The sequence below is a fragment of the Vigna angularis genome, chromosome 5, assembly GCF_016808095.1.
Source record: "Vigna angularis cultivar LongXiaoDou No.4 chromosome 5, ASM1680809v1, whole genome shotgun sequence".
NCBI classification, from domain to species: domain Eukaryota; kingdom Viridiplantae; phylum Streptophyta; class Magnoliopsida; order Fabales; family Fabaceae; genus Vigna; species Vigna angularis.
In genome coordinates this window covers 40658814-40768624 of record NC_068974.1, presented here as the reverse complement: position 1 = coordinate 40768624, position 109811 = coordinate 40658814, and the positions used below count along the sequence as shown (strand labels likewise).

The 109811-nt window shown below is 31.7% G+C and overlaps 17 protein-coding genes, 1 long non-coding RNA gene and 1 pseudogene across 20 annotated transcripts; 9 read left to right on the top strand and 10 right to left on the bottom strand.

Moving 5' to 3' along the window:
- Positions 1-6338: 6338 nt before the first annotated feature.
- On the top strand, positions 6339-11575 carry LOC108340547 (uncharacterized). Its single transcript, XR_001833222.2, has 5 exons — positions 6339-6640; positions 6834-6893; positions 8643-8740; positions 8970-10940; positions 11018-11575. It is a non-coding gene; the product is annotated as an uncharacterized LOC108340547 (long non-coding RNA).
- LOC108340546 (PHD finger protein At1g33420) lies at positions 8902-12158 on the bottom strand. The gene is made up of 5 exons (XM_017578005.2): positions 11575-12158; positions 11008-11134; positions 10703-10918; positions 10006-10614; positions 8902-9920 (listed from the first exon to the last, which is right to left on the bottom strand). Exons 1-5 carry the CDS (start codon positions 11897-11899, stop codon positions 9083-9085), a joined length of 2115 nt encoding a protein of 704 aa, XP_017433494.1. The 5' UTR covers positions 11900-12158; the 3' UTR covers positions 8902-9082.
- Positions 12159-15915: 3757 nt separating this feature from the next.
- Positions 15916-19621, bottom strand: LOC108340023 (monooxygenase 1). Its single transcript, XM_017577252.2, has 6 exons — positions 19511-19621; positions 18705-18851; positions 17440-17490; positions 17183-17354; positions 16776-17010; positions 15916-16676 (listed from the first exon to the last, which is right to left on the bottom strand). The coding sequence occupies exons 1-6, from the start codon at positions 19588-19590 to the stop codon at positions 16147-16149; spliced, it is 1215 nt and encodes a 404-aa protein (XP_017432741.1). The 5' UTR covers positions 19591-19621; the 3' UTR covers positions 15916-16146.
- Positions 19622-21858: 2237 nt separating this feature from the next.
- LOC108340809 (protein ORANGE, chloroplastic) lies at positions 21859-26932 on the bottom strand. The gene is made up of 8 exons (XM_017578397.2): positions 26490-26932; positions 26275-26389; positions 25123-25239; positions 24879-24965; positions 23707-23783; positions 23346-23473; positions 22660-22796; positions 21859-22139 (listed from the first exon to the last, which is right to left on the bottom strand). The coding sequence occupies exons 1-8, from the start codon at positions 26684-26686 to the stop codon at positions 22062-22064; spliced, it is 936 nt and encodes a 311-aa protein (XP_017433886.1). The 5' UTR covers positions 26687-26932; the 3' UTR covers positions 21859-22061.
- A 2876-nt stretch (positions 26933-29808) lies between these two features.
- On the top strand, positions 29809-32429 carry LOC108339600 (chloride conductance regulatory protein ICln). 2 transcript variants are annotated; one of them, XM_052878287.1, is made up of 8 exons: positions 29809-30152; positions 30286-30470; positions 30562-30685; positions 30761-30872; positions 30953-31012; positions 31087-31149; positions 31239-31324; positions 32131-32429. In XM_052878287.1, the coding sequence occupies exons 2-8, from the start codon at positions 30319-30321 to the stop codon at positions 32200-32202; spliced, it is 669 nt and encodes a 222-aa protein (XP_052734247.1). In that variant the 5' UTR covers positions 29809-30152; positions 30286-30318; the 3' UTR covers positions 32203-32429. The 2 variants fall into 2 exon arrangements, with proteins under 2 accessions (XP_052734247.1, XP_017432244.1); XM_017576755.2 differs by having other exon boundaries at positions 29810-30179.
- Positions 32430-34774: 2345 nt separating this feature from the next.
- LOC108339530 (protein EXORDIUM-like 3) lies at positions 34775-36078 on the top strand. Its single transcript, XM_017576661.2, has one exon. The coding sequence runs from the start codon at positions 34854-34856 to the stop codon at positions 35895-35897; it is 1044 nt and encodes a 347-aa protein (XP_017432150.1). The 5' UTR covers positions 34775-34853; the 3' UTR covers positions 35898-36078.
- A 13725-nt stretch (positions 36079-49803) lies between these two features.
- Positions 49804-51303, bottom strand: LOC108339782 (protein LPA2). The gene is made up of 2 exons (XM_017576989.2): positions 50857-51303; positions 49804-50375 (listed from the first exon to the last, which is right to left on the bottom strand). Exons 1-2 carry the CDS (start codon positions 51248-51250, stop codon positions 50230-50232), a joined length of 540 nt encoding a protein of 179 aa, XP_017432478.1. The 5' UTR covers positions 51251-51303; the 3' UTR covers positions 49804-50229.
- On the top strand, positions 51304-54112 carry LOC108339653 (signal recognition particle 14 kDa protein). The gene is made up of 4 exons (XM_017576833.2): positions 51304-51572; positions 51938-52031; positions 52123-52232; positions 53699-54112. The coding sequence occupies exons 1-4, from the start codon at positions 51570-51572 to the stop codon at positions 53852-53854; spliced, it is 363 nt and encodes a 120-aa protein (XP_017432322.1). The 5' UTR covers positions 51304-51569; the 3' UTR covers positions 53855-54112.
- A 943-nt stretch (positions 54113-55055) lies between these two features.
- On the top strand, positions 55056-64277 carry LOC108340268 (probable serine/threonine protein kinase IRE). 2 transcript variants are annotated; one of them, XM_017577520.2, is made up of 17 exons: positions 55057-55730; positions 55851-55918; positions 56054-56230; positions 56333-57673; positions 57969-58141; positions 58318-58567; positions 60444-60536; positions 60614-60754; positions 60854-60946; positions 61057-61255; positions 61405-61490; positions 62114-62202; positions 62833-62884; positions 62961-63017; positions 63104-63262; positions 63547-63633; positions 63832-64277. In XM_017577520.2, the coding sequence occupies exons 1-17, from the start codon at positions 55361-55363 to the stop codon at positions 63898-63900; spliced, it is 3504 nt and encodes a 1167-aa protein (XP_017433009.1). In that variant the 5' UTR covers positions 55057-55360; the 3' UTR covers positions 63901-64277. The 2 variants fall into 2 exon arrangements, 1 of the variants encoding a protein (XP_017433009.1); XR_008249210.1 differs by lacking the exons at positions 62833-62884; positions 62961-63017; positions 63104-63262; positions 63547-63633; positions 63832-64277 and having other exon boundaries at positions 55056-55730; positions 61057-61282; positions 62114-62131.
- Positions 64278-65430: 1153 nt separating this feature from the next.
- LOC108340271 (UMP-CMP kinase) lies at positions 65431-69150 on the top strand. Its single transcript, XM_017577525.2, has 9 exons — positions 65431-65671; positions 65757-65828; positions 65994-66048; positions 66857-66974; positions 67195-67351; positions 67664-67744; positions 67821-67928; positions 68338-68403; positions 68713-69150. Exons 1-9 carry the CDS (start codon positions 65624-65626, stop codon positions 68725-68727), a joined length of 720 nt encoding a protein of 239 aa, XP_017433014.2. The 5' UTR covers positions 65431-65623; the 3' UTR covers positions 68728-69150.
- Positions 69151-69478: 328 nt separating this feature from the next.
- LOC108340270 (pentatricopeptide repeat-containing protein At4g25270, chloroplastic) lies at positions 69479-71664 on the top strand. Its single transcript, XM_052877567.1, has one exon. The coding sequence runs from the start codon at positions 69756-69758 to the stop codon at positions 71334-71336; it is 1581 nt and encodes a 526-aa protein (XP_052733527.1). The 5' UTR covers positions 69479-69755; the 3' UTR covers positions 71337-71664.
- Positions 71665-72693: 1029 nt separating this feature from the next.
- On the top strand, positions 72694-74794 carry LOC108340269 (probable pectinesterase/pectinesterase inhibitor 59). Its single transcript, XM_017577523.2, has 2 exons — positions 72694-73638; positions 74018-74794. The coding sequence occupies exons 1-2, from the start codon at positions 72744-72746 to the stop codon at positions 74710-74712; spliced, it is 1590 nt and encodes a 529-aa protein (XP_017433012.1). The 5' UTR covers positions 72694-72743; the 3' UTR covers positions 74713-74794.
- A 1000-nt stretch (positions 74795-75794) lies between these two features.
- On the bottom strand, positions 75795-76618 carry LOC108339506 (pectinesterase inhibitor 4). The gene has a single exon (XM_017576632.2). It carries the CDS (start codon positions 76602-76604, stop codon positions 76020-76022), a length of 585 nt encoding a protein of 194 aa, XP_017432121.1. The 5' UTR covers positions 76605-76618; the 3' UTR covers positions 75795-76019.
- Positions 76619-78857: 2239 nt separating this feature from the next.
- On the bottom strand, positions 78858-79901 carry LOC108339871 (pectinesterase inhibitor 10). The gene has a single exon (XM_017577092.2). The coding sequence runs from the start codon at positions 79862-79864 to the stop codon at positions 79235-79237; it is 630 nt and encodes a 209-aa protein (XP_017432581.1). The 5' UTR covers positions 79865-79901; the 3' UTR covers positions 78858-79234.
- Positions 79902-86052: 6151 nt separating this feature from the next.
- On the bottom strand, positions 86053-86874 carry LOC108340013 (21 kDa protein). The gene has a single exon (XM_017577242.2). It carries the CDS (start codon positions 86834-86836, stop codon positions 86222-86224), a length of 615 nt encoding a protein of 204 aa, XP_017432731.1. The 5' UTR covers positions 86837-86874; the 3' UTR covers positions 86053-86221.
- Positions 86875-91719: 4845 nt separating this feature from the next.
- On the bottom strand, positions 91720-93815 carry LOC108339802 (endoglucanase 4). Its single transcript, XM_017577014.1, has 6 exons — positions 93572-93815; positions 92985-93392; positions 92805-92897; positions 92569-92724; positions 92369-92477; positions 91720-92298 (listed from the first exon to the last, which is right to left on the bottom strand). The coding sequence occupies exons 1-6, from the start codon at positions 93773-93775 to the stop codon at positions 91805-91807; spliced, it is 1464 nt and encodes a 487-aa protein (XP_017432503.1). The 5' UTR covers positions 93776-93815; the 3' UTR covers positions 91720-91804.
- A 2845-nt stretch (positions 93816-96660) lies between these two features.
- Positions 96661-99034, bottom strand: LOC108339504 (endoglucanase 1-like; annotated as a pseudogene).
- A 3170-nt stretch (positions 99035-102204) lies between these two features.
- LOC128196742 (two-component response regulator ARR14-like) lies at positions 102205-103662 on the top strand. Its single transcript, XM_052878272.1, has 6 exons — positions 102205-102346; positions 102437-102592; positions 102670-103041; positions 103150-103226; positions 103373-103605; positions 103659-103662. Exons 1-6 carry the CDS (start codon positions 102205-102207, stop codon positions 103660-103662), a joined length of 984 nt encoding a protein of 327 aa, XP_052734232.1.
- A 1896-nt stretch (positions 103663-105558) lies between these two features.
- LOC108340003 (endoglucanase 4) lies at positions 105559-108251 on the bottom strand. The gene is made up of 7 exons (XM_052877837.1): positions 107726-108251; positions 106890-107297; positions 106719-106811; positions 106481-106633; positions 106292-106400; positions 106051-106217; positions 105559-105964 (listed from the first exon to the last, which is right to left on the bottom strand). The coding sequence occupies exons 1-7, from the start codon at positions 107972-107974 to the stop codon at positions 105638-105640; spliced, it is 1506 nt and encodes a 501-aa protein (XP_052733797.1). The 5' UTR covers positions 107975-108251; the 3' UTR covers positions 105559-105637.
- Positions 108252-109811: the final 1560 nt, after the last annotated feature.

Below are 109811 nucleotides of genomic sequence, written 5' to 3'. Positions count from 1 at the left end.
ATTTCATTTTCGGGATCTGTAATTAGGTGTCACATTTCACTTAAGGAAATTGTTAAGAGTAATATAATATGTAAATATTGGTTGAATTCAAACTATTACGCATGATGATGATCCTTTAGAAAATGAAGATAGTGTTTATGTGAAATGAACAGATGAGACGCGCTTCTGAAAACACTGTGGACTAACCTGCAATAAATATTAGTTTAGTAATTTTGTGGAAATATTTAAATGGGTAAATGATCCCGAGAATTAAAAACTAAGATAGTTTATAGGTTAGTATTTGATTGTTGTGAAAGCAATGTTAGGAAAAACGGTAGTAAAGTTTCTTGGGATTTCCGCATTTCATTGGACGGCCGAAGTTTTATACTAATAAAACTGTTGTTGATGGAGAATATTTTATGTAAATTATTGAGAATGATATAAAGTTTAAAGAAATGATAGGTTTAGCCTTAAATGTTGATAGAGAGAGTTAGAGACGCAGTCGCCATAGCTGGGGCAAGCACATGTGGGTATGACCTGATGTGCATTCAGATTGCTTTGGTTGATTCGATTGCACGCATTGTTTTTGTACTTTTTGTGATTCATTATCTTTCCCAATGGGGTTCTCGATCTTGCATATCGACCATATATATGAAATGTCTATAAAAGATATGTAAAAGTTGCATGGGATAGCTTCTTTTCATTTCACTTTATGACTAAGCTGTGATAGTAAATTATGAGTGAAAAAACAGAGCATGGTAGCTGCAAAAATGAGTAATTATAGAGATTGATCATAACATGAGTTGTTGATGGTCTTCTTCGGATAAATGATTGGTTAATTGAGGGAAACATGAAATCTCAAAGTCCGTGTATCTGCGTTCCTTCATGCATGCATATAATATTTATATTAGGTCATGACAGCTGTTCCCCGTAATATGTTGACTCAAATCTGGTAGAAATTTTTTGAACTATTTCCAGGTGATTGTAGAAACATAGAAAATGGACGCAAAATATCTATAGACCAGATAAGACGGATAAATTCATTCTTTTACGGGATACAATTCTGGTTTTATTAATATTATTTTTTTTTGTGATAAATTCTCTATTTATTTTTTATTTAAAGTCATTACTGATATCAGAATTCAGAATTCAAAATTAGTGTTAGTGACGGCCTGCATAAAAAGTTTTTATAAAAAAAAAGTTATAATAAGCATGTCTTATGAATCAACATTATTTTTATAAATATTCGTGTCTTATTAACTTAAAAAATATAAATCTGTATACTTTTTAAAGTTTGAGAATTAAATTTATCAACACCATACGTTTAAAAGAACATAAGAACGAAAATAAATAAAAAATCAGTTAAAGTTATAGTATCTTATTTTTAATGTATTTTCTCGTAATAATAGGAAAATTACATGCGATATATATGTTTAAAAAAGTTTGATCTGAAAATTTTATTCTTAATTTTTTGTTTCTAAAACGTATTTTATATGTTCTGGACTTATTGTAAAAATTCATTTCATATATTCTGAAAGATTTATTAAAGAAATTTTGTTTTAAGAAGTTCTATTTCATTCTAGAAGAGTTTATTCTGAATTTTTTGTTATAAAAATTCTGTTCTAAAAATCGAGTTGCTGAAATTCTAGAAAGTTTATTCTATAAAATCTCTATACCATATAACCCAAAAGTTAACTCTATAAAAAAAATTATTATTTTAAATATTATAGCAATACCTAAATGATACCGCTTAAATTAAATCTTGCCCAATGTTTTTTACTATTTGCATACCCTTTACCCTGCCCCCATTCTCTTTGCACCTTATTTCTTCCTGCCTTCCTTGCATCTCTCTGTACAGTAATAATATCATAATACACTTTTATATTTATTTGACACAAATTATAAAAATAAAATAGTTACAAAAATATAAAAAGAATAAAAAAATTAAAAATAATTAAAAATACTGTAAAAAAAATTTAGATGTATCACAGAATATATATATTTTTCGAGTGTGTCTAGATTCTTTAATTTTTGAAAATAGAATACGAAAACCAGTTTATGTATAGCATATTGATTCCAAATTTGATTTTAAGAGATTTATCATAAATTTTGGTTATATGAAAGAGTAGAGGAAACTTTTGCTAATAATCACCTACTTTTAAATAATAGAAATTAATTACTGTATAGACTCAAGAGGAAAGGGTATCAATGAAAATTTATACTTGTTAATATGTGATAAGTATTGTGTGTAATTGTGATTAATTTAAATTAATTTAAAGTAAGAATTCATTGAGCACAACGGAAAATTTGTAAACTTGGGATATGATTTCAAAGTCTCAGCCTATGCAAGAAAATCTCAAAAATAACTTTAAAACCTTTGAAGATATAGTATGCTTTAATCTTTCAACTGAAAATGGTAAACGTGTATTTATAGTATGAAAAAATAAATATTGACGTTTTATATATATATTTTTTCAGTAGCACCACCAGATACATATATTCATTAAAACTGACCAAATAATTATTCTTAAAACATTTTACAACTATTTAATAAATTTCGTAAAGAATTGCTTGTGGAAAAATAATGCATGACAATATCTTAAATTAAGGGAAAATGATCATATTTTAAAAAAAGAAAAAAAAAGAGTATTTAGGCCCCCTACATTTTTTCTTTTCTTTAAATAGACACTTATACTTTAATGTTATTACAATTGATTTCAACTTATTCTATTCATAAATTGACACATTAAATTGTAATAATTGTGTTCCAATTGCTTATTAAATTGTACCGTTTTATTTCAATAGACACCTAAAATTTCTAATTAATTCTTAAAATTTATTATTTAATTTGGTAAATAGTTTCATCTAATCTCGCTATTAAAACTTGTCAGAATCAGTCAAATTCACGTACGTGCCGTTTTAGTGGATTCCATGTGTCAAACGAGGGGTTTAACACTCAGATGGGCGAAGGCAGGTGGTGGCAGATGAGCGGACGCTCGTTTTGACGTTAGAAGAAAAACTTAATTTTCAGAAATCCACGCCACTCACTGCATGCACCCTTCTTCCCCAGATTCTGAAAATCTCATTTTCTCCTCCTTCTCACTACATCTCCTTCATCTTCTCTCTAAGAAAGCCTCACTGTTTCTTACTCCGATCATCACTCAGGCACTATTTCCACTCTCCCGGTGTCAAGAGCTTTTGATTGAACCAATCGGTTTGTGAAGCTGAGCTGGTAAGTTCTTCTCTTCACTCAACCGTGCGGTTTTCTTGACATGCAAACCAAGTTCTGGTTTCATGTGTTGTTTACTTTCTAAAATTTGTAGTTCTTATAGTGTTTTGATTTTACTTGGTTTAGTTTTGGAGAATTGTTGAGCGTTGAGGGTAGAAGGACTTGTAGTGGTGTGAACTGTATTCTGCCTCTGTGAACGTTCGGTCACGCTCAGAGGTAAGGGAAGCTTATATAATTTGATTTGTATGTTTGTTTGGATTGTATGTACGTTCGTTGAATTGACTGAATTAATATGAAATATGATTGTTGCTATGTTTTGATTGTATGAAGTATGAAAATTTACTATGATATGAATGTATGAAATTATGAAGATAAATGTTGAGAAATGGGTTGAGATAAATAATTCTAAGTATGAAATTCCCTATGATAATGTACGTTCGTTACTGAATGGTCTTTGACTGTTCAGTTTTTCTCGGGGACTCGTTTAGAATTGGATTCTTTCATTTGGAAGGAATTTATGTTGAGGACAAGCGTCTTCGTCTAGTACAGTTTGTGTACAAGCGTTCCACCAAGGATATTCTTTTCTTGGCATTTTGATATAAATTTAAGTATGTCCACAGGTAGTAGTATAGTCGTTCGTTCTTGAATATTAATTAAATAATATCTTATATTCCAAGCGTTCGTACGATTTAGTGCTAAGTCTTTCACCAAGCAATCGTATTATCTACTCATAGGTCTTTTATCAAGCGCTTGTAAGATTTATAGCTAGGTCTTTCACCAAGCGTTCGTACTATTTAGTGTTGGGTCTTACACCAAGCGCTCAGTCTCTTTTCTATAATTTATCTAGATGAAAATAACGTTCGTCCAACCTCAATGGTGTTCACCTCTACCGTGCTCGGTCTTTGACTAGTATTCAGTTTTCTTGAGGATAAATTTATAAGTAAGCTAAGTATTTATAAGCGTTCGATTTCTTCATATGAGTCTTCTAAGTACTATTATTTGAATGTCTTGTGGTGTCTGTCTCCATTGATTTCTGCCTAGAGTCTTAGTACTCGATCTAGGCTTTAAGCTGTCAGTTTAAACGCTCATGAGTCAGCTCATCAAATTGACTCACCTTGTAAATAATGTTCGATCCTTTTAAATCTTGAGAAATATTATTGAACTTTGTCTCTTTCAAATGCCGATAGCAATTCTCTCTCGGCTTTGATCTATTCTGGAACGGGAAACCTCTCGATCTCAATCCAAGTGTTCGGTCTCGTTAAAGGTTAAAGTTTCACGTTCGGTATTTTGTATCTTAAGTGATCTTAGTTAAAATTGAAGTTTGAAAATGGAAGATGACGGAATATGATGTATATGAAATGTATTTTGATTTTGAACGAGTATTTCGGGGAGGAATATCTCATTATTGGATATTGGAATTTGGTAAAGTATGAATGTGAGCATGCTAAGCTAGCGGTTCATCCTGATGTTCCGTGATTACTCGTCCTCACGTAGAGGAGGGTAAGTCATGTGTGGGAACGGCAGGAGGTCCTAGTCCTTATGGTTAATTTGGGCAGATAGGACTAACCTCGGGTGACAGCTGTTGAGGGCATCCCAGTTACTACATCACCCGGGTGCACGAACGTCGTAGCTACACAGATTTCATACAGTCCGGACAGTCAGTCTAGTATTAAGCTTTGCATGAACAAATGATGAATTATCTTGTTTGGTTGATTGTGTGAAATATATGTTTATACATGAATTAAATTACATAAGCTTACCCTATGTTTCATGTCTTGTCTGTTTTGTACGTTCGGTTGTCCTTCTGTTGCAATGATTATCCATCTGGATGTGAGTAGAAGGAGACGAGCTGCTAGAAGAGGCGCTGGAGGAAGATAGCTTAGTGGAGGTAGAAGTTAAGACCGAACAGTAGAATCGTCGGTCAGTAGTATAGTCTGATAGTAAGGTGATCTTTCTTTTGCTTTTTGTATGACTATTTGGTATGGGCTTTTGTAAACCGTTCGGTCAGAATTGCTTAGTTTTAAGATGATCGTTCGATCATCTTTTCCCCTTTTCTTTTGGTAGGACCGTTCGGTATAGTATTTTGTAAACCGTTCGGTCGGGATTTGCTTATGTTGTTCGGTTTTAATTTTCTAGTTTTTCTGTAAGGTCGTTCAGCCACAAGCATACTTCTCTTTTAATGTAAGACTCATCTGTAATATTATTTAATGTGATTATTCTATTATATAGTTTTAGACTGTATTTTTGGGATGTTACAAAACTTATTTAAATATTTTTAAAATTTTATTGCATCATCAGCCAGCTGAAGCAAAGTTCTATGTTTTTTAAATCTATAGTTTTGTATAATTTTTAAAAATATTGCTTATGTTTTAATTTATAAAAAAAGGAATTATAACAAAAAGAACAAAGTTAATGAATTTAGGACATTTGATTCAAACGATTTAACTGAAACTTGCTATAAAACATCTTTATAAAAAAAATATATGGTCTAAGAGTTAATTAGACTAAAATTAAATTCTAGATGTCCATTTATGAAAACAACAAATTCAATAGTTAATTAAAAATACGGTAAAATTCATTTATAATTTAAATTATTTATTTCTAAAAGGAATAAAGATTGAGAATTAATTTAAACAAGGTGAAAATTAAAAGTGTCATGATGGGTAAAATTTAAGGAGTTTAAATGACTTTCTTCTTTCCCTTTTAAAAGTTACATTAAAGTAACATTGATAAGTATTTGTTTAAATAATTATACATTTCTAAAATTATTTTTAATTAACAAAAAAATTAGGGATTCGTTCGTTGTGTGAACTTATAAACTAGTTGTTCAAAAAATTAAATTAAATTAATGTTTGAATAAACTTCTTGGTAAAAGCAATTAAATGGAAGGATCTAAAAATACTTTTAGAGAGGTAAAAAAAACTATAATATTTTCATAAAATATATTATGGTAAATTTTCATAAAATAAATAATTCAATGAAAAATTAATTTACTATTTGCATAAATACTCAATAATCACCCATGGTAGTTTTATTTAATGGAAAATCTATGGTCTGGATGGGTTTGTGGTACTGACGCTACCATAGGAGACCCAATGGGCCAATAACTTATAACTGATCGGTTAGAAAAACACATTCCCTAGTTTTTCTTTTTCTTGAATGCATTGAAGAACATTCTCTTTGTTTAAATCCTCTTCAACTTGTTCCGCAGCGCAACCCTAAGCATTGGGATTAGGGATTTTAACTAGTAATTATTGCAGAATTAAGGAGCTACGTCAATCCTAATGTGTCTGCAATCTGCTACACCTCATTTTGATTGATTCATCATCAACTTAATCTTTGAATTCGATCACAGATTAAGTTTCGTTTCTTCGAGTTGGAGGAATCTGCAATCTGTTTTCCCTCGCTCTCCTCCCATCCATTCAATTAGAGGTGAGCCACTACGTCGTAACTCTTTTTTTCATTGATTTGACTGATTTCATTCCGTGAATTTCAATGGAATGCCGTGGCGAGGTTCTTCATTATCAGTCACCACATGTATATTTCAATTCTTGTTAGAACTGTAATTACATTTGCCAGATCGTACACAAATTTACTTATATTAATTTTGTTTGTTTATGTTTAGATCTAAATTTCGTCACTGCGGCATCATTCCCTCCGTAAGAAAACTCGCAATTCTTGACTGGTACGACAATCTTTCAATACTCCCTCTCTACCGTGAAGATTGTGTTGTACATTCTTGATTGTCAATATCTAATATTTTTACTATTATCTTCTTTCAATCTGGTTGAAAAGGATAGTAGTTTGTTCTATTTGTCACACATCATGATGGTTAAGTTGAAAATCGCTCTGCCAAACAATTCTCAGGAGTTGCTTTGCAAGCATTGTTGTTTTGTGATTTCTTATTGCTTTTAAATGATGCTTCTTCTGAACCCTCTTTGCTTTTTGATGCATATCGTATACCTTAATGTAAGTTAGTTATTAGCTTCATTGCATCAATTATAATATACCCATCCAATCCAAAGAGTGTTGAGAAACGAAATCTGGAATTGTTCTCAAACGGAAAATGGAGCTACCCTTTGTATAATTCATATTTTTATAATGTTTATAAGTTTATAGGGAAATTTTCTTGGCTATATAAGGGAAAGAAGCTAAATTAAGTAGAACAATATGCCTTTTCTAACCCTTTTCATGTCATTTATGTCTTGTATAAAAGAACTAACGCAAGACTTTCCTATCCATAATGGCTTATTCGGTTCTTCTAATTACAAAGCATTTTTCTCTTAATCTCTATTTAAAAACATCATATTTTAAATCTTTCACGTACCATTTTTAATCCCTTCAACGAGAATTAAAAGAGATTAAAGATTATATGTGTTGGCACTAAAAGCAAATATTTATAGGTATAGGGACCAAAAGAGAGTTTTTAAAACTATAGGAACAAAATGAAATATTAAACTTAGAATTTATATGGTTGTTTCCAGCAAAGTTGTTGTGATAAGACTGTTGATGTCAATACTTCATGTTTTTTCGGTTTATTTTATCGGAAGGGAGAGCATTTACTTCCTGTTCACAGTGGCCGATTTCCTCCTCTTTTAGTCAAACATTTTCCTACTTATGTGTTATAACTACAAGGTCTACAGAAATATAAAATGACTAGAGAGTTCTTCTTGACGCTGCTGCTTCCCTGAAGACTCAGATTGATAACAATAGAGACTTGGGTATTAGAGTGCTTAAGTTTTTCATATGAAGTAGTAAGAGATATTCGATGGAGTAGTTAAATGGTTTGGTTCTCCTCTTTTAGCGGGCACGTTTTTAGGGAGAGTTTTGCTTGTCTTCAGATGCTTATAACATAACTTTGTATAGATTCATGGTTGGTATTCCTTATTAGGATGTATCGGTGCTTAATATTTTTGGACAATGTATGTTTAAACTTTGCCATTATACACTATCGAATTTAATATTATATATATATATATATATATATATATATATATATATATATATATATATATATATATATTAATGCAGCCAACAAATCATGAATGGCCTACTTTGCATGAAAAGAAGGCAGGGATTTCTCTTTACCTAGGGTTTTCCTCGTTAGTTTTTTTTTTTGTGTGGATCATGGTGAGTTTCTTCTTCTGTTAGTTTGCCATATATTGGAAGATAAATTCTTACAAGAAAGCCTTTTTAGGTTGTCATCTTCAGGCCAATTCTCCCCTTTGCATTCTAACATTAAGTACAAACTCATGGCAAAGCTAAACTTACCTCAGAAGCCTCATATTATTTCACAAACCTTGTGTTTGCATTTATGGTTTACTTAAATGTTTCATTTGCTTTTAAAACTAGATACTGTTTTAACATTTCTCTGAATTGTTAAATGTTTAGTACTTGCTGAACCTATTTATCCACTGTTATGCACTTGTTCCAGCTAGAGAGAAGCTGTTGAAGTTCGTAGAGAAAGCTATCAAATCCAAGTGATAAATTGCGCCATCAAATAAAAATCTTGTCATCTTATATACAACTCAAGTAAGTTGACAGCCTAACTACCGAGTTTGAGTAATATTTGAAGTTGTAATGCATTTTAAAAACGACATTTTTAGAAGATACATCTTATTTATGATATATTTTTCATTATATTCTTAACGCTGCTGTAAATAATTTCAAATTTCAAGATAATAAAACAAACATAGAACAAAGTTGTCATTTTCGATTCATATACGTTGAGCTCCATAAAGCCAAGCTGTACTGACTGCAGGCCTAAAGCTCTCAAAAAACAGAGGCTTCAAAACATTCAACTGGCCCCATTCACAAAATCCTAGCTGAAGACGACTAATAACTATACAGATACATATACAAAAAGCTATACACTCAACGTACACCAAAATTCACAGTTATGTTACATGAAACTGTTGGAGCTGCTGCCTCATCTCTGCAAGATGAGTTGAATATACAGGTTCCGTTCGGTTCTTCAACAGATGATGGTGATTTTTTTGTTTCCTCACGGTACACGTTGACACACCTCATGCAAACAAACTTAGAAGGCATGCCATCAGAATTATCAATTCCAGCGCATCTGGTATGCTGCCAAACGCCACAGGTATCACATGCTAACATTTTCTCTCCGTCATCATCCTTGGCCCCACAAGTGCAATCAACCTTCCACACCTCAGTTCCTCGTTCCATTCGGAATCTGCTTAGCCCATGTTTTGCTGGGCATTTACCTTGAATGCGGACTGATCCACTTGTTCCAAGCAAGAACTTCACGGTGAGGGAGTCACTGATTGACCCATATCCTAGGAGTTCTTCAGCTTGAAACCTCTTATACATTGCATACACCTCTTGGAAAGCACTAGTGGCTTCGCTCTTGAGCTCAGCAACGGTAGCATTCAAAGGCAACACTATAAGCTCTGGCGGTGGGGATGGATCGTCCTTAGGCTGATCAGAAAGTTCGACATGACACCACAACCTGATAACAGAAGGCAGTTCGATGGCCATTTCATATGGCTTGTAATCTTTCATAAACTGTTTACAGTCAAGGAGCTTCCTGGCTGAATCAGCAACCCTTTTCCTCATAATCCTAGGTCTGTATGACATCATTTTGTCAGGATGTATTATCGAGTCGAATAAAAATGTCAAGTCAGAGATCAGTTGCCTTTCAGTAGGATAGCTTGAATATGTATTTAGACCATTACTCATCGGCCCCAACCTGTTATTGAGAATATATTCAACACATGCTTTAGTTACATTAATTAAGATGTAATTGACAAAAGCAATGCCTTCTTCAATCTCACCTGAACTCGATTGCACAGGAAACGGGATTACATCGTGAACAAACTACCATCCCATTGGCTGCTAATTTCCCAGGGAAGTGCTTAAGACAGTAGTCAAGAAGCTGTGGAGATGAAACACCCCTGCATACTGCACCCTTCAGAGCACGACTTGTCACCCATTTAGACTCGTTACACGCACCTGATGCAATCAATACCTTGACAAGAGCACATTGCACCTCTTCAACATCTTTTCCCGTCCACGTACACAACAAATTACTGGTCTGCTTAAAAGTTTTCATGGCTATTGGCTTACGGCATTCACGAATCAACATCAACAAAAAAGAGAAGAGATCTTGAATGTTTAGAAGTTCTGTTTCTGCCAAAGACTGGTAAAGAGAAATAATACACTCCAGGCGGCTTCGTGGTCCCCGTCCATGAAATGAAAATGATGACAAGGGCATACTTGACAGGGTATTCACTGCGTTTTTGTAGGCATCTTGGGTGAGAGCATAGCTGCCTGTTCCAAATTCATAAGCCCAATTACCATACCAGGAATGTCCTTTCGTGATCGCATGAAGCAATCGGTATTCCAGCCCGAATTTCTTGGACAAGTCCATCACGCTAACCTTCCTGCTCAAGTATACAACACAATTATCAAATTTTAAAAATGGGGTCGTGCCCATCCTGAAGCCAAATGTGAGAAAAAAGTTATTCAAACCTCACAGAAATTGAAGTACATAGCCTGTCCCAGAAATCCATAATATCAGATCCAGATAGAAGCTTAGAGCCACCTTCTCTTCCACTTAGAGTAAGCAGGTGACCATAACCATTGGAATGGACCACACCATGAAGAAGATGGGTGTTATCTTCAATCTGATTATACACCCAGTCCTCAAGGTCATCCACGGTGATGGCAAAGTTACACGATTTACAGCTGCAGCCATGTGGAAGACTAGGTATTATGCATTCAAATATCTCACATAAAATGTTTTAATGGAATAAATGAAAAGACTTTTATTATACCTTGTTTCAGATAATTGGAGAAGGTTTCCACATCTTGAACAAGGTCTTTGATACGGTTCGATTGCATTACTTGCAGCCCTTATTATGAAATGATATCGCTTTCGACAAACCGGATGCCCACTCCACCCTTTGTTTTTTTCAACAAAAAGTCAGCATTAGAGCACAACCATACATCCTCCATAGGCCCCATATGAAAATATATATCAATAATATCTGTTTTCCCACTAACAATATTGTTATTAATTATTACATTATTAATACTACATTATTATAAATTATAAATATACATACATAAAAAAAAATTGGCAAAATATATTACTGTATTCGACATACAAAGAAACGGGGAAAAAAATACTGTAAAGTTTATTGTTTAATTTTCAGCCAAGTTCTGGGAGGGAAGAAAAAATCAGGTAGAGTTGGAGACTCTACATACTAACTTATGGAACAAGTTGTAAACACAGTTAAAAAATAGAATTAAAATTAACTGCCTGTTTAATTTGATTTTAAGCTAATGAGAAATGCATGGGTCTAGAGTCAGTGAGTCACAAACTCGGCGAGTGGGCTCACCAACGACTCGGCACTGGTCACAATAAACAGAAGTGCGAGAACGAGTAACATCCTCCTCAACAATGTCAAGAGTGACAACAGAAGGTGAGAGATCGGGCCCATCAACGAGGTCTCCGACACGGAACAAGATCTGCCACGTCATAAGAGACGGAAATAAAGAGGGAGGGAAAGTGATGCGCGCGTGGTCTGAGAGAAAGCGTTGGACACAGGTCCGAAAGGGTTGGCCGGAGGAGGCGTCGGCGGTGGCCGGAAAAGTGAGGAAATCATAGAGATCAACTGTGACTCTCCTCTTCATCCTCTTGGATGGTCTCTCGTTGACTACCATGGTCCGGTGTGGAAGGTTAAGAGAAGATTAGGAAAAAGAGATCTGATAGATAAGAGGGTGACAAAGTATGTTTGTGAGAGAAGAGAGTACGGAAAACAGAAAAGACAGCAGCAGTGTGGGTGGGAGGAGTAGAAGAAGGCGCTGGTTGCTAGGGTTAGATGGATGGTTTATTTTTGCATATATCCACTTTTTCTGATGGCATATTTGTCATTTTCCCCTTAGTTATGGCGGTTCACTTTCCCTTTCTCTCTCAACTTCCTTTTCAATTTTCACACCTTTTCATTGTTTTTTTTCTTTGCTATCTATAACATTAAACATTTTTAATTATATAGATTCAAGTTATAAAACTTCTATATCTCAATAACTTACTTAATATAATATTCATATTTTTAAGGCTTTTAAATATTTAAACATACCTGTTTAAATGATTTTGACTATAAAAATAGAGATTTGCATATAAATTCATATGTGCATAGTTTATAATTTATTAGATATACTTGTATTGGACATATTATCCTATAAATCTTTATGATTATTTTCACGTATAATAGTATTTTATTAATTAAAGCTTAAATCATTATCAATCAAATATTATCTTATTTGTCATAATTATGATTTGAAATATCTGAATAAAAACTTAACTTTAAAATCTTATATGCGATTTTATTTCTAACTAAAAACATCATAGTACTTAGTGGAATAATTTTATAGTTTAAAAGGAGCTACATGAATATGGTAATTTAGATACCAAATTTTGACATGATAACTATTCATATTATATTATTTTTTATGGTAATAAAATAATAATAAAATTAATATTATAATAATACATATAAATAACATTTATAATTATAACATAAATCCTTTTTATTTATTTTATAGATAGTTTTAATTAAAAATAATTAATATAATTTTAAAAATTGTTAAATTTACAAAAAAATTAAATAAAAAGTAAATAATCATTTAAGTAATAAAATTGATAGTATAATTATTTTAATTTAAAAACAGGTATTTATTGAAGAATAAATTCAAAAAACTACTAAAAGAATAAAATTATATAATAATATAAATAATGTTTTTAAAAAGTTATTTTAATTGACTTAAATGTTCAAACATTAAGATAATGTTATGTATTTATATTAATTATGTTTTATTTTTTTCATATATATATATATATATATATATATATATATATTGTGACGAAATTTTTTAACAATATTATTATGATAAAAGTATGTGATATATTTTTTTCATGATAACTTTCACTCTTAGTAAGAAATAAAGATTGTGATCATCCACATTTTTATTTACATAAAGAGAGCACTATTTTTTATTATTGCAATTAATAACAAGTATTATTTAAATTTATTTTTTATTGATTTAATAAATAATTTTATACGAGATGAATATATTTTTCCTTAAAAAATGTGCAAGAACTGCAATATAAATGGAATTTCATGGTATATATATATATAAATAAGTGAAAACACATATATAAAAATGCATATATGTCTCTTGATTTCTTTTTACAAACATCGGAAATAATAAAATTATAATTATAAAATAAATATCGATAGTCTTTATAATTTTAATTGAAAAATTAACTAAATTTCAGAAAATGGTCAGATAAAAAAACAGTAAAAACCTATAAGATAATTATTTTAGTTTAGGAAACGAGATAATCGGTTAAAGGATAAAATTTAATATATATATATATATATATATATATATATATATATATATATATATATATATATATATATATATATGAGCAAAACATAATTTTCTATATATAATAGTATAAATAAAATAAAATACAAACAGTATATCACGTCTTTTCAGTCAAAATATAATGAATTGTTATTAAATATTATAATTAAAAATTTACAAAAATAAAATTAATATTTAAAATATATTTCAATTTTTTTGTAAATTTGTAATGTTTGAAATATTAAAAGGACAGAGACAAATTATAATTATATATAAAACTATAAAAATATTTTTTTTATAATTATAATTAAAATAAATGTATTTCACTAATAATAACAAAAATAATAAAATAATAAATATGATAAAAAATCATATTCAATTTGCATAATTTGTTTAGAAATTATCTTCAAATATATTATTTCGTCCACTAATTCTAATTTAAATATTATTAATGATCAAATATATCCTGTATCTTATATCTAGATATATTATAGAGATAAAATATTTGCTTTTGATTAATATATATATATATATATATATATATATATATATATATATATATATATATTGTAAAAGATCAAATTGCATTATAATTATCAAGTGTGGATTTAATTTTATTTAAAATGTGATTTATTGCATTCAACTATGTTTTTATCAACATTATTTATTAAATTAATTTTGAATTTTAAATATTATCAACCAATAAAATTGATTTTTTTTTTAAATTGATCTTTTTAATAAAAAAAAATTAGTACCTATACTATTTACTAAGGCAAATATTAAATGAATAATAATGTGAAAATATTTGGATTTATTAGTAATCAAAATTTGAAAAGTTAATGGGTGGGAGTAACCTTTAAATTAAACATGTGGTGATTAACTATGTCAATGCATGTTATTATGAATAGCTTACGTGTCACTGGGACAATAAGAATGAAAAGAAACAGCGGGTAACAATAGAATTGGAATTAAAGGCGGTTCTGATTCGCATCTTTATAAATGAGCGCCTTCTCACAAATTTTTTGAATTTTCATTCTCCCCGCGAGATTTTAATGTTGGAGCATTTTGGCTGATAATATTGGAAAAGAAAGTGCTAGAAACAGCCACACATAAGAGACAAAGTATGTTAAAATGAATTTTGAAATTTGATTTTTTTTTTCATCATAGATTTTCAAAATTTAATTATTTATGATTTTTTTATCAAAATTATAATTATATAAATTTTTTTATCGAATATTATTATGGGATTTTATACATCTCGTATCACAGGCCAAATTCTGAAAATTAATTTAGAATTTCATCACAAAATCTAGTTAAAATTATAGATCTTAGTTCTAATTTCAAAATAATGATAAAGAAAAACAAATTTCAAAATTGGATGCATCTTACATTTAATCTCAATCACCCTTAACATCCTCAAACCACTACATTGGAAAAAAAAAACATACCAATAAATAAACTATTAACTACTTTAAATTAACAAAAATATTTGGATAAATTCATCACTTTGAATATCTTGCATTAACAACTGCAAATCACCTTCACACAACTTCAGTTGAGAAAATGAAAAACCATAATGGAAAAATAAGGGTTATACACAACTTCAATATTTCAATTTGAACAAAATAAAAATGAAGAATGTGAAGATAGATATAATAATTATCTATTTATTAAATATATTTTTAAAAGATAAAATTGGAAATACAATTAAAGTTGGTGGTACAGGAAGAAAACTCTTATTAAGTGTATTGGTATTTAAGTTTTGTAAAAGTTAAGTTTGATTTAACTTAACTTTTTCAACTTAAAGTAGTTGAATATAACTTGGTCTGATACTCTTATTTTAAAAGTACTTTTGTTCAAATGATAGTTGTTTGGATAATATTAATTTTATTGCAGTTTACAAAATTTAGCAATTATGTTTAAAACTTAGAATACCAAACAGTGTGTATTGATTATCAGATTTGGTCCATTGACTTGGAACTTAGTGTTTCCTTTCCCATCAATACCATTTTAGTGTACACAACTTGCCAGAAGGAATTGTTACTTCATCATCATGTGATAAATAGTTTCTCTGAATCAACAACATATATTTCATTTTTTCATGGACCTTTTCATACAATAGACTTTATCCTAACTTGGAGATTTATGGTATTTCACCAAATGTCTTAACTAAAAGAGACATTTTCAACGTTCTAATATCATTTTGTTAAAAACTCGAAGCTCCTGAAATGAGAACTACGACAGTTTAGAATGGGAGTTGAAAGGCTCTATTATTAAATAACAACCATGAATAAAATGGCTTTATAGTTTACACTAACCTTACAACATATTAATAAAATCAATAGATACCAACCATATGTTACATTACATCACCTAAATGGCAATAAATTTGAGTACTGAAGCCATAACACCTAAAAACTACTAATTTATTAACATGACTAACATGGTGTGAGGGTTTTGGAATATAAAATATTAATGATCATGATATACAATAGAATAGTATTTGAAATGATATGAATATCCAAAGCTTGATGTTCCTATAGATTTCCACAATGATAACGGGAATGCCAATCGGGGTCTCTAAATAGAGTGGACATGATTGCAAGGATAATGAATCTGATTATGGATGATGTTGTGTCAAGCTTCTTACCAACAAGGAAAGAATGAAAAGAGAGCCAAAAGTTTCTCATTTTCCTTTCTTTCACATATTGATCAAACGCTTCCTCTGCCATTGCACTGTTTATTGCCGTTTCCTCTGTCTTGTTCTTATTATCGAACACCTTCTGTGCAAGACATCTAGCAAGAACAATGGCATCTTCTATGGAGGCTGAGCCACCCTGTGCAACAAATGGGCCTGTGGGATGCATTGCATCACCAGCAATTGTTACCGTTCCTTTCCTGAAGTTGTTGAAGAGCAAGTCCCACGGTGGCCTATACTTCAACTCGGTGAGATGCAAGAAGCTCAACTTGCTATTTCTCATCATTTCCATCGCCTCTTCTGGGAAACCTTTCATTGACTCCATCAACGATTGTCTAATGAGCACTGGGTCTTTCCAGATTTTTGAATCTGCTTTTAAAGCAAAAATAATTCTCAGGTTTAATCAAAATGATGATGAAGAACCTCTAACATGTATGTATTATGTATAAGATAAAAGAAGTTGGTGACCTTTAGAAGTCCTTAGCCTTGTCACAAACCAATAAACAAGTTTGTCTGTCACTGGAAGCCTTCCAAGTTGGACTTGACCTTTGCTCATCATCACAAATTCACTGGAAAATCGATGACCATTTGGATAATTTGTGAAGCCTCGTGCAACACTCGTAGAGAAGAGCCTGAGCGTGGTTCGGTGTAACCCAAACATGCTTGCAATGGCAGAATTCACACCATCACATCCAATAACAACCTGATATATCAGTATATATAAATATAAACCTGTTACATGCATATTTGCTGGTCTGTAATCGCATTACATCAATTTACTGCATAATGATTCAATTGCTTTCAATTTTGAAACAGGCATTTTCACCTTCCTAAAAAAGAAAGAAAATATTAATGTAGAAAACACAGAAATATACCTTAGCTTGAAGAACACTTCCATTGCTAAGCATTAGGTGTGGAAACTTTGTTACAGGATCTAATTCGACAGAAAGCACTTGACAATTGGTGCGTATAGTCCCTGTTGGTAAATTATCGGCCATGACTTTCACCAGATCAGTGCGCTTTAAACAACGAAATTCCTTGTTAACACTGTTCCATTTATTGCCAAAATCAAGTTAACTATATGATATTTATTTCAAACAATATTTACTAGTGTTATTACTCTACGACTCACCCGAATGGAAATTCCATTGGCTCAACCTCGTTAAGAGATATGAATCTTCCCCTGAAAACATACATTTTTGTCATTTTTATGGGTAAATGATGAGATAAAAATGTTAGTTTTTATACCTGTACAAAAATTAAAATTTACATTTATCTATAAACCAGAGTTTAAATATACACTAAATACCGAAGAATGATAAGTTTTTTTTTGTTTGTATATAAATAGAAATAGTAAGTTAAATATAGACAGAGTTTGAATATTTAAAACAAAAGTATTATGCTATATTTCTTTCAATTAATTTATACGATCTCTAGTAATTTAGTTTGATACTCCTCTATTCATATATTTGTTTATTGTACGTAAATTAAGAAATCTCACAAAAAATATGTGTAGATTAAGGAAAGTCAATTAACATATTTCTGGATTAAAATGTTATTATCAATCCGATTTTCCAAGTTTCCAACCAAATTCAAAAATTGCATTATAAATTGTCAAGTAAATGATAAATTGAATCACAACACAAAATTATTATTATTATTTTATTTAAATTAAGGGTATAATTCAATTAAAACTAGGTCTTAGCTTCCTAATAAATCAATAATAATATGTTAAAAATTTTACCACACTTGCTAGCCCTTTTGGTGTGAACAAGGATAAAGTTCCATAATTAACAATTGATAATTTTAACATGTAAGAATAAAGATAAAAGTAAATTTTGTTGTCATATGTACAATTAAGAATTTATTTGGACCACTTGTAGAATAAATTTTATCATGCAATAAGTTACTTATAAATTATAGGTTGTTTTCAATGAAAGTGTTGAACTTATTGAAATATGTTTTAAACTCATCTTATTAATAATCAATTTTTAATATATTTTCTCTTTTATATATATATATATATATATATATATATATATATATATATATATATATATATATATATATATATAAAATTAATGTGTACGAGTCTAAATGTTAATAAGTGATTAAAAAACAAATAAAATAATATTTTTTAAGTATAATTCAGTTTTACAAAATTAACTTATAAAATAACATTTATATTAAGTTATATATTTTAAACTGATTTTATTATTAACTAACGTAGAACTTCTAACCAAATATTATATATATATATATATATATATATATATATATTATTATTATTATTATTTTCTTAGATGTTTACATTATTATTTTTTTAACGAGGGTTAGATTTTATAGGAATAATTTGTGTAATATATGAAGAGAGTGCAACATATGTGAATATGTTACCTTTGAATTTGAATAGCAGTTTCTCTAAGTGTTGAACCAATGCCAAGCTCATCAAGTGCACGCCACCCATTTGCCTGCACAATTATAGCTGCTCCTGTTGCTCGAACAATCTCTGATCTTTCTAACACCACACTTTTAATTCTCTTTCTGAAGATAATTAAGTTAATATAAATGGAATCTCGAATGCCATGGAAGAAACAAATAATGCATCAAATCATGACTTACCTCCTCAATTACTTTCAGAATTATAAATCCTAACATTCTCGGATAACAGTTTTAGATTAGGGATTTAAAAAAGTATATAGGATAAACAAATGAAAATGTGGATATTGCATTTTTCTATCCCTAAATATTTCTATGAAAAAATGAAACTAACTTTTTTTTTATGAGCTAAATTTTATTTTTTATATGCAGTAAAATCAATTTTTAAACGAGTTTATGTAATACAAGAATGGTACAAAAATGATTTTTCTTATTAAATATAAAATAAATTATGTTCGATAAGAAGGTTATCCAGCGTTATCATCTTCTTCAACAATTCATCTGCACTATGTTAAGAAAACTGGTATGCTTCGTTTTAAAAAATATTTAGGGAGAAATTTATAAATACACATTCATTCAAAGAGCATGTAGCGTTATTAGAGCTCTTTCTTTTCATATGATTATCTAAGCTAATGCAATATTGTTTACCTTCTGGAATGGAAATGGCAAAAGAAAAAAAAAAATTAAAATGTTGAAGAGGCGAATGATATTGAATTGCGAATTGAAGAAGAAAACGATAACGATGAAGAAGAAGAAGAGAAAACCTGTGAAGAGCAAGGGCTGTTGCAAGGCCGCAAATACCAGCTCCGACGATCACGATCTCCGCATCAACATCTGTATCCATCTTCTTCCCCTTTCCTTCCTATTTAACAGATTCAAATACATTTTCAACACACTTATCTCTGTTTCTACTTACTTTTTATAGCCTCATTTCTCAATACCACCACCATTCCACTTTGCATAAATTAAACAATACAACAACACTCTTTTCATTTTTTAAATATCTCAATACTTAATTACAAAATCCTTATTTTTTTACTCCTCACACCACAATACAATTTACATGAAACATTAATATTAATATATTATTAATTTTAATATATCCAATTCATTAACAAGTTTTAAATTGCCTTTAAGACTCAAAAGCATTTTACTATTTCGTTATAGTTTAACTAAATTTTCAAATTGATTCCAAGTTTGATAAAAATGTTCTTTGGTAATCTTGGACATAAGTGTAAATAAATAATTATTTAATCTATTAAATGTGCCAATGTTTTATTAGTTTAAAAAGTTTATCATTTTAAATTTCTTTTGATTTAAATTCACTTTAGATTTAAAATTTGTCAATGCGGAATTTGGATCCTATACAAATTTTAACAACGTACTTTATTCTCAAAATTTAAGAATTAAATAATTTGTTTAGTCACTAATAAAAATAATGCTAACATTATTTTTTTTCGATAATAGTATAAAAAATGTAATTAAGCATTAATATTAATATTATATGTAAAATAGTAATTTAACATTGTTAATTAAATATGTAATTAGTTTGTTACGAGGGCCAAAGTTATAAATGAACAAAAATTATAACAATAAAATGATTTTAAGTCTTAAGAGAGTACATTAGATATAAAAGTATAATATATTTTTAGTGTATTATTTGCCAAACAACTACAGTATCAATAAATAATGTTATATTGTTATTTAGGAATGTATATCAAAATTATTAGTTATTATTGTTAAAAGTAGGGGTAACAATGTGGGATGGACTGATCTATAGTAAAAAACGTAGGATAAGTTGGAATTCTAAGTCTTCAAATCTGACTCACTCACTCATTTTTTGTTTCTCATTCTTCTTTCACGTTTTTTTTCTCTCTCTTACAAAACACAACACAAAGCACGTCATTCATCGTCTCCTTTTTTTCTAACAACAACACATTCACGTAACAGTATCAGTTACTTCATACATGATTATTAAATTTGATGAGAATGTAATAGTATAGAGTTTCAACCACTTCATTTTGTCAAAATTGTTGAATCAGGTATGAAATTTGTGAAAATTATTCCACCACTATATATAGATGAAAAAAAAAATCACAAAAGTATGAAATTTGTTATTAATTAAAAAAAAAATTAAAGTCTAAGTATATGAAACGAATCAGTATTTTCAATCCATATATTTTATACAAAACAAGTTAGCCCTACTTACATATTGCAAACCAAAACCAAACCAAGTACAGATTGAACTTAAAGAGAACAAGACAACTCACCCTAACTAAAAGTTTTTATACTTTTTCATCTCCTCCTAAAAAGAGATTTTCATTTGACACAATTTCCTTACTTTCAAAGTCAAAATAATTTAGAGGTAATATTCTCACATAAAAAAGAGTAGCATATTGTAGGTAGATGTTAAAGGTGTGATTGTTTGACTATGAAAATATTTGTTACTCATACTACTTATTAAGAAGTATGTACGTATGTATTCCATTCATTGCTTACAACACTTTCAAACATGACTGTATCAAACATGTGAAGATTGATAAATTTTTTTCAACAAAATATTCTAAATTTTTTCGATTTGAAGATTAATTGACAAATATTCTTGTAAAAGTAGTGACAAACCAGGTTTCAAATATGATTAAATATATTTGTAGAAAAAAATATATTTATAAATAAAATTAAATATATTTATAGTGACGAAAAACTAAAATTTATCCATCTCAAAATTTATTCATTTTAATCCTTAAATTTCGAATATAAATTTTAAACCTAATAATTTTAAATTTTTTTGATATATTAGACAATATTTGAAGTTAATATCTGAAATAAAATATGTCAAATGTAAACTAATTATATGCAGACACCATTTGATATAAAAAAAAATTAACATTGTTAAATTAAGATAATTATATCTACTTACTTTTAAAATTTAAAGACAAAATGTATAAGAATTTAAAGCATTTGACATCCAAATTTAAAGCTATAAATATATTTGACCCTTATAAATATAAGAATCATAAACTTAAATAAAAATAAAAAGGACTGGTCAGCATATTTGAAAAGGCGTGAGGTTTGCATTCGTTTGACTAGGAAAAGGTTTTGGGGCCATCCATAAAAAGTAAATATGATATCTCTCGCTGCGGCACTTTATTTTAGTCCTCGTACAAATCGAAGCTGTCCATATATTCTTAACCACTTTTTCTTATATGGAGGAGTTTATCAATATTTACAGAAATTCCAATTCCCCGCCACGGAAACAAATTACACGCAAATTAAGCTTCAAATTGCCTGCTAGGAATATAATAACTTTTTAACCTAATCGAAAGGATCAATTCGAGGATCATGTTCGCTTGCCATGGCCATTCCAGTGCAAAGGCATGTTGGACACATAACCTGTAATCAGAGAGCATGACAGTAAGAAACAAATTCTCAACAACCACTGTTCCTGTGGACCGATAGCATGTAAACAACTTGTAACCAATTTTCCTAGGCGTGCAAAAGTTTACGTGATCATTAGTAAACTTGATTTCAAATTATTTTGATTTGTAAAATTGATTTTGGTTAAAGGCGAATTTGAAGTGAAGTAAACTATTTTTTGAAAATGTTCACTTGAGATGTCTATAGTAAAACTTAGTATGAAAATTTTCAACTCAACAAAAGGCCCTGAAGAAAGGATTAGAACTTGTAATTTATTTTATAGCCAAAATCTAGTTTAAGTCAGGAAGCATAAAACGAACCAAAAATCTTGCAAAATATGTAATGTAATGATTTGAAACTTTAATACTGTTGTGGGCAACAATTTCAATGTGTTTCAAAATGAAAGGCATTGAGTTTTAGTTAAGTATACTATGGCTGTTCTCTAATATAACTAGTGCAAAGCTAGCAGGAAATGAAATACTTCTAAATGACCAACCTTGCCAGATCCAGAGCAATTTGAACATCTCTCAGTTTTTGGTGGTAAAAGAGGCTTATTTCCACCTTTGATTGTGGATACTGGTTCAATCAGAACAAGTGCTCCCGTGCTTGAACAGCGAGCGCATGCAAGATATCCTAACAGCAAAAAGTACAATACATATGTCAACTTTCGTGGAATTAGCATGGACACATGGACTATTAAAATCTCCACTTTGCTGACAAATGAAACCCACACCATGTAAATTGAGTGATAAGTAATAAATATTTCCAGACCTCTCTGCACTCTGTTTCACAAGAGCGTAACATATGCATTCAATGCCACAGTTCTGTGCAATTATGATATTAGGGATCATTGTCAGGGTTTTCAGCTTAAAACTTAGGTCTTATAAGAAACCGTCATTGGAGTATGGTGATATGGCATGAGTTAAGACCCTGAATCCTAAGAATAAAAGACGAACCCCTAAAACCACCCAACCGCTACCTATTCTTTCCCATATATTTTCTTCTCACGTAAACATTTCATCCTCTAAAACAACCTCTTCCTTTGCAACTAGAAAGTAGAAACCATATGCAGTAAGAAGAGGAAAGGTTGCAATCGAAAGAAGAATGATGGAATCCTTCAGTTACATCATGAAGACTTCTGACCGTAAAATGCAGATATCAGAAGAGGTTTAGAAATCTTACCGGTACCAAGACAGTATTTGCATCTTTTCTGCTCCTGCTGTTTTACATTGTTTATCTCAACAACCATTAATGAGGAGATTACTCCAACCGCTCCTCCCGAGAATGATGCCACTATGGGATCAACCTGACTAAAATATTCAACAAAATTTAGTCGTTATGATATAATAAGTAGACTGCAATAGGAATCATTTTAGCAGCAATGAACTAGCCCTAATCATGTATCCGTATACAGACAAATAACTTGCCTCTTTATTCATAAAACTTCAATATTAATCAATTCGGGGAATATAACACTAATTTCCATGGCTGCTTCTGAGAATAAAGTATAAAAGGAAACAGTACATAAAAGAAAGGGCACTACCTCAGCTGCAAAGGCAGATGTAGACTTTCAATGAAATCTGCATATGATGTGCCCCCTAGTCCAAGCTTAAGCTCCAGCTGAAAAAAAAAAGAGGAGTTGCGATGACTGAAAGTTCCTAAACTAATGGATTCATTTTTACAAAAAGCATAATGAAATATAGATAAAAACAAGAAATGTATAAATCAAATCTCGGTTCTTTCTAACATGAAGTATAGCTTTAATCTGTGTACGTTAGAGTGTGTTGCAGTCTTTACTAAAGTCATTATTAATTGGTACAATAGCTATAATAACTTTGTTGTCAGTTGTTATCAGTTACAACAGCCTATTGCAGCTATGCACAATTACAAATTTAGTTCGGTGCTTCAGATGCTCTGTATAAAGTTTACTCTCTTCAACGCAAAAAATATTTTGTAATCCTCTCATTTTCAGAATAAATCGTATTGTATCTCACTCAGATTAGTGATCTACTCTCTTCTGTTTTCTCTCTTTTCTAAGGTCGTCATTTTCTAATAGTTCACATGGCAATAACTCTTTCTAAGTTATGCACGATATATTAAAAGAAAAACGTGAATGGATAAATAAACAAATAAAGCAGTAACAATCAATTTGCAGTACCTCCTATGCATAGTATCATCATAGCAAAAACATAATTAAGGACAGCGCTATGCATAAGTAATTAGTTACTCCTAACACACCCAAAATAAAACGGTATAGATCTTAGATTAAGCACTTCCAATTAGCTTAGAAAGTGGTAGGAGGACCAGCTAATTTATTAAACCATTCTGAATAATTGATCAAATATTGCACTTTTTTGCTAAGGTCTTCCCCTTCTCAACCGTGATTGACATTCATGTTGCACCAGTACAAAGAGTTGGGTTCGCATAGGGGATAATGCTTTATAAAACTAAAATTAATCATACTTCCAAGTTATTTAATCCAAACAAAATTGCAAAGGGAAGAACCAAAAAAGAAATCTACAACCTAAATTAATATTTGATAGCATATTCAATATTGAAAACACGGAGGTAGGTGCAGAAAAATCTTACACTAGGTGCAAGGAAAATCTCCTACCTAAATTCAAATTTAGGTGCAAGAAAAATCTCCTACCTAAATTCATATTTGATAGCGTATTCAATATTGAAAACACGGAGGTAGGTGCAGAAAAATCTTACACTGGGTGCAAGGAGACCACCAAAAAGAATTATCCCAGCAATAAGAGAAAAACAGGTTGCATAATATTGCTTGAGGTTTGCTGAAGTCTGCAAATAATATATGTATCAGTTACCATTTTGCCAAACCTTTGCGAAGAGAAGTAAATTATCCATGGTCATCAGAACAAAAAACAAAATCAACGTGACTTGTTATAAATTCAAAAAATTGAGATGATTCGTAGCTAAGTAACTCAAAGAAACTTACCAAAGGAGGCAAGAATGGAATGAATGATGGGAAGTTAGGAAGTTCATTCTCTTGTTCTTCACTTATAATTCCAAGTTCAGCACTTTTAATTCTTTGCTGTATCCTAAGCCTACGAACCTACAAAATAAGAGGATTTTGGTTGAGAGAAGGGCTTACCAGAGAGTATAATGTATGAATGAATTTGAATTTCTAACAGGTTCTTTGTATTAAATTGGAACGATGAAGGAAAATATTCGATCAATATAATTTGATACTGGAGAACAGAGAGGGCCAACAAGACCACCTCAATATCTGTAATACAGAGAGCACAAATTATAGGTAATGAAATATCCAACTTTTATACAAAAGTAGAGCGAAACTAAAAGTAATAAAATATCCAAATGAAGAACCCTTTACTCCGTGTGGCCTTCATTTTGGAATGAAATGCTCTCACATACACCACCATTATACAATATCCCGGCTCTATTATAGAAGCTACATCCATGAAATCACCAGACATGAGATGTCAAGATTCAGAAATGTTACATAAAATTAAAGGAAACACATCTTATACTTCCACGATCAAAATTCCAACAATCTTTCATTCAACATTAAATAGTCACAGCAATTTGATAAATCGAAGCTCATCCAGAGAACCACCATCCATTCATCAAGTCACTTAAAACAGGGCCAAGGTTGCAAATGCGTCATAAAAACAGTAATCAAGACTAAAGGCCAGTTAGCTGGGAAACTACGTAACAGAACCGCCTGAAGTTCAGTAATCAACACTATCTACTATAGACTTTTCAATTGTTTGTGTAAGTAAGACTAATACTTGAAGTTAGTGCCAAAATTTAGATCACGAAAATAAGACGTGAAAGTAATATCGATCGCTAGAAATTTCAAGAGAGCGTGTAATATCATATCATATGTGGTATCGGCAACTTCGGGCACAGGAATAAAGTAGTGAGAAGTAATATGAATATATATATATATATATATATATATATATATATATATATATATATATATATATATATATATATATATATATATATATATATATATATATATATATATATATATATATATATATATATATATATATATATATATATATATATATATATATATATATATATATTATTTGCATAGCAACATGTGGTATTAGACCTCTTCCATTTGTAAGAAAATCTTGTTCCTCCGACTTCGAATGTTATCCTGAATCTCTTGAAGCTCCATCTTGGCGAAATCCTGCACCGTTTCGGGGCCTTCTATGATGCAGAATCTTTAGACAGGAATAAAAAAGCAAATCAGTCCAAAAAAGAGAAGGAGCAACTTCGGTTTTTCCAAAAAAAAAAGAAGCTTAGAAACAAGAGAAACGGGACCCTGTAGCAGCTGTTTTATCTGAAGCATCAGAGTCAAGAGAGGGAGCAAAAGAAGAGTCGGATTCTTGAGCCATGAATCGCCATCTGAGCCTGTTTGCATTAAGCGGCAGCGTTTTGTTATTGGTGTTGTCCCTCCAAGACGAATAGTAGGATTTGATTGGGTAAGAGACCCCGGCGAATCGACCCAGACACAGCATATTCCCAATTCACGCAAACATGAAATGAAAAAACATAGATAGATTGAAAAATATATAGAGAAATTAGGGTTTGGTGGGGAGTCGGTAGGAGAGAAGCAGAGGCTTCCACCGGAATTGCGAGGAGTGGTGAGTGGAGTCCGCAAATTGCTTCCCACTTTCGTATTTACTATATAATCTAATCAGATATCTCTAAAAAAACAGTATTTTTTAGTGGAGAGAGTACCCTCCATTCTCTTCACAATTGCCGATCCATTTCGCTAAATCCAAATTCCTTCCATTTCAATAAAATTTACTTTTCATTTCTTGAAGAAAGTATATTTATGTATATTGTAATTATATCTTAGTTTTATATTTAATTATTTATTAAAATTAAAAAATATGAATTCTTTAAACTTAAGTACACATTCTTGAAATCATTAATTTTACTTGTCATTCATGAATTGTCCTTTCAAGTGATGTTAATTAGTTTTTAAAGATAATGTAAGTAATGATGTAATTAATTAATATTTAATTTTCATTTAATACATGTATGTAATAAATGTAAATGATATTAATGTAAGTTACCTCATTAAATATAATTAAATTATGTCTATTTATTTGTATGTTTTCTTAATTTATTAAAATTTTTCAAGATCTCGCGTTACTCCACCAAAATAAAATTTGTCCCAAAATTTATCACAGAAAAAATATTTTTTCCTCGTCTGTCTCTCTAAAAACACTTAAGATAAATACTAAAAATATAGTTAAATAAACACAAACTTTAACAAATTAGTTTCCGACAAAGACACATAACTAAGTTGCATGGAAATATGGTAAATTTGTTTTCCACAACCACCACCTCAAACACGTTATGAGAAACACAAACACTCTGTGTATAGCAAAAACACAACCAGCTTTTTTAAAGACATAACATGTTTATGATAAAAAAAATCTAACACCCCAACTGTATTAATACTAGAATAGTGTAAGACATCTTCGAGATGTTACTGAAAACTTAAAAATAAATCACGTATATTTTAAATAAGTTTGTTTTATATTATAAAATAAAATTATAACCTTTATTTATTTCATCAAATAAAAGTTCTAAAAAAATAAATTTCAGATAATAACAAAACACATATAAATAATCAATAATTAAAAAATTTTCAAAATATATTCGAAATAAAAGAAAATACATTCTCAAAAGCAATCAAAACACTCTTTACTATTGTGTATCTGAATCATCGACAAAATTATTTGCTTATATACAACACAAATCATATAATCAATCACATCTACTTACATCTACTTAAGTTAAAATAATAAATAATAAATAAAGTTTTATATATATATATATATATATATATATATATATATATATATATATATATATATATATATATATATAACTAATGAATATTTTGTTAATTCATATAATAACACATAATTAAATAACAATTATTATTGTATCATCCAACAATAATAAATTTATGTTAGATTCGATCCTAAAGGTTTAATCAACAATATGACTATCTTTCACGCGTAGCTTATCGTCCAAAACCAATTTACCATTAGGCTAAAACCATTTTTTCTTCATACTCTCTAAGAGTCTATGGACAAAACCTACTTCTTTTACTTTTCCTTAAGTCTTATGGACAAAGTATCCATATGTCACTTTCCATCACTTTTTCATATTGAAAAAGTACACAAGTGTCATTTTTACCACTCTTCTAGAGACTTTTTCCAACAAAGTATAAAGAATAAAAAACAAGATTGCTTCGATTTATGTGGTCGAGGTCAAATCTTCTCCTTGATATAATCTTCCAACTCCAAGCACATGTCAAAGTTTCTCCTTCGTTTCACGCTCTTTAATATTCGATTAAACTGAGAGTTATGTAAAGAAGACAATCCGACGCTAAAATGAGTAAGGGTCCAATAAAGTTAGCAATAAATGTGCATTGAGTGTAACCAATCTACCACAATATCACAAACATTTATAGATTTCAGGATGAGTTTCAAATTAATAATTGTCTATTTACAACCCAATTGGTAATAGTCTTGCTCATGCTCAACATAATCATCCTTAACATTAATTTCAATTCAGTCAGACCGCTCAACTACCCAACCGATTCTTTTGAAGTCATATACTAAAAGAACCTTCTAATTCTCAAGCTGATCGAACAATCATACTATACAATAATATATGCAAATATGAACAAATTGTCTTCATTATTATTAAATATTATAGAAGTCTTTGTCGTCAAGTCCAAGTCTAAATGGTGTGACTATTTACTTTTCACTCGTCTCTAATTTTCAATCCAACAAATAATTAATTTTTGCTAAAATTTATAGGTTAATAACATTTATTAACAAAGGTTGTCAAATTCATTTTCACACATTGAAGAGTAATCAATTTATATAAATATCATATTAATTCAATATTTCAATAACAAAATAAAATAATTTCACAGTATTAAATAAGTAAATTCATACAACTATTATAAAAAGATAAATTGCTAAGATGAGATGCACTTGAATTGTTGCTAGATTTAATTTAATTCACTATCAGATATACTTTTAATTACTCTTAGTTTTCAATTTTCAATTACAAAATTTAAGAAACATGTTATATAATTTTTAATTTTTCTATATTTGAAAAACACCATGAGAGGATTATTAAATTAAAAAGAATGTTTATTTTAGAAACAAGTTTTTTTTGGAGTCAACTCGGATAATAGTTGACAATGGCTCTAGGAACTTAAACTCGTTATTAAGCGAGTTTGATAACCATATTTAATCAAAGTTTATGTACTACTTGCATTTTTATATATGATTAAATGTTTGGATCATGTTAACAATTTTTTTAACAATATTTTGATAATAGATTATGTGTTACTATTTTATTGATTTATATGTTTAAAACAGACCAATCACAAACTATCATGTAAGCTGTTGTAAAAAAGTTGTCGTTTCCTAAATGTTTATATATAAAATAGAATAGGAGTAGTTGTGGTGTGAGTGCTTAGCACTTTCTCATTTTTTGGGTGCAATAGTAATTTTAGAGAGTAAATGGGCTTTAAATGTTTTAAATTAAATGGGCTAAAATTAAAAGAGGTCCAATTAAAACCCACAGAAAAACCCTACCTTATCTGTCTTTACTCTTGAACGCACAGCAGGTCAGGTTGTGCCGCCGGCAGCCACGTTGACGCCCTGAGAATCTACGCCGCTAGTAGTCCCCGAGAGAGACGTCGCTGTCGCGAGATCTGTCAGCTTCTTCCCCCTCATCGCTGGGAGGGATTGCATCGCGAGGCAGCGAGAGGCGCCGTCGCGAGAGTTGCTGCAGCAACAGTAGCCTCCGTGAGAGGTGCCACGGCGAGTATTATCTCTGCCCGTGAATTCTGCGATTCGGAGCGACTCATTCGATTCAGAAGTCGAATTGTACTATACGCACACGACACGGGAGCAAAAGCGATTCGTATCGTGAATCGTACGATACTCACTACTAGTGAAACTGGTGCTTCCAACGAGTCTTTGAATTTATATTCTAACATTTCCACGCATATTAATTTCTTTAAAATTCTCTATCCGAATGCATCCTGACTGGAGTTGATTTTGATCAGATATTGTATCGATAAGCAGAACAGATAAAAGAAATGGTGTTAGGATTGAGAGAGATACGCTGTAGTGGAGTGCCTCTCCTTGACCATGAGAATGGGGAGGAGCTGATGCGGGTACAACCTGGTACAGACATAGTCCTAGGCAACCTTCCTCGAGAATCCCCTGGCACGCTCTACATCACTACTAAGTATACTCTCATATCCTCTCATTCACAAACTCGTATTGTCGTATGCTTTATTCAGTATTTCAGTATTCTTTACAATTTGGTCTACACACAGGCAAGTAGTATGGGTGAATGATGTAGACAAGACTAAAGGGTATGCTGTTGATTTTTTATCCATATCTCTTCATGCTGTCTCTACAGACCCTGAAGCTTACCCTCTTCCTTGTTTATATACCCAGGTACATATTGTAATTCTATTATTTTTCACACTTTCCCCCTTTCATCTTTCTCATTGTCCCTCTTTGTTCCTCTAGATTGATACTGAAGAAGCTGATGATGACCACTCTGATTCGGAATCTAATCAAATCGAACAAGATTTGTCCAATGTCACAGAAATGAGGCTCATTCCCACTGATCCTACCCAATGTATCTTTTTCTTGTCTTCACCACTCTTCACAATTGCTTGTTTTTAGCAGTTATTTATGTGTGCCTTCTTTGTTTTCCAGTGGACACTCTCTTTGCAATATTCTGCCAGTGTGCAGAGCTTAATCCAGAACCGAATGATGGTAAGTACTATTTTTTTTTTACCTTTTTCTTCACTCTAGCGTTTTCTTCTATACGAGTTGCGCTGTTCTTTCAGATGAAGGAGAAGAAGAACATGACTGGGTTTTCAGTGCTGATCAGATGGTAGATGAAGAAGCAGGTATGTGTGCGTGCCTTAATATGTATTCCTATTACATCATACATGCTTACTGTGTTATTCTTAAATAAATTCATGTTTTTTTCTTCCAGAGGACGAAGGTTATATCTCTCACAATCCAGCCAACTCTATTGGTCAGTCAAATGGAAATCATGACCTAGCCCGTACCATACTTGAGGTTGTGTTTTTCTCTATCTACTTGTGTTTGTGAAGTCTTATTCCGACACATGGATATTGCCCTTCTAAAGGGAGGCGTTTAAAATCAGAATAAGGAATTAGGATTTTGCATTCGAATTAAAGCATATTGTAAGTTGTGAATATAATCTACAGACCAGATTTAATTATCATTGTCTGTCAAACTTCTGTACTCACACCAGTTAGTAAATTCAATACTAAGTCAGCCAATTCAAGAGTTAGATCTAAAATATTTTAGATCTAAAATATTTGTTGGAATGTTATATAATAATTAACATTAGCCTATATTTTGAATGACTCATTTGGCTTTAAAATAAATCAGGGCAATGAAATATCAATTAATTATTTATTTGCTTGAAAATTGTAAAGTCATTTTGGTAAATGAAAAATCATGGACTTAATCTATTTTGTATGAATTTCGATCCAATGGTCATTTTATTTTCAATTCAACATGTTATGATAGAACAGATTCACGTTTCTACTATAATGCATTTGTTTGTTACCTTGAATTTCAAGTTCTATGGTAACAAGAGTCACAGACTGGAATATTATCTTCTGCAAGTTGAGATGTTTAAAAAATATACAATTCCTTAAAGTAGTACAATAAGAAAATGATATGTTTACTGGTTGAAGCTTGTTTCGCATGTGTACGATATTTGCAATGCCTGTAGAACCAATGTATCAACCCTTAAATGATCCTTTAAACTGGGAAGTCACATTTTTTAGAGTTTGATTAATTATTCTTTTCTGTGGTCGTTTACTACTTATATCCTTTTTAATTTATTACAGCTTCAAATCAATGATCGAAGATTTGAGGATGCGGAAGAGATGGATGATAATGGAGATGGCACCCATCATTGAGTGTCTGTAACTGTCCGTTGAGGTTTGGTTTTATATATGTAATTCTATTATGAAAATCTGACCAGGCTTAGGTTGTCCGTTGTATCCGAGACTTTTTTAAGAAAACAGCAATAGTGAGTTTAGAGCTATATTGTAGAAGAAATTGAGTATTGTATGAATACTTTATTGATAATTAATGTTTGGTCTTTATCGGTGCGCATTCCAGTGCAGGCAAATTATTTTACTGAAAGGTGAGAATTTCTGAGAATTTTCTTGTCATTTTATTTGATTAAACTATCGTGATGTGCCACTAATGGGTTGTTAACCCACTAGCCCGTATCAACTGAAGAGTCACAAAAAATCATTATATTAAATTTTAGGTGTAATATACCCATTATTCTAGTCATTTAACAACCATAATTTAGGTATCAAATTACAGGCTAAATAATTCAGATTGGAATATTATATTATATCTTGATAATTTAGCTTTTAGCGCTACATATGAAAAATAAAGTAAATTATCTAAATTTTCTTTTTCTTTTTCTCTTTGAATAATTTAATTTGCTCCATACATATAAAGTAGAGTCCTTCGATTATTAATTTTCATATATATTAACCTTTTGATTAAATGTTATGAAGTTTGAAAGAAATCATTAGAAATTCAAATATAGAGTTAAGAAGATTCGTGAGATAACAACAATAATAAGATTTCGTGAAGCCAGATGAGACCCTAAAATCAAATTCAACCTATTTGCACCCCTAACTATGGAAGAATCATACACTACTGAACCTGACATTCGTTGTGGGCAAGGCTCATACATTTGGGCCAGGCCCATACGTTTGGGTATAGTGGATGAGACAAAGAAAAAAGACGTTACACACTCTAACAAACTATGGGCCTGAGATTTTATAAAAGTCCATTAATGGAAAAGTTAAACCAACTAATCTAATACTAATCTCATCAATTAATTTATTAAATCTACCACTATTTAATTATTTTATTTTATACTCCTTTAATTAATATAATTAACATATCTTTCATTCAATCTTGCTTATTTGTTATCATCTTACGAAAATAATTCCTAAGTTTTCTTCGTAACGGTTGAAGTGTTAAAAAGTAAATTTTAAATTTAATTCCATCCTTTAAAACTGATATGAGATTTTAATTCCACCTACATTTAACTTTATCTCTAATTTACGTGATTCTCAAAATTTAATGCTTAGCACCTTCGAATTCCATTAAACATATCCCCAAATGCTTACTTGATTTAATTTCAGCATACTTTAATAAAATAAATATTTTATAAAATGTTCACCAAAAATAGAGTGTAGGTTTTCTAATTTAATTAATTTTTTTGAATTAAACAGTAACAAAACGGTAAATAAGTTGAGAAGTTACACGTGAAAGAGGAGAGTTGAATGAAAATCCACAATGTTAGGTGAGAAGAGGCTATGGAAAGTGTTTGAAGTTTGCACGGAGGTTGATTTGCAGTGGAGTTTGGTGGTGTTGGTCCAACACAAAACATATCTGCTCAAAGCTACTTCACTCTCGATGAAACTAAATTCAAAATGCAGAACTGCGAAGACTGCACGCATTCAAAAACAGAGGAAGAGACAAAGCAGAGCTATAAGCTGCGTTTAAAGACTGCACCTATTCAGTTAATGTTGGAAGCAATGCAGTTTTTGTAACACATAATATGAACAAAGTTGCAGAAAGTGATGTGAAGGCTACTGACATTCCCTTCCTATCCAACCAATCAATCCACACATATTCATATCTCATCTTCACTTTAATCATAAATTTCATATCTCAAAATAAGGTATATGAGGGAAAGAAGAGGTTCAGTTAAATTAAAGTGAAGAAGGAAAAGAAAAGAAAAGAAAAAAGCAAGCAGAAAGGACAGAGAGAGTTACCAAAGAAGTAGGAGACATGGATGAACCAACCATCGGACCACTCTCCTTTCATGGCGGTCCCCCTTCTCTCTCTCTTTTCGATCCCTATTTTCAATTTTCAAAAACCATTATGATTTGTATCATATCTCTATTATGTTATATACTGTACACTATCTAGTATTATACCAGTATTTGGTATGGATAAATGTAATTATAAAATACTAAACTTACCAGGTGAAATTCCCAACTTACCCCTACCCTTCGTTTTCCCGCCTAAAGATGAGGAAATCTCAAATCAGATGACGACAACCACCATCATCATCATCATCAATGTAAATGATGCCTCTCTCTCTCTCTGTGTCTTCTCCCTTGGGCCCCACGCCTCCTTCACTTTAACAATCTAACTGTCCTCCATTACCCGCAAATCAATGTCACCAAAATTACCAACAATTTCCTTTTTTATTTCTTTTATTATAATAATACATTTTTGCCAAAAATCTTTATATACTCTCATTTTCTAAATTAATCCCCTTTTACAACTTTGTAATTTCGCTAATAAAATAAAATGAAATACGCCGTTCCAGTTAATCACTTTCACACTGTTCTTTTCCTTTCACAGACTTCCCCTTCCCCCAAATAATAAATAAATAAATAAAAACAAAAAGCCTTTTTGGATGTATAATATAAAGAAGCTTCACCCACTGAAACATCACGTTTCGTACTTGGGAGCTCTCTCGGCTCACTAACCCCAGCTTCTAGCTTCTCCTCATACTCTCAAAATGTGCCAGGGCCTCTCCGCCCCGTCGCCGCCGTTCGCGGCGCTTTTATCCTTCGCTCTCCTTTTTTTCCTGCTCGCCGGAGGTCCGGTCTCGGCTTGGCGGCCCTGGCCCCAGAACGGTAAAATGAACGTCACGGACTACGCCTTCGGAGACTCCAAGAAATACGAGGGGTCCTCGGAGTTCGTGAAGCTCAGGTACCACATGGGACCGGTTCTCACCACCAACATCACCGTCCACACAATCTGGTACGGCAAGTGGGACCGGAACCAGAAGAAGATAATCCGCGAGTTCGTAAACTCAATCTCCGCCACAAACTCGCCGCACCCCTCCGTGGCTGGGTGGTGGCGGACCGTACAGCTTTACACGGACCAGACCGGAGCCAACATTTCGAAAACGGTTCGACTCGGGGAAGAGAAGAACGACAGGTTCTATTCTCACGGGAAATCACTGACCCGGTTATCCATACAGTCCGTGATAAAAAGCGCCATCACAGCGAAAACCCGGCCGCTCCCGATCAATCCGAGGAGCGGGTTGTATCTGCTGCTGACGGCGGATGACGTGTACGTTCAGGATTTCTGCACTTCTGTGTGTGGGTTCCACTATTTCACGTTTCCGTCGTTGGTTGGGTATACTCTTCCGTACGCGTGGGTGGGTAACTCCGCAAAAATGTGCCCCGGGCAGTGTGCTTACCCTTTTGCGATGCCCGCCTACATCCCTAACCCGAAGCCGTTCAAGTCTCCAAACGGCGACGTTGGCGTGGATGGCATGATAAGTGTGATTGGGCACGAGATGGCCGAGCTGGCATCGAACCCCTTGGCCAATGCTTGGTATGCCGGTCAGGACCCTTCTTTCCCGGTGGAGATCGCCGATCTCTGTGAGGGAATTTACGGCACCGGTGGAGGTGGATCGTACACCGGTCAGGTTTTGGACGCTCGTGATGGTGCCACCTATAACATGAACGGGATCAGACGGAGGTTCCTGGTTCAGTGGCTGTGGAGCCACGTTCTGAATTACTGTACCGGACCTAATGCGCTTGATCACTGATCTGTGCTCCTCTTTCTTCCTTTTTTATTTTTTACTTTCTGTTTTTCCTTGCTCCTTTTGCTTTGGTCTTGTGGGTCTGTGGGAATCTGCTAATTTTGTTAAGGTAGTTAAGTTTGTTCATTAATGCAAATAATGTAATTTTATTATTATTGTTATATGATAGAATATGGATTATGATGAACCTTTTTGTCGTGAAGATTGGGAGAGGAATTGAAGAGAGTAGGAGTAGTCGCTAACAATATTAATGGAATTAAAGAGAATTAGGTAGATTTTTATTCATTCATGGAAAGAAGCAGAACGACCCAAATTATGATATCGAAATCGAAAATTCAATTGAATTGCTTTGCTAGATACTTCCTACGTCCTATGATTGAATGCGACGGAAACACTTTCTCTGATGTTGCTCTTTCACCCCTCTTTTGCCCATTCTCATGTCCTTCAAAACCTAACCAGGACCCTTGTTACACAAAAAACAAAATAACTGAAATACGAATATTGCAATTATTACTCCTTATCAGGGTAGGGTCCCATTCTACATGTAACATGAACTCAAATCACTTTGTAATTCGTAGTTTTACCATACAAAACGATAAGATGAGAAATAATTCATCTCGTGTGGTGTATTTGGTGGGAAGAGGACAAAATCCTGAGTGAGCAACTGAGTTAGCGAACCGTATTTGAAGTGCAGTGATGTTATTTGAAGTTAGAAGATTGGTAGCGGAAGGACTTAGGTTCAGTTTGTCATGCTTTACTTAGAAGTTGAGAGGAAGATCGTTTCTAAACGCTTTTCTCTTTTAATGTATCCAATAACTAAACATCACAATACCTACTAGAAGGAGGTTGTCGGGTAGTACAAACAATTCAAAACTAGGAAAGGCCCGTGAAGGAGTAGCATGGAGAGGAGTCTAAGGACTAAGACATCCACCTCCAAAAATCATTATAAAATTCTACTTTGTCTTCAATTTACACTTATTTATATATCATAAATTAATTTTATCTTTAATCTGTATAGAATTGTTAACATCCCTTCGTGTTTATAATGTATATGACCCTCCGGTCAATAATTGATTGGGTTGGCAGTCTTAGCACATCCTAAAACGGTGTGTCTAAAAATCAGATGGTCATTAATAAAAAAATCTATAATTTTTTTTAATAATGATTAAACTTATAAATAAAGTATATTTCCAAGTAAAATATGTTTATCAATTCGACTGTAATTAGTTTAATGTTAATTAAAAGTTTATTCTGAAAAATCGTACAGGAGTGTTTTTTTTTTTTTCAAATAATCTCATCTAACTGTATACTATAAGAAAATGACACAAAGACTCAGATTATAAGACAATATAAAATTTGTAAGAAATTAAACACCCTGAACAATTGACTTCCCTTTCACAAACCGAAACAATGTTGAAACATATATATCTTAAGCTTAAAATAAAAATTAAGAAATGAATTTTTAGATTAAATTATGTTTAAATTTCACTCTTATATATCTAATTCCATATATAGTGTATTTTGACTCAATAATTCTATAATCCATGACATCTTACTTTGGATTTTCTCAAATGCTAAAAAGGCACGTGATATCTCTAACTCCAAGCACCCGTATTCTTTTGAACTACATACTTTTTTCCATGTAACCGATGCATCTTCCTATGTTCCGTGTTACCTCCTCATAAAACCCTACTTTGCAGATAGATATACTTTTTATAATATCAAAAAGAAAAAGGTGATCATTTTGCTTCTATTTCTTTCTCTTTACCTCTCCACTTGAAGACAATAAAGTACTCATTTCGTCTTTATTTATTTAGTTCTATCAATTTTTGTTTCTCTCTGCCTTTCAACTTTTTTACATTTTTTTAAATTGATTCTTAAAATGTTTTCAAACTTGCTGTTAATTTTTTTGGATTTTAGTTGTTTTCTTTTTCATAATACACTCTTTCAGTTTTTTTTTATCATAAAAATTAGTGTAAACCTTTTATTCTTTCTAAACAGTTTCGTTCTCATAAGTTCTCTAACTTAATTAATAGAATAAAAATTAGAATTCAAAAGATATAGTTCAAACTGAAATTACGGCCAAAAAAATGTCCATTCATAAGGGTTTGGTGGTATAAAACATAAAAATACTTAGAAATAGAAAATTTACCAAAAAAAAAAGGTCTTGATATTAACTTTCATCCAAACTTTTTTTTATTGACTTTTGTAATTTTAAACACTTTTAAAGTTATTTCCATTTTTATATGAATCCTATATTTCAAATATCTAATGTATCTATCAAAAAAGTTAAATTACAAAATATTAAAAAGTATTATAAAAAAATCACCCTTTCTTTGTTTTGTAATCAGATACACGTTAAAAACAATTGTTAAACTTGTTAAGCCACTGCGTCGTTTCTATACAGATTTAAAATTTGTTTTCTAATTACCTCTATAAAATATTCACGATATTTATTTTATATGAATAAAAAATGAGAGGATAATTTCTAAATTATAAGCAATTGAAATTCAATGCGATACCTTCGTAATATTATTTTAAAAAATAATCAAGGTAAATATGCGTTAATATATTAGAACAGTGTAATGCAAAAATTTTAAAATTTATAACCTTTTACATGAATAATATTTTAACATCCCATGTTTTACACTCCACACAACTTTTAAAACATTGGGTAAAATGTTTGAAGTAACTCATCATGTAATCTCTTAAATGTGACAACGATGCTGTCTTGTCTTGAGGAAATTATCATTAAAATCACTTTGGAATCTTTAAAATAAAAACGAGTGTGGTGGAGGATATACATTGGAGTCATCAACAATGCTTTACTACTTTAATTAAGCATCACTGGTTAATCGATTCGGAAAAGAAGGAATCACTTATTGATATTGATGCATTACTATTTGCACTGTTTCTAATTCATTTTGGTGCAATACTTCTTTCACTTAGAAGGCCATTTTCTCATTTCCATGCATATTTACAAGTTAATTGTTGTAGAGGTATCTTATAATATAATAATATAAGCCAACTTAATCTTCATATTTTAGACTTTACATTTAACTCATAAAAATGAAGTTTTTATCGCCCATTAATCAAACTGAAAGGTTTCAGATACTCCAATGTTAAAGTCAATAAAAATTTAACAATAAATTCGTAATAAATTCAATCTCATTTCTCATTATCTAAAACTTGTATTTATAAATTTCAGAATGAGTTTTAGATTATCAATAAGTTAATCACGATCCAAATGATAATGATCATATTTTGATGTAAGCTAATCACCGTCAAGCTTAATTATAAGTTAAGAATGAACATTTGATTCATAAGATCTAACCACTCGATTTATAAATAGTTTTAATGAACGTTTCTAATCGTGTAGATCGTTCGGTCTTAAACTAACCTTATGATTATACGATACAAATATAAAAATTGTAATAATTAATATGATAACTTATTTAAACAAGTATTTCTATTCATTATTAATTTAAGAAAAGATTCTACATTTATAAAAGTTTTTGAAACGATAAGCGTCAAAGTGCATTTTAAAATTTTAAAAAAATATTCCAAATTTAAAATTTTAAAAATATATTCCAAATAATGTTCTGTGATATGTTAATTAAACATGTTATGGAAGCTTAGCTAATAATCCTATTCTTTGTGAAACGATAAATTTATTTCCATATTCTTACAAAGATCAATCAGGCATGTAAATTCTCAATAATGAAACACCAAACTTTGGCAGGGAAAATTAACGATACAAAACACTTAGAATTTGCACTTAACGTATGTGTCAGTTTCCTCTTTCCATTGCCTACACTTGTACGCAACATAGCTGAAGATATACTTTTAAATATTTTAATAAAAAATCAAATATAGTTATGAGTTTTATCGAGTAAACAATATTTTACAGTTTTGTACTTAGGATTAAGGGAATACAACAAATTTTAGTAATTAATTTATTACTGTAAAAATTCCAACATTTCGATTAAAAGGGACGTAAGTAAAACTTAATGTTTCTTGTTACTTTATAATTTTATGGTAAAAAAAAGATTTAAATAATAACAAGCTTCAACTGAAAAGTAAAGAAATCACAAGAAATATTAAGGATTTATTAAAATTGAAGAAATTAAAATTGCAATAATAAAATATTTTTGAATACTAAATTAATAGAAACTAAACATAAAATATCAAATAGGCTAAACACGAATAAGAGAAGTAAAAAAATATATATGAAATATAAAAATGATAATATCATAAAATATCATTTCATCTTTATTTATAGCACAATTATATAATATTTGTGTACTGTGTTTTTTATAACTCCAACGTAATCCTAGCGTTATATATATATATATATATATATATATATATATATATATATATATATATATATATATATATATATATATATATATATATATATATATATATATATATATATATATATATATATATATATAGTTTAAAATTGAATTTCACGAGAAATTAAAATATAATTAGTTTGTAGACTTGGTATTTGGAGTGTTTCTGTTTCAAGTTAAGTAGTGTAATGTATAACATAGAACTTAGGTGTTATTATTGTATTTTTTTGGTAATTTATTAAAAATTTGTTTGTCTTTTATTTGTTTTAGGAAGCATTTTATTAGTGACGTTACGTTTTGATGAAACATGTTTGAAATGTTTGACCTAATATATGTTATTTATGGACGATGTCTCCTTCGTAAATTTGTATTTGTAAAATGGAAGAATTGTGTATTTTGAGTTTGATGATATTTTGGAATCGATGATAAGAAAACACAGAAAGCAAGAAATGATGAGGCGTGGGGAGGGCCCACATGAGAAGACCCTCTTTCTTAAAAATTTGAACATAACTTTATGGGGATTTGTGAGGCAAGGCTTATGATGTACTCCTTTTTCTTTTTTTCAAATTCAATCTTCAAAATGCTTTTCCCGATCTCTTTTTCTTAAAAGTGGGACACGTTTTGTTCTGTACTACACACAAAAAAGCACCCTCTTGCTCCTTACAAACCCAACCATAAAACCAAAAACACCCTCCTTTTTACACCACCACATCACACATTACACTTCCAATTCAATTTTCCATCAAGTTTCATGCCCATGATAACAGATATACCCTTATACTTATACTGTTCTACCGTTCGCTCTTATTGATACAATGCACCATTAAATCTATTACTAACTTGAACTGTTCGGTTATGTTAATTCATTATACAATTTAGAGTTATAGTGTTCGGTTATACTGTTGTGTCATTTGTTCTTGTATTAATTCAATGTAATATTCGATATTATCGACCTGAATCACTTGATTGTGTTGATTCATTACATCATTCACTGATCTACACTGTTTAATATACAGTTATATTTGTAGTTTTTGTTATTTTATTCTAGTTTTTTTTTTCTATATATTTCTTTTTCTATATCTCTTTCATGCACGTTACAACTGCTAGATATTTTACCTCAAACAAATTTTCAACACCAACAAAAAAAACAACTCTAGGATGATAATCAATATTTGCATATATTCATTTTCCGAAACCTTTTCTTTATCAATATTTGCATATGTTCATTTGCCGAAGGTTTTTCTTTCGGTGAAAATAGTTATAAAAAATGTATTGAATATTACAATTTCAGGTTAACAATTTCTTGCACAGGCTACGGTTTATTCTTCGTTCTGTTTGATTGTACTAAAAGTTATATATAAAAGATATTCTAAAGTCGAAGCAAACATTTTACAGTTAAGTAATATATACATAATAAATATAACCAATTTACTGCAATATCTTAAATATATATTTATAAATTTTAAGATGAATTTTAAATTATAAAATATGTTAAGAAATAAATTTTAAATTTAATTAATTTTACAAAATCACCTTAAAAAATTAAATTTGTATTTATTTCCATATTATAAATTGACGTGATATTTAATTCACATGATATCTCCAATAAAAAGTTAGATAAAAGGAAAGTTTAGGTGATTGAGTAGCAGGTAAGAGTGCATTAAATACGAAGGTTGACCGAAAAGTCTGAAAAATTAGGAGACCATTGGTCCGGAAATAACGCAATTTCCGGAAGCCAAAGCTGGATTTCACTTCAGCATTTGACTGCAATCCGAGACAAAGAAACAACAGTTATAGTACTAAGGAGAGAAGGAGAAAAGAAAAATATATTTTTAATAACGTTTTTTTTGATAACTTTTTACAATAATATATGATAATTTATTATTGATTCTGTTTTAAATATACAAATTAATAAAATTGTGATATATTATAAAAAATTGTTAAAATAAATTGTTAAAATACTATGATCCACGAAAAAATATATAGGCACTGGTAGCTGTAAGAATATGCCTCTTAAGTCAAACCATCTTTTACACCAAAATCACTGCTTAACACGCTTCACTAATAACTGTTTGATTCATTTTCTTAAAAATCTAATGCTGTACGATTTTCTATGGTCATCTGAGCCCTTTTTGGTGTTAGGTTTGAGACCTTTCGACACTGCATTTTTGTTATACATCTTTTTAGGGTTTATGAGATATGGGACTCTGCAACATTTTTTTTTAATTTCTATTGTATTAACTTAGCTTCTACATTTTGTCGAGTTTGATGCATTTTAACATTTCTTTTAAGAAAAAAAAAATGGTTTATTTATAAGATAGCAGCTAACTATAGGCAAAAGGACAGACACAAATTTGGTAGATACAAAATACGAACATAGGAAACAACTCCCACTCGACACACTCACAAAACATCTGCCCCACAAATCAAATCAACTCGTGTATGATGTTCTCGAAAAGAAAACCCTTGCTAAGTTAGGGATTAATAACTTAATTATCGTTAAGTTGATTTAATGAAATAATTAGGAAGATAATAAAACAATATATAATATTATAAGCAGAAGGCGTTAATATAAATTCAATAATATAATGACATATTTTTACATTTATTTCACATTAGTTATAAAGATAAAATGATAAAAAAAATATAAATTTTTGTATTATTTAAAAAAAATGTAAATGAAAATAATCTTAAATGAATGTAAAATATAAAGTATTTAGGTGTATAAAAAATGTTTAATATAAACCGAAACCAACATGCATCTTGAAGAAGCCCAAAATCCTTGGGAAAAACACCCTGAACCATGAAAACTTGCACAAATAGAGTCAAATACACCTTTCGATCAACTCAGAGCCACCGCTTTGCAATAAAATAAACAGATAAATGCCACACTCTTCAATGCCCAATTTCACACCATCATCCATCTCAGAATATAAAATATATTTCTTCCATCCTTTTTCTATGGACCTTTTAGTCCACTTTCTATATTATTACTTTTAAATCAAGTTCTGTGCTTATAAATGTTTGTTTTTGTTATATTTCATCTTTCAAATTTTGTTTGGTCACATTAGAATGTTATGTATAAAAAGGTATTTCGACGATATAATCAATAAAAATATGATAATTTTAATATTTAATTATCATACAATAAAAAAAATTATCATTTTTTTATAATATCAATTGAATATTTTTCTTTAATTTCACTTCAAATAAATAAATTTATATTTTGTAAGAAAAGCAATATAAGCTAATCAATTTTAAAGACAACAGACATAAACAAAATATGATTTTTAATAAAATGTAAAATATTTACGTTGTATTTTAAAGTGACAATAAACGAGTAATGCATCGTGCCTGCTATTACGATTAGTGGGCAAAGAACATAATTGTTGGGTCTATCGAGAAGGATGTTCCATGTGAATTACACAAACACCAATAACATCTGAGCCAACTATAAAAAAGATCAACACCACTTTTTACCCAAAATCATAAGGTAACGAGTTAATGAGTCTTTCATCTTTATATACTGCTCTACTTTCTCATTTCTAGACTTGGACTCACACTTGAATATCCAACAGAAAGCAAAAAAAACTATATTTTACATGGTATTAAAGTTATTTTTTATGTGTATAAACCGTGATCAATTTTTTAGCATATGTTTAACATATAGTTTTATCTATTAGATAATGTTGATGAGTTAATTATTTTTAAACCAACTAAAATAAAACGTTTTAAAATAAATATATGAATTTATACAATATTAAAACTTATTTTATGAAAAATGATTAAACTTATCGTATTTCTCTAATTGTAGCATCACGAGATCATTTTGTACAATCCTACCAATTCGGTTAAATATCTCTTTTGCATCATCTTGGATTGCTCACTCTTGATTTTCTTTAATTAAATCTGAATGTTATTGAAAGATTGTAATTGACAATGATGTAAATTTGTTGAAATTGAAGGTAGGAAAAGGCAATGGCAATTGAAAAGTGGTATTAGCGGCGCCTGATTTTTTGTCTTTGATAATTTTTTCATACATGTTATATTATAATAATAAACAAACACCATTGGCTACATACTTTACTCCATACTGTGACTTCCTTCTTCTCATTATTACAATTATTCATTATTGCACGCCTATGCAATCACATTTATTGAACTTCTTCACTTTTCATACTAGTGAAAAAAAAAACCAAGTTCATGCTATGAATTTAATCATTCTTAATTATAACGTTTTTAATATCAGATATCATTCATCTTTTATCGTCTAACATGATGTCAAAATCTTATATTTTCCCACTTGTGAAAATATATCTTGGAAAAAAGTTAATTAGTTGTGTTTTGTTAAAATTTTAAAAAACTTATATTTTTATATTATATTTAAGAATTAAAATATATTTTTAGTTTTTAGTTTTTTTTTTTAAACTTTTAATTAATTTAGTCATTTATGTATAGAATTGTGTTGATTTAGTCTTTTTAATCAAATTTTGTTAAATTTATTTAATATTTTAAATATATTTTTCAATTAATATTGAAGCGAAAGTGTGTCCAATGATAAAAAAAAATAACATAAATATTTAGAAAGCTAAATTCACCTATTTCTAAAGTTAATAAACTAAATTGAATCAAAGTTTTGAAAATGAATTATATCCAATTTTTACAAGAGATCAAAAATTTATTTAACTTTATATTTAATAGTTTAACATAGTGTAGAAATCAAGATTTAAAACAATTTAAAATATTTGTTGAAAACAAAATTGTGTCAAAGTTTTTCACACTTCAAAATATTAGTAGGATAATTCTCAATATTAATAAATAAAAATACGAAACCTTATACTTCTTGAATACAATTTTCATCCTCAAAAGATAGAATAGAATAAATAATTTGTGAAATTAGCATCATTTTTATTTTCAATTTGGTTGTCAATGACACCTATTATAGAGATAACACGCACAAGAGTGTATTAATTAATTCATAATTTGAATGTCAAGTGTACTTGTAAGTGCCTTTACCCACATCTCTTCTAATTGTAATCGTTTTCAATGTATGTAATCTACTTATTTGTTCACGACATTACAAATTATTTTTGCTGTTGTTTTAGGTAATGCACACGTTTAACCGAAATGATCGATCATGATAATTTGTATGGTGTAATATTATTATATTACTTAAAAGTACCCTAATTTGTATACGTACATCAAGTTCTCACACGAACTAATAAGAAAAAAAATAGTTATTTTTTTTAAGTAATGAAAACTCTTTTTTATTGAAAACTATTTTTCGAAAATAGCTTTTAAAGAATAGTTTCAGACAAGAAAAGTGAAGAAAAAAAGACACAAATAACGAAAAATTAAAAGCAGGAGTTGAAATTGAGAGAAGAGTTTAGTTTTCGAAGGTGTTTGAGTTGGTAAAAGTAATTAAATCCAATGTTGTGTGATTCACCCCATCACTCTAAGCTAATACTGTTACGGGCCACATTTATTTTCATTGATGGGGACAACAGCCCACTAGCTACTACAACTTATTATACCATAAATACAATCACCATATGTTCCAAATCCAACATGGAGTACCATGTTAAAATAATATCCTTGAAATCTTGACCACTATAATTAATATTGTGCATACATACTCCACCAAAATGCTTCAAAATCTAACTAAGCTATATTTGCCACTTGCAATGTGCAATATTGGTAGGTTTGGAAGGACAATAATTTTGTATGCAAAAATGGAACAATGGTTAAAAAAATTTAGTGTAAGTCCAAATCTTTTATTTAAAATATAAAAAAATTGGTGAAGATGATGCCGAATTATAATATATAAGTGGAGTGCAGAACTCACCTTACAAACCGATTTTATGAGTTGAGTTATACTTAAAAATTATTTTCTAATAATATATTTAATTAATTGTTTTGAAAAGAAGAGATTAATAAAAGATGAAAGAAATTTGGAATGATTTATGAAAAGGAGGAGATGCATGAGAAAGTATAAGTTGATTGGATGGAAGAGCATGGAGGGTAGATTTTTATACATTGATTGATTATGAAAAAGAGGGTAGATATTAGGGTTGGGGGGTTAAAAGAAAGTGGGACCTGTGAAAGTGTGTGGTGTAGTAATTAGTAAGTATGACCCACCCAAAGTTAGAGTTACTTTACTGCGAATATTTTGGCGTGAGTTGAGGAGGAACTGCTTCACCTGAAACTTCTTTCTTTCTTTCTTTTAATTTCATGGATGGATCCATACACGCAACCCAGAATTTAATGCTTTTTGTTTTGTTTTGCCACTCCAGCTGCTATTAAGACCACCTTAAGCTAAGATTCAGTGGTCCTCATTGCACAAACTAACACAACAACACACATCCCATCCAATCCATTGCATTTCTTTCACTTATTATTTTAAGGATAAAGATGAACATTCATAGTTCTTTTTAAATATTTTAGGATAAAAATAATATTAACCTTTCCTATACGATGTTGAAGATCACAATCAAAACATTTATTTACACATTTTTTTCAAATCTTCTAATGTTATTTTCGATTTTCGTTGTAAAATTTTCTTCAATCCTTAATATTTTAATTCTAGACTGTGCAATGCATATTTGTCAAAGACATTTTGATGTTTAAATCAGTAATATGATTGATTGATTAACAAATTAACTTTTAATTAGGTCGACCTAATCACAGTTCAAAAGCTGGTAAGTATATTTTATCTGTAAGCAGGTTTAATTTATGACATGATCAGTTAACGAGTGTTTGACCGATTGCTCATTACTTAGGCCTTGTTCTTTTGAGTGGATTTGAGGGAGTGGATTTGAGGGGATTTGAAGATAAATTTTTTTGTCGTTTATTTGAGTGAATTTGGAGGTAAATGAGAGTGAATTTGGAAATAAAATTTGTGAAAATTAGTATAGAATTGTATTGAGGTGACAAATTAAAAAAATTTATTGGTTTTTGCCTCTCATTTACCTCCAAATTCACTCAAATAAACGATAAAAAAATTTATCTTCAAATCTTCTCAAATCCCCTCAAATCCACTCCCTCAAATCCACTCAAAAGAACAAGGGCTTAGTGAAGCCGTCTAATCTATAAATAAAGGATAAACAGAGAGAAAAACATTGATTTTCAGTCAACTAGTGTTTATATGAAAACGTTAACTGTCGAGTAAATCAAAGACCAGTTAGTCACATGATACAATTAATTTTTTTATAAATTAAAATTTAATTGATGTTGTATCTTTTAATTAATTAAATTAAAAGATGTATTCTAATCATCTTCCAAACAAAAGTTTACATGATTAGTAAAAAATATACCGTTCAATTTTCACCACCGATAGTGTCAAAGTAATTATTATGCCAGTTTACATAATTGTTTGATAATTTTACGCCTTTAATCTATTGAAAGAGGTAAACTTCTTATCTGAGTTCAAGTAAAGTTAGTCTTTGTCTTTAAACTATAAAATATTCTAATGTCACTACAAAATTAATTACTACACTTTACTTTTAAGCTGCTAAATCAAGGCTATAAGTAAATGAATTTAAAATTTATAAAGTTCAATTATTTTAAAGTGTTTAAAAGGATTAAATGTTGAATGATAATCATTATTTAGTTCTATTGATTATATACATAGAATAGGTATAGGTATATAACTAAATTATGAAAAGTGCAGCACGTAACTTTTAAATTATAATTTATCAATTTTTATTTAAAGCTCTAAAGAGCATATCATATACATTAAATTTTGTTGTTAATAAGTTTAATTGTTCATTTATTTTTTATAATTACGAAAAGTTTTCTCTTTATTATTTACTTGAAAATATTTTCTTAGTCATATGTGTGTGTACATTATTTTTAATTTGTACAAGAATTTCAAAGATACGATTATAGATAAGAGGTGTAGGAATTAAAATAACGCGATTGAGCATATAATAAAGTTAAAACGGAACCTTTTTTTAATTATATTAAACAAACTAATGATTAAATTTATTACTTTTCAGAAAAATATTTTTTTAACACTATTTGGCAACTCATATTAAAAAAGTTAACCTTTATATTTATAAAAAAATGAAAAGTAAAATAGTAAATATTAAATATGTGTAAAATTTGTTAAGTGCCAAGAGAATAATACCTGCATTTTATAAGATGAGAATCATAATTTCATAGGGAAACACCGTCCATTCGAAAATTGACAGAAAAATAATCATGGTATATTGAAAATTAAACATTTAGAAATGATTATTTTACTTTGTGGGTTGAAAGTCTCACTGTAAATAAGGTCAAAAATTATAATATATAAATCTTATTTTACAAGTTAATTTTATATAATTGAGTTAGACTTAAAATCCATTTTTTTTAACATAGTAACATATTCACAGAAAATTGACATTTTCTGACTAATTTTGTCGATTTTTTTTTGAAAGTACGATAACCAACTTCCTTTAATATTAAGCTGTATAAATAGTCATTAATTATAATATTTGTATTTAAAACTGGGTATGGTAATTAATTCCTGTTATAGAAAATTGATGTGATGAGAAAAGATATAGATAGAAAGAAGATGATCCATATAGATAGAATACGTGACGATGAGAGAGGAGAGGACCACAGCGATCTTCCTGGATGAAAGGGCTAGCTTGCTTGCAAAGGGGTCTAATGTACCAACATGTCGTTTGTCCTTCTCATACTTTGTTCTACATGTACGTCGGACACATCAAATTAAAGGCAATTTTTCTTCAATTTTTGAACTTTGCATTGCATTTTCCATTTCATGCTTCCAAGAATCTCGTAAACTAGTGGCTTGTCTGGTTGTCAATGAAAAAGATATGGTTGTCAATGAAAAAGATAGATGTAAAAACAAGACAAAAACACTATGACAACGAGCTAATTGAGGATTGATAATAGACTGTCATAACAGTGAGAAAATTTTGAGGCCTAAGTCCAGTGTCAATACTTGGAACTTAAATTCCTGAGAGTGTTTCAACCAAAAATAACATGTTATATTATTGAAAAATATTTTTTGACTTACCTAAATTTTTTATATTTATTTAACATTATTTTTATTTATTTTTTAATCCATTTTTTCTTGAAAAAATATAAAACTTTATATTTGTATGATCATTTTATCTTTATACTCTATGTCAAATAAATTTAAAAATATATGATGATACTGTTAATCTATATTATTATCAGTGTAAGGAAACTACGAGGGTTTGTAAGGAAAAGAATTATACTGTGTTATTGCTTCTGTATGATCCAAGAGGAAGACTCAGTTCACAAGCATAACATCAAACCTCTGTTTCTCTTTTATTTTAGCACATGCAGTCATACAAAGGCCCAATTTTATTAGGGTGATGCCTGAAAGTATCTTCCTGCACCCTATCAAATTTCTTGGTGTACCCCATCAAAAGCTTCAGGAAAATTATTTCTGTAATAAAAGTGGAATGATTGTCTATCGGAAAGTAAAAAAAATTCGGATTTGTTTTAATGTGTTCCGGAAAATGAATTCCGGAATGTCAGGGTGTTGGCACATGGTGCAGGAAGTAATATTCAAGTATGTATAACTGTATCTACCATTGTGAAACATAATCCAACATTTTCAAGACAAAACTCCAACAACCAGGGGTTAAATGGTTTAAAACACGATGTAGTAGTGTTTCGCGAGGAAACCTGCCTCAGAAAAGTTCAAAATCTAATGCAAAAGTAAGTTTCATAGCTAAAAGGACATTTAATTACAAGGAAAGAAGCCATTTCAAAACCCTGTTACATGGCCCTATGATTCAATGTTTATGCTGGTACTAGGGATGAATATAAATGTTTCTTTAAAGAGATTTTATGGAGTTCACAGAGCCTTCACGCCATCTTTCATCTCAGCAGCAATGGGGAACAGAATGAAACTGAAGCTAGAGTATGATTGCGGTTGCTGTCACTTGTAATTTTACACGGAGGAGCATTGGACATTTTACATTATACATATCACATTATTTCTGCTCTGTGATTTTTTCATTCTGCAAATACTTCAACACTCCATATGCAACTGTTCCGGCCACAAACAAGAAAACTGTAGGGGTAAACGATGGATACAGATACTTTACAAAAAACTGGTCCCACTGTTGCGGTAGGAAGCCTGCAAGTAGAGATTAAAAATTCAGTCACCATATTTTAGACTTAATCAGACACAAATTTCCAACTACAGAAAAATGACAGTTCCATGTTCCCTATATGTATGGTATCACATAAAACTTTATAGAAAGAGGTTTTCCATATTGCATTTGAATTACATATCCAACACTTGGGCATGGCACTTTGGTCATTGGAAGTTCTCAATTTTGATTTCCATGATCAGTGTTTTTGAAAGGATTTGAACAAGATTAATAAACAGGCTACATGATTTGCTTAATGAGAAGCTGCACAATATTCTAAATTCTAATACAGATAAAACCATTGTCATTATAAATATCTTAGTGCCACGATTGATTAACCAGAAGTGTTTGAAAAGTTAAGCCCTTCAAGCAATAGTCCCTGAATTCGATTTGATAGCTTGAATCTACTACAGGTTAGTGATAAAGAGTGAATAATAGATAAGTTTTATTTGAAGAGGGGTGTACCAGATGCTGCAAGACCAATGCCCTCAATGAAAATGACGATGCCAAAACCGAGCATTGCAAGAAGAAAAGCGCTTTCGTTCTTTCCCTCTTCCTTGGCCTTATCCTTTTGTTCCTCCGAAACAAAAGCGGGTTTTTCAAGCGGAGTTCGCCGAATTACGGAGGCCCTTTCTCTCTGCCCCTTCTGTTTCTGCTTCTGTTTCTTTTTACTGTTTGCAGCGGTAGCAGTGTCTGACAAGCCGAACCCCTTCGGAGCGGAATCATCGTCTGAGGATTCAGAAGAAGGTTTTTGGGATCTAACAGTGATTCTGAAGGTAGGTTTGATGAGAATGGGAGAGAAGACGAGGAAGGTGTGTTGAACAGAAGAGAGGAATCGCGTTTGCAGCAACATCTTCATGTGTGGCTGGAAATGTTTCTGATAATCTCACCCACATCCTCTATTTTTCTTCAAATTTACTACCACGTTCAAAAATTAACCCCTCACTTTAATTTTAGAAAAATATGGGGGGCTGCAGTTATTAATTGTTGGGGTGCATGAAGCAATATACTACAGTAAAGTTTGGATTTAACTATTTGGGCCTTGGGCCCTGAGATCATTTCAGTAGTTGAATCAGCTTCGCCTGCATTTCTTCTTGTGCCTTTTTCTCTTCCTTCTCGTTTTCCTTTTCTTCAACCTAAACGACCACGACGACTGCGTCTTCCTTTCTGTCTCAGCCATGGTATAGTAACCACGTTTCTCGATCCTATCCTCCTACGCCTTCTGCCTTATTCCATTTCATTACTTCGTTTTTCCCCTCCTCGCATTTTATATTTAGATTAGATCGTTGTAGGGAATAATCGACCTTTTAATCATTCGCACTATTAACTCCAAAATTCATATTCTGTTACGCAGATTCTGTTAGTGTCTGTATTGTAATTTGAAAATGTCTGGACTATGATTCAGATAGTGTTGTCGTGATCTATAATTTTTTAGTATTGTTGTTTCAGAGGTTTGGGGGAATGTGCAGTGTTGCTAATTGCTAGATAAATGAATGATTTCGAATTATTCTGACTCCATGTACTTGCTGTTTTCCGACTTGACTAGGTTCTTCTGCAGTTAGATCCGTTTCTTAATGAGCTCACAAGCATGTTTGAGCGCAGCACCGAGAAGGGCTCCGTTTGGGTTACTCTTAAACGATGTTGGTGTTAATTGTTATTTTCTTGGTTAACTTGGGTTAAACTTCTGTGTTTAATGTGTCTGCCCGCTGATTTTGTTTCTCTCTCTTTCAGCTTCTTTGAAATCTAAGCTGCAAAGGGATAAACTGGGGACTGCTGGGGAAGCAATTGAGTATAGATGCCTTATACGTGCCACTGATGGGAAAAAGACAATATCTACTTCGGTACGTATGATTTCTAGAATTCAAAGCAGATTCAGTAAGAATTTTAAACACAATTTGGTATTAAAATGGTTCAAAAAACCTATGCTATACTGATTTATAAGGTTTTATTAAACTGGTATTAACTTAAATACTGATTTAGGTCAAGATCACACTCCTATCACTTTCTTGTATCAGTTCTTTTGAAGATTATCCGTTCTCTTTTACTTTTAGATTGGACAATACAGTTAGGATATGTTGTATCTGTGAGCGGGGGGTTTCTCTATTGTGGAACTTGTTTAATCCATTATAGTACAACTTGCTAGTGTGGAAAACTGTAGTTTGCTCAGTAGTCAAACGTGTTATACTAAATCCTGCTAGATTTTTTTGCTGTCGTTTATGTCGAGGTTACCCAATTGATATTCAAAGTATGATTGTTGAGTTATTTTTGAATCGTGTACTCGAAGTTTGTATCGAATTGTAAGTTTTAGATACGAAAGAAAAATTACGTGAAATATATATTATAGATGATATATAGTGTTCAACTCACATTTTAAACTAGAAATGGATAAAACAACTTAAGCAGAAGCCATTGAAAACAAAACAAGTGTTTTTTCAAATTCCTTTTCATTTTAATTTAAGTTGACATGCTGTTTTTCCCCATGGGTTAGTGTACATGGAAAACATATGCATTGTTAAATCTAATTGGTGATAACAAATTACATAGATTCACCCACGTATATATGAAGTCATTTGAGATTCATCTTAAGGTACGAATAGGTAGATAGCTAGAACGTATTGAATCGTGAATAGTAAGATTCTGAAAACCATGGTCTTTGGTATAAAAGAAGTATGAGTCATTCAATATAGTTAGGATTTTATCTTATCTTCAACATTATTTTTATTTTATGGGGAAGGCCACAATTCAAACTTCAAAAAGGAAGCTTTATTTTCTTCTAAAATTTGGATTTACTTCTTATGTAAGTAAGGGAAAATATGAAATTATAGTAATTTGAGAAAAAAAGTCGATTGATTTGAAGGCGAGGTCCAATTCTTGTAATTTGTAACGCTCTAGCGATAGCTTAAGCTTATTCCAGGTTCGTCTCGTCTCTGGAATGAATTACCCTGTCTGCCTGTCCCAGCTGATTTTCCACATTGTTTAGGCCAAAATAGAGAAAATTATTTGGCATGTGATTAATGGAGTTTATTGGTATCAATAAAAGACATGAAAAGTGGACATCAGTAAAGTATTATATTTCATACACTATCAGGCATTTCAAGACTTGTCAACGTATTATAGATCTAGGCATGAAAAGTTAAAAGCAGTGAACCGGTGACCTTCAAATGGATATATGTGTGTGTTTGTGTGTTGTGTTACTTGTAGAAATTTGAGTTCCCCTAGACCCTCCTGGTTATATATGCCTCCCCTTATTTTCATGTTCGTATAAATTGTTTCCATATTTAATATTTTATATTATTGGGTTTTTAAGGTTGGACCGAAGGATCACCAACGCTTTCAAGCTTCTTATGCAACTATATTGAAGGCCCACATGACTGCTCTAAAGAAGAGAGAAAGGAAAGACAAGAAGAAGCCTGCAGAGGCTGATAAAAGAGAAGGGAGTTCGAAGAGATCGAAGAAGTCTTAAATAATCTGCTGACCTTCTGTGCAAACTGAGTTTTCTGCTGACTCTGTTTTTGTTTTCCCCCAGATATTTTGTTGTTTTCAATATTAGAGTGAGGTGAAGGGGAAGGGGAAAAGAAGGGAAGGGAAAAGGATAAAAGGAGGAGAGACAAAGATTAGTGAATAATTCTTGCATTTAATCTTTACATAGATATTCATTTAGTGGCAATTTGTGAAAATTTTCTCAGTTCCCCAAGAGGTTATAAAGCGAATCTTTAGGATACTTTTCTGTTCTATTGCACAGTTCAACACATTTCGAGTTAATCTTCCTGTGGCAAATTCTTACTCAGTCATGGGGTTTCTTGTTCGAAAGTATATACTTGGTCGTTGCTAAAATCGAACGGCTTTTATTATTTTTGTTGTATATAAATCACTTCTGCATTTTATTTTCAAACTTTACAGGGTAATTTTTGCAGTCGCGTCTTGCCCCTTTTTTTTCTATTTTCTAAAACCCAACTAAGTGTTGTTACATTAAGTTATTAACATGTCAATAACGCAGTGGATCCAGTCAACTTGTCCAATTTGGCTTGTGTATATATGCAAGAAGTTGAAACATTGAGTCTGACTTTAATGTTGTGCAGATACAAATTGATAATTCTTGTAACAAGGGAAAAAACAGAGCTTGCGCGGATCCACTTAACACAGTTATTGTTAAGTTTGGTTGTCCTATCTTCATGATAGATTGTGATTAGATAATTATGTTTATCGTTACCAAGTTGTGTATTGTCTATGACTTCCACCGTAAAGGAAGAAAGTATAGATACATTAAAATAATACTTATAGATACGTTAAAATAACAATTGTTATATACGTGTATGTCACACATTTACAGTGGTTTGAATATGTATTTTAGAATTTATATATTAAGATACCTATAAAAAACGGCCGCATTAGTAAGAGAAATGGTAACATTTTATCTAAAAAGTGACCAATGATTATTTTTTTATATATGGAAATTTGTTTTTGTATATGAAGTTTTATGCTTTAATTATTATAACGGTATTGAGAATTGGTTTTTGTAATTTTTTTATACAGCATGTTGTAACTGAAAATCAAATTTCATTGATGAAGTATGTAAAATTACCTTGAATTTGAAAAAATATAAAATTATTTTGTTAGTATAAAATAAAGTTTTTGGGATGGAAACGGTTAGGTAAATTGGAGAGGTCTTATTCCCTCCAACAAGAAACGCACAGATACCACGTAATATTGAACAAACATGGTTCGCGGGAAGCACGTTTGACATTGATATTCCTTGTTTATTCTTCAACGAACTGGGCTTAACTGAAAATCCCGTTTTGCTGTCATCTTCTGGTTCTGCTTTCCGTGAATTTCTCATATCATATTTTCCACACACCATTGATCCTTTCAATTCATCTTTTATTCATTCAAATCTCTCTCTTCAGTCTCTCTCACACCACACAATCATACACTCACAATGCCATGAAGAATCCCAAACACATCATCCTCCATGTCGTCCAACCCTTCCCCGCCGCCGCACTCTTCGCACAAACCCGGTCAAGACCATCCTGCCCCTGGAAAACCGTCATCGCCAGCCGGAAGAGCTAAGCTCCTGAAGATCCCGCCCATTCCTATTCGACGGAGTAATTTAGGCAATGAAGAGGAGAAAGAAGAGGAAGATGAATGCTCTGAATCTTCTTCCATCTTGCTGGCGTCCTCTTTAGGGCTCAATAACATTCGAACGCGTTCTTCCGCGTCGCCTCTTCGCTATTCCTCCTCCGTTGGCGCTCCTTCCTTTCTCACACAGAATGCTGCTGTCACCATCAATGACGCCAGATTTAGAACAAGATTGAATTCCCATCCACAAAGAGACCACCTAGGTCTGCATTTCCTATTATATTGTTAAATCTGGCCTCAATTCCACTTTCATTTCCTATTTGGGACCGAAATGGTTTGTGATTATTTCCTGCTTGCTTTCGCTAATATAGTTGTTCTTTTAGGGGAAAAAGTTCATTTGAATCAATCCAGATCGCTCAGAGCTCATTCGCAACTCATTCCTGTGCTAGAGGTGATAGACATGATGTATTATTGTGCACGATAATATTTACTGAATTAGTGTTTTTCTTATTTAATTGTTTCCTTTTTATGATTGATAGTTGGAGAAATGTAGGTTGCTCAGGTTCATTGCATGTGTTTTGCACAGGGTCATCATGGAGCTTTCGCCAAAGAAATGCAATCCCCACGTTTTCAGGAAATCCTGCGACTTACTAGTGGACGCAAAAAGAGAAATCCTGATATCAAAAGCTTTTCCCATGAACTCAACTCCAAGGGAGTCAGACCATTTCCAATCTGGAAACATCGTGCCTTTGGCCACATGGAGGTACTCTCCCTTTAACTCGTTCAAGTTTCCTGTTCCTGTTCATTAATTTAAAATGAATAAAATTGTTCAATACTTGTTTCCCCCCAAAATAAAATATTGCAGGAAGTCATGGGGGCGATTAGAGCTAAGTTTGAGAAATTAAAGGAAGAAGTTGATTCTGACTTGGGTGGTTTCGCTGGAGATTTGGTGGGCATTCTTGAAAAAAACTTAGTGTGTGATCGTGAATGGAGAGAGAGGCTCGAGGATCTGTTGATTGTTGCTCAACAATGTGCAAAGATGTCTCCTACCCAGTTTTGGATCAAATGCGAATCTATAGTTCAAAATCTAGATGACAAACGTCAAGAATTGCCAGTGGGGATACTCAAGCAAGCTCATACACGTCTACTGTTTATTCTCTCTCGTTGCACTCGATTAGTGCAATTTCAGAAGGAAAGCGGAATTGAACAAGACCACATTCTGGGTCTTCACCAACTCAGCGACCTTGGGGTCTATTCTGAGCAAATTTTGAAGGCTGCACAGCAAAATTCTAGTATTCCACCTGCTGGACACGAGACCGCTGACAAACAGTTAAAAATGTCACGTAGTAAAGAGAAAGACAAACCGATAACAACACAGGGTAAAGCTGACCAACAAGTAAGTGTGGCGATTGACAACCCGGAGGTTAGTACAACCAAGAGTGTTGAATCAACTTCTGGCAGCTATAGGATGTCTTCTTGGAGAAAGTTTCCAACTGCTGAGAAAAGGCGAAAAGATCAAGATGCTGCAGATACCCCATCCAAAGGTGAAATGGACCACTTGTTAATAAATGCTGAAAATTTGGATAATTCCTCTTGTCATCCTGAACATTCACAATCATCATCAAGAACGCGAAAGGTTTCTTGGGGATTCTGGGGAGACCACCATACTCTTACATACGGGGATTCAATGATATGCAGGATTTGTGAGGTTGAAATACCGATTGTACATGTGGAGGAGCATTCAAGAATATGCACAATTGCGGATAGATGTGATTTGAAAGGTTTAACTGTAAACGAACGGCTTGAAAGAGTTTCTGAAACCATTGAAAGGATAATGGATTTCTGGACACCAAAAAGCACACCCAAAAGCACTGATACTCCTGGAGAAAGCTTTGACCTTGCCGCTTCAAATGTGCTTGAAGAGTTCAATGATTTATCTCTAGAGAGAAATAACCTGACACTTAGATGCTCTGAAGACATGCTCGACTCTACAGATCTTGACAATACTTTTCTCATGGACGATCTGAACCTTTCACCCAGAACATCATGCGAGGCTCGCATCTGTGTAAAACCTGATCACGGAACAAAGGTATCTTCAGCTGGGAGCTTGACACCGAGATCACCATTGGTAACACCACGAACCACTCAGGTGGAACTGTTACTAAGTGGACGGAGAACATTGTCTGAACTTGAAAGTTGTGAACAGGTATACACTTACCAGTGTTGTAATTCTTCATTTATATTTTTGCACAGGAAATATTAAATTGGATGAAAACGTATTATCAATGTGTATAGTCTATGAAGTCTTCTGTCATAAGGATAAGGAACCTTAATATCTTCATTAATATTCTAATTATATGATTTTTTATTTTTTAATTTATATCAATATATATTATATTATTAAAATAAAGTTGTTAAGTGAGTTTTTTTACAATGGTGTGAAAAGTGTAATTTTTCTATTTTACTCATTTATTTTTGGAAATTTTATATTCAAATGACAGATAAGCAAGCTAGTTGAAATAGCCCGTGCTGTCGCAAATGTGAACAACTGTGACTACAGTGCTCTGGAGTATATGCTTGATCGCTTAGAAGACCTGAAATATGCCATTCAAGACAGAAAAGTGGATGCCCTTATTGTGGAGACTTTTGGACGACGAATAGAGAAACTTTTGCAGTGAGCACCTGTGACTTTTTTATTTGATCTACGACAGACACTTATTTTTTTATTCTATTTCGGAAGTTTCTGTAAGATTTTCTAGAGCCACTGTTTTGCTCTAGCATTTCTAATTTATTTTCTGGAACTGGCATGGTGCTTAAACGTAACCTTGAATTTGCTACTTCATTTTGCAGGGAGAAATATATATCCCTTTGCGGGAAGATAGAAGATGAAAAGGTGGACTCATCAACTAGCGTAGCTGATGAAGAGAGTTCAGTGGAAGATGATGCAGTTCGTAGCCTTCGTGCTAGCCCTATTAATACTTGTTCCAAGGACCGAACCTCTATTGAAGACTTTGAAATAATAAAACCCATAAGTAGGGGTGCATTTGGACGCGTTTTTCTTACCCGAAAAAGAGCAACCGGTGATTTATTTGCTATAAAGGTTTGTTTCCTTATCAAATATAAAACCATTTCTTTGCAGAAAGTTAAGAGAAAATTGAGATGAATAGATTAATGAGTTCCGTTGTTAAACGGTACATAGTAGCATCTATTCTTAGGCGGGCAACTAGATTATGATTTAAGAGATTTTTCCTTTTATAAAACAAGTCCTAGTATTGAATCAAAACTTATAAATGATACAAATTGTGATATTTAATTAGGATAATCAATACATTTTTAATATAGTTGTCCAAATTTGATCATGGTCAACATTTACCTACCTGATCTTATAAATGTGTTAGTTTGGTTCAACTTAACATGTAATTTGAAAAATATTAGTATAATCTTATCCATCACAAGTTGGTAAACTATACAGATCAATATACTTAAATTTTAAATGTAAAACTTTTATATTTAACAAAGCATAATACATGAAAATCAAGACATCGTAGAATGTTATTTCAAGGGATGTGCATATCTCTTTTCCAAAATTACCTACCGAAGTTATCTTTGTCCACTTGGATAAATGCTCACAATCTCTAGCTACTTTTCTGTTCAACTTTTATTTAAACCAATAATTTCCTGCTTTATTTTTTACCCAAACCAAAGGAAAAATATATATATTATTCCAACAATCCATGTATTTTAAAAGAAAAATAAAGAAATGTTTCTAACAAAATAATTAATTATCAACACAAAAATAAACATTAAATTATAACTTATTTAAATAAAATATTATAATTAAAAGAGCACATGTAGGTCACCATGCATGTGATTTCCTTAGTATAAATTAAAAAATATTGAAGATGTTATACCAACTTCACATAAACTTCCAGTTTTAACATAGTTTTGTTTATTAATTTTTTTTACACATTCCATAATAAATTAAAGAATTAAAGTTTTACTTTATTAATATCTTTACTCTTGTGTGATATTTTTTTCTTTTCTTTAAAGTTAGTTTAATGGGTCAACACAGCCCAACACAATTTCAATCGGAATGGATCAAATTTTAAATGGATTAAGTATAATTTTATATTCTATTGTAAAAATATTTAAGTTTTTGTTCTATCAGACTTAAACTCATGGTAGAGTAGATTTATCTTGAATCTGGACATCTTTTACTACTCTACCTTTTAAAGAATAATATTGAAATTTTGGTGTTACTCAATTAAAATTTTAAAACTTATAAAAATGTAAGTATTTAAAAATATATACATTTGAATTGTTTTTTAAGGAGGATTTTTGATGAATTTCATGTGATATTCTAATAAAATGTATACATATCACACCTTTCAAGCAATCTCATCCAAGTTCTTGAGACTTTCTTCATTCTTTATCTTGTCAAGTTGATTCTCAGATTTTTCTTTTCACATAACTTATTCTCTTGTTGAAGGCAGTAAAGACATTGATGTGGAGTACTGATGATTTTCTTCATAAGAAATGTCATTATGATGACTTCTCAATTGAACTAATAAATAAATTTTCATTTTCAATATTATTAAATAACTTGCTTTCATTACTGTTTAGAAATTTGGATTGCCTTTCCCAATATAAATGTCTAAAGTCCTTTCCAATCTTTTGATTCTTACAATATAAATCTACTAAAATTCAAACTACATATTTTCAATCATAGTAAAAAATCTTAGAAAATATAGCAATATTGCATAGTTTTGAAAATCTGTAAGACTTTTTTTTAATACCAAAGTAGTCTTTAAAAGTATTAATATATTATTCGTTTTAAGTTGTAAAATTGTTAGAGCATTCTTTTTGCGGAGCACTGCCAATTGGCTATTGATGGCGAAAGAAACTGCTAAAAAGTCTTGCTAAATATACTAACTGATTACTTATAATGAGTTGGAATCATTTTTTGAATTTTGTAGGTTCTGAAAAAGGCCGATATGATCCGTAAAAATGCAGTTCAAAGTATTTTGGCTGAGAGAGACATACTTATATCAGTTCGAAATCCTTTTGTGGTAAGAAGACCTGCAATTTACTGCTCATTTATGAAGTTGCTGTACTGGTCTAATTTTCATGTAACTCTGATGAACAGGTTCGATTTTTCTACTCTTTCACATGTCGGGAAAATCTTTATCTAGTTATGGAGTATTTGAATGGTGGAGATCTTTATTCGATGTTGAGAAATCTAGGGTGCTTAGATGAAAACATGACTCGAGTTTATATAGCAGAAGTTGTAAGGATACTAACTGCATTAGTTTTCACCAGGAGTTCTCTCTGCAATTGTGTTTCAGTTCTTTATCCTTTTCCCTCTATCTTCTTGGTCGCTCTACAGGTTCTTGCATTGGAGTATTTGCATTCCTTAAATGTAATTCACAGAGACCTGAAGCCAGATAACTTACTGATTGGTCAAGATGGCCATATTAAGGTCCGCATTATTAATTCAAATTACCTGTATACTCTTCCTTAAATCGTCATACAATGTTCCAACGAAAACGTTATTCGTCACTTCTAAATGCTTAATTTCTGTTGTTACAGTTAACAGATTTCGGGCTCTCCAAGGTTGGCCTTATCAACAGCACAGATGATTTATCAGCGCCATCGTTTTCGGCCATCCTAGAAGACGACGATATGCCAAAACCTAGACATTCTTCAAAACGGGAAGACCGTCAAAGACAATCAGTAGTTGGCACTCCGGATTACCTGGCACCTGAAATACTTCTTGGCATGGGACATGGTTTGCAGTTTATCCGCTGATTAAACAGTACATCTTATACGAAAAATGCTTTTATTTAATATTTTTTTTTGTATGATTAATTTTTTTACCGTGCTTTCAAATCCGTTTTATATGATTTACATTCTTTTACTCGATTGATCTCCTTGTAGGTGCAACTGCTGATTGGTGGTCTGTGGGTGTCATAATGTATGAGCTTCTTGTGGGTATTCCACCATTTAATGCTGAACATCCACAGGTAGCTTCTTGTGATTTGTTAAGTCCTTAACTCTGGTAACTAAAAGGAATAATTTGGACGAAATTCTTCATAAAGATTTCTAGAAGAAATCATAATGCATAAGATGGAAATGTAGAGGGTCCCGGATTTAAATTTTCTATTATGTGGTCATCTTGCTGATCAATTGTTTAGTAAAAACTTGTATTTTATCACAAACAGTAACCATATCACTAGGATAAAAACCATTTGGACTGCTTAAATGCGAAAAACTATTGGTAAGGTCTGATGAGGCCCTGTCTGTTTGTCGTTATTTGCATTTATTTCCATGGTTTTCTGTTTCATTGTGTACCAGTTGCTACAGCCTTTTGATTAGGTCATTACTCATACTTTGCTTTTTTGCTCAATGCTGTTTGCTTGGTTATGTTTTTTTGCGGATTTTAAGTTCGTCATATGTGTTCCTGTGAATTTGTTGGAACTTAAAGAGGTCGATATATATATATATATATATATATATATATATATATATATATATATATATATATATATATATATATATATATATATATATATATATATATATATATATAAATTATTTGAAATTGGATGCAAATCTGAACACTTTGTCATGGATGCTTGTTTTGCAGCAAATTTTTGATAACATAATTAACAGAGACCTACAATGGCCCAGTATTCCTGATGAGCTCAGCTTTGAAGCATATGATTTGATAAATAAGTAAGTATTAACAAAGTAGTGATGCCTTTTAACAAGGCTACACTATAAGATTACAAAAGTGATGTGGACATTCTATACGTATTTACCACATAATGTCCCCGCCCAAAAAAAAAATCCCAGTGAAGAATGATTTGTATTCAATTTTTTGGTGATAAGGAAAAAATGGCGTATCAGTGTAAACTTCGAAATATTATGAACATAGTAAACATTATGGGTATTAATTGTTTTACAGTGTTTAGCATGTTCACTGAAAATAGTTTGTATGATAAATTTTTTGGGTATGCTACGCAAAGTTCCTTTAAACCTAATCAACTTACAAATGAAAAATATCCCTGCATGAAAGTTGCACATGGACCAAATCGTGTAAAACACGTGTTACAAACCAAAACATATATGGAAGAAGTACGGCTTTCAAAATTCACATAATCTGGCAGGATAAGCAAGATCAGTTTGAGTGACCATGCTATTATCGAAACAAGATAGACATTCTTTTTTCTTGTGTTTTCACTTTTATATATGATACCTGGAAACGATTTATGCAATAGTTGGAAAAAGTTGTCCTTTTTCACTTGGAATGTTGGGATTCCTTTCATGTTGATTATGGCTGACTGTGTATTTAATCTCTTTTAGATTATTGAACGAAAACCCAGTCCAAAGATTAGGCGCGACAGGGGCTACAGAAGTGAGTTATTCACTGCTAAGTACTTTGAAGTTGCAAATTACGGTAAAAACAACCATAAATACACTTTTTCTGGCAGGTTAAGCGCCACGCCTTCTTCAAAGATATTAATTGGGATACACTAGCAAGGCAGAAGGTTCTTTCTAATTCTACAAGAACTTTGATATGTTTGTGCCGTATCTTTTGTTTTGTCACCCGGGATCTACTCTTGATTTTCTTCAGGCTATGTTTATTCCATCGGCTGAAGGTCATGATACAAGTTATTTTATGAGCCGGTACATTTGGAATCCCGAGGACGAACACTGTCTCGGAGGTAGTGATTTTGATGAGATTAGTGGTTCCGGCAGCAGTGGTTCCGGCAGCGCTGTGTTAGATGAAGATGTAAGAATACTTTCTACTTTCACTACAGATGCTTACTTTATCTTATAATACGCACTTCAAATGGTTGCTAGATTTTAAGTAGATGAGATGTTTCCATTTGTTTCATCATAAAATAAAATATGAATTTGGATTAGTTAACCAGTCCATACAATTTGTTTGCCTCTTAAACTAATTTAAATTAAATTTCTAATATGTTGTGTAACAGCAATTTTATCTATTATACTTTTCTAGCAGCCTTGTTTTACCATATTTTTTCTAACTATGCCTGGAACTTGTTAACGCAGGGTGATGAGTGTGGTAGTTTAACAGAGTTCGGTGCTCATGCTCTTGTTGAATTGCCGCAGTACTCGTTTAGTAATTTCTCGTTTAAGGTAATACTAGCCATACCTGATCTTCTTTTTTCTCCATACAGTTCCTTATTTTGCACTAGAGTTAAACATTGATGAACAGCAATATAATTAGCTAGATTGTCACATCACATTACTTTTGGCCGAATATCATATAAAGCTAATTTTGTGCTTTTCCATGTGGGTTAAAGAAAGTTCTTTCATTGCTTTGTTTTCTTACAGAATTTGTCTCAGCTGGCTTCTATGAATTATGATTTGGTGGTTAGGAACACCAGGGAATCAACTCAATGACTCCAGGGATTCAGATAATTATGATTTCATGAACAATGCCAATGAGGATTATAAATTTGTCCAAACAGTTGGATTTGCAGAGTGAAAAAGGATGGGCATGTTTAGTACTCACTCTATTGTCGTGTATCTATCACCACTGTATTCATATGATTTTAGATGCAATGCGACGTGATCCGGTAGTCGGTTTTTCTTGTTCTTTCTCACTTTCAGTTTAGACTGACAATTACTTATTTATTTTAGGATTTGATAGATCGAGAGTCCTTGTATTCTTTTATCTTTTTGCCGCAGTAAATAGTCTCTTGTTACCCAATACAGAAACGTTGACCTTAAAATTGTGTGTAATTAATTAATGAATGTATTTCATTTTCTTTGCCTAATATATTTTTATCTCTTCTTTTTTTATCATCACACCACATTTACTGTTTCTTTTTTCTACCTTTTATTTATTCCTCCTATCCTCTCTATTAACTTTTGCACTTTTTTCTTATGAATTGATCAACAGCTTTGCTCTACAATACTTTATTTACCATATTTATTTGCTTTCTAAAATAAATTTTATTACAGAATTATTCCTTTCAATTTCCAATTTCTTTCAAATAATATGATAAAGACTAAAAAATATAAAATAATATATTTATATAAAGTAAAAAATAAAGATTATGTATAAAATTTTAAATAGAGAAATTTTAGGCTTAAAATAAAAAAGTTTAATTTGTATAATTATAGGAACTAAATGAATAATTAAATGTAATAATAGTTAGTTCTATTTTACAATTTTAAATTCAACACAATCTTTTTAAAATTGATTTCTACTTATTATGGATTATATATTAATGATAGTTTTATAGTAATATATGATAATAGATAATATGATAAGTTCAATAAATAATAAATTTGTTAAAATAATTTAGATGGTTCTAATATTATATTAAAAAATAAATTTTAAGTTTAATTCAATAAAATTAATTTATAAGTTGAAATTTGCAACTAGTTATTTATTCAATTTAAAATTTCTAACACTTTCCAAAATAATGAATCATAAAAGAAAAAATATTAGTAGAAATAAGTTGAGTTGGCTATTAGAAATAAGTTAAGTCATAGAAGATCATTCTTCACGTACACACCACCAAATTGTGCCCATTTGCTAATGCTACTTAAGATCTTCCGGAATTGTTTATTTTGTTCAGAAAAATAAATTCGAGAAATGACAAGGTGTAGGAAGAAAATAACAGGGTGCAGGAAGGAATTGCCTAATATTAATGTCTACATATAGCTTCGGCCTTTTTCCTGGTACAAAAATAATCAAACAGAACAAGGTTGTGTTCTTTGGCTCCACCTCCTGTCCTAAATCTAGAGTTGTCGTACTCACATAACAGATCATTGAGCAAAGTTGTATTACAATGTGAGAGTAATTTTTGGGACACTTAAGCTAAAGTTTGAAGTAATGTTATATGAAATGTGGAAATTTTGATATTATATATTGTTGTAGATTATTATTAAAAAATAAGAAATAATAATATTAGGAGTTAATTAAAAAGAAGGAAAACGAGAGGGGAGGCGAGGGAAAGCGGTGTGGTGTCCATTCCCATGTGTGTTGTGTCTCCTCTGTCCTTCATCGAGCACGCACCTTAACACAACCGTAACCTTCAAACTCAAAGCATCGTTTAAGAAACCCTCATCTCACTCACCTCAATAATACTCGAATTCAAAATCAGAAACACAAATGTGGAAACTCGCAACCAAATCATCCCGTTTTCTTCCTCTGCTGCTGGTAATCACATATTCATATTCATATTCTCACACTCAATTATTTTGTTTGGATTTTGATTTGATTTGGATGTCACTCTCCACTCCAGCAACTTCCTAAACACGACGCTTCGCTTTCTCAAAGATTCACCACTGGATTTCCCTTCCACTCGCCCTTCCAGGTATTTAATCCACAACTCTTCCTCTCCCTCTCAAACTCTTCTACTTTTAGGGTTCATTGATTTTCTTACACACATATACATTACAGCCAACAGTTCTGCCATCAGCAATTTCCTCTAACTCCTTTTTCTTCTCTCTCTCTTTCTATATATAACATCACTGTGCAGGAAACGGGTGGGATTTCTCCCAAACAAGTAGCTACAGTTATAACTTTTGTTTTAGGTAATCATACATTTGTTAAATTGTTCACTTAATTGATTTCAGATCATTATGTAAGTCTTATGCCATCACATCTGCCATAATCAAGGTGATAACTAAATACTGATTTTGTGAATGCCTCAACGTTTTAATTCCGCGCTTCTCTGCATATCTCGTGTTTCCGTGGTTATATGGATGGCTTGTATTCATATTTAACAGTGGAAAGTACTCCGGTGAGGTTGATAAGTCTCATGTTGTACGGTTTTGTGGAATCTCAACACTCAGATATAGAAGTTTAGTTTATGCATGTTGATCGTGTAACTGAAGTTTAGTTTATGCATGTTAGTATTGGAACTGAGGTATTTGGGATGTTTTGACGTCCAGTTTGTCTCTATTATTCTGAAAAGCTTATCAATGGTCCAAAGTAAGTGGAAGAATTGCAGGCAAATTTCTTAAAAAAAGTGAAATTGTTTTAACTAATTGCCTGATCGATTGTTTCAATGATCTATCTAGACATTGGCCCATCTTGAAGCTTGAAACAAAACTGTATTTACCTAAACGGCTCCGTCAATTATAGAATATGTGAATCTGAACCTTAAAACACCACATATACTTCGATAGAATATATATATAGTTTTGCCGGAAATTGCATACTGTTATTTCCAAGTTGAGAATCTAAACTATTATGTTTTTTATTTGTTTTTCCCATGTTATGAACCTGAGTAAAACTGTTTGGGCTCTATTGCTTTCGTAAACTGATATAATGTATTTAATGAAATGCATCAAGTTATTAATGATGCCATGCCTTTTTACTTTTTGGGGTTTGCCTCAGGAGGTCCTGGTAGTGGAAAAGGTACGCAATGTGCAAAAATTGTTGAAACCTTTGGATATAAGCATCTGAGTGCTGGAGACCTTTTGAGAAGGGAGATGAGTTCTGATAGTAAATATGGGTGATGCTGTCTTATCCTAATTTTGTTTTTGTTTTGTTGGTGCATCTTGGGGATTTTAACATTAAGAACTCCAAAATAGCTATGATTCTGAATACAATGAATGAAGGAAATTTATTTCTGATAGGGAATATGCGTGATGTTTTATCCTAATTTTGTTTTTGTTTTTGTTTTGTTTTGTTGGTGCGTCTTTGGGATTTTTACATTAAAAACACCAAAACAGCTCAATGATTCTGAATACAATTAAGGAAGGAAAAATTGTTCCATCAGAAGTTACTGTCAAATTGATTTTAAGAGAGATGAAATCTAGTGACAACCGGAAGTTTCTTATTGATGGTTTCCCTAGAAGCGAGGAGAACCGTATAGCTTTTGAACAAATTGTAAGTATGACTTTTAACCTTCTCTTCAATTTGAGCTGAAGGAAGTTTAGTCCCCCCTCTTTCCACGTCTTCTTTCTAATGATAAATTGATATAATATTGAGCTATTTCTGCACCAAATCTCGTATATCCATGCATTTAATTTACTATAAATTTGCCTCATATTGTGTGCATGGAACATGTTTTCAACTGCAACATCTATGGGTGAACAAGGCAAATTGTCATGGTAGTAAACTGTATTCGAGGGTATTAGAACAAAATAGTAATCCCGTGTCAATTCTTTTGACTAAATAAACACACTCTTCATTATGCAGATTGGAGCAGAACCACGATTTGTACTTTTCTTTGATTGCCCTGAAGAAGAGATGGTGAAACGTGTGCTTAGCCGTAATGAGGTTCCCGTTAAATCTGTGGGGATTTAACTTCAGCAGCTTATTACGTACTCTGCTGTCTTACATATTTTTATTGCAGGGTCGAGTTGATGACAATATAGATACAATGAGGAATCGTCTTAAAGTGTTTGAAGCTTTGAATCTTCCCGTTATTGATTATTATGCGAAGAAGGGGAAACTTTACAGGGTAACTATATTTAGTTTCAATGCTTAATTGGATCTAGGAGAACTAGCCTTATTTAGAGACTTGCACCTTGACAACTTACACAAAAGTTGAATGGTTTCTGTTTACCATTTTTAGAGGTCTTGTATTTACTTACCTTCGAAGTGTGATACTAGTTCTTCTCAGTGGGAAATTTCACAGTATAGTCTTTCGTGGTTTTTCTTGAATGATGATTGGCCTTGGGATTCACTTGTTTCATTGTATCATTTATATAAGGATAGCATTACGCGCAATGGAAATTATTTAAAAAAAAATCAGCCTCTGGCCAAAGTATTATATGCCTGTCTTGCTTAACGCACTGTTTTTAGTTTCAATTTTACATTGTACCATGCATGAATTATACCGTAATTATATGAGAAACTACTCTCTGCAGATCAATGCAGTGGGAACAGCGGATGAAATATTTAAGCAAGTTCGGCCAGTTTTTGAGGCTTGTGAGGTATATGTTTACTCACTATTTCTGTAACGTTAGTTAAATGCTTGGGAAGCATTATGCTCGTACACAATTGCTTCTTTTGGTCATGCTTACTAACATTTCTTTGGTAAATGGATTTGAAATTCATTTACTACGAGAAAAACAGCCATCGGTATTCAGTTTGAACTTTTTAACTAGGAGAAATCTAAAACACCATATTTGTTGTGTAGATGTAATTTTAAATCTCATGTCCACCTTGGCTTCTCTCTATCTGGATTGAAATAATGTGTTTTGTTTTTTAATAACTCAAATGACTTGTACGACTCTATGCAGCTCGAGGCTAAATGAAAGCTGTTTGATTTGGCTGAGAACACTGTCAAGTTGACTAAATTTTGGATTTAGTGAGAACCCAACATTGTTAGCTGTTGACTACAAGATCTGTCCTAATGTCTTGCGGCTTGTCGTGTGGGATTTGGTAGCTCTAAACTCATCCCCTGAAGTATTTCAAATTGACATGTACACGTCCACCATTCACAGGAGATGGTTCTTGTTGCCTTTTTTATTTCCTCCTTATAATGCCTAACCGGCAATATACAGCTTATGCGTTATGCCCTCGAGAAAAAGGCATACGCCTGGTGCTAAACTGTTTCTAACAACATAGGAATTGTTTAGAAAGCGCAGATTATGCGATTTAGTACCGTATGTTTGTAACAATAAATTGAATTGTATATCTCGCACAAGTTTGAAGTAAACGAGTTATATTAATAATAATCGAGTATTAAAAAATATCATCAAAATGATCCTTAAATGTCAGTAAAATGTATGAATAAACACTAAATTGACGAATGCTTAATATTTTAAAGGCTATTATATAACTTTATTATTGTTTACTCAGGGATTAATATATATACATAGCCTGTGATACTAGCAAGTGTGCTCATATAAATACCGAGTTTGAGTGATAAAATTAATACTTTTGGACATAACATAATCTCCTCCAATAATTTAAGTAACAATCCTACATGATAATGAGACGAAATTCGTTGTTACTGTTATAAGTCGCGCTTCTCAGGTCAAGAAACCTTGTCAAATTGCAGCAAGATATATATAATTCTCGTCTGACAGTGCATGCCATTACTCTTTATCTTCTAATTTGTAAGTATTATGAACTATAAGCACGATAACAAGATGTGTCCACACGGGAAGTTCCTTCGTTTCTAGAATTACATATATTGAAAACGAGACAATGACCCACTTTTTTCTTACATGTAGGTGAGTCAAAATTGGACCAGAAAAAAGTAGCTCAGTGTATATCTTCCTTAGATATATTGTAATTATGACGTCTGTATGCACAATTTGTGATCCAGGAAATTAGAATGATAAGCATATTGGTAAGGTTCCCTCCAAATGCCATGAGCTTGTGCTCCCAGAAGAAAAATAAAAACAAAAATAGCAACGAAAAGAAAACTTGGAAAGAGAGACGCTTGGAAGGCCAAGAAAGAAGAAACGTTTTTCGTTACCCAAAACCCAAATCAACCCCACTCCTTATCCATCGCCGTCCTCCTCCCCAAACCCAGTTGGAAGCACTTGAACAAGTTATTACAAACCTTGAAGACTCTCTTGAGAAGGGCATCAGAATCGACCCTGAAATATATGCCTCTTTATTAGAAATCTGCTATCGCTTGCAAGCCATTCGTCCCGGTATCCGAATCCACCGCCTTATCCCAACATCCCTGTTGCGTAGAAATTTTGGCATCTCTTCCAAGCTTCTTAGGTTGTATGCGGCGTGTGGGTATGTGGACGATGCCCATGAGCTGTTTGATCAAATGTCTAATAGGGACACATATGCATTTCCCTGGAATTCGCTCATCTCAGGGTATGCCCAAATGGGCCTCTACGACGACGCCATTGCACTCTACTTCCAAATGGTAGAAGAGGGTGTTGAACCTGACTTTTTCACCTTCCCGAGAGTTCTCAAAGTTTGCGCTGGAATTGGATCTGTTCGACTGGGGGAAGAAGTGCATCGCCATTTGGTTCGTGCTGGATTTGCCACTGATGGGTTTGTGCTTAATGCACTTGTTGACATGTATTCGAAGTGCGGTGACATTGTAAAGGCACGAAAGATCTTTGACAAGATGCCTCATAGAGACCCCATTTCGTGGAATTCTATGCTCACTGCTTATGTTCATCATGGCCTTGAGATTGGGGCAGTGAACATTTTCCGCCAAATGGTTTTGGAAGGGTGTGAACCTGATTCTGTTAGCATATCCACCATTCTTACAGGTGTGTCTTCGCTATGTCTAGGCGTCCAAATTCATGGATGGGTGATTCGGCGAGGACTTGAATGGAACTTGTCCATAGCTAATTCCTTGATGGTGATGTACTCCAGTCATGGTAGGTTACAAATCGCATGTTGGATATTCAATCTAATGCCAGAGAGGGATATTGTTTCGTGGAATTCTATAATATCTGCACATTGCAAACGCCGAGAAGCCCTTGCCTTTTTGCAGCAAATGGAGAAAGCTAGTGTTGAGCCTGATAAAATAACGTTTGTGTCGATATTATCAGCCTGTGCCCACTTAGTCTTGGTGAAGGAGGGAGAGAGAGTGTTTTCTCTAATGTGCAAAAAATATAAAATAAAACCAATTATGGAACATTATGGTTGTATGGTTAACCTTTATGGAAGAGCAGGGCTAATTAAAAAGGCTTATAGCATCATAGTGGATGGAATGGGCTTTGAGGCTGCAGGTCCAACTCTTTGGGGAGCTTTATTGTATGCCTGCTTTTTGCATGGAGACGCAACTATAGGGGAGATTGCTGCAAAAATGCTCTTTGATTTGGAGCCAGACAACGAGCATAACTTTGTACTTCTTATGGGGATTTATGAAAATGCAGGCAGATTAGAGGACATGGAGAGAGTTAGAATGATGATGGTTGACAGAGGATTGGATTATTAGGCAGCTGTACATCCTAATCTTATGTTTTTCTTTAGTCACCGGAAACGTTTGATGCTTGATTCATTCAGTTTCCATTTTGTCCCACAAAATATGATTACAGTAGACATTCTTTGATGTATACAACACCAGCACATAATATGCTTGATCAAATTTCAACCAGGCTTTGTCTTCCTCCCGAGAGTCATATACCAGAAAACACATTACTTTTCACCTGTGCAACTTCACACCAAACGTAATTACTGGGTTGAGTACCTTGGCGGCCGTAGAAGTTGATTTTGTCATGCCTTTCTGGATTGTATTGTCTGGACTTAATTATTTCTAACACCACAAATAGGAAATTGTTTGACATTTTATGTTTTGAAGCAAGGAATTGAGTAAGACATGCTTAAACGATTGTACAAAAGTCTGTTCATCAACCAACACTCCATCCAATAAATTGATCCTTGCAGCAACTTGCACATGCTGCAGCCAAGGAGAAGTAAAACAATGATATTTATTGACTATGACATTAAGATACGTGCATACTACTGAAATTGATATTTAATCAGACTCTGCACAAGCCTTCTTGGGGTGAAAATGGAGACCCTCAATTTATGGGCAAGTCGTTCTGCAGTCAATTGATATTGTCAAAGTAAAAAATGAAGTCTGAATTGGTACCTGTGGCCTCAGTTTGAAATATTCCATGCTACCCTCAACTCTTCCGTACGCAAAATAAGTAATCCTGCCAGTATTTAAGCAACTTATTTATTTTTTCTGTGTACAACTATAACGCCATCATTCACAAATAATCTCTTTCTTCTCTTATGCTTTGATTTGAAGCCAAGTACCTGTTGTCCCTTTTTTAACAGTAAGACTTAAGAAAGCATACAAACAGCACAGCACAGAACTGTTGGAGTATTGTGGGGACTTTGCAAAAACAAATTTGTCAACGCTGTGTATGCACTTTTGGCTCCCTTTAGAGCCAAATAAACACATATTTCGGTTAGTCTTACATGATTTATTCTCATTTTCTTATGCGTGAGGCCGAAGAGACTGTGGCAAGACATTCAACTTCCTAGAATAGTGCGCAATGACACTTAATTGGTGTTTTTCCATTGCAAATCATCCAATGAGTAGTAATTCCACTAAGCCCATAAGCAATTCCTTAAACCGTGAAACATGGGACGACACATGCCACGTGCTCACTCCGTAACACTCTCTAAATGCACGTGATTCCGTATCCATCAAGAAAATCAAGATCGCGTCGCGTCTACTGTAACATCAAACATAAAAAAATAAAAAGAAAAAGGTCGGCACTGCGCACATGATTAAGAAACTCCCACTCTAAGCTACTACGAGGGTACATGGAAGACAGGGATATATAATTGCCGGGCACCCGAAACAAGAAAAGAGAAAAACAGCACCAGAATGACAATGATGCGAAAGACATTGTTGTCACTGTTATTAGTTTCCTCAGTTTTCTCAATAGCCACATCAACGAGGAGACATTCCAACAGCAACATAGATTGGTGGTGCAGCCAAACCCCGTACCCCGAGCCATGCAAATACTACATGCAACAAACCCATTACCATCACAAACTCAAACACAAATCCGAATTCCGGGCAATTCTCGTTCACTTGGCGTTGGAAAGAGCAGTGATCATGAGAAGGAAAGCACGTGACTTGGGGCACAACGGGATCGCCAAGAAGCAGAAATCAGTATTCCGTGATTGTTTAAAGCTCTACGACAACACCGTGTTCCATCTTAACCGTACCCTCAACGGCCTTCGGGAGAAGAGAAGCTGTTCACCCTTTGATGCGCAGACGTGGCTCAGCACGGCTCGCACAAACATCGAAACATGTCAGAACGGGGCGCTAGAACTCGGAGTCGAAGATTTCATGGTTCCCACGGAGAGATGCAATGTAACCGAGATTATAAGCAATGGCTTATTCGTGAACTGGGCTTTCCTGAAGTACGAAGCGGTTCATTATACGGAAGATGCAGAGGCTGATTTTCCAAGTTGGTTTTCCATGCACGAGAGGAAGCTGTTGCAGTCTTCTTCAATAAGGGCACATCTGGTGGTGGCCAAAGATGGTTCGGGGCATTTCAAGAGTGTCCAAGCTGCTATCAATGCCGCTGCAAGGAGAAGGATAAAGAGCAGATTCATCATTCACGTGAAGAGAGGAGTTTACAGAGAGAATATTGAGATTGACAAGACCAATGACAACATTATGTTGTTCGGTGATGGCATGAGAAATACCATTATAACAAGTGGCAGAAGCGTCAATGCCGGCTATACCACCTATAGCTCCGCAACAGCAGGTCACTGTTCTCAAATATTCAGCTTTTTTCTTTTCCTGTGATCTATTTCATTATCTCTTGAATTCAACTGAATTTCAGGCTTTCCCTTTTCAAATATTCAAGGATTCTTATTCAAATCTATATGCAGATCTTATGTTTTGTAGTGTGAATTCTTTGTGGTTTGTTTCATCTAATGAACAATACTTGAACTTGTATATGAAGATAAAATGATAGCTTGAAATAAACATATATATTGTACATAGAGTGAGTGATGCGTGTAGCTTTTGGCATGGAGAAATGCTTGCGATTTAAGCATTGATTGAGCTTTTATTTATGTTACAAGTATTTTAATAGTAAAACTTTTTGAAATTAAAGAAAGTGAATTGTTATAAAATTTCAGGAGTTGATGGTCTTCACTTCATTGCAAGAGACATTACCTTCAGAAACACGGCGGGTCCTCTAAAGGGTCAAGCAGTGGCACTCCGATCAGCCTCCGATCTCTCTGTGTTCTATCGGTGCTCCATAGAAGGCTATCAAGACACTCTCATGGTCCACGCACAGCGACAATTTTACAGAGGATGCTACATATACGGCACAGTTGACTTCATATTTGGAAATGCCGCTGTTGTTTTCCAAAACTGTGTCATTCTTGTAAGAAGGCCCTTAAATGGACAGGCAAACATGATCACGGCCCAAGGTCGAGACGACCCATTTCAAAACACTGGGTTTTCAATCCATAACTCTCAGATCAGGGCTGCCCCAGATCTCAGGCCCGTTATTGGCAAGTTCAAGACCTTCTTGGGCCGCCCATGGCAACGTTACTCGAGAGTTGTGGTAATGAAATCATTCTTGGATAGCATGGTGAACCCAATGGGTTGGTCTCCGTGGGATGACTCTGATTTTGCTTTGAATACTCTGTATTATGGAGAGTACAAGAACTTTGGGCCCGGCTCATCCACCAGAAACAGGATTCGATGGCCCGGTTTTCATAGCATTACTAGCCCAACCGAGGCATCACGGTTCACAGTTGCTAACCTTCTTGCTGGTCGCACTTGGTTGCCTGCCACTGGTGTGCCATTCACTTCTGGCCTTTGATCTTCTTCATCATACTCCATTCATTGGAATTAAGTTATTTTGTAGTTTGTGTCTACAAACAACACAATATTCTTTTGTACATTCCAAGACAAAAATAAAAATAAAAATAATAAATAAATAATACTTTGTTCGTTAATGTGGGGCTCGAGACGTGCATAAATAACATAAATACGATTACTGTCTCCAAAAAGGTACAATATCTTGAGATGATACATAAATATTTTATATTTATTTTTATATTTATTTGATACTATTTTTGTTTTTTATTTTTTTTAAAATTAAAAGAATTATTTTTTTTATAATTATTTATTTTTATATATTATGTGTCAAATGAACGTAATATATTGTCCAAAATAGTTGGTTACAATGCAATCAGTTCATTAGTTTGGAAAAATAATTTTTTGAAATACCTAAATTTTTTATATTTATTTAATACTATTTTTATTTATATTTTACTTTTTTCTTTCTTGAAAAAATACTAAACTTTACACTTTTTAGATCATTTTATTCTTATATATTATATCAAATGAATGTAAAAATGTGTCATAATACGGTTTCTCGATTTTTTGGTTTCTCGATTTTTTTTGTTTATAAAAACATGCCAACCAAAAGATCTTCAAAAAAAGATACAATTTCTGAAGTTTGAGCTGAGCGGCCTTTGTTCAAGGTCAACGCCGAAACCACGTTGACATGCATTTTTATATTACCTTTCATTTTGATTTTGCTCTTTTCAAGTTAAGAATCCTCAAAATAAACATAAGAAGATTCCGAATATGCTAACTTTGGAAACTGTGGTTCACCAAATAAATGTAAATTATAAGATCCAAAGTTTAATTTGAACATGTGCATAAGTCTATATTGTAAGTGTTTTCAAAGTAAATCACGTACTTTACATAATTAAGAATTCTATGATTTTGACCAGATTGTTACATTAGATTTCGGAGAAGATAATTGATATCATATAATTCATAATGGAACCTCTTCCGTTGTCTTTATTTTTTTCTTGTAATATATATAAAAGATAGGAAAGATGACACACTGATGAAACTGTGTATTTTCATTGTATGGAATTGGTCATTAAATAGCAGTGAATAATATAAGAAAAATAACATTGACTGAACTCTATAAAATTAAAGCAGAATTGGTTACAAAGAAACTTAAAAAAACACACACACACACAACAACTGGAAAAACAAAACCGACAACAGAAAACAGATAAAACAAAACTCAAACTAAACTGCAAATAAACCCTAAGTTTATCAGAACAGGAATATATATGGTTTACTTGATTGAAGATTGATTATTTACTAGAAAAGCCTGTTGACTAGTGCCAAAGCATTGCTAATCAAGGAAGAAACGTTAAAAACGGTGGTTTTGATCATGTTCCGCAGCGAAGAACGCACTTTTATTTCATCAAACTCATCGATGCAAGTAGATTCATCTGTTATGGAAGCACTGAGCCAGGTCTTGATGCTGTCCCATTGAAACCTCTCATCAGCAGTAGAGGCACCGTTCAAATGTGCCAACGCTTGTGCAGATTGCTGAAGCAGATCCAACGTGTCCGCAATGTTCTCTCTGCAGTCAGCAATGACGGAGCTTTCTCCATGTGATAGCTTCACCTTCGACAACCTCGTCAACGTGCTATTCGCACTCTTGGCTGCTTTTAGAGCCACATGAATGGAGAGTTTCGTGAGCGTTAGGCGGTTTCTTTTGATCTTCGATGCGTACGGTGAGAGAGAGTTGTAGCAAAGTGCTGCGTTAGTGGTTGAATTGCACTGATCTTTTATGAACTTTTTGTAGGGTTTGAGGGAATCGGTGGTGTTTGTTGATGCTGCTGATCGGAGAAAGGTTGAGAGGAAAACAACTGATAGGAGTGTTCTAAAGAGTGCCATTTTTTCTGTCTTTGTATTGCATTGGTACAAGTGTCGAATAGGGCTTTTATAAGGAAAAATATGTCATCTTATTAATGTGAAAGCTTAAAGGAAAAGGGAAATAATTAAAAAAATATGATGTATTTGATAAATCCACTCTGTTCACAAGAAAATTAAAGCGTACAAGATGGGATGGCACATGCCACAGCCACAGCCACGTGCTGCTTAATTGCACACTTAGTATCAAAGATTAAGCAAACAAAGGGGTTAGCACTTATGTGTAGATTTAATACACACATATCATAGATCTCCACATTAATGATGTTGTCCACTTTAGATTAAGTTCTCACCGATTTGATTTTGGTACCACTTCAAATGTCTATTTCGTATTTTATTCGACGTGAAACTTTATTTGTATCAAAAAACGTATGATTTAATCATTCACTTTTCAAACATTAACAAGTTAATGTTTTCTTTCTACTCCTTATTTTCTTACCCACATTTTGACCAAAGAGATACCTAATTTATTTTTCAGCAACAAAAAAGAAAACATATGAAAAAAAGTAAAACAAAAACTAAATCTAGAGACACACACAGAGAAAAAATAAAAAAGATATATTAATAAGTTTTTTATTTATTATATTTAGTTTTATGTTTCAGTATTTATTAACATTAAATTATGTGGTTTTATAAAAATATTAAAATCTATCTAATTTAATGCTCATAAATTCTTATTATTGTAAGTTTAAATTTTTTAAATATGATGAAAATGTTGACTTCCGTGATATAAATTTAGAAAGTCAACCTTTCTATACAATTTAAAAATTAGCCTCCAAAATTGAGATGCAAGAAAAGTGGTCGTATGAACGTGGTTCCTACAGGACTCGTAATTCGGGTTCTCTAAAGTTACCCTTTCAAAGAAATTATTCAAGATAAACGTTAAATTTTAAAATACCGTACAATAATCACAATCAATCATTATCTCTTAATTCACTCTAACCCCTTCCAAATTAAGTGACTGTTTTTTCCTTATCTGTTGTCGGGTCAAAATTATTGGTGGATTTTTAATTTTTAAACATTAATAATTTATTTTATTTTAATTATCCACTTAATTTTTTTTAAGTTAATAAGAGATTTTAAATTTTTTATAAATATAATATATATGAAGAGTTATTGAAAAATATTGGTTATATTTATTGTTCGATGTTTCTATTAAAAGAATAATTATCTCAAGTATACAATAAAAATGTAATTAATAATAATATAATTATATGTCATCTTAAATAATAATTATAATATTAAACTATTTAGATTGATTATAATGTATAAATATACTGTTCTAATAAATATATATTTGAATTGTTCTATAATAAAAAAAAACATAACAAAAGATAATACTTTTGAATATATTTATTAGGCCGAATAATAATAATAACAGTATAAAATTGACACTATATATTCTAAAAATTTAAATTTTAAATTATATATTTTAAAAAATAATAAATATATGAAAGTGTTTGTTAACGTAGAAAAATCATATGTTGATGAGTTTTTGAAAATTAAAATATTAAATTGAACTTTAATAGTATAAAAACTAAATTCAATATATAAAAATAACTAAATCTTAAATTTCCTTTGAGAAACAAAACAACATAAAAAGAAATGTAGATAAAGCCAAACACAGTCCTGAAATCCAAAACCAAATGCTAACCGCAATCAATTCATCTCATTTTAATGTTTCGAGTTTCTTCTTCTTCCACGATATTAATTCATGACCATAAGTCGTCGAACCGTATATATAAATAAACTGTGCATGATAACGACAAATACCGAAAAATTCGTATCGTGGCATTTGTAATATCAATTTTCCGTCTAAATTACCTCGCAATAATGAAATATAGAGGTTTTATGGATTCGAAGTTGTATGGTCGCAATCTCTATTAATTTTTGCAAATTTTAATGAACACGTATCATAGCTCTATAAAGCAATGTAATAGAAAAAAATATATTTTAACACATTTTTATATTTATTTAACACATTATTTTTTATTTTTTATTATAAAAATCATATTAAATGAATGTAGGTGTACCGTTACCCAATGTAATATATTCTTTTATATATGGTAGAGTATCTACACATACATTAATTTTAGTATAATATATTCATTTCATCCATATGTTTGTATTTATTTTTTGGTCATAATTAATATTTCCAATTGATCTTACACACGTGTATGCATTACGTACCTACCTGCACTCCTTTGGAAAGACAGCTAATTGAAAAGCTTCATATTCTAATACGAACTTCACTCTATAATAATTATACAAATAGTTCACCAAGACAAAAAACAATAAGAAGTATACAATAGAAGGACCTATTTCACAGCACCACCAGAATTACTCCAGCCACTTACACTTTGTAGCCGTCACATAAATCTCTCAACTAACTGTTATGTACATATTGCAATATTTCACTTAAAATGAAATTGAACACAGCACTATTACCTTAACCTTATAAGGAGGAAAATCTAAGAAACATGGAATCAGATGATGTCTGTATTTGAGACATTAAGTATAAATGGATGTTCTGTAATATAACACGTACACGCACACGCACAACGCACAGCAATTTTGGCTAGCTGTGGAGTTAATTAACCTTGATTAGCTAGCTGATTAATCAAAGCCAAGGCATTGCTGGTCAATTGGGCTACCTGCACAACCAGTCCTCTCACACGGGTCTTAGTGTTTGTACCACCAATGGTGGCGGCGGCGGCAGCGGTGGGACTCTCTTGAAATCCATCTGTGCAAGTGTTCTCATCAGTCAAAGCAGCACTCACCCATGTCTGTACGTCACTCATCGTCATCTCAAAATTGGAGGTTCTGAGATGAATCATCCCATCGATAGACCTTCTGAGTTCATCCACCGAGTCACTCAGCACCTCCACACAGTCTTTCATCGCTGCGACCTCTCTGGGCTTCAGCCCCTGCCTCTTCGCCATCATCGACACCACAGCTGCGGTCGATTTCGCCGATGCAAGAGTCACGTTAAGGGCGGCGCCCGTTAAAAGCACACGATTTGTTTGGATCAACTCTGCCTGCCTCACTAAGGAGCTATAGCAGAGTCTCGGATAAGTTGTGGAACTGCAAGATGTTCTGATGAACACTGTGTTGGCTTCTTGGTGTGGTCTTTCAATGCCTGTGTTGGCACAGAGTGTGCTGAAACTAGAAGCAAAAATCAGCAAGAGATTTGTCAGAAGATGCTTAGAAGAAATGGCTTCCATTGTTTTCCTATTGGGTTGTGTGAAGAAATATGGGAAGGAATGTAAGGTCTATATAGGACTCAAAATTCTACCTTGCGTGATTTTACTATAACCCTTTTCCGAGAGGAATAATTTTGTAAACTTGGCCCAAACTAACAAGTTCGGTTTTTATGATCAATGATCCAAGAAGGATGTGATATTTCTGTTCATGCTCCAATAATTCAAAACCAGTGGGGTTGCTGCTTCCCCACAAAATTTAAAGTTCAAAACCATGACTACCACAAGACTCAAGTCACTTTCCTAAACCGAAATTCATGTGTCACGTTTCACTCAACCTGAGATTTCTTTTACAGGAATGGAAGTTCTTACATAATTACATTGATGAAGAAATTGTAGGCTTGTACTTTCTGACAGATTTTTCGACCCAAATGTAAGTATATATTATTTCTATCGTGTTTATTTATCAAAAATAATACTTTTGACACATACTTTTTTTACATTTATTTGAAAGAATTTCTTCATATTTTTTATTCTTTTCTTTCTTAAAAAACATATAAAAATTAACTATTTTATAATTATTTTATCTTTGTAATGTAAAAATGTTTCATTATATTATTATTTTTTATTTATACAACTTCAATCATAATATATTTTAGTTATGTTGTAGGATTTCTTGTTTCAGTAAAGTTTGCTATATTTTTTGTACTCCTCGTAATAATTTTGATGATACTTACTACCATTTTTGGATTACATTTGCATCTTCGTAGGTATAAACATTAATTTAACATGATTTATAGCATATTCATGTGAATCCTACTACTTTAGTTTTTATTTTTGATTGGAGATATTAGGGCTTTTAAACCGTACAATTGTTACAAAGAGTCTATCATACCTCCAATAGTTAGAGTAAACACAAAGGAGATTTACGTAGTTGACAATCAATAAGAAAAAGACATTAGTTTCAAAAGTTAAGTTATTGTAAGGCTGACAACACTTCTCCCCCTCCCAACTGGTGGTAATCCTTGGCAAAGTCTTTGAATGGTCATCATGTTACATTAATGTCTCTTTCCCCTTATATGGTTGAAGTTCTAGTGGAGAATGTTCATGATGTGGCCATGGAAACCACAAGAAAAATTAAACAAAAGAAACTTAACTAAAGAATAATTACATAGGAGAAACTTAACATACTTGAAGATCAAATTGGAAAGAAAAATAAATTCAATCTTTTTAGAAAATCCTACAATATTTTAGTAGAAATTTATAAAATGTTTGGAAGTTATGGAAGATGAAAAGAAGTAGAAAGACAAATGCATGTGATTAATTAACTTATGATTATGGTAGTTTCGCTATATGTAAATATTACATGAATTAAATTAAACATCGTCAAAATTTACGGTAGTGTACCTTAAAGTATTTAGTTACATTAAAAATATGTTTTTTTTAGTAGTGCAGAATTGGCCTTTAACGTCATCCAGTAGACGTCGGATCATAAAATAACCAACGTAAATTATTGACCGGTGGCATGTTCGTAAATAAGTTGGACACATAGACGTTCGTAAATTAGTGAGGGCTCCGACCTCTAGGCGAGAATAGACGTCGGTGCCCTCTGTGTCTGACATCTTGTTTGCTGTTAAATCAGAAATCGAACCCGCGGTTACGCGCACTTCATCGTCTTCCTTCTCGCCTTCTCTCTCCGCGGCATTGCATTTCCAGGTGCGTTTTTGTCTCTTTTGATGTGTTTAAACTTACTTTTACTCCGATTAAATTAGTCTTTGATGGATTATCTTCCATTTGAACCGATTAAAATGAGTTTTCGTTTTGTTTTAATGCAGTTTTTCTCGTGTCTTTGGGTAGCGTAGTAGCATATTCTCCCTTTGCTAGTTTCGTTGTAAGAAAAACTTGCGTCTTTTGGATGTCTTATAGCGTTTCAACCCAAAACCGAACTTGGGTCCTTGCCTAGTTCTCATGTCACTGTATTCGTTTTCATTGCCGGTTGGAATGGAACTAGGCAAGGACACAGATTCAGTTTTCGGTTGAAATGTCATAAGAGGTCCAAAAGACGCAACCTTTTCTATGACGAAACTAGCAAAGGAAGAAGGTGCTACTACGTTACCCAAAGACACGAGCTGCAGTAGACGTTGGTTAATGTCATGTCCGACGTCTATAAAGACGTCGGACCTGTGGAGTCCGACGTCCTATTAACGTCATCCATAAAGACGTCGGATCAGAATCCGACGACAAAAACCCAAAATAACAGACATCTAAAACTCTTTATGCACTAGTGTCATGTCTCTTCTAAATATATTAATAAAGACGGTGAATGAATAAGACATGTAATGAATAATAGCCAAAGTAATATGACAACAAATCAAGGCCTTATTAAAAAACATGTGTTCCAACAACATATAATAAACCGTTATTAATAGGCTTTTTAATCATCGTTAATATATTTGATTTGATATATCACCACGAAATTTTCACAAGGGCAAAAAAGTCAAATAAATATATGTGGCTTCAGTTCATTTTTGGTCTAATAGATTTAGGATGTGACCTGATTCAATTTAGATTGTATCGACCTGTAAACTCACGAGTTTATGATATTCGCTTTATAAAATAGTAATTTTATTTATAAAATTAAAAATAATATCACTATGTCAGTATAAATATGTATATTAAATCAGTAATTTAATATGAAAATAATCTTATTAAAAAATATCTAGTTTACCTTATTGAGTTAAGATTAAAATAGCTTGATTGGCACAATAATTATTGATGGCATGGGAGAGATTTTGAAGATCTTATTTGGAAAATTAATGGCTGAAATTAGCCTAGTACAGTGTGATTTGACACGCGGCCAACGCTAGGCTGAAACGAATCTAGTACTATGTGAATAGATTGACACGAGTATCATAGGCTCAAATGAATCTACAACAAACGCTTGGCTCAAATTAATCCGACACAACGGACAACGTTAGCCTCAAATGAATGCAAGGTTCTGCATAACTCTTGTTTCCCATAATCATGTTAGTTATCTTCGACCACCTTACTATGTTATATTATGGCTATAAAGTAGTTGTAAGAGTTCTACACAGTAAAAAATGGAACAAGATTGAATAACCCAGTAGCTAGCCAATATTCTGTTTTGTTAGCACAGTTTTATATCAAGTACCATACAATAATTCAAACCTCTTCCTTCCCTTCAATCTTCTATTTTTATTTGACGGATAAAATTTTAAATAAATTGCATATTAACTAAGATAAATAAATAATTGTTTATACAGTATTAATTAAAATCAATAAAATCAATTCATACTATCAAAAACCAATTAATAAACTTAAATGTATATAGTATTAACTAAAACAGATAAATAAACTTAAACAATATTTAATAAAACAATAGTTAAGAATAAATAAGAGTTAAATATGATTATATTTGACCACAAAATTGGAATTTATTCGATCATATAGATACATTTTAGTTTTTAAATGTTTAAAATAAATTAATATAATCTTCTTAACTAATTATATTAATATCTTTTATGTGTTAAACTATATTTCATGGGGATAAACAATTTAAACAATGTCGATGCCGATTTACATGCAAAAATATTCAGTGTAGTTATGGTAGTAATATTATAGGTTTAATATCCAATTTTGTTCCCAGTTTGGTTCGGAAATCTCAATTTAGTCTCTCTATATAAAAGTAATTGTAATGGATCCTTACTTGTAATTATGTGAGTCAAATTAGTCCTTTCCGTTAAATATAGGCAAACGGAGTTAATGGGCTGATGATGTGGCAATAGTCACTGATTAGGTGTCAACACGTAATTGAGATTGTGCTTACGTGGTGTTAGGGCACCTGATTTTAAAATTGGGTTTTAATTAGAAATTAGGGAGGTTTGGACGTGCGATGAAGATGAACCCCTCCCTGGGTTGCCGGTGTCGGAGAGAGCAGACAGGATCGGAGAAGTAGTGACACGGTGGATTGAGTGTCTTCATCCTCACTGAACCATTTCGTTCCCCACTGGAACCTCCCTCCCAACCACATCATCAATTTTCGTTTTCGACACCATCCACCGAGAACTCCCTCGGCGTGTCACTCCCCCTTACCCGCAATCAACCAAACTCAGAAACTCAGAAACCAAAACAAAAACCCATACTTCACTCTTCGTTCTCCCATTTCATCTTCATCTTCTGTTTCAAATCAACCATGAACCTTTTCTGTGCTGTCAAAAGAAGTAAGCTTTGTGGGATTTTCCTGAGAGGGGTTGATTTTCAAAATGGCCACTGCCAACCCCTTTGTTTTATTGGGCGACGACGCGGAGGACCCATCGCAGTTGATCGCGGCCGAGCAGTTGAAGGCCGTCGCGGCGCCGAAGAAAGAGCAGGGCAAGGTTGGACCCCACGCGGGTGCGGTGGCTCAGCAGAGCAAGCTGGCTCAGTTGCCTTCCAAGCCAGTTCCTCCCACTCAGGGTGTGAGGGAGGAAAAAAATGAAACCTCTTATGGTGGCCGTGGAGGTGGCCGTGGAGGTGGCCGAGGAGGTAGACGAGGATATGCACGGGGGCCTCATCGTGGCAGTGGTCGTGGTCGTCGTGGAGGTTTTAGCAATGGTGAAGTTGATGATGATGGGTGTTGATGACGCGAAGGAATCGGAGATGAAGGCGGAGGAAGACCCTCCCTTGGGATCACCGTTTTCGAAGGGAGAAGAGTGAAGACGGTGGCGTCGTGGCCGGCAGTGGTTCTGGTGGCGCGAGTTGTCGCCGGCGAGGCCAAGGCGTGTTCTGGCTGAGGCGACGGTGGCCGGTTCTGGCTGAGGCGACGCTGAGCTTATGGGTCAGAGCAAGAGACCTTGGGTCTCTGGAGAGTGTTGGATCTGGGTGAGGAATGGAAGGGGTCTCTGGAGGTGCCCTAACACCACGTAAGCACAATATCAGACACCTAATCAGTGACTACTGCCACATCATCAGCCCATTAACTCCGTTTGCCTATATTTAACGGAAGGGACTAATTTGACTCACATAATTACAAGTAAGGATCCATTACAATTACTTTTATATAGAGGGACTAAATTGAGATTTCCGAACCAAACTGGGGACAAAATTGGGTATTAAACCTAATATTATATATATTAATTTTTAAAGCTTTTCAAATTTGAGAATGAAAATGTATCAAAAGTTAGATAATTACATAGTCACTAAAAGTTGAAAAACTAAAAATATATTTAATCTTTAAAGCATACTAGTTAAAACCACTACGTATATTATTGATTAAAATAAAAGTAATTTAAAATTAAAATAAATAAGAAACAACCTTTAGACATTATTATGTAATATCTTCCTATTTCATGTCTCGTATAAGTTATTTACTATTATATATTATTAAAGATGACAAAAATACCTGTATTAACATGAATTTGTGGATAAAATTCATGATAGATAGTGGATAAAAAAATATTTTAAAATCTATTTATAAATGAATCTAGTGTATATTATATTATTTGTACCGAGGAGTATTCCAAAAAAAAATTAAAATTAAAATTTAATTCATATTTTATTAAATTTAATTTAATTGCAATTAAAAATTAATTTACTTTTATTAGATTAAATTTATTTAAAATTAATTTTTAATTTATATTTTATAATATTCCTTTTATAATTTAATTTTAAAAATTTATAAAATATTTTTTAAAATATATGCAAGTACTCACGAATATTTATAAGTTTTAAAATACTTATAAATACTTTTTACAAGAATATTTAACAAGTACCTTTTGTTCTAAATAAAAATTATCCACGTTGAATTCCACCCGTTATCATCCAATATATTACCCTTTGTCAGCCGTAATAAATTAAAATAAACGACGATTAAGTATTTTTATGTTTCTTATAAACGACAAGACACACTAATCCTTAATTATCAATCGATTCTAAATGGTAAGATATTTTTCATTGTTGGTTATCCATTTAACGATATAGGGCCCGCCACACCTATTTTTCATGCGACATATAATTCAGTTTTAAAATTAAACGTATAAAGTTTTCCACCGGTAGAAATTATCAAATATATGTTGACAATTTCTGTCCCGACTCAACAAAACAACCTCGTTTAGCAATATATCTTTCAAAATAACTCTACTTTTACTTTAAAATTCAACCGAGTCAGCATAAAAGTTAGAAGTGATTTTAAATTTGTTACTAAAAATATAAGATATAAAAAACCACGAGGAAGTTCACTTTATAAGAAATGATCATACAAGTGATAGAAGAAGAAAATAAAAAATAAAAAACAACATAAGATCCTGAGTATACGTAGCAGGGACATGAACAGTTGAAGAGTATCGGGGACATAAAATGCAACAAATTTGAGAGTTGATTAGGTTAACCATGAGAATTGGCTAGCTGATTTATCAAAGCCAATGCATTGTTGGTCAATTGTGCTACCTGCACAACTTGACCTCTCACAGTGCTCTTAATGTTTGTAGCACCGGTGGCAGTCTCTTGGAAGCCATCGGTGCAGGTGCTCTCATCCGTCAGAGCAGCACTCACCCACGTTTGCACGTCGCTCATCGTCATCTCAAAGTTCGACCCTCTAAGATGACTCATCTCATCGATGGACCTTCTGAGTTCATCCACCGAGTCACCCAGCTCCTCCACACAGTCCTTCATCGCCGCCACCTCTCTTGGCTTCAGCCCCTGTCTCTTTCCCAGCGTCCTCATCATTGCCGATGTCGATTTCGCCGACGCAAGAGTCACGTTCAGGGCCGTCCCAGCTAACACCACGCGATTTGTTTGGATCAAGTCTGCATGCTTCACCAGGGAGCTGTAGCAGAGTGTTGGATACGTTGTTGAACTACAAGATGTTCTGATGAACACCGTGCTCGCTTCTTGGTATGGTCTTTCACTTAGTCTTCTGCCACCGTGTGCGGCGGTGAGACTAGAAGAAAGAATTATGAAAAGGGACGTGATAAGGTGCTTGCAAGATATGGCTTCCATTGTTTTCGTATCTTTGGTTGGGTGGCAAAAATGGGAAGGAAGTAACCTATATATATACAAAAATTCAAATGTATATTCTATATATGTTGGGAAGATATTTTTGAGAAATTCCGATTTTCTTAGGAAGAAAATGAAAAGATTTTTAAAAATTGGATACCCAACTAAAAATTTATTTACTCACGCTAGCTCCAATAATTTGGAGCAGTGGGGTCAATTTAAAGGCTTAAAAATGACTAGCATGTGAGTGGGGTCACTTTAAATATGAATCTAAACTGAATGAAACATTTTATTTTGAATTGAAGTTGAGGTTGTGATTCTTTCCATGTTTCTGCATAGTACGTAGAAGTAAAAACTTGCAATTTTCGAATCAAGCATTAAATCTCGTCCTTAACATAGACTAAATTATTTATTTATGTGTGCTTCTGTCTCCTTCCTACGGTTGTTTAGCTCAGAAGTAGTAAAACATATAAATGTACTCTCTCAGGGTTCAAAAACTTGTCGGACTTCGTACGGTACAGTTGACTCACAAGTGGCGGCGGCGGCGGCGGCTAAACGTTTTAACCTGCATGGTGGCTGCTTCCTTAGCCATCCATTGCTTCTAACCAAATAGTCTCTCTCTTCCTATTTAGTCATTTAACTTCCATCGGTTGAAATTTGACCTTTTTTTATACATTTTAATGTTTAATTTTTAAAAGTAAATTAATATACTTCTTTTTTATCATTTTAAACCATATTTTAGTTGAAATATGTTAAAATTGTACAAACAACAATTATTATCCTAAAATATATTTAATATACTTGGATTAAGAAATATATTCTTTTATTTCTTAAATTTTATATAAAAATTTAAAACATGAACAAATTCCAATTTCGTATTAAAATTTATCAAAATTAAAAATATATTTAATCTTTATACATTTAGAATTAAATATAAAGTTAGATGAATTAATATATCGGTTAAAAAAAAATTAACATCATTTACTTTAACTAACTATATTTAAACGAAACTTTTTCATTTTTCTTTTATTAAAAATTTAATTACGAATAAGAAAATTATTAAATAAATGAAAATATTTTTGTTTCAAAGTATATGGTTAAGATCAACTGTCCAAAATCTGATAAATTGTTTAGGGTATACGAAGAAGGTAATCCGATATTAAAATCAGTTTAATACTGACTATTTCTATATTAATAATATCATAAATTAAATCACATACCTATTTTATAAATTTTAAAATAAATTTTTGATTAAGTTTAATTATATCAAATTTTTGAATAATCAAATTTTATTTCTAAATTAATAAATATTAAAATGAATTTTTCTGATTCATTTCATTTCCATAACCGTCGAATCACTTATACAGATCTAAGTAAAGAGTGGACAATCATATAATACAATTTGAAAATCAATCAAAGATGATGAATTAGTTAAGACTTAGTTATATTTGAATTAGTAATTCATGAGATTTGTACATATTTAAATTATATAAAGAGTAACTGCTACCATCAGAAGCTATCAGTAATGAATGATTGGAAGAGAGAGGAGGGAGAGTGGCAGAAGATATTTTGGCAGAAAAGAAGAAATAATTTTGTAGTTTGTGAATAGATGTGGGGTACATCACCATACTTTCTTTTTCAGAAGACGCTGGAACGTCTACATACGTTGATGATGCTGACAATTGCAATCGAAATCGAGAGCGAAAGATAACGAAATTAAAGGTTCAATTATTTTGCTGAAATAAATTACCTCATTAAATTTACAGACAGAGAGCTCCAAGAACATACGTTTTCCTTTCCTCGTACTGTTTCTTCCGAAGCGATAACAAAATTCAATAAAGAAGGTACAGTAATGTCTGAAAGAGAAAGTAGGGTTTCTGAAATTTGAATCCATAAAAGTATATGAATCTGTGATGTAATGAGATAGGATCGTAGAAGTTTGGAGAGGCTGCTGCAATTTAATAATCATGAAAATGAAGAAGAGAATTTGAATTTTACTCTTCTCTCGGCCCCCTGTCTCCCTCCATTTGCCAATTTGCAGACTTCATCGATTTTCTAATTATCCATTACAGCGTCAACGTCTTCTCTTTTTTTTTTTTTTTAATTTACATCTTACTGCTTTATTGAATATAGTATATAAACTAAATATACTACATAACTTAATTTAACACATAAAAAAATTTCACATGATTAAATTAGAAGAATTATGTTTATTATTCTTTTAGATTAAGAGATAAACCGAGTCAAAATTTCAGGTTTAGACTAATTCAATTTTAGACACTGAAAATATATTTAAATTATTTTAAAAATTAATTATTAAATATTTTTATTGTAAAAAAATTAATTTGTTTTATAAGTTTATAAATCTATTTCATAACTTTTACTTTTACTGTAATATAATAATTATATTTTAATTAATAATCAGTATGAGACGCGTATGTTTGGTCATTTTTTTTCTTTTTTAATTTCTATTAAGAATATTAATATAATTATTATTATTATGTTTAAATAAAATATTTATTTATATTATTTATTATATTTAAATGTTATGTATAATTATGAATATAGGATTTAAATAAAGAGTTTGATAATATGAAAATAATTAAATAATTAATTAAATGTATTTTTATTTTTTATAATAAATTAATAAAAAATAAAAAATATTAGTTTTTTAATATTAATTTTCTTTTATGTTAAAGTAATGAGATACAGAAAATACAACTAGTAATATCAAATAATGGATTATACTACTAATAACTATACTAATAATAACAATAATAGCAACAATAATACTAATATTAATGATAATAATTTAAAATAATAAGATTAAAATATATTATTTTGTTTATTTTTTATATTTTTATTAGGAAAACTAATATAATTATTATTATCTTGGAATAAATAATTATATTTAAATGTTATAATTATGTATAGTTAAAAGTATAATAATTAAATAAAGAGTTTGATAACATGAAAAAATTAAATAATTTATTGTAGAATTTTTTTAGAAATAATGTTACATTAATATGATATTTTATGTTAAAGTAATAATAATACCGGATAAGATTGACCAGTTAACCATCAAACCATCAACCTGACAAAGAATGTCTGAACAATCTTCCAACAAACTAGACAATTATTCATCAAATGAGACGTTTTTAACATGATCAAAGTATATCAACTCTAAAATTTAGGTGATAAATTATAAAGCTTAGATTGTCATCTAACAAATAATTGGAGGATTTGAACAGAATAAAAGTAGATAAACCATAAAATTGGTTAACTTAAATATGATTATTCATGTTTGAGTCGTAATTAAGTCAACATTAATTAAAAGTAGACTACAAAATCTATAAAAAATATTTAAAGTAATAAAATAGGTTATGTATTGATTATATTATTCATTACTCGTTGATCTGATATTGATATCAACATACTTTTTGCATATATCATCTCAACTATTTAGATAACGTGTGAACATTTAAATGAATAAAACTTAAACTTTAAACAATATGTCAAAAACCAAACCGTTAACCTTAACTCCATGTCCGAAACAACATTAATTTTCTTTTACTAAATCAAATCTAATATAATTCAATTGTATACGTTTTCTCAAATTAGAGAAGAAAAATATTTTAAAATTTTTCAACTGAACATTTTTTTAATTCTTCCAAAACAAGCCAATTTTAATAATTATGATCCTTATGTTTGTCATCCAAACTACAATAAACACATTTAAGAACAATTAAGATATATTTCTCACATTTAATAATAATTAAATTATAATTATTGTCTTTCATAAACACATCTTAATTGTTTTCAATTATGTTTATTATACTTTGATGATAAAGATAATAGTTATTAAAATAAATTTGACTTATTTCCACAGAATTAATACGATGCCCAATTAAAAATATTTTTTTATCTAAGTTGAGAAAACGTATTAACACAGTGCCCAATTAACATATTGTATTCGATTTAATAAAAAAATTCAATTTATTAAAATTTATTTTTATGTTGATATTTGGAGTTCGAAATATTAATCTGGTTAGTTGAAAAAAAAATCATCGTATTAAATAATTTAATTCTTGACTCAATTTTATTGTGATTTGTTTATTTTATTTTAGAATATAAGAAATTTTCAAATAAGAAAAAATATCTTTGTATTATTATTATATGGTAAGAATACATTTGGGAAGTGACTCACTATATATGAAAATTTTAAATTTTTATCATGTTGAGCTTAAATAGAAAACATAAGTATCAGGGAGTTAATTATATATATATATATATATATATATATATATATGTAAATCTAAGGAAAATATGGATCGAAATTCAAGTTTAAGCTTCGTTAAGAGAATCGAAAGTGATGATTTCAATTGATAAAGGTTTTAATTTAATTTCACACTTGAAATTTGGGGTCTTGTGATCAATTTAGTAACACTCGAAGTTTTTAAAATTATATATTCAGCATTATATGGTCAATTTTAGTTGTAGCAGTATGAATATAGAATGTAAAGTAACTAGATTTTTGCATTTTACATAATAAATTTAAATCCGGAAGCAACGAGATAAAAGTTTTTTGTTTTAATTTCGTTTGAATTAGTTTAGTTCGCTCGACAAATTTCTAAAAATTAAAATTAAAAAGCTGAAATTTATTATTAGCTTTACTCCTCCCCACCCTCAAAATTACAATTTCTTTCTCAAAGTATTCATATTTTTTTTTTCCATTTTCCTATCTCTTAAAAAATATTAACACGTTATACTTACTCATATATTTAAGTTTAAGACAACAAGATTTGCTTTTGATATATGAGCCGTTTATAATGTTATTTCTCACCATAGGATCCGTTCATAATTTCATAATTAGTAAAAATATTAGCTAAAATGAACTATATTTGAAATTGAAATTATTTATTGAAGAATTGCAGATGCAAAGTACAGTGTTGCTGTAATGTTTTGTAAGAGCTAAACGATAGTAGGTTTGCTCAAGTAAGCCAAAACACCAACAAAAGGAGCGTTGAGATAGGTGGTTGGTTCTGTTTGGCCTGGATTGTAACGGGAATCCTGAAAGGAATCGTTATATGCTGGTCCTCCGACAAGGGCTCCGATTAGGATGTTTGGATTGGGTTTGTCTGATTTGAAGTATACATTTCCATCATGACATCTAAGGCGTTTTGGGTGTGCATCCAAAGATGGCAACACCGAACCACGATGATGAATCTTCTCAGGATACTTTCTTCCAAAACCCACCATGTATGACATTCTTTCTGGATTCTTTCCCAGTATGTAATCAGCTTGACTTTTAGCTATATTAATCAGCCTTTTTGAATCCACCATTTCTTTCCCACAGACTATTCTTTTCTTCATACGATCCATCAATCGCGCATAAACAATCAAGAGAAATGACAGAGCCGTTACGTTTTGTAGATTACATACTCCCTTTCTGAATAGAAGACCACCTGATCAAATATAACAACATTAGTTATAGTACAAGAATGACATCTCAATCATTTTTAATGCTATCTAAACCTTTTGTGTACGAGAATGTTTTGGTAGGTGAATTCGGCACCAAAGAACACATAAGTGCATCTGCATTAGGAATGAAAAGGTGTGCGCTGCCTGGATCATTCATCGCCCACTGTCCAGATTCCAAGGATTAAACTTTTTAAAATCATCATCAACAAACATGAATCAAAAGTTGCATGAATTTATTATGAAAGACAACTAACCTCAGAAACAAGCACATTTATCCCAGCCACTTTGGCATCCCATCCAAATTCGAAAGAATCGACGTTCGCTGTTTGAATGTTTGATTTTACAAAATCCCAATAACTGGCCATTTTCGTGGCTTTATACAACCATGCTGCTCCCCAAGCCAAGTCATCCTGATTTTTGCATGATAATTTATATTTTTCTGAAACAATTATGATTATCATATATATGAGAGTGTAAAACTAACACATACCATGTAGTTGTTATAGTCACAGTAGAAGGGGCATGCTGCTTCACCTACGCTGTTGTTATAAGATCCACGATATTTGTTTGCAAAGTCAAACACCTAAGTAAAAAAGACATCAGTGTTAACTAATTACAGTATGTGAGTATGTTAGTATAATTGAAATCATCATAATAATAATAATAATACCCGAATAGCTCTTTTGAGAAGAATGTTGGAATAGGAAGCATGGGTTGTCCTAAATGCGATCGAAGATGCGGCAAGTGCAGCCGCAATCTCAGCAGACAGTTCTGAACCAGGCTTCTCTTTAGTGAGATAGTACGAGGTTCGAGGAGTGTCCATGTCTTCTGGTCTCTCCCAACAGTCGTGGTCGGCGTATGGTTCGCCCACTTGTGCCACAACCATATTAGGAATGTTCGTGGCTTTCATTAAATAATCAGTTCCCCACCTGATTGCATCCAACGCATTCTTCAGCTCTGAACCCATCAGATCTCCAAATTCTACCACACTCCAAGCTAGCATAGTCGTTGTGAATGCCATTGGAAAATGGAATTTTACATTGTCGCCGGCATCATAATATCCACCCACCATGTTCATCTGATGTCATCCCGTTTATAGAATATAACATTAACCATATTCTTATACCTCTCACAAAATATTAGTATTAACTAGTAATATATATTTCATTACTCATATGTTTATTTACTTACATTTCTTTTAGTTACGTAAAAAGATAAACTAGATAGGATTTTAAAGAGAAAAAGTGAAATAGTTACACGAATGTCCGAGCCATCAGAAAGTGCAGAATCTTTGCGCCATTTCATGCGTTGGGAATGTGGCAACTTGCCAGACCTCTGACCTTCGAAGAATAAAATGCTCTTTCCTAATGCTTCTTTATAGTTTATTGCATAATGTGCTCTTGTGACTGTTATCATCATTGCCACCATTATCATTCTTACTATACATGATGCTTTCGACATGGCTACGCTCCTTTTCCAATTGCAGCTGCTCTGCAACAGTATAAATAACTGTATATAAAAGCAAAGAAAAAATAATATTGACTACGTAACCCCCCTTTAATTCCTGAATTCTCAAACTACGTAATCCCCCATTAATTCCATTATCACACTTTAAATGTCTCTTCATTATTATTACACTCATTTCATTTCATCATAAATGTCTCAGAAGTTATTCACTTAATTACCATTAAAAACTTTTCTGACAATTTATTGACTTAATTAATACTAAAATTATAATTTCATTTGTTAGTGGACCCAAGGGACACAATCACTATTGAGCCTAACATCACACACCAACACTTAACAATCTCTTTAGTCTTAGCATATTAAAAATGTAAGACTAAAAAGGTATTGTACCAAGAAATGACCCAATTGACATTAAATCGATTTTGAAGGTGTCATTTTTTTTATTTCTTTCTACATCAATGGATTCTTTTCAAAATAATCTTCTCTTTTATTTTCTTATTTTTTTTTTCTCAATTTCTTACATATTTTACTTACTTTTAAATAGAATGACAAATAAATTGTTCCCTACTCTTAAATGGAATGACAAATAAACTTGTTTCCTTTTGACAGAGAATTTTCACATTGATTAGGTATGAATAATTATTTATTTTTTTAATTGAGATGAAGATGTGTATGTACATAACTATCTGTGCCTCTCCCAATACCTATCCAAATATTTATCTTCACACATCCTCGTCCTTTATTTAAATTACTAAATACTAATAGTTTAATAGCTTATTAGATAATTTAATATATATATATATATATATATATATATATATATATATATATATATATTGATTGAAAATATATATGAGATAACGAAACTCATTCACCATCCTCCTTTGTCATCCCAACTCCTAAATCATAAACACTATCTTACATAATTAATAATAAAAAATCATCCAAATTATTTGTTTTTATGATTATTTTTAATAAAAATTATTTTATAGTTTAATAAATTTTTACTAAAAAAAAATGGATACACACGTAGTGCATGTGTTTCTACTATAGGACCTCTAATATGATTTCAATATTCACACCACAAACTCATTAATTTTAATTATATAGATCACATATTATACTTAGTCTTATATCTTTAAATTTAAGACAACATGATTTATTTTTCATATATGAGCCATTCATAATTTAATTTTCCACCAAACGATTCGTTCGTAATTTCAAACATTAGACGAGTTTTCAGCTATTTGTAAAAATAATAGTTAAAATCAAATACATATTTTATTTGAAAGACTATGATGAAATTTCTAACTTTATTTTTATACTAAGAAACATTAAAAAGAACATAGAAACTTTTGAAATGTGTAACATCCTCAAAATATAGCATAATACTATATCATAGATTAATCATATATAATAATATGATAGATCAGTTCATTAAGAGTTAGTAAAGTGTTTAACCATTACAGTTATCCAAAAATAACCATAAAACTAAAATTTTTACAGAATATCATAAGTTTGATACAAAACATAGGAATAAACCGAACGGTGATACAACACACTATATAAGCCGATCGGTTTGCAAAAGGAATACTAAAGCTATTGACCAAACGGTCTAATTCAAAATTATACACAACAGATGACCGAGCGGTTATAACTTAAGTGACAGGATCTTCAGCTTCTAACACTTGCTCCACCGAACACTCGTCACCTTCTGCTCACATCCACAAAATGATCATCGCAAGGGAAAAGAAAACCGAACGGACAAGACAAGACAGAACAAGAAAATAGGGTAAGCTATTGTAATTTAATTATAAACAGATATATGCACTTCATGCAAGTTCAATCCATATGAAACCAAATGATACATCATACAACAATGAATACAATTCATCACATACAACCAAAACATTATAATTCATATAAAGATATATAAACCGAACATTATGACTTGACCATCCGAATTGTATGAATATGTAGCTACAATCGTTCTTGCATTTGTGGTAGTGTAACAGCTGACACCAATCAAGCTACTACCCAAGGTTAATCCCATAATACCTACCTTGGCACCCTGAGGTGGTAGGACCTCCTGTCATTCTCACACATGAGTTACTCCTCTCTGCTTGAGAATGAGTAATCACAGAATATCAGGATAAACGCCAGCTTAGCATATCCATATTCATACTTTACAATTCCACAACCATCCATGAGACATTCCTCCTCGGAATTCTCTTCCACAATATTTGGAAGTATAAATCTTCAATTCTTAACATACACAATCATTCATCAATTACATTTTCACACATAATAAAGAGAAAACCTGTGAACGTTGGAAACCGAACACCTTCACACTACCCAACTGAGAGAAAAATCGAACGGTTTATAAGAGACAAAACAGAAGAAATGACCGAACGCTATTACTGACCGACCATTATAGAAAAGCTAACTACTAAGAACTTAGCCCAAACCCAAAGACCTTATACCGAACACTAGTTTAATATTATAACACTACGATTAGACCGAACCCAGTTAATGATTGAATATGTAACACAGCCGAACGGTCAACAAAACAAATCTCTGAATAACACTTCTTAAACCAAAACAAGATATTTTTCTTAATTTCTAACTCTCCAAACGTGATTTCTAATTTATTTTAAACCTATTCCACTGAACCTATTACTCATTGCTCATCACTCACATTTTCACACACTCTCTTCTCTCACCCAGATTGACCAAACGTTCTACAATAGAAACTCCAATCCAGTTTACAAGTCTCAGCCAAACACAGAATTTGAATACAATTCAAGCAAACATACCATCATTCATACATGCAAACGTTCACACATCAACTTCAAATACAGAAAAATATAATTAAACCACTAGCTTCCCTTTCCTTGAATAAACGAGACACTTCCTAAGCTTCCACAACTTTAACTAACCAGCAACCACTTCTAAAGCAACCCACTACAATTCCGATCGGTGAAAAGGGACCAACCAGAGGATTAAAACAGAAACAGGTTCAGAAAAAGATAGATGAAGAACACATGCAAGCTGAACAGTGCTTGTATGTTCCAGAAAATACCGAAACTTAAAAAGAACTAATGAGTTTACTTTACCCACTTCACACAACAACTAGATTGATGGAAAAGAACTTCTTGTCACCAAGGAAGAACTCACACACAGCCTAGATGATGATCAAAAGAAGGATAAAGTGAGGATATTTAGAGAGAAGAAGGAAGATTGTAGAGAGAAGGAGGAGAAACTCATAATTCTGGAGAGAAGAGGTGCATGCAAAAGTGGCTCAACGTTTGAAAATTTTGCTTATATACTTTCGTCAAAAACCAATCGGTCAATCAGATGCACACACTTGTTTTTCACTTTTTGAATTTTCTAAACCCTCGTACTAACACCTGGATTCCATTAAAAGCTGAATTTAATGGTTCTAACAAAATGAGAGAATAAAATGAGTAAACTTTTAAAATATTATCCACTGACAGCAATAAAAGATACAAAAAGAGAAAATACACTAGAGAAGATTTATGAAAACTGATAAGAAGTAAATATATATAAATAATAAAAAGTAATATTTTGACAAATACATATCTTTTTCATTTGACATTTTTTTAAACATATATAAAAATTATTTTTTTATAATCATTTTTTTATAATGTATGTGAAATGAATGGAAATGTCTCTCACCCTAACATTACTCATAAATTATTTATTTATTGAAAAATTACATATACACAAAGTATATTGTTGTATTGTTTGAGACATATATCCTTATTGTTATAGATAGTTGTTGGTGTAATGTTAGGCAAGAACTAAACTATAGTGGGTTTGTTTAAGTAAGCCAAAACAGCAACAAAGGAGCGTTGATGTAGGTGGTAGGCTCTGATTGAGATACATTGAAGCGAGAATCCTGAAAGGAATCATCTTCTGCTGGTCCTCCAACAAGGGCTCCTGTCAGGACGTTGAGATTGGGTTTGTCTGATTTGAAGTATACATCTCCATCTCGACAACGAAGGCGTTGTGGGTGTGCATCCAAACATGGCAACACCGAACCACGATGATGAATCTTCCGAGGATACTTTCTTCCATAACCCACCATGTATAACATTCCTGCTGGATTCTTTCCCAGAATGTAATCAGCTTGACTTTTTGCGATATTTATCAGCACTTTTCTTCACACCATCCATCACGCGTGCATAAACAATTAAGAGAAATGACAGAGCTGTTACGCTTTGTAGATTACTTGGTTCATTTTTTAACAGAAGACCACCTGATAAAACATAACGATATTAATTATATAGTACATCATTTTTAATGCTGTCTCAAACCTTTTGTCTACGAGAATGTTTTAGTAGGTGAATTCGGCACCAAAGCACACATAAGTGCATCTGCATTAGGAATGAAAAGGTGTGCGCTGCCTGGATCATAATAATGTTAGTAAAATTGAATGTTAGTATGTTAGTAAAATTGAAATCATAATAATAATAATAATAATACTGGGATAGCTCTTTTGATAAGAATGTTGGAATAGGAAGCATTGGTTTTCCTAAATGCGATCGAAGACGCTGAAAGTGCAGCTGCAATCTCAGCTGCAAGCTCTGAACCTGGCTTCTGTTTAGTTAGAAAGTACGAGGTTCGAGGAGTATCCATGTCTTCTGGTCTCTCCGAACAGTCATGGTCGGCATTTGGATCACCCACTTGTGCCACAATCAAATAAGGATTTTTCGTGGCTTTCATCAAATAATCAGTTCCCCACCTGATTGCATCCAACGCGTTCTTCAGCTCTGAATCCATCAGATCTCCGAATTCTATCACACTCCAAGCGAGCATTGTCGTTGTGAAAGCCATTGGAAAATGGAATTTCACATTGTCACCAGCATCATAATATCCTCCCACCATGTTCATCTGATGCCATGCAGTTCATAGAATCAAACATACACAATTTTTAATTACCAAAACCACGTTTAACTATTATATGTATCATGTAACGACTACTTTTGTTCATATATTCATTTATAAGAAATTATATAAATAGATCATTTAGGCTATTCGGTAGTGTAAAATTATTTTCAATTTATGTATATTTTTTAAATAGTCTATAGCATAAACAATATTCTTATACCTAGTATTAACTATTAATATATATTTCATTATTGATATCTTTATTTACTTAATTTTTTTTAGTTACTAATGTAAAAAGATAATTACACGAATATCCGAGCCATCAGAAAGTGCAGAACTTTGCGCCATTTCCTAATGCTTCTTCATAGTTTATTGAATAACGTGCTCTTGTAACTGTTATCATCATGGCCACCATTATCATTCTTACTATAAACGATGCTTTCGACATGGCTACGCTCTTTTTACTATTGCAGATCCTCTATTCTACTCTGCAACACTATAAATATAAATATAAACATATTGAAATATTTCTAACAATTGATTACTTAAATTTCTTTCCTTTGCATGTGGGCTTAAAACTAAGGTCGAATACTCTTTATTTATAAGGACATCTTTGTTGATTTAAAATCGATATTAAAAACCTATCTAAGCCATTATTAAAAATTGTGTAATGTTTCCATCAATTAATTAGATTCTACGGAAGTTTTACACTATCAATCAATTAGAAACTGTGAAAGATAATATATAGAAAATCAAATCAATTATTAATTATATTTGTAATATTAAAGTTCTGACAATTGCATTGGATATTTACGGTGATATTTTAAGGTAACTATAGCGATTTTCAAGTTTCATCACTTTCTATTTCTTTTTACGTATTCATTAATTTTAAAAAAAAATTATTCTTGTTCTTTGACCAATAATAATATGTTAGGTTTCATTATTGATCTGGTCTTCCAGTTTCTTAAGTTGGTTCAATTTCATTTGGTTTTTCTGTGTTCAATTTAGCTCTTTCCTTATGTTTGAGTAGATAACATTTAGATAGTAATTAAGAAAATAAAGATAGATTTGAGAGAAAATAAAAATGAAAGTAGAGTTTATTAGATTAAGAAAAATTGATAAAAATGGAGCGATTTAAAATTAAAGTTTATATAGATTAATGAATTATGTGATGAGTTTTATAAATTTAAAAAAATATTTTAAATGATAAAAATGAAATATTACTATTTTAGCGTTGGTAATAAAAGTAAATTAAAATCATTATAATTATTGTAAATTATGTTAGAATAAAGTAAGTTATTGTTTAAAGTAAAAAAAATATCAAAATTGATCAAAATACTAAATTTAAATGGGATTGATATTAGTTAAGTTTAAAAAATGTTGATGATTTGTTTAAAGAAAAATAATTAATAATGTGAATTTAAATACTTTTTTATAAAAATGTGAAGATGAGACAGTAAAATAATTTATTTTAATAAAAATATTAAAATCAATGAATAAAAAACAAAAAAAAAATATTAATTTAATAAAATGACGAATAAGTTTTACAAATTAAGAGTTATGTAGGTTCTGTTATTTGATGAATTAGAATTATAAATTACCTGTTAACAAACCTTACTTTATATATCTCTTTCTTTCATTCTAAGGTGACACACTGCAAAGCCATGGCCAACATTTCTTCTTCTGCAGTTGAGATCCCATCAAGTCTTACTATCATTGCCATGGCCAACATTTATTATATTTTTATTATCTAAGTATAACTTGTATTTTTTTATTACTTACGTCTTGTGATGCACGGATACGATAGGTATTGAATCTGATACTTTTATTTTGAAAATAATATGGTACAATACGCAATATATACACATTTTAAAAATATATAATAATTTTTAAAAACATGATAAATATATAATTATTATGGTATGAATCCAAATTAAAATTATATGTATTGAAGTTATCAACATGAAAAATATTTTAAGTGAATTTATGATAGTTTACCTAAATATAGACTTTTTGTAATATAATTTATGATGGTTTATTTATAAATTTTTTTGCTATAAGACCTAACCTAAGGGTATGGATGTTTTCTGAATAAATTTAAAGGCTTGACTCTTTGTATAGTCAAACTATTTAATATTAAGAAAAGATAAATAAATATAATAAATTAATAATAGCAAAATATTATTAATATTTAATTGAATAATCCACGTGTTAAAAATTAACATTATTTTAATACTAAAGGAACTAAACTAAAAAAAATTGGATACTAAATAACAACTGTAAATACATAAATAATAATTGTTGTAACTAGACAGTTAACTAATTGTATAAAAGATAACCTTACATCAAGTAATTATCATCATTTAGAAACTAACTAATAACTAATTAATTTGTTTTCTAAAATTGATTCTTTTTACAAAATCTATCCATAGTTTCTTGAAAAAAAATTCAGTTTTATTTCATTTTTTATTATAATTTTGCAACTGTCTCTAGTTTAACAAAAAAAATATTTTAAAATGATATCTTTTATATAATTGAGAAATATTTGTCACAATAATAAGAATACTCGTTTATCTATTAAACCTAAAAAATTTCGATCCTAAATAACAACTGTTAACAATACTTAACTAGCCAGTTGATGTAAAAGATAACCTTACATCAAGTAATTCTCATCATTTAGAAACCAACTAACAAAACTAATTAATTTGTCTTTTAAAATTGAATTTCTTTACAAAATCTATCTATAGTTTCTTGTAAAAATGTTTAGTTTTATTTCATTTTTTGTTATAACTTTCTAACTGTCTCTAACAAAAAAATAGAACATTTGAATGGTGTTAAAAGAATTCCGAACATTAACTTTGGAAGGTCTTTTATCAACCATGAATAATTTATATAATGATAATTTTAGTATTTTTTAAAACTTTAATATAAACCTACGTATATTTTTTTTTTTACAACTCTTAAATATATTTTAACATATCATACTTAATACTCTTTTAATTAATAAGAATATAGATGCATTTTATTAATTTTTTATTAATCTTACAACATTTTTTTAATTTTTAATTTACTAATCAAATATATTTTTTAATTTTTTTAATTTCATCTTCTCTCATTATTTGAAGTTTTAAGATATATTAGTTTAGTATTCTGATTCCATCATAGATTTTTTTGTTTTACTTTTCAAACTTGCGATATATATATCTAATTAAAAAGATAAATCTATAACTACATTCATCTCTAATTAATTTATCATATCAATATCAATTATAAAATCAGGTGATAATCATTTGTTAAAAATATTATTCGTTAATTAATTATATATGAAAAAAAACTGTAATTTTTATATTGATATATATCATATCAATATAGATAAAATGAGGAATCTGTTTTACAAATTAAAAGATAATAGGTTCTGTTTGAATTTGAAATATAAATTAGTCTCTATATATATCTCCTTCTTTCCCTTGCTTTCTCCTTCTCCATTCTAAGCTGACACTGCAAAAGCCATGGCGAAATTTGGTTCTCCTACAACTCACATTGAGGACACAGTTCCTCAAGTCCCATCAGCTCTTACTATCGTTGCCATCGACACTAACTTAACCGTTCTTGAATTCATCAAGAACACATGCAACCAGGATGGTATTCGAGGTTAGATATACTCTCTTTTTTCATACTTATTTCTTGAGAGAAAGCTTTACTCTTTTCTCATGTTGACGCTGGTTTTAACGTTGTGTGCAGTTCTGGCGTGCTCTGAATATCAAAGTGCTGTGATTGCATTACGAGAAAGGAAACAACATATTGATTTGATACTCACAGAGGTTGATATGCCAATCATGAACGGCTATGAATTTCTAGAATTTATCAAGAAAGAACAAGTTAATGTTCCTCTCATAAGTAAGCGACTAGTCCTATATATTTTACTCAAGTTTTCAAGTTTTTGACTTGTTTTACTGATAAAGAATAATTTGCAGTGATGTCTTCGGATGATAGTATGTCTTCCAGAGTGAGGGCGATCAAACATGGAGCTTGTGATTATTGGATTAAACCTTTGCATGAGTTTCATTTGAAGAATAAGTTGACACGTGTATTTCAGAAGAAGTGCATGATTGCTGATAAGCTGCAAAAGGATAGTGGTTGCTTAAAAGATGATGATAAAAGAAGAGGAAGAAGTGATAATTCTGAACTGGCTTCATGTATGGTTCATTGGAGCAATAGCAACTTTGAAGAAGCCGATGTTGTTGATGAATCATGTAATCCACCTCCCACAAAGAAGCCTCGTGTTGTATGGGATGAAAAACTGAATGCTTCATTTATAAACGCCGTCAACATACTTGGAATTGAAAGTATGATATGTTATTTTTATGAAACCAGTTCAGAATTATCACTTTTTGCTCTTATTAAGCAAGCATTGTTTTGTATTGACAGTTTTACTTTTTCTTAATTTGTTTTAGATGCTACGCCAAAGAAAATTCTTGAAATCATGAAGGAGCCTGGTTTAGAAAGATCACATGTTGCTAGTCATTTGCAGGTTAGTTTCTTTTCTATATTGCTTCAGTGTTCCACTCTTTAATTCTCCAATCTCTTATCATTATTTTGAGTTTATGGGGAGTTTTTCCAAATGCTATTTTTCACAGTCATAGTGGCTGAGTGTGAACTGAAATTTTTGATGGACAGAAATACAGAAACTCTTTAAGAAAGGAGCAAAAGAAGAACATGTCATGCGATCCAGAGACACAGATACAGCAGCAACAACCGCAACAGAATGACATGTTTTTCATTTCAGGGAGACAGATAGAACAACAGCATTCACAACAAAAACAGAATGACATGCCATTGGTTTCAGGGAGACAGATAGAGCAACCACAATCAGAACAGAATGACATGTCATGGAACACGGAACCAAGGATGTCCGCAGTTGAAAGAGTTCACTTGCAACCTTGTTCTGCTACTACAATGACAGGTAACATGGTAGAGGAAGCTTTGGCAAATATACAATTGGCTGACAGTTTTCATGCAGAGGAAACCTTGGCACATGATCTGCCTTTAGCAAGCTTTCCTAACTTTGCCAGTAACCAGAATTTTCAACTGGGAACTCTAGATGATGCTTCTCTATGGAAATTATTTTGTCCATCTGATGCAGAGATAGTCGACGATCTCATTATGCAGATGATAAATAATATGGATGTACAGCAACAAAATGACATGTCATTCAACTCAGGGAGACAGATACAACAACCGCAACAGAATGACATGTCTCTCGTTTCAGGGAGACAAATAGAGCAACAACAATCGCATCAGAATGACATGTCATTGCCAAGGACGAGTGCATTGCAACCCTTTTCTGCTACTGCAATGACAATTTTTCATCCTGGTTTTACTGGTAACATGGAAGAGGAAGCTTTGGCATATGGTCATCCTTTAGCAGCCTTTCCTAACGTTGTCATTCCCGAGAATTTTTCAGAAGAACAATCAAATCCAAATAGACAACTGGCTAACAATTTTATTGCAGAGCAAGTTTTGGCACATGATCTTCCTTTAGCAACCTTTCCTAACATTGCCAGTAACCAGAATTCTCAACTGGGAACTCTAGATGATGCTTCTCTATATGGATCACTTTATCCTTTTGATACACCGCTATTTGACAATCCCACTATGCTACAGACAGATAATATGCAGCAGTCGATGCATCATAATCAAATGTATCCAATGAACTTTGAGCCATCTTCCACGATAATTTCTGGAAATCCAGCTTTTGCCTCCCAGAACTACAACTTTGGTATGAACATGGGTCATGGTTCTCAATCAATACAAGATGGAAGTAGCATAGGTGAAGGCATTCTTGATCAATATAGCACTATAGATTCCATTTATCATCCACAGTTTCAAAATGCCGGTTTGCCAAGTGGTGCTGCCAGACGTTTTGTCGCAAGTAATTCTAGTAGCCAAAATCCCTCTGTTGATGATAAATCCTCTCAGAAATGAATCACCACAGGACATGTTGGAGGAAAATGTGTAACTCTTATAACAATTTTTCATTTATGTCACAAGTACGTAGAAATTTCTTTTGTGTTTTTTATTTTTTTAATCTGTGGTAACTGACAGTGTAGCCATACTTCCAGACAATTTTATTATATTTGATTTGAAGTCTTCCTACCATAAAATAACATAATTTCTTTCTTTTTGTAAAATTAAAGAAGTCGTGTCATGTTATCTTTTAAGTCAAATGTTGTGAAATCTTTTCAAACTAACATAATGTTTTGAAAAATTACATTATAATTTTAAAAGCAAATTACTCTAATTTGGTAAAAAAAAAAGCTTAGTTTATCTGGAGAATATTTAGGGTTTGGTTGAAAAATTTTCAACCTATCATTTTAGAATATAATATTATTTTGATTATTAATTCATATATTAATTACTAGCGACTAGTTCACGTTATTTTCACGAAAAAAATCATTTAAATATACGTACGATCAGTACTATATACATATATATAGTATGCATAAATATTTATCAACAAATTACATAAAAACATCTGTATGTTTAATTATCTATAAGAATGACATCTCGTCTCATCTTGTGTTTAGTGTATAATTTCTTTCTTCTTTTACCCCAACCATAATATTAATACAATGGTTTTTATTTACAACTGTAGATGTTGGTTAACTAATCATAAATAAATTTATTTTATGTATATGTATGACTATATACGCTTTCTTATATTTACAATTTAGTAATTATATTAAGAATAATAGAAATAGCCAAAGGCATCTTTTGATAATTTTAGTTTATGTCATAACAATTATTTAAATATATTTATGAACATACATACTTGTTTTCTTAGATTCAGTCCCTTCCAAATATAGAGTAATAAAGACAAATAGTAATAATTAATAATGAAAGTTAGAAAGAAATCAGGAGAGTTTGGTTGGAGAATGAGAGTTAGAATGAATGTGAGTTGAAGTAAGCCAAAACACCGACAAGGGGTGCATTGACGTATGTTGTCGGTTCAGAGTGTACAAAATCTACTCGAGAATCTGCGTACGAATCGTTAGGATAAGGTCCTCCCACGACAGCTCCTGAGAGCAAATTAGGGTTTGGATTTTGGCTTTCAAAATAAAAAGATCCTTCTTTGCAAGCAATACGAGGAGGGTAATCATCCACTGATGGCAACGACGACGCACGATGATGTATTTTTTCAGGGTATTTCGCTCCATATCCTACCATGTATGACATATTCTGTGGATTGCTTCCTAGTATGTAATCCACCTGCAAGATGAACACTTTTAATTCATATCATTATTCTCTGCTACATTACATTACATTACATAGATTACATTCACGAAAATACGTACCTGGCCTCTTACTATTTGTCTAAGTCGGGTTCGAGAAGCAAAAACGTTACCACCACAGTCAATCTCTTTATTTGTCTTCTTCAAATAGCCAGCATAAACCAGAAACAGGAATGAGATTGCTGTTGTATGCTGTAAGTTACTTCCCCCAGGCTTGAACAGAAGCCCACCTAGTTAATTTTTCATTAATTGTGTCAAACGTGATTATATATACTTAAGATTTATGTGTAATTAATTAATATACCTGGAGAGTATTTGACTGATACCGAAGGTGATTCAGGCAGCACACTACAGACAAACTTGTCCGCATTGAATACGAAAGCCTTAGAATTTGAGCTGCTATTAATCAGAAGCTGCAAGATAAGAAACATTAGCCAGAGCAGAAACAATAGTTAATGTATAAAAGAAGAAAATTACTGTTATATATGTATACCTTTGAAAGGAGCACGTTGATGCCAGCATCCTTTGTGTCCCATCCAAATTCAGCGAAGCTTTTCAGATTATGAATGTTTTGATCAATGTAATCAAAGTAATAAGGGCGCTTAGTAGCCTTCAACAACCATGCTGCTCCCCACACCAATTCGTCCTATGTTTATATAATTCACATTTTCATCTTTCTAATACCATTGGAAATGTTTGTAAAACTAGAATCAAGTTTAATCTTGGCCTACCTGGTAGCCACCAAAATCACAATAGAATGGGCACACCCACTGTCCGAGGCTGTCGTTGTATGATCCTCTGTATTTATCAGCAAAATCGAAAACCTGATTCCAAAGAAAACTCTATAAATTAAGCATTGAAGCAAGACAGGAAAATGAACATGTATGGATAAATATTTATACCATTATGGCCCTTTGCAGAAGCCTTGCAGAATAACCAATGTGATATTTCCTGAACACAATAGAAGAAGCTGCAAGTGCTGCTGCAATCTCTGCAGAAACTTCAGAGCCAGGATGGTCCCTGCTAACGGCGTAGGCTGTTCTGGGGGTGTCCATGTCTTCAGGTCTCTCCCAGCAGTTATGATCGGCATAAGGGTCACCAACTTGTGCAAACACTATTCCAGGGATGCTTGTGGCTTTCAGAAAATACTCCGTGCCCCAACGAATAGCGTCCAGCGCGTGTTTAAGATCTCGACCCATGAATTTTCCGAACTCTATTACACTCCACGCCAGCATCGTCGTTGAAAATGCCATTGGAAAGTTGAATTTCACGTTGTCACCAGCATCGTAGTATCCCCCAACCAAGTCAACCTGTTTCATGGCTCATTACCATTCCCTATGCTTCATATTTATTTCTAAAAAATCATTTCCTAAAGATCTATGTAACTTTAAACGAGTCCCCTATGACAAAACAAAGAGTCACTTAACACTTATAATAACATGCACCATATTTTTCTATTAGAGCCAAGTTACGTATTATAATTGTGTCTCTTGTGTGTCAAGAAAGAGCACAATCGAGCATTGCAATAGAAGATGAAGATTGCGAACAGATGAACTTTAAATATAATTCAACTCCACAACTAAACTGACAAGTCTTTTATATATGATGATACTATATATTAATGGATGGTCGGATAAACTCAAACATAATTCTGAATAATGATATTAATAGATGGTTTGAAAGACGGAAACACATGATTTTGGTTTTGTGTTGAAAAGGAAAAATGAGAAGTAATTACTTTTTGAGGGAAAGGAAATGTTGTAGTAATATGTGGAGGGAGAAGATATTGATCATGAAGTGCAGAATCCTTCCTCCAAGTCATCCTCTGTGTTGGTGGGAGCTTCCCTGATCTCTGCCCTTCAAAGAACAATATGCTCTTTGACAAGGCCTCTCTATAATTATGCTGCAAACCTCTTACATTTACAGAACTCATCAATAACAGCATGGTACAGACCAACACTAACCTTAACCTTTGCGGAAAACCCATGTTCTCTCTGTCTACTGAATATTGGTTGGAAGAAGAGGAAAGGGTTAACTAACACATTATACGTACATGCATCGATATCATACAAACGGGCGTTAAATAGACAACCTTAAACAAGCGTATTTCCATGAAAAAGGTCAAGAACGTGAATCGTACGGATTATGGTTATCTTAAAAAGATAAGGAAGAAAGCATTTGCATGCGCAAGAAAAGGTAACTAAGAAAGAAGATTCATAGAAAAAGGAAAACAGAAAGATTGTTGACACAATAAAGAAAGCATGCAGTTTGGGAGCTTGTGTGTGAAGTGGAGTGTCTACAATGTTAGTTTCTTCTAAATTAATATAGTATTTGCATTTCAATGCTGCTTTTTCTAATAAATACCTTAGGTAGTGTCTTACTTAGGATTCACTTTATTATTATTATTATTATTATTTTTAACCTTCAAAACACAAGTTTTCGCATAAACTCCCAAGTCACGTTTCTGTCTATTATTCATTTAAATTTTTTTTATATAATACTTTTACAAATTAGAGAAAAGAGAAAATTCTAGAATAAAATAAATAGTGCAATGAAAAGAAATAGAAAAAAATAATATTATACGAAAGCTTTTATATAACTTTATTATTTGAATTACATTTTTTCTTTTTCCTCTTCATAGTTGTGTTTGTAACTAGTGTCTTTTTCGGGAGAGAAAGTCAAATAAATGTATACATTGTAGGTGCAATATTAACTAATAAAGTGACATTTTTATGCACGACTTTTAAAATAAACTTCATAAAAGTTAATAACTTTTAATAATGTGAATATCAAAAGACTATTATATTTTCAGAGCATTATAATTAAAACTTAAATGAAAACAATTTCTGATCTTTTAAAATTTTAAATATTTTAATGTATCCGTATATTAAAAAAAAGTTTCTCATAAAAAACTAAAATTTCGAAACAATGAACGAAGCCTTATCGTTTCTAGTTTTCTTGGGAACTTTATTGCTCATATTCTATGACTTTATGGCAGTTTAAAGCTTTCACATACTCAATGTTATTCACAAAAACTTAAACAGTGTACATCAATATAAAAAAGTAGGCATCAAATATATGGGTGAAGATCAAGGGATGACTCTATCTTTTTGTAATTATAATTTCATTTCTTTTTATCGATTATACGGATTTATAATTATATATTATTTTTACTGATCAAACAAAATTATTCAAAAATAAATCAGTGCACTACTTAAACTATTTTAAAACTTGAAGAAAATTATTCACATAATCATTTATGGTTTATTTTTGAAGTTACTCGTTATTTTAGGTGAACTTTTAATTACAATTTTTCATCAGTAAAATCCCGGTATCAGGTTATAAATTTTCGGTAGGCTTAATACCCTATTTTGTCCATAGTTTCGCTCACAAATGTCAAATTAGTCCATCCTTTAAAAAATGTGTGAATTACGTCCTCACTTAATAAACTTTGTATCCGTTTGTACGGATTTAACGGAAGGGATTTAATTGATGCAAATTTTATTAAGTGAGGACGTAATTGACGTATTTTGTAAAGGATGAACTAATTTCACATTTTCGAGCGAAATTGGGAACAAAATAGGGTATTAAGCCATTTTCGGTATTAAGAATGCATTCCAATATATTAATACAAATTGTATTGCACTTTGAAAAAAAAAATGACAGAATATTTTTTGTATCACCCATAATAGTTTTTTAGTGTCCTTGAGTCGAGACTATTCTCAGAACAATTTTCAGGTAAACATCACCTTCTATGCCTAACTGTTTGATAGTGTATGTGTTAAGTGATGCATGGAAATTAATTAATTAATTAATTCTAACAA

Bases quoted from the DNA above. Each gene is read 5' to 3' on its own strand.
- LOC108340023 (XM_017577252.2), bottom strand. From the start codon at position 19,590: ATGGATACAGATGTTGATGCGGAGATCGTGATCGTCGGAGCTGGTATT. The intron at 18,852-19,510 runs GTTTTCTCTTCT...AATTATCTTCAG, and splicing joins ACAGCCCTTGCTCTTCACAG to AAAGAGAATTAAAAGTGTGG. The intron at 17,355-17,439 runs GTGAGTCGTAGA...TAAATGGAACAG, and splicing joins CCAATGGAATTTCCATTCGG to TGTTAACAAGGAATTTCGTT.
- LOC108340270 (XM_052877567.1), top strand. From the start codon at position 69,756: ATGATAAGCATATTGGTAAGGTTCCCTCCAAATGCCATGAGCTTGTGC.
- LOC128196742 (XM_052878272.1), top strand. From the start codon at position 102,205: ATGGCGAAATTTGGTTCTCCTACAACTCACATTGAGGACACAGTTCCT. The intron at 102,347-102,436 runs GTTAGATATACT...CGTTGTGTGCAG, and splicing joins CAACCAGGATGGTATTCGAG to TTCTGGCGTGCTCTGAATAT. The intron at 103,042-103,149 runs GTATGATATGTT...AATTTGTTTTAG, and splicing joins CAACATACTTGGAATTGAAA to ATGCTACGCCAAAGAAAATT.
- LOC108339506 (XM_017576632.2), bottom strand. From the start codon at position 76,604: ATGGCACTCTTTAGAACACTCCTATCAGTTGTTTTCCTCTCAACCTTT.
- LOC108339530 (XM_017576661.2), top strand. From the start codon at position 34,854: ATGTGCCAGGGCCTCTCCGCCCCGTCGCCGCCGTTCGCGGCGCTTTTA.
- LOC108339802 (XM_017577014.1), bottom strand. From the start codon at position 93,775: ATGTCGAAAGCATCATGTATAGTAAGAATGATAATGGTGGCAATGATG. The intron at 93,393-93,571 runs GTAACTATTTCA...GGATGACATCAG, and splicing joins CTGATGGCTCGGACATTCGT to ATGAACATGGTGGGTGGATA. The intron at 92,299-92,368 runs GTTTAGATAGCA...ATATTTGATCAG, and splicing joins AACATTCTCGTACACAAAAG to GTGGTCTTCTATTCAGAAAG.
- LOC108340546 (XM_017578005.2), bottom strand. From the start codon at position 11,899: ATGGTAGTCAACGAGAGACCATCCAAGAGGATGAAGAGGAGAGTCACA. The intron at 10,919-11,007 runs GTATAATAAAAG...ACATGGCTGCAG, and splicing joins CTCCAATTATCTGAAACAAG to CTGTAAATCGTGTAACTTTG. The intron at 9,921-10,005 runs GTGAGATTGAAG...TCTCAATAACAG, and splicing joins TCCTGTGCAATCGAGTTCAG to GTTGGGGCCGATGAGTAATG.
- LOC108340809 (XM_017578397.2), bottom strand. From the start codon at position 26,686: ATGCTGTGTCTGGGTCGATTCGCCGGGGTCTCTTACCCAATCAAATCC. The intron at 25,240-26,274 runs GTCTAATACCAC...CTTATTTTGTAG, and splicing joins TTTTCTTACAAATGGAAGAG to GTTCGTAGGCTTAGGATACA. The intron at 23,784-24,878 runs GTAAGATTTTTC...TTTTTTTTTCAG, and splicing joins GTGGTCTCCTTGCACCCAGT to CTGGAGCTTAAGCTTGGACT.
- LOC108340003 (XM_052877837.1), bottom strand. From the start codon at position 107,974: ATGGGTTTTCCGCAAAGGTTAAGGTTAGTGTTGGTCTGTACCATGCTG. The intron at 106,812-106,889 runs GTATAAATATTT...CTTTGGAATCAG, and splicing joins TTCTGCAAAGGGCCATAATG to GTTTTCGATTTTGCTGATAA. The intron at 105,965-106,050 runs GTACGTATTTTC...TTCATCTTGCAG, and splicing joins GACAAATAGTAAGAGGCCAG to GTGGATTACATACTAGGAAG.
- LOC108339600 (XM_052878287.1), top strand. From the start codon at position 30,319: ATGGTGTTAGGATTGAGAGAGATACGCTGTAGTGGAGTGCCTCTCCTT. The intron at 30,471-30,561 runs GTATACTCTCAT...GTCTACACACAG, and splicing joins ACGCTCTACATCACTACTAA to GCAAGTAGTATGGGTGAATG. The intron at 31,150-31,238 runs GTATGTGTGCGT...TTTTTCTTCCAG, and splicing joins GATGGTAGATGAAGAAGCAG to AGGACGAAGGTTATATCTCT.
- LOC108339653 (XM_017576833.2), top strand. The intron at 52,032-52,122 runs GTTGGTGTTAAT...TCTCTCTTTCAG, and splicing joins TTGGGTTACTCTTAAACGAT to CTTCTTTGAAATCTAAGCTG. The intron at 52,233-53,698 runs GTACGTATGATT...TGGGTTTTTAAG, and splicing joins AAAAGACAATATCTACTTCG to GTTGGACCGAAGGATCACCA.
- LOC108340271 (XM_017577525.2), top strand. From the start codon at position 65,624: ATGTGGAAACTCGCAACCAAATCATCCCGTTTTCTTCCTCTGCTGCTG. The intron at 67,352-67,663 runs GTAAGTATGACT...TTCATTATGCAG, and splicing joins GTATAGCTTTTGAACAAATT to ATTGGAGCAGAACCACGATT. The intron at 67,745-67,820 runs GTTCCCGTTAAA...TTTTTATTGCAG, and splicing joins GTGTGCTTAGCCGTAATGAG to GGTCGAGTTGATGACAATAT.
- LOC108339871 (XM_017577092.2), bottom strand. From the start codon at position 79,864: ATGGAAGCCATTTCTTCTAAGCATCTTCTGACAAATCTCTTGCTGATT.
- LOC108340269 (XM_017577523.2), top strand. From the start codon at position 72,744: ATGACAATGATGCGAAAGACATTGTTGTCACTGTTATTAGTTTCCTCA. The intron at 73,639-74,017 runs GTCACTGTTCTC...ATAAAATTTCAG, and splicing joins CTATAGCTCCGCAACAGCAG to GAGTTGATGGTCTTCACTTC.
- LOC108340013 (XM_017577242.2), bottom strand. From the start codon at position 86,836: ATGGAAGCCATATCTTGCAAGCACCTTATCACGTCCCTTTTCATAATT.
- LOC108340268 (XM_017577520.2), top strand. From the start codon at position 55,361: ATGTCGTCCAACCCTTCCCCGCCGCCGCACTCTTCGCACAAACCCGGT. The intron at 55,919-56,053 runs GTGATAGACATG...TGTTTTGCACAG, and splicing joins AACTCATTCCTGTGCTAGAG to GGTCATCATGGAGCTTTCGC. The intron at 56,231-56,332 runs GTACTCTCCCTT...AAAATATTGCAG, and splicing joins GTGCCTTTGGCCACATGGAG to GAAGTCATGGGGGCGATTAG.
- LOC108339782 (XM_017576989.2), bottom strand. From the start codon at position 51,250: ATGAAGATGTTGCTGCAAACGCGATTCCTCTCTTCTGTTCAACACACC. The intron at 50,376-50,856 runs GTACACCCCTCT...CTCTACTTGCAG, and splicing joins CATTGGTCTTGCAGCATCTG to GCTTCCTACCGCAACAGTGG.